The 144,179-nt window shown below is 40.8% G+C and overlaps 2 protein-coding genes across 2 annotated transcripts in view; one reads left to right on the plus strand and one right to left on the minus strand.

Annotated features, from left to right (window-relative positions):
- Positions 1-31,961: 31,961 nt before the first annotated feature.
- Positions 31,962-94,727, plus strand: SIM2 (SIM bHLH transcription factor 2). Its single transcript, XM_032788888.2, has 11 exons — positions 31,962-32,136; positions 43,735-43,817; positions 48,291-48,380; positions 55,298-55,406; positions 70,362-70,447; positions 72,582-72,781; positions 79,927-80,033; positions 83,188-83,335; positions 84,803-84,971; positions 86,492-86,900; positions 94,000-94,727. The coding sequence occupies exons 1-11, from the start codon at positions 31,962-31,964 to the stop codon at positions 94,725-94,727; spliced, it is 2,304 nt and encodes a 767-aa protein (XP_032644779.1).
- Positions 94,728-101,634: 6,907 nt separating this feature from the next.
- The window catches only part of HLCS (holocarboxylase synthetase), a 209,240-nt gene continuing 166,695 nt past the window's right edge, over positions 101,635-144,179 (minus strand). Inside the window, exons 7-11 of the mRNA XM_075073730.1 lie at positions 123,483-123,550; positions 113,836-113,996; positions 109,252-109,366; positions 104,919-105,132; positions 101,635-104,201 (exon numbers count right to left, since the gene is read on the minus strand). Coding sequence (XP_074929831.1) covers positions 104,030-104,201; positions 104,919-105,132; positions 109,252-109,366; positions 113,836-113,996; positions 123,483-123,550 — 730 coding nt within the window. The 3' untranslated portion in view covers positions 101,635-104,029. The remainder of the gene's footprint in view (positions 104,202-104,918; positions 105,133-109,251; positions 109,367-113,835; positions 113,997-123,482; positions 123,551-144,179) is intronic.

Consider the following 144,179-nt stretch of genomic DNA (forward strand, 5'->3'; position numbering starts at 1 on the left):
AACTTCTTACCCAGGATTTAGCCCAGGTTATCAGGCACAATATAGGATACAGGCTTGAGTTTAGCTTTCTCTTCAGCTCCAGCTGAAAAACTGCTTGCTTTTCAGTGAGAATGATGCTGAATCAATCTCCACTGCTGTTAGTCCTCCAATGCTGTCCCACAATTCCACCTGGGCTATACTATCCTCTCAACCTCCTCTCTTTGTCCCCATTGAAAGTCACCTACTGGCTCAACATTTTAGCCCCATGTTTGCCTGCACCATGTCTGCTCCACTTCTACAGCATTTGAACAGAGATGCCATCCAAGAAAGTGTACTGTTGTTTGCAGACCAAATTCCTAAATCACATTCTCATCAAAAGTCCTTGCTGCCAAATGCTTCGGAACAGTCTGTATTAATGAGTTGCTCCATTTAGCGGTTATTTACATGAAGTATTGTTCTCATGTGCTTGCCAAAAGACAGCAGCTCCGTGCTAGATGAGAGAGAGATCACCTTGTGAATGAATTCATGGAGCAGCCCAGTTTAATGCATTTGCTAAAAAACATGGGATATTCCATTAAAAATCCATTCCAGCACAGGAGCTAGTACATCACCAGTATGTGTGGAGTCACATGGGTCTCGCAACGAAGATGTTTTACCCATGGTAGGCTAGTCCAGAGTAACTGTGCAGTCAAAAACATAACCTGCAGGTGCTAGGTTCTTGCGTCTTCCTTGCTTGGTCATAAATGTTATTTTATGTCATGAGGTGTTAAAAAAGCCAATCAGAGAAGGAAATAAATGTCATGTTTGTTTGCATATGCCAACAGCAACTTGATTGTAACAAAACCCTATTTGCTGGATGTTTTTTAAGTGCCAACTTGTGAACGTTTTCTTTCTGAATTTCTATAGTCTTTCCTTTATGAGAAAAAGAATGTATTGGAAGCATGCACAGAAGAAATCTGAAGCATTTCCTTCTTCAATGTGATAGGAGAAAATAGAACAGGTCCTGCATACTCATGAAGTCATAAGACCTGATTCTCTACTACCTTGCATCTTGTGTAATCAGTTACACTTGTGCTAGGTGAGTGTAAAACTCTACCAAGGGTGTGAGTGAGTGAGTGGAGAATTCTGATTTGGTAGCATTTACATCCAGTTTGCATAGGAGCAATGACTACACAAGGTGCAAGCCAGTGCAGCATCAGGCCCGTACTTTTTTTTTTTCTTCACTCTGTTCTGCTTTAATCTCCTCTCCCTAGTCATGTTTCATAGGAGAGCTCTTTCATTATGTCGCACTGGTGCTGAATGCAAGATGAGATAATACAGGAGTCTAGCCAAACTTATTTTCAGATACTGTAACTAATTTGGGTATCAAACGTCCAATCTTTAGTTTCCAGGCTGCCCTTGCCCCTGAGAAAAGGAGTATTTGGGCTCTTGTCCTTCTCTGTTCTTACTTATATTAGTGCTATATGTTTTTCATGGCAGGTATTGGAAACTCATGGTGACAATATCATAAGACATGTTAACCATAACCAGTCATCAACATGTTTTGTATCAACAAACAGAATCTTTGGGAGCATTTCATGACCGCTTGGATCTTTACAGCCTTTTCCCATCTCAATAATAAATACCGCTTCTCATGTTCAGAACATGTTATAAATACTGAGCTGAATCATATATACCTTACTGATACAAGTAATCTAGTTGAACCCAATGGGACTACTCATTTGAATAAGGCAAGCAGGAAGGGAGGAGTTATTGTCTAATTACATGGTTTTTCTGGCTGCTTTCATGTTTTCATGTTTTTGGAGTAGCCTTGCTAACGTCTTTTTCCTTTAACTATCTGCCACCTTTGTCCCGCCCTAATGGTCTAATGCTGGGGCCACCACTCTGACCTTACTGCTGTGGTCCTTACAATGCCTGCACAGCATTGTTGTTGCTACTTTTATGTTGTTTTTTGCTTTCTATGGACTTTTCCTCACAAAAAAAGTTAGTTTTTGTTAGAAACCAAACCTGAGGAGTTGTATTAACATTATGTTAATTATGTCTTTGCAGTCAACATAGACAGGGACAGCAGCTCCCGCAAGTTTACCCACAACCTGCAGCCAATATGTTCAACGTGATAGTCCTTGTCTAAATTGATTGCAAAGTCATGTTTAACATCATGTTAGTTAATACAACTTCTCAAGTTGTGTTCTGCCATGCCCTGATTTTCTAGTAATGAGAAGCCCTAAGGGCAAAATCCATCTCTATGCAAGTAAATTTCTCCCTAATAATCTCCTGTGAAATCCTGCTGGCTCTTTTCTTAAGACTCAGTAAAGCTTGTACAATTATTTACTTTCACATTCATCCAGCCACTAACTGATTGCATCTGCTTGCTTGCCATTCACTCATGTACATGCATGCCCACCCTCTCTCTCCTGTAATGTACAAAAATCCAAGGATGTCTGATATGGACATTTCTTTAAATGCACGAAAACCATCCAGGAAATCCATTACTAATATCTAGCTTTATTTATCATTTGGTTGAGATGAATGACATCTTAAAAGGTCATACCATATACAATAGCTGTTATAGGCATAGGATAATTATTTTCAGAGCTTCTTTATTCATGACTCTTTGCCCTTTTTTCTGGATTGACAAGTGACAGCTTCACATTCTGGACCTTTTAATATGTATTTACAGTAGTCTAAGAAATTTGTCCTTAATCAAAGGAGCCATGACTTCCCAACACTCCTTTAGAATATTACTGAGTAACTCATTACAATGCTAATAGCTTCTGTCAGGAGTTATTGATCCTGATGTCAACTATTCTCAGACTAATAAATACAGCTGGTTTTTACTTTATCAGTGGAGCATGCTGAGGGATCACTATTCAAGTGGAATAATCAGAAGTATTTGAGTGGAATAATCAGCATCCAATATGTGACTCAAAAATGAATAAGGATAGATTTCCAGATGCATGAACATAATTTTTTGTTGTGGGCAAAGTAATAACCAATATGGGAACAAAGCAAACAGAATTAAATGATGAAGTAAAGAACATTTTTACTAAATAATTTTTTACAAACTTCAGCTTGTTGTCAGAACTTAAGAGGGTCAATAGGGAAAAATAATTAGAGCAGATATTAAACTATTTTAATCCAAGTGAGGATCATGCTTATTAGGCTGATGGCATGACTGTGACCTTGCTGCTGCTCCCATCCTGGATTATGAGAATTAACTAATGGACAAATCCTGGTCTCATTCCATTTCAATGGGACCAAGTTTTAGCCCCAAATATCTCTCTCCATAGACAGGTTTTCCTGGTTGTAGATGGAACTGTACAAGAGGCCCACAGATACACCAAAGGAGACATGAGGGAAAGGCATCTTTTCAAGCAAGACTCCTCCCTATTAGCGGGAATGTTTCAGACCAAGGGTGAAATCCTGCCCCCATTGAAGTCTATCACAAAACTCCTATTGACTTCAGTTGATTCAGGATTTCTCCTTAAGGGTCAGGTTGAACTAAATGGGTGAGAGAGGAAATCTGTCTTGGTGCGTTCTATATCACCCTGCAATGTAGTATGTAAATGCTTATCAAGAGCATTTAAGATATCTAGTGGACTTCATGGAGTTTTCTACTGTTCTCCCCTCCCTGGAAAAAGGAAGGACACAATCAGGAGTTATTAGTTTGGAACACTTCTTTTGAGTAGATAATGAAATATTGTACAGTAAGGGCCAGACGATCTAACATGTCAGGGCAATTTTGTGATGCCCTTCTAGCTCAGAGGGATCCTATTGCCAGCATAGAGGAATCCTCAGTTAACAGATTCACCATAGTGGCTACCATGCCATGCCCTGCCTTAGACTGGCACAGAGGGGATGGCTAAGCTCCAGCCAAAGTCCGAATGTCTACCCACCTGTTTTTAGTGCGGTAGCTTGAGCCCGAATCTGTAGACCCGGGCTCTGAGACTTACTGCTGCTGTTTTAAAATGCAACTTGGACATACCATATGATATGGTCAAAGCTCTCCATAGCCCTTGGGGGCCCATGGCAGCCAATGAAAGTCTGCCCTGATTTGTGCCTGGAGGCCAGATGGGCACATAGAGATGCACACATTGAAGGATCGCAAGAGTGGCTTACAGTCCTCTTTGCATCTTTCCTGTCTTGCACGGTGTGCTCCTTGACCAGTCTCCAGGATTTAACCCAGTGGATTCAGTCTCTGTGTCACTTGCCCATTGTACTGTCATCTTCTACCGCTATCCCTTGCTACGCTTTGTCTGGTTACGGTATTTACAAACCTGATATTCTTGCTCATCTTCCTGCATTAATATAAAGAAAGAGAATGTCAGAAAAATTGAAGTGCAGGAGAGGAAAGAAGAGAGGGAAAGAAGGTGGGGAGAGACATAGGAACATAGGAAATGCATGAGAAGGAACATAATGGGAAGAGAACAAAGATATAGAGGAAAGGAGAAATTAAGCAACAGGCAAGGGAAAGAGAACTTGAGGAAAGAGGGCGATTAACAAATAGACGTCAAAATTTCTTAACATTCTGAGAGAAACACTCTTATAATCAGATACACCCATTTCATATATGAAATAGTTCTGTTGTTCACTTATTTGATTTAAATGTATGCGTGTTATATTTGTTGTTACAAAATCTTTTTTGTCAGATTAAATATACATAATAGGACTATGAATCTAGTAACACATCCAGATATCATCACACACCTAATAAGTTTCTATCTGTTATAATACCTGAGATTATGATGTCAAAAATGCAAATTGATGATGTAATGTGTGATATTTTCAAGATTGACACTAATGCTTTGCTTGTGACCATTGCCAATAAATCCAGAGTGGATCTATTGGTATTCCTGCAAAAGGACTTTGGCAACAGCTATGAGGGTACAGACAAGAAACATGATGTGATGTATGCCAGTTTGTGTTTCTGCAGCCTACCTGAATTTACTCATTTGTATATAATTTATTATCTCCATTTATTTAACACAACATGACACTTATGTAGTAAGGCCTTTTATCCAGCAACACTTGAGCATGTGAGTAAATTTACACTTGTGAGCAATCCCATTGGGCTACATTGTAAAGTAAGTTAGTTAGTTATGTGTTTGTAAAATCAAGACCAAAGTGATTTGGGATTAGTCAGGATAAAAATACCACCCAAATGTAAGATAGCATTATAATTTATTAGGTACTATTGCTAAACAGAAAATATCATATGCCCAATTTTGACCTACCTTAAAACCTTAGAAGATGAGGAAGGAAATCTCCTTTTGGAATGAAAATCTCTCTTTTTGAAATATCAGTGTGCCACTGTTTCCGAATTGTGGGGAGAAAAACAATAGCCAGGCAATTGTTAATGTTAATGTGACATGAAGTCCTCACTTCCAAGCAACCATTTCAAGTCTAGTCTGTGCCCTGATTCAGGAAGGTACTGAAGCACTTCCCTAACGTTAATCATGTGAACAGTTGCAGAAGTCAATGCATGTTGTTCAGCGTCTTCCTGCACTGGGGGCCTAGGTCACTAGTGTCTGAAAGTCATTACCGCCTTTTTATCTATTCAGGGGTCTGGTGAATTGCCTCAGCCCAGTTCTGTATGTGCAGACGTCTGCTTCACAAAGCCGCTGCCAGAATTGAATCACTTAAGTCTCAGCAGAAAAAGTCGTTTACAAAATTGGGTAAAATGAGATAGAGAGACTTATGCAAGAAGGCTGCTCTACCTTCTGGCACCAAGGATCAGAAGATGTTAAATCACTCTCATTTGCTAATGCTAATGTTGGGTAATTGTGTATAACAGGAATCAGCACTGTGTAAGGTCTCAGGCTTCTGCAGAACCATTATCCTGTCACTGGGATGATTCAAATTTTCTGTATTTTTAATTTGACTTCTTATTGGATCTATCAAGACTGTTACTTTGAATGTTTATTAACAATATGCCTTTCTGTACTAAATTTTAAAAATAAAAATAAATTGTATTTAATGTTTATATATAGCACATATTTATAACTCCTGTATCACATGGTCACAGTCCACATTTTACACTTGCATTTTAAAATGCTGTGTCTGAACTAGAATTAGTTGCTGGTTTTTGTTGTGTTTGAGAAACACAGTGATCAGTCATGGCCAGTTACTCTAATTCTGCCTAATGATGTTCAGCATAATTAACTCCATTCCCTAATTTTATATGGGTGTGGGTGGTTTTGTAATTTTAAAGAGAAAATGTTCACTACAAAAATATGTAAGTAATGCCTGGGGCAATCGCATTACTAGGAAGAATCCATGATAATGAGTCTGCTTTTGATACCAGGGAACTCATAGAATTGTCACATTGCATCCAAAACATTTTATTTTAGCTTGGAATTGAGAGGATCCATTTATATGCTTTTAAAACTTCCTTAATATTCTTAATAGACATTCACATAACAGCCTTGAATGATCCAGTATATTTTATACTATCAATAAGAATTAAAATTAAAAATACAGACAATTTTTCCCCTCTGTATGACACTGACTATTGTATGTGGTTAAGACAGAGGGAATCGGGGAACCTGAGCTCTATTCCTGATTTGCTAGAGATTTCCTGTGTGATTGTGGGCAATTTCACAGATTTAAAATCAGAAGGAACCATAATGATCATCTAATCCAGGGGTTTTCAAACTTCATTGCACCGTGACCCCCAACAAAAATTACTACACGATACCGGGAGTGGGGACCAAAGCCTTGAGCCCCTGCAATCCCTGCCTCCCTCCTCCCCGGGTGCGGGGACCAAAGCCAAAACCCAAGGGCGTCAGCCCCATGCAGGGGGCCTGTAACCTTAGCCCCACCGCACAGGGCTGAAGCCCTCAGGCTTTGGCCCCGAGCTGTGGGGCTTGGGCTTGGGCTTTGACCCCAGCCACAGCAAATCTAAGCCATCCCTGGCGACCCCCATTTTACACCCACAGTTTGAGACCTGCTGATCTAATCTGATCTACTACATAATACAGACCATAGAACTTCATTCAGGGATTTCTGCATGTTGCTAGTGGTTGAACTACAGAGCATATATTTTGAAGACATCTAATCTTGATTTAAAGGCTCCTACTTATGGAGAATTTACTATATCCTGTGGTAATCTGTTCCCATGGTTGATTACTCTCACTATTAAAAAGTTGTCTTATTTTCAGATTGAACTTTGCTGAATTCAACTTCCATCCATTGAATTTTGTCATGTGTTTAGTCTAGCACAGTGTTTCTCAAGGACTGATCTGTGGACTGAAGCTGGATCCTGAGATTTCCTTGACACAGTTTAGGAAGGCAGCAAGTCAGTCTCTGGTATCAAAAAGGCTGAGAAACAATGGTCTAGCAGACAAGAACCCTCTACTATCCTATTTTCTCTCTGTGTATGTCCAGATTACAGATGGGAAAATTGAGGCACTTAAGTTCACTCAGTTTATATAGTCAGATCTGGGTCTACTATACATATTATTTGATCCAAAGTTAATGAGATATTTTAATTAATACAGTGAAAGCCATTATTAAGGCATTTACCTCAATAAAGACTTTTGATGATTTAACTAAAATCCCCCATTCATTTAACATTTTAATTGAATAAAACTATAACTTTTGACTATAGTCTGCCTGGCTTCAGGACCACACTAAACTGTATCCTATTTCACCTTGCACTGGCTTTCATTTAAAGCCTTGGATGGATTCTTAAAGGGCTACTTTGTTTGTTCCAAAGCCCTGGTCAGGATCACAGATGGAGTCTCTCCAGGGCATACAGTTCTTTAGGTAAGTACAGTGTTTTCATATACATCAGATGACATAGTCCCACTACCCTGAACAGTTTACAGTCTAGGAACCTGATCCGTCAATTGGCTCTATGTGGACAGGCTCGGGGACCCATGTGGAGTTTGACTTCAACAGGTCTCCTTGCAGGCATAGGAGTCTGCCCATCTAGTTCCCCTTTCAGGATCAGGGCCTAGTTTAGACTCCCTGTGTTGTGAGCAATGAACAAAAATCTCAGATGTGAAGGTATAAAAAAAAATCTAAAAAAGAATCCCTACCCCTGTATTATAAGAGCTCATTACCTTAATACTTATAATGGGGCACATGTATAAACCTTGCTAACATAAGGTTTGTACAGGCTTAACTATGAATTTATGCAACAACAAATATCATTGATTAATTTAAAGGAGGACATTTTCTGGTATGTGTAGCGGGGGAAGGTTTACCCAGCGAAATGGCTGAAACTTCAGAGTCTGCTTACTAGGGAGGACATTGTTGCTGAGCTGAACAGAGTGCAGAATGTAAAGAGTGTGGACTGCAGAGTCCGTAAAAACACCTGAACTTTGTACCTCTGACCTTGCATCCAAAGCACAGAGGCAGAAAGCTGACATATTCTCTATAAAAGGCTGTGTCCATAAAAAGTGCAAGCAAATAATTCCTTTATATAGATGTGAATTAGCCTTTTCCATTTCCAACAGCATGATGCATAGCAGTAGACCATACTATTATGGTTATTGTAATTTTGATCATTGGTGGTATGGGTGGCGTAGGAGGTACCAGATGAGTGAGTACTGATCAAATGCTTGGAGATGTATATTTGATTTCTCCCTCTCCCCCTGGCCTCCTCATTTTTATAGGAAGACAAAACCCAAACTAAGAAAGCGGATTGGTTCACTTTACCACCTATTCCATACAAAGTGGTAATTGACCTTTTAATGTATGATATGTTGCATTCCTTCATAAAATGACAGTAACTGAATACACATGAAATCCGGGTGCACTGTGTGACCCTGGATGTGCCACACACCTGGAAGCAGTGAAGTTCAATTAATGTGTCATTGGTACTAATAATAGCTACTAGTGAGAGCCTCCAGCCAGTTGCCATACTAGAGAAAACAGTAATCTTTGTATTTAGACAGATGATAATATAAAGTAAACACCAAAGATCCATTGTTTACACACAGAGCTGTTCTGGATCAACAATTAAAATCTTGTTTTCTCAGGAACTTGCTTTTTTATTAAATTGCTCAGTTTAATTTATCCATACACTGTGTTTGTCTAACTTCTTGTGGGAAAATTTACAGATACTAAAATGAAATCAGCTGAGAGCCATTAGTAGACTAAATCAAATAGCATTGAGACAAAGGTTCATGTAATAAAAAATAGAACATAAATCACACACTTGCACAGAAAAGCTTAAGGTAAAATGATCTGAAGTGTCTGATTTAACCTGACAAAACCCAGGAAATTCAGAGTTAAGGGCTGAAACACCATCCTTAACTTGCCTTACTTCTAAAATCAAGTTATAGAGTTTTTGGTGGTTGGTTGGCATGTTTGTTTTTGCTCATTTTGGCATAGAGACACTGATTATTTTTTCTTTCCATTTTATTCACAAAAAGAGAGGGACTTGGTTATGTATTGGAAAATAAAGGGTGAAAGCGTACAAATGCAATTTACCAAAACTGAAGCAGATATGGGGAGAGAATCCTGTTTAATATATTCAGTATCTGATCTGTATGTTGCATTTGTAGTAATAGGCATCTAGAGGAAAGTTATTTTTTCTAGCAGCTGAATCTGAGAAACTAATTCAACTGCTTAACTGGCAGTTTGAGCATGCAAAAGCTAATTTCAGTTCTCTCTGGTTCCCCATCAACCAAAGCTCCACAGAAAGCTATCGAGTTATAAACATGACATCATTGGAAAAACCCACAGTAACTGAACATTTTATATTCATACCTAAGGCCATGACACTGCTTCCTGGAGTTTAGCCCTTTCATGGGAGTCCCGTCCACTGCACTAGCACTATGCATTTTCACTAGAATTAGGGCAAACCACAGAGACTGTAAATTCAGTTTTATTAAGCCCCCAAGATTCAACTTCTTATCCAAAATTATGAACCTTTGGAGATCTTCAGCCTTCCTTTTTATCTGGTAGATTTTTCTCTAGAACCTATTGCCATAATATCTATCTTGTTTCTCCTAATTTAATTAGATCCTTCTCTCATACTTTAACTTCGCTAATCTGTTAACTAGCCTTGCTCCTTTATCTGCTGTATAAGGTCAATCAGTTCTCCAGTTGATCCTTTTAGTCAGACATGGTGATTCACATTCTCCATTTCCCTGATGCTTTTCTTTTTCCTTCCTCTGCTATCCTCAGCCCAGTTTAATTTCTAATCTGCCCCCAGGATCCCTCATACTTTTGGAATCTGATTGAAATTCCATCACAGGATCTCAGGGAAGCTAGTAGTCAGGTTTGTGAAGAGAGTAGGCACAGCAATTTTATTAACTATATAAATACCCAGCTCAGTCTGACTACTGTCTCTGGTACTGGAAGTATTTGTAGTTCACATTGGACATGTGCAGAGGGTTAAAGAAATTGGCATAGTCACTCCAATACAAACACTACTCCTCTCCGTAGCCCAATACTTAACTGCTGTCTTCAAATCTCTCACAACTAGTGTTTTCCTTGGAGAATTTCTAGAAAGTACGAAGCTTAAACAGAAGATAAAGGAGAGAGGAAAAGGAAGGAGAAAAATAGTCCTGTTCTCCTATTTTCTGGTCCTAAAGAAGAAATTAATGGCAATGCAAGAAATTTCTGCTTGTGATTGTGCTAATTAACCTGGTGGCTACCATGGGAGATACCTAAGCCCTGGAATTAATCAAGGGAATTTCATTTTCCAGGGCAGAGTTCAAGTGTCTCCTGGAGATGGTTATTTGTGAACTGGCACTGATAAGAGCACATAAGATGTCACTGTGGGATGAAAATTGTGCCTTCGATAAGGATCACTTTAAAAAATGCAGTGCTCACAAAAAGTACCAGATTGACAGCCCTAGGTACCTGAGCCCTCTGTTCTCTAGATGAGGCCAAATTTATAGTAAGGATCATTCGAATCCTGATGCCATTTTAATCCAAAACCTGCGACGTTCAGGGTCAATTTTGGTGGAAGATTTCAAATAAATAGGTCTGGTTTTATCTTTTTTACTATGTATAGAACAAGTCTAGCATGGAGACTGGCACTGAAAGCTGGAGCCCCATCAGATTGCCAGGACCTGATAGGAGCAAGGGTAGAGCAGGGTGTAGGTTGGTCTCCCTTCCGAGACTGCAAATAAGTATTACGATTTTTGTTAACTGTTTATTCAGTAAAGATTGTCATTTTCCCTTTATTTATTTATTTAGGTTACCTTGAGATAAGCAGCAATAAACTCTGTATGGGGCTGCACTTTAGAATCATTCAAAAGTAGAAACTAGTGTAGAATGTAGCGTTTTCTAGATACAGGACACAACAGCTATGCTCTGTAATCTGCACTAGCTGCCACTTTGTTTCCACATGAAGCTAAAGGCTTTCACTAGAGTCGGGCGAGGGGCAGGGCTAAATCTGAAACGGAGTCCCCAACCCCCTTTCAAAAAAATCAAGGGTGAAAAAGCATTAAGGGGGGACCTTGGGGAGGAGATGGCGGGTGTGGAGAGCAAACCCACCCCCCATGTACCCCACATTTGCAGCTCCTGTCCCTCAAAGCTGGGCCTGGATCCCTGATCCAGGCATTCTGACCCGGCGCATGAGGTCACAGTGCCAAATGTGAGTGGCACTGTGACTCCATGTGCCAGGTCATATCACCAGTTGCTCAAATTTGGCTCTATTGTTCATCCATCGTGATGGAGGGATGGCCAGGCCTCCCACTCATGTAATAGACCCATAACCTCTGGCTGAGTTACTGAAGTCTTCAAGTCATGATTTAAAGAATTCAAGTTATAGCAAATCCATCATTTGAACTAGTTTAAACCTGCAAATGACCCATGCCTCAAGCTGCAGAGGAAGGGGAACCCTCCCCCCAGGGACTTTGCCCATCTGACCCAAGGCAAAATTCCTTCTTGACGCCAAATATGCTGATCAGTTGGAGCCTGAATATGCAGACAAAACCCACCAGGCATACACCTGGGAAATAATTCTCTCTAGTAACTTAGAGCCCTCCCCATCTAGTGTCCGATCACCAGCCATTGGAGATATTGGCTGATAGTAGTTGCAGATCAGCTATATGCCATTGTAGGCAGTCCTGTCATACCATCCACTCCAGTGGTGCTAGATAGTGCTGTAGCTATCTGTGTCTGGCTGCAGCAGCCTACAAGCAGTAGCCAGGCAGGGATAAGCCCCTCTCAGACAGGGATCCCTCTTCATCTACCATCAGCTAGAGCTTGGCTTCTGCCCGATGAGATGCTTGAAGCAGTCAGAAGCACAGCAGTTCCTATGCTCCTAGAGATTTTTCCCACACTGCAGCCTTGTCAGGCTTAAGTTCTGGTAATTGGGATGTTTGCTCTCATTGGTGTAAATAAGGTGATGCTTAGTTAAATATGCAAATTAGGGCATTACATCATTTGCATTAAAGATATCACCAGATTTCTGAACCTTTAAGGCACTGTCTTAATGTGGTCATGGGGGTTAGAACCAAGATTGTTAGCACCAAAATTAAACATCTATCCCTTCAACTTGAGGAGACACCTCATTAGCTGGTTGAAGTAGTAGGCTGTTATCCAATATGTGGATCAGCCATTACAGAAGATCTAAAACACTTAGGGCAGATGTTGCATATCCATAGGATGGATACACAGGTCAAAATTTCTGTATGTTTCTCAGTTCCAATTAAGGTAAGTATGTGGTTCTGGGTCAAATCATGTTGAGGCTGCTACAATTATTGTCATTCCTGCTTGGCTGTGAGACTTCTTTGATTCTCTTAGGGTCAAAAAAAAAAGGGGTGGGATTAAAAAAAAACTGGAAAGTCATTTTCCTGGAAGGATGCAGGCACTGTGGTCTGACTTTTAAGTCCTTGATCCAAATTTAAACCCTTGAGCCAATGTTCCCTATTTATATGAACCTAAAATGCTCAGGAAATCCTTAATTTCTTCTGGTTCATCATCCTATTTTAAACCTGTTTTTCATCAGAAGTGATAAACATTTACCCAGTAGTCCTGGGATGGAATATCAGATTCACCTCCTCTTTTGGAACCCCATTGTTCTATGTCCACTGTGCAGCGTGCAAAGAGTGAAAATGGAGCCACATCAATGGTTCCAGTTGTTCTCTGGGTTCAGAAGCACTGGAGACAATTTTTTATTTCAGAAGGTGGAAAAAGCTACTGGGGGGCGGGGCTGTTCTAGATTTGATTTTGACAAATAGGGAAGGACTGGTTGAGAATTTGAAAGTGGAAGGCAACTTGAGTGAAAGTACTCATGAAACAGTAGAGTTCACAATTCTAAGGAATGGTAGTGGGGAGAACAGCACAATAAAGACAATGGATTTCAAGAAGGCAGACATTAGCAAACTCAGGGAGTTGGTAGGTAAAATCCCATGGGAAGCAAGTCTAAGGGGAAAAACAATTGAAGACGGCAGTTTTTCAGAGAGACATTATTAAGGGCACAAGAGCAAACTATCCCAGTGCGAAGGAAAGATAGGCAGTATGGCAATAGACCACTCTGGCTTAACCAGGAGATCTTCAATGAGCTAAAACTCAAAAGAGAGTCATACAAAAAGTGGAAGGTCAGCCAAATTTCAAACAATGAATATAAACAAATAACACAAGTATGTAGGGACAAAATTAGAAAAGCCAAGGCACAAAATGAGATCAAACTAGATGGGAGACATTCAAGAAGACTGGAAAAGGGCAAATATAGCACCCATCTATAAAAAGGGAAAAAAGGACAACCTGGGGAATTACAGACCAGTCAGCTTAACTTCTGTACCCAGAAAGATAATAGAGCAAATAATTAAGCAATCAGGAAATCATCCCCAGAGAGTAGTTATCAGTGGTTCACAGGTTCATGCTGGAGGCATAATGAAGTGGGTCCTGCAGGGATCGGTTCTGGGTCCGGTTCTGTTCAATATCTTCATCAATGATTTAGATAAGCATAGAGAGTATACACTCTTATAAAGTTTTGTGGATGATTGCCAAGCTGGAGGGTTGCAAGTGCTATGGAAATGACTGGACAAACTCGGAGAAATTTCTGAGTAAATAGGATGAAATTCAATAAAGGACAAATTCAAATTAGCCCACTTAGGAAGGAACAATCAATTGTACACATACAAAATTAGGAAATGACTTGCCCTCGAAGGAGTACGTGAAAGGGATCTCGGGCAGTGTAATAATGAATCACAAGCTATATGGAGTCAACGGTGTAATGCTGCTGCAAAAAAACAAACATCATTCTGGATGTATTGGCAGAAGTATTAATAAGCAGACATAAGAAGTAATTTTTCCACTCTACTTAGTGCTGATTTGGCTGGAATATTGTGTCCAGTTCTGGGTGCCGCATTTCCAGGAAAAGATGTGGACAAATTGGAGAAAGTCCAGAGAAGAGTGACAAAAATGATTGAGGGTCTAGAAACATGACCTATGAGGAAGATTGAAAAAATTGGGTTGTTTAATCTGGAGAAAAGAGCAGAGGGGAACATAACAGTTTTCAAGTATATAAAGATTGTTACAGGGAGGAGGGAGAAAAATTGTTCTTAAACTTCTGAGGATAGGAACAAGAAGCAATGGGCTTTACATTGCAGCAAGTAAGGTTTTGGTTGGACAGTAGGAAAAATTCCTAACTCAGAGTGGTTAAGCACTATGGACATAAATTGCTAGGAAGGTTTTGTGGTGAAATCTCATCTTGGAGATTTTTATAGAGGCAGTGTTGGACAAACACCCAATCAGGGATGGGTCTAGATAAACTGTCCTGCTTTGATGCAGGGGACCTGGACTAGATGACCTTCCTCGAGTTCCCTTCCAGTTCTATGATCCCCTGCTTCTGAATGGAGTCAGCCCCTCTCTGGATACTGCTGAGTCACCTGTCAGAGAGGACATATGCCAAGATCTCATACAAATACTTGTTAATGAGAAATTTTTTGCGCTTCAAAACTGCACCAGAATTCTCCCAGTGTAAGGATATTTTTTAAACCCCCCCCCCCCCCCCAAGAAACATGCCTTGCCCTGAACCCTATTACAAATTCGACACGGTCCTGCACAAACACACCATTTCAAATTGCACAAATTGTATTGATCAAATACGTTTGTATATTTTCAAGATCAATTAATATATAAAACTAAATTCCTTTGGCAAGTGCTGCTGCCTCCCACCTTGTTTGTAATTATGAGAGAGCACTTTTTCAAATGAGTAAATTCCAAGGGGACTCAAGGGTAAGTGTGTTTGGGGTGGGTATCTGTGGGAGCTCTTTGGTAAAAATGGCAGCACATCACTGGCTGGAAACTCAGAGTGTTGTCGTTAAAGGCTTATAGCAACCTTTAAAAATATATAACACTGCCTTCTACTCCCTATCCACCTTCCTCCCACAGGATGGAAATTTTCACCAGTGGCGGGACACAAATTAAGTCTGTCCTGTTGAGTATTTTAATTCCAGTCACAGGGTCATTATTTACAAATATTGATTTGTGTCCTCTAGCACCAATAATGCAATAGGCACTTTGCAAACATATAGCAAGGCATGGTCCTCCCACCCCATGATTTTACAGACTAAGGCTCTGATTCTGCGTACACACTGCTCATGTAAGTGACCTTTATGTATGTCAATGGGTCTACAACTGCGTAACTGCAGGAATAGTGCCTAAAACACAGACAGTTTTAGAGGGCAATATCTTCTCAGCCTTAACTTGGTCCTCACAGAGTATTTTGCTTTGGCTTCCTTATTCAGTTAAGAATCCATGTACTCCAGAAGCTTCCAACAAAGTGTGAATGTCTTGAAAAAAGGCATCCTATGTTATAGCCACTAATGGAAGCAATGAGAAGAAATATAACATGAATCTGCTGCATTGAGAGTAGCTGAACTTTCAGATATGTTTACTGAATATTAGGCAATTCAGATATAAAACCCTGACTGGCATGAGTTTGTTGTGGAGAGTTCGTATTGATACACGTGAAGGTGGTGAATACGTGCTCAGAATACTTTTGAAGTACTTCAGTATGAGTGCTCTTGATATTGTGGTTATCAGATTTCCTTGCAGTACCAAAAGAATATGTTCTTTGAAATCTAGCTGCTAGTAAGGAGGGTCATGATGATCTGAGGAGAATAAAGTTGATGGCTGAAGCATATCACTGGAAGTCAGGAGCAGAATCCAGGTACCCTTGCTTTGCCACAGATCTTGGGAAAGACATCTAGGGGGATTCCATTACACCCTTGCAAAGCCTGAGGCATTGGGCTTTAAGAAAGTGCAGAGGATACTGAGAATGAAATTCACTCCCCTCAAACCTGGAAGGAGTAAGTGAGGCTGCTGAATACCAGGTTCCCACCAGACTGCTATTCCATCCTATAGACTGAAGTCACAGCATCAGACCCTCAGTGGCAGTTCATAGTGTGAGCTTGTGGATCCTTCCCCAGACCATCCCAGTTTAGGCCTTCCCCATCAGCTCAGACAGGACTATGCAGGAGACAGACCCTTTCTTATGGCTGTCCAATACATGCGGGTATTGTTACCCAGAGTTTTGCTGAACCCAAAGCTCTTGGTAATTTTACTCTTTGTGAGGCAGTGGCAGGAAATAAATCCAGCCAATAGCTAGTTTTTTTCATAGATTCATAGACTCTAGGACTGGAAGGGACCTTGAGAGGTCATCGAGTCCAGTCCCTTGCCTTCATGGCAGGACCAAATACTGTCTAGACCATCCCTGATAGACATTTATCTAACCTACTCTTAAATATCTCCAGAGATGGAGATTCCACAACCTCCCTAGGCAATTTGTCCTGTTTACTATCCCTGACAGTTTAGGAACTTGTTTTCCTAATGTTCAACCTAAATCTCCCTTGCTTGCAGTTTAAAGCCCATACTTCTTGTTTCTTATCATTAAGAGGCTAGGTGAACAAGTTTTTCTCCCTCTCCTGATGAACACCCTTTTTAGATACCTGAAAACTGCTATCATGGTCCCTTCTCAGTCTTCTCTTTTCCAAACTAATAACCAGTTCTTTCAAGCCTTTCCTTCATAGGTATGTTTCTCACAGACCTTTAATCATTCTGTTGCTCTTCTCTGGACCCCTCCATTTCTCCACATTCTTTCTTGAAATGCGCGTGCCCCAGAACTGTTACACAATACTTCAGTTGAGGCCTAACCCAGCGCAGAGTAGGGATTGAAGAATGACTTCTCGGGTCTTGTTACAACACATCTGTTTAATACCATCCCAGGAATCACGTTTGTTTTTTTTGCAACAGTATCACACTGTTGGACTATATTTAGCTTGTGGGTTCCACTATGACCCTAGATCTCTTTCTGCCATACTCCTTCTAGACAGTCTCTTCCCATTCTGTATGTGTGAAACTGATTGTTCCTTTTCCTTAAGTGAGCACTTTGGGCATTTGTCTTTTATTGAACTCATCCGAGTTTACCTCAGACCATTTCTCCAATTTGTCCAGATTCATTTGAATTTTGACCCTGGTCCTCCAAAGCAGTTGCAATCCCTCCCAATTTACTACATCTGCAACTAATAAGCGTACTTTCTATGCCACTCTAGTCGTTGATGAAGATATTGAAAACCAGAGCCGGTCCCCAAAACAGACCCCTGCGGAACCCCACTTGTTATACCTTTCAGCAGGATTGGAGCCAATTAATTAACTACTCTCTGAGTACGGTTATCATCCAGTTTATGCACCCACCTTTTAGTAGCCCATCAAATTGTATTTGCCTAGTTTATCGATAAGGATATCATGCGAGACCGTGTCAAATGCCTTACTAAAGTCTAGGATATACCACATCCACCGCTTCTCCCTTTCCACCAAGACTCGTTATCCTTATCAAAGAAAGCGATCAGTTGTTTGACAGGATTTGTTCTTAACAAATCCCATGCTGCTATTCCCTCATCACCCTTACCACCTTCAAGTGTTTGCAGATGATTTCTTTAATTACTTGCTCCATTATCTTCCCTGGCACAGAACTTAAAAACTAACTGGTTCTGTAGTTTCCTGGGTTGTTATTTCCCTTTTTTATAGTGGGCACTATTTTTCCCTTTTCCCAGTTTCTGGAATCTTCTCCCTTCTCCCACGACTTTCCAAAGATATATCTAGAGCTCAGATACCTCTCTATTAACTCCTTGAGTATTCTAGGATGCATTTCATCAGGCCCTGCGTGACTTGCAGGCATTCTAACTTTATCTAAGATGTTTTTAAATTGCCTTTTTTATTTTTATTCTAAACCTAACCCCTTCTCATAAGATCACGTAGGTTAGCATTCCTTCAAGATTCTCAGTGAAGACCGAAACAAGAAGTTCATTAAGGCAATCTCTGCCATTTCCAAGTTTTCCAGTTTACTGTTTCTCCCTCCTCACTGAGCAGTGACCTACCCTGTCCTGGTCTTCCTCTTGCTTCTAAATTATTGATGAAAAGGTTCTTCTTGTTCCCTTTATTTCCCATACTAGTTGAGCTCATTTTGTGCCTTTGCCTTTTCTAATCTTGCCCTGCATTCCTGTATTGTTTGCCTATATTCATCCTTTGTAATCTGACCTAGTTTCCATTTTTTATATGACTCCTTTATTTTGTAGGTCATGCAAGATCTCAGTGATTAAGCCAGGTGGTCTTTTTGCCACTATTTTCTGTCTTTCCTACCCATCGGTAATAGGCTTGCTTTTGGCCCTTAATATGTCCCTTTTGAAAAACTGTTCAAACTCTCCTCAGTTGTTTTTCCCCTCAGTCTTTGATTCTTCATGGGACCCTACCTATCAGCCCTGAGCTTACCAAAAACTGCCTTCCTGGAAATCCATTGTCTCTATTTTTGCTGTACTCCCTTCTATCCTTCCGAATTGCAAACTCTATGATTTCATGATCACTTTCACTCAACTTCCTTCTGCTTTCCACATTTCAACGAGTTCTTCCCTGTTTTGTTAAAACAAGTCTAGAACACCTTCCCCCCAGTAGCTTTTCCAACATTCTGAATAAAAATTTGTCTGCAAGCAGTCCAATATTTTATTGGATAGTCTGGTGCCCCGCGGTGTATTTTCCCAACATATATCGGTAGTTGAAGTCCCCATCACCGCCAAATCTTGGGCTTTGGATGATTTTGTTAGTTGTTTTAAAAAAAAGCCTCATACACCTCTTCCACCTGGTTAGGTGGCCTTGTAAAGTAGACTCCTAGCATGACATCACCCTTTGTTTTTTTACCCCTTTATCCTAACCCAGAGACTCACAACACCTCCGTTCTCCTATGTCCATCTCACCTCAGTCCAAGTGTGTAATTTTTAATATATAGCAACACCTCCTCCCTTTTCCCTGTCTATCCTTCCTGAGCAAACTTTACCCATCCACACCAACATTCCAATTTCATGTGTTATTATCCCACCAAGTTTTCATGTGATGCCAACAATGTCATAGTTGATGTAAGCAGGCAAACAAAAGTGCTCTCCACTTTAAGCTCTCTACTTTATTCATTTGCCAGCACTTTACACACGTCCCTCAACAGGTTAGTAGAGCACCCAAATTAACCCCAGAATTCATATTTCCCAGGTCTTGAGGAGGTCTGGAGTGGATTTTCCAGATCCATAGGGCAGCCTTTCCATCTACAGAGGAACTTGAAGGTGTTCAAGCGGTCCACCAAGTTAGATTTCTTTTTATATTTTAGTATTACCCATAGCTTGTTTATTTTTTAAAAAAAAACAAACAAAACTGCTGAGCGGAAGTTGTTGTGGCATTTTTCCAACCCGCTGTATGGGGTTTCCATTCAGTTAACCAGTGTATTCACATAGCCATAGTAATTATTGCCAGATTTACCATCTTGCAAAACTGCATGCTTTGGCAAAAAGCTAAGTCAGGAGGGCCCCAGGGTCATGTTTAGTCCTCGTGGACACTCACTTCCCCCTCCTTTCTTCAACTGTTATTTGTGCTAAGGCTTCAGAAATGGCCTTTTCTAGCTGCCTTTCAGCAATTCGCATTGTCATAAAGCATTTACCCAGTTCTGGACCTTTGCGTCCAAAGTGGGTGCCTGCATGAACCTCCAAGCTTAATTACAGCTTGGATCTTATAGCGCTGCCACCAGACAGGAATTACAGTGCCTGCCTCACTCTGGTCTCCCCAAACCTTCCTGGGGACCCCAAGACTCAGATTCCCTGAGTCTACAACAAGGGAAATAACCCCCTCCCCTTGTCTCCTCTTTATTTCCTCCCGGCTTCGCCTCCCTGGATGGCCCTGGACGATCACCCTATTTCAATTCCTTGAATTGCAAAAAAGAGAGATCAAGTTTCTTCACCCTCATCCGAGTCCCGGCAAAGGTAAGCTTTGCATTCTGACACAAGAGATGTTCCCTTCCCCATTTCCTTCCTCCCCACCAATTCCCTGGCGAGTTTTAACTAGGAAAAATCCAACAGGTCTTAAAAAGAAAGCTTTATATAAAAGGAAAGAAAAACATAAAAATTATCTCTGTATCAAGGTAACAATATACAGAGTCAATTGCTCAAAAGAAAATGAATAAACAGCCTTATTCAAAAAGAAATACAATTTAAACATTCCAGCAACTACACACATGTAAATACAAAAACAATATAAAACCTATATTGTATTATCCCTGTTACTTACAACTGGGAAACAGAAGATTAGAAGCTTGAAGATAGAAATCACTCTCATAGCCGAAAGAGCCAGACAGAGCACAGACAAAAGACACACACCCAAAAATTCCCTCCCTGAGCTTTGAAAAATCCGGTTTCCTGATTGGTCCTCTGGTCAGGTGTGTGGTTCCCTTTGTTAACCCTTTACAGGCAAAAGAAACATTAACCCTCAGCTATCTGTTTATGACAAGCATAACAATTGGTATTCCAGCTTCAGGCAGTGGTCTAGGCATGTTCCTGGGGTATCAAAATTTCCCTCCTCCTCAAGTGCACCCATTTGGGAACACTGTTGTGCCTGCGCAGAGTCCTACTGAGGCCAGTGGAATTCCATATGGGCATACGGGGCTGCTCACCTGTTAGACTAAGTGGGGCTCCATGTGGCTGCAGGGATCAACTGGTGCAGGTCTGATTGCAGAATAGGGGTCTAGATTTGTGAGGCAACTTCACTATACTATACTTCCCCCTTTTCCCTAGGTAGTAGTACCCCAGCAACACCTTGTTCTTTGATTAAATTACTGTATCTATGCAGGCTTATTTCCTTGTTAAAAAAAATACTTACTACAAGCTAGTTATTATAGGATGTGCTATGAACTCAGTAGACAGATTTAAAAAAAATTTAGTCAGGATATTATAACAACCTTTAAAAGTACATTTGTAAACTGGAATACATCAAATGTTTTATGACTGTGCCTGCAACATGGTAAGACATCATATAATCATGTATAAACAGCAATTTCTATTAATCATTTCTAAATCATGAATAAAGTGTTTATAAGTGTTGCTTTAAAGTATTACCAAAGTTCCTGTGACAACCATTTTATAATGTATCTAAGGCCAAGCAGCATAAAATACTGCACCCCCTGAAAAGAGTTTGCATAAAATTTCTTATATTCCTTAAAGATTCATTATTCATCCCCACTAGATTAGTCACACTGTTCATACAAGCTGAGGGTCACTGAGAACTAGCTCCAGTCACTGAACATAGCTTAAAAAAAACACTTTCATAATGTTCAGAGGAATGATTTCAGACAAATGAAACAAAAATACTCCAGTGTGTGTTTTTCAAACTAGGTTTTTCTTATTTCTATGGCATGAATATTTCCTCTCTCTGATTGATATTGTGCTTCTCATGTTCCCAAGGAAGACTTTCACCTTTTAAACTATCTACTGTAGCTAAAAGAAATATCGCTTTGCAATCTATATCAGCAGAGACAAACGTTTGCACATGATAATTAATATTAATAACCCCTGTTTGCAATACTTTCAGAAAAGTCATCAAATTCCAGGCCCAAATGAAACAATTAAGTTGGCCAGAACCAATATTACCATATTTTTCTTCAGAAACTGAAAATACAAAAATATCAACTGATGGATTTTGTCCCACAAACATCAGGAGTTACTGTGTATATAACTTACACATACTTTTTTTGTAAATGTCATCCATTTGCATTAATCCATCAACACTGACAGCTCCTCCAGTGCAATAGCATGTAGATCACACTCAGTGCAGAAACATAAATAAATTGATTAGTTCTAAAAAAGATCCCCTTTATTTTTTTTAAACAGCAGGGATTTTCTAGTCAATTACCTTAAGTAGCCTTTAACAAATACTCAAAATGCCACATGTGCAATGAGAGAGAGCACTGATTTCTTCCTCCCTCTGTTCCCAGCAGAAATGGAACCCACACCCCAGCTGACTCTTTCCAGATTTATGCCCAGTAAAAATAATTTTCTCTTCAGTTACCAAATGGTGTCCCAAGCATCCTGTGGAGGTCAGACAGTAGTGATAATGTAGACTCAGCAAAAGAGCTGAAAATGATCCAGTGCAACCTTGGGCCTCACTCCTGCAAAGATTTACACATGTGCCTGAATTTAGGTACTGTACTGTATGGAGTTGCAGGGTCAGGGCCTTAGTATCATCATTCTGGCAACATCATGTAACACTTCTAAATTATTCATCATAAATTTTATATGTATTGTCAATGTATGTTAGTTGCCTTATTTTAAGCAATGGGTTCAAGTCGCACACTAGGTAGGAGGCTGATCCGGCAGCCCATACTCATCTGGTAGTCTTCAATCACCCAGGTAATCCTACTGAATGTCAAAATGAGATCACGGTATGAGTGACAATTCTGCTGATTCAAAACAGAGCCCAAGGAATTTGTTTTTAGTAGTATGGCGGGGTTGTTTATTTTTATGTTTTTGTTCCTCTGAGAGCAGTAGCTATTAGCACAAGTATTAGTTAACAGGTTGCCAGATCTGTCCCTATTTCTTGAGCTAATACCAATGCTGACACTCTGGTGCCATGGTAGGATCTAACCCTGCAACCATTTAAACATCTGATCAACTTTGCTCACTTGAGTAGTTCCACAGTATTTCTAATATGCCAGTCATTGTGTTAGCTGAACACCACAGACTCAAGTTAACAACTTGTATCATGTCTAACTCTAAAGAATTGTTCTTTCTCAGTCCCCAGCTGCTTAAGGATTGTGTTTATAATTAGAAAAATTAGTAGCTGCTGCTCACAGACATACACAAAGGTATAACAATGTTATACCCTAATTCTGCAAAAACTCATGTATGTTCTTAATGTTATGGATTGTGAGTAGCGCTGTTGTCTTCAGTAGGATTACTCATAATGTGTACAATTAAGCAAATGCATAAATCTTGACAGGATAGGGGCCTTACACTGAAACATCTCTATCTTTGTTTACTCAACACAACTTCCATTTGCAGTTGTGCTCTCCTACTGTACTCTGGTCCCTACAACACCATTTCCACTGATCCTAGTGTTCTCCCCTCTCCCTCCAGTGCAGTTGCACTCTCTAATTCTAAACACACTCCTTGCTCAAAGCACATGGAGAGGTAAAGGGCCAGGTCCTCTAAGTACAAAATTAATTCAAGTTCTTAGTTTTTATCTTTGGTATCTAGAAACTATGCTGACTGGCATATTAGAAATACTATTCTTTAAAATCAGGGGTATCAAATACCCAGCCTGCTTGCTTGATTTATGGAGCCCATGTGGCATATTCAAATTCTGCACAATCTAAAGGCCACATTTCAAGAGCTCAACTACCATTCAGGCTCCACTGAGGAGCACTTTTAAAAGTGCTCAGCACCACCAGCATGCAGCAAGAATTCTGACCTATACTGAGGCTAGTCCATAGCCCGACATTTAAACACTGGACCATAATTAATATTGTAATGTGGCTTCTTCACATCAGGAGGGATACCCCTACTTCTGATCATTTTGTTTCTGTGGGGTTGCAGAAAGGAGAAAAGGGGACTGGACCATACAGCCCAGGCCTGTTCCTCCTTTTAGACTTGTTTACCTCCAGATATAACAGGAGCGATCCTTTTATTAATCTAAGTTATTTACATCTTTAATTACTGCAGCAGTGGTGCTAGACGTTATTTAGGCCATATTAAAACAGCCTAATGTTAAGGTGCCTTCTCTACTCTTTGTTTCTTGTTGTGAGTATTTTTGTCTCACATTTGAACTGGAATACAAAATAAACCCCAGGGCTCTGATCCTGCAAGGGTTTATGTGTGTGTGTTCAGGCATGCCGATTTCAACAAACGTTAAGCACAGGTAGAGCCTTGGCTGGATTAGGGCCTGTATGTCTAAATAAATCGGACATAAAACTTATCTACACCTAAGCATGCCTGGTAACCTCTATAGGGACACGGGCAGTTAACAGTAGTGTTGTATTGAGTTCGGCACCTTGTCCTCACTTCTGAACAGACGGCGTCCTACTGCCGTTTACAACCCCCGTCCCGCAAAGCACCCCGCAGCGGGGCGGCTGCTGTGCTGATGAGGTCAGAGGTTGTAAGCCCCAGCGTCGCTTTCCCAAATGAGTCGTCGGACTGATTCTGTAGAGTATGGATCAAGCCCCGTTACACTGACTGTAGCTTCTTTTCTGCTCTGTGTTTGCTAACCTCTGCAGACATCTTGCCCCCGCCTCCACACCCCGCGCTGTTACACAGCGCCTGGGCTTTCTGAAGCGAAGTGCGGTGCAACCGTGAGCACTCCTGCGCAGGGCGCGCTCGCGGACGGATTTCGAGCCATTTGACGTCTGAAAGCAGCCGGAGCGAGGTGACGGAAGATGTCAGCGGGAGCACTGGGCAGGGCTGTGCGACAAGGCGTCAGCCACCCACAGCGGAGCGACGCCCCCACCCTAAAGCTGTGGAGAGCGGTGTTAAAACAAGACCAGCCCGGAGCTCTAGAGATCGCCAGTGTAACTAACCACACTCGCGTCAGTCGCGGGGAGGGGGGGGGGGCAGATTTTCTTTTGAGCCCACGTGGCTACTCGGAAAGAATCACCCTGGAAAACAAGAAGCTGGGAACGGCCCCTTCTTGTGTTCTCCGGCAGCCTCTGGGTCCCACTGCCCCTGGGGAGCAGCACGGAGCAGGCAAGTTTCCGGCTCGCCTCCAGCACTTTTTGATCTCTCAGCTGCACGGCTGTCCCCGGGACGCCGCAGTCCCATCCATTTCAGCGCCGCCCGCGACTTTAAGTGACACGACACTGCTCATGGTGCAGAGATCAAACGGGACTCGCCTAGCGCCCTGGGTAGGAATCTCTCGCCTTTAGTGTCCCGGGACAAGGCTATTTGCTAATGCTGCAATTGATCGGCAATTTCCTGCGCCACGCGTTCTTGCGGGCAAGCTTCTCGGGCGCGGGGGGTGGATCGTTTGTTCTTACAAGTCACAACCTAACATCAAACAGCCTTCGCAACCCCCACCCCACATTCTCGCCCAACTTTACAATGCAGCCTACTTATCAAGAATGAGTTTCGAATAAATTACACGTGTAAACAATTCCCCCTGTAACTTCTTCCAGAGAGTCAAACCTTTTGCTTTCTGCTGATTTGATTGTAATTCTTTTTCCACTGAAGCGAGACATTAATTGATCCGGAGTGAATGCAATTGTTGGCTTTTGGTTTTTGTAATTAAAACCTGCGAAAACTAAACGTTCGTCTTAATACACTTTTTCTATTTAAAAAAAAAAAACCGCTAACGGGTTACCTTAAAATGAGCTTTTAGGTATGGTCAGAGAAATGTGCAATTCGAGGTCAATAACTACGCCTCATTTCTCGAGTTCCTTTGATTTTATTATCGAATCCCATGTGTGCAATTTCTTAATAAACCAGATAGAGGAAAAATACCAGTTAGGAAGATCTTTGTAGCAGCGTCCAACGTTTATTGGGAGCTACTTTGCAGATTGTCCACAGGAGACAAGTATATTAGGGATTTGCTTTGATCAATTCGAGCCACAATTTCAGAGATTTACTTTTTTATTTTAAATTCATCTTATTTGAGATTATATTTCAAACGTCTCATTAGCGGACCCTTCTCCCAACCAAGATCATTTGTTAATGATGTAATTTACTACACGGTCGCTTTCCTTTGCTATCAAAAGGTTGATTGGAATAATCAGTTATCATACCCGCTTTAGGGAACAATATTTATTTTAAATCTGCGTCAAAAATATCCTGCTGGAAAACAGAAACAGTGGAACGTGTTGTCATATCTGATACAACATGCAGTGCCCGTCGACTTGACTTTTTAAATACGTTTTTCTTGTCTTTGATATTTTCCCCTGGGATGTTTTCCCCCTGCTAATGCGGCCAGATTCAGCTAGATTTTTCTGATATAATTAATAAATACAATTGAGTTGGTTTGTTCGAGAAAGGGAGAGACAATCATCGGCGGCGTTCGGGTTTGTTGGGGGAAATTTCAGTGACATTTTTACAGATCCAGACTAACACGGCTACCCCTCTGATACAGTGACATTTTTATAATTTAAAGCAGCTTGAAAGCAGTTTTGTAACCGATTGTAAACATGGTCGTCTTCTTTATTCAGAATTTGTGCAAAGTGTGTTCTTGTTACACTGGGACATCGATTACCAAGAAAGGTAAACAGGCTCACACTTAGGTACTCACAGGTTCTCTGTGTAAGAGTTTTATTTATACTGTGTGAAAGAGAAGGTCAAATCTAATGATAGTTCCTTCCCAGTTCTGGACAGGTTGCAGCTCTGAACTCCAAACCCTTTCCCAGCCATTGATATTATCAGTAGGAGAATCAGTTTTCACGAAGATGATTGCTGAATAAAATATAGAGTGTATGGGAAAAGCTGGCGTGGTATCTCAAATCATGTTTGTACCAGCCAGGCTAATGTTAGCAAAACAGTTTGCTCTTTAGCATCCAAAGATATAGGTGTCTGTTCGTGTTTTTACAAATCAAAGATGTTTGACGATTATATTTGTTCTTGGTCTTTTGATACTCAGAGTAGCTTATTTGATTAGATAATATATTATGTCCCTGCGCTGAGAAAATTATATTGGCGGCTCTTCTCCAGTTTAATAGATAGTAGGAGAAAAGAGATTTTATATATACAATTTATTTAAGTCTGACTGGGGATTTGTGCTCCTTTTTCTCCCCCTTTACTTTTCTTCTCCAGGGCACAAACCTTTAAATGACCATAAAATTAAAGGATGTCTGTAGTTTCCGTGTTAACGCACAAAATGCTGAAGGAAAACAAGTCCTTCGGGATGGGATTTATTCCACCAGCTCAGGAAACAATTTGAAATATACTCCCCGAAAAAGTGAACAGGGGTCCCCTTTGTTAAAAGCCCCGCTGAGACAGATATACATGCGTGTTTGGTAAAAAGATCAGTCCGATGGGGAGCCCTCATTGGGAGCAGGACATAAAAAAGGAGCTTTGATTACCGAAGTTAGAAAAGCAAGAGAGCGATATAGTTACCCGAAGCCAGCAAAATCCTGACCCGAGATATAACTTCCCTTGTTTAGGAGGGTAATTGGAGATTAAAGAGCGCAGCCTTCTCCTAAACAACATCGGGCCATTATCTGAAGGGTGGTTTGCTTTGGCAGATTCTGGTGTAATAGGATAATTAAAGAGGTGCGAGATCGCTTAAACAAACACACACTCCAACGGGATAGGGTTCGATAGAGGGATTACTTTTAAGGACCATTATTGTGTTTCACAAACAGGAGATCTGCTAAATTATTATTTGTATCCTGACTATTGCTATGGAAATGTATTTTCACACGGGGTCTAAACAACGGTTAATAACTCAAAATCAGAGCTCAAATAAATCCCTAAACGTACAACATTGTCACCCTTTCGACCAATTCCTTCTGGCAAGAGACAACGAATTGCACGTCCTTTCTTTGAATTTCGGTTTTCTAATCTAAAGCCGGACCTCCAGTAACTGCGGCAGGAGCAGTAATAACAATCATGCACTTAGTTGGGTTAAATGATGTAAATATCGGCGCGGTGCTGCATTATCTCTTCCTGATCTATGATCGCTAACGGAATACATTTCCGCAGAAGCAGGTGAAGTGCAGGGAAACCAGTTGTAGGCATTTGAGACGGAAAATTGACCAGATGTTTTAGCGACACACACACAGATCCGCTGTCTTTTTTCCTTTCTTCCAGATCAGCTTTGAGAGAATATGCGATTCGAGGCTGACTTTTGTGAGTCTGCCCGTCTTTCCCTCCTCGCAAAGAAATATGAACGAAGAAGGGTGTTGTCGCTAGGTTTAAAGCGACGTGCAGTTAATGCAAAGAGCTTGCCCTTGTGTGTTTTTCCTCCAGGTGGGGGTGGGGGGAGAGTGTTCAATTTGTTGTTGTACTTTGAGGAAATCTTCAGCAGTTCCCCCCGCCCCAACCACTTTCTCTCGCATTTGTTCCTCAGTACTTGCCTCTTAAGTCACCTTCCAGAGTGACTCCTCAGAGGCTACCCACTAGCATAGACGCAACACATCTGGATCTAGGCATTCGGGGGGGGGTCACTCCGACTTCACTTAAACTTCCTTCCGGGGTTTTGGTGGTAATACAAGTCAGATATTCCGGGAAGACATCTTTTGTCTTTCTATAACTGAAACTGTATGTGTGTGGGACGGCAGGTCACACACATGTATACTGGACTGAAAATTCAAATAATGTTAATACAAGAGCAGCATATTTCAACCGAGTGCCGTTAGACAGGCTAAAATATGTAGCCTACTAGATTGTGGAAAATTCTTCCAGTGGACGTGGCTGGAAGTCCAGGGTTTAAAATCGGACTGGATAAACCATTCAACTCCACAAGGAACAATCCTGCACTGACAAAGGGACAGACTCTCACACAGCAGAAGTTTCGGTTCTGTCAATACAGTGGAACGCACTTTCTTTTCGATGCCCTGGGATTTAATAGAGACCTTATCCCGAGGCAGGGGAGACATGCCACCGTTCTTTTAAGATAACAACAACTGGCTGTAAAAGCCAGACAAGAAGCGACTTCGAAGTTTACAATATAGCGATGGCTGGTCAGTTCTGTTGGTAGTGACCCGTGTTCACAGGTTTATCCGCACATGTGTTTGGGGTCTGGCTCAGGGACTGAGCGACCTCAGCTCACATGTCAGTAAGAGGCTCAGGGTTTCCGGCACCCCGCAGAATCAGGGGAACTGGGCTTAAGGTACCGCATTTGGGAAAGGCTTAGAAATGATATGAATCCAGTAGACTTTCCTCGGACTTTCAGGAGGGAAGAGGGGACCTGGGACAGCCCTCGCTCCTGCTCTTGTTTTAGTTTGTGGAAACCTCGGTTGAACCATATTGCAGTCCCTAGCGTGTGAATGATTAACAGTGCCATAATGCTGAGGTCTGGGGAAGAGATGGGGGCGCAGCAGCTGCCCTGGGGGGAGGGAAGGTTGAAGACTAGAGCCCCTAGGACTCCAAGCATGACATACCACGGGACCAAAAGGCAGCGTGACCAAGGCAGGACTTCCCGTCCCGGCACACTGGTGTTTTCTCTGTTTAAGACAAAACAAAGGAGAAGTGGCACAGCCGCTGCTAGAGAAAACAAAGCAGGCGAGAGGTGATAATCCCACACTGTGTGCGCGTGTACCTGCCTCACACTGAGCGAGTGCACATTGTGTGCGTCTGTAGCTGTCTCGTGTAGTGTGCGTCCATGCCGGCCCCGGCCCCGGCCCCCAGGGCTATGGATGATCTGAATGGGCATCACTAGACTTCTGCCTAGCTTGCCAAGCGGATTTGTAACCACTGGAATTCCCCTCCTTTCTTTTTGCTTGCTAGTATGTGTGTTTGGGTTTTGTTTGACCTTCTTGAGCGAAAGAAATCGGCTCGGTGAGCTGCTGCTGTCAGGCCTCTTCCATTCCCCCTTGATTGGTTGTTGAATCGCCAGCTACACAGATTCATATCAATGGATTAAAAATCCCGAAAGGAAAGTATTGAGTACTTTGGCTGTAGTTGTGTGAGACACTGAACTGCAAGGTGCCATAGGTGCACTATAACCTAACCCACTCCTACCCAAGGGCCTGCTCCTGCATCACACTGAAATCACCCAGCGCGCTCTGCCTGAGCGCAAGTTTTGGGCCCACGGTTCCACGGTGTTAGCTGCAAATACTTTCCACTCTAAGGACCAGAAAAGTGTCCTGTACCATCAGCAGGGTTCTCTCAGCACCCAGCGTCAGGACCAGGCCTCCTTTGATATTGACTGAGTTCAAGTGTGTGCGATTCCCCAAATCCTTGGGCGCTTGGCTAATGAAACTACATTCTCGTGTTGGTACATATTCGCGTGTGTGTACGCCCCCATGGACCCGGAGCGCTCAGATGTGCCAAGGACAATGGCAGGAGGAGGTTTGCATGGTGTGGCAGATGAGGGAGACTTTAGCCCAACCCCCGCTCTATAGGTCCTTTCAACCACTTTCTCTCCCAGCCTCCTGGCTAGCGCGTTGTTGTGTAGCTCAAAGTCTCGGATATTAGCGCGTGACTCCCACCACCTTACTTTAAACCGTGCTATTTATAATACGTTCAAAATGCCAGACCACCGCAGAAATGTGCGAGGATCTATGGGTCTCTGTGTCTGGCTGTAGATGCGGGTGTGTGATACAGGCTGAATTAGTGAGATCCGGAGCACTAGCCGGAGACTGTTCCAACAACCACACCCCCTCCAAACCACCCCCGCCGCCTCCCTTTCCATTGCAAGTGCTAATTGCGGTCCTTGCCTTGAGCCTCTGCCTTTGGGTCCTGCCGAAGGCGCTGCTGCACCGGCGGACACGTCACGGGGCACATTTATCCCCTCCCCTCTCCAGGCGCTTCGCTCGCTCCAGCCTTCGCTGAAGAACTTTCCACTCCAGAGCCTCTGGCTGCTCCTGGCAAAGAGGAGGCGAAGCAGGAAGACATTAGTGTTTCCATGCGTGGGAGCACCGAAGTTAGGCGTTGTGAAAGTGGGGGATTTGCCTCCGATCGCTGCTGCGTGTGCGCGTGAAGAATGCGGCTGCCAGCTCTTGGAAGGTGAAATAGCAAACGTTTATTTCTCCTGTGGGTAGAGTCCTCGCTCTAGTCGCATGCCAGTGTGAACTCTCTCTCGCTTCGCACCAGTTCTTTTATTTTTTCAATACGTGTCAAATAATAAAAATCTCTCTTTATAATATAAAGCCTTTTTTTTTAACGAATTGCCTTAGCCAGCACTTGGACTTGTTTGGATAGTGACAGCACTGAAGTGGCGTGGACCTATAGGAAAATGGATCCTTTAATTTAACTGTTTAGGAGAACCGGATTTAGAACACGGGCTGGAGCAGCGAAATCCGTTTGGTTGCTGCAGATATTATTCCCCAAATTTCAGCTGAGAGGTGAACGGGGATTGTGCTAGGCAGAACTGCAGACAAGTTCTGCACTCGTGGTCTAAAATACACACGGTTTGATACACACGTGTACGGTGAAAGCATATGTCTCCAACTGGTTGCAAGACAAGCGGTCGCTCTCCTAGATCTGATTCAGAGGGAAATGTATGAAGGAAAAGCGAGCCTGTGGTTTCAGAGCAAGCCTACCAGCAGCTTTGACTGGCTTTGACTTTCATTTTATGAGTGGGCTGCCTTTCCAGCTTGTCTTCTCCTCTGCATCTTGGGCTCTAGGACCAGATCCCTTTGCATCAGTTCATTAGAGGATAACAACCTTTTTTTAAAAAAAATGCAGCCTGCCTAGTACAATGATTTTCTGCTGAGCAGTTGCTGGAAGGCTTTGTTTTTCGGAGGGGGAAGAATTGCATAGAGCAGGAAATCAATTGCTAAACAAAGAAAAAAAGGGGATTTGCTCTCCGTGAACAAGAAGATCCATTTCCAGCTGCAGCCACGTTTCTGGTTCATGTAGCTCTTTCAGTCTCTGCTTTCCAAGTGCGAGATATTTGCATTGGAGAGTCAGCCCAGAACTGCATTCTCCTGACCTGCTGCGACTTGTGGCACAGAGGTGGTTTCCCACTCTCGTCTCGACCTTCTTATGTATTGATTTTTGTTCTGATTTTACGAAGAAAATAATCTTAACGATAAAGCCAAAGTCCATGCTCGCAGCAATCCGGAAGAATCGGGTCTAATATGCCAGTGTCATCCCCCTCATTGCCGTGCAATAGCCGCCATGAAGGAAAAGTCCAAGAATGCTGCGAAGACTAGAAGGGAAAAAGAAAATGGAGAATTCTACGAACTGGCCAAGTTGCTGCCTCTGCCTTCAGCGATCACCTCCCAGCTGGACAAGGCCTCCATCATCCGCCTCACCACCAGCTACCTGAAAATGCGGGCTGTCTTCCCAGAAGGTAAATCCCTTGGCTGCTGCCGGGGCACCTGCTGCTTCTCATAAGGCAGGAGTCTAAGGCGGGGGCTTTGCTGGCGGCGGTGGGGGGATAGCACATATTGGATGCAGTTTCTTAGCAATTAACAATCATCTGTGTTTCGAGGGTTCAAGGGGGTCTGAATGAGCCGTGACAGCCATTGAAATGGTTGCTGTCTGTCCTTGAAGACAGTGACTGTTTATAAATAGCCACCCCTCCCCACGCACACCCCAGGCAGTCTCTGTGAATTGTGTTTCCAGTTGTAGCCTGTGCCCGAGATGCTAAGCAGGCAGGGGGCCAGTCGCCATGAGTTTAGTCGTATTCATCAGGCTTATTGTAAAGCTCAAAGAATACTCCCGAGTTTGGAACGGGGATATTTGTAGGGCGTGTTGCGGTGCGCTGGGTCCGACAGAACCGGGAGGCGGAAAAGAAGCAGAGTTCTAGCCCAGGGCGATGAGGAAATGGTGCCAGGCAGCTGACTAAACACCAGACAAGATCTGTGCGTGATACATTCTGTGATTTTGTTTTCTTTCTTTCCCTGTGTGGGGGCGGGGGCGGGAGGGGGACGGTTAGAGCTGCTTAAAATTATTTTCCTAATTTAGGACGCGATAATACAAAGTATAGAGACCAGACCTAGGCAGAATGGGGGGAGGGGATCCAGCCTACAACCCGCAGGTCAGGCACTTCGTTGATGAGGACTAGAATCAAGAATACCTTTGGCTAAAACTAGGGACAAGTTGGTATGTTATCTTCACTTTCTCCCATTGGGGCGAGAAAGCCTGAAGATTTGGGGGATGGGTCATGTGGAAAATAGGAGAGCACAAATTCACATGAAACTCGTTTGCAAGAGGTAGAGACGGAGAACTTCGTGAGAGTGGCACAGATTTCTGAGAATAACTCTAACAAAACGGACACCACAACAAAAAAACTACGTGTGAATAATATAAATATAATATAATATCAATAAACTTGCAGGTGTGATTATAAAAAAAACCCAAACATAATCTCCCACCGGCCCAGAGTGTATAAAAATTGGTACCAAAAGAACTAGACATAACACTGAACACACGGGACATTACTTGGGCTTAGTTCCGGCTCTGCCACACACATTGTCTGCTCAATTGCAGCGCGGCTATAATTGTAGCGCGCAGGCATTGTGCTAACAGTTTTAAAGCGTGGTCCCCTCTCTGAGATTATTTTGATTTCGCTTCTGGCTCTGTTCCTCAACGTACTGTTCATGCAGCGGCCGGGGCTCTGCTCTCAACCCCAAAGAAACAAACAGCAAAGAAATGTCAGCGCGCCCCGTACTGATAAATAGAACGGGTTGCGTTAGGCGGGCCGGCGTGGCATGGTACATCAGTCTGGAGTCCATTTGCCAGCAGGAGGTTATCATTAGTTACATAGCGCTGAGGACATCTGCTAGAAGCCCTCCCCCGGGGCCCGTTACTAATTGCATGGGAGATTGTTTTCATTCTCCAGGGTGAGAGGAGGGTATCCCCGGCGGGTGTTTGTTTCTGAAAACGCAGCATTTACCAAGCTGTATGGTCTTTAAACGCTGCCCAGTCCACCTGCCTGCAGGGATCCGACGCACGGAGCTCAGCATTTCTAGCCTCGCCCGCGTCTTTTGCACCCACGCCAAACCTTTAAACGTTGGAATGAATCGGCGCAGAACTGGGCTGGCTGCGAAATTAGCTGTAAAAAAAGTGTCATAAAAATTCGCATCCGTAGGTAGACTAATAAACCCTCTTTTGTAAACGAGCTACAGGTTCAAGATTTCATCTTTGGTTGTTAATGATCATGCCCCGCTTCTGCAAGCGTTGGGGAGGACCCTAACTCGGACCAAATCCCCAGGAGGACTTTTTTGCAAAGGGAGGGTTTGCTTGAGCCGGGACTGTAGGACGCGGCCTTTTTCAGTGCAATTGAAAATCTGCTGCGAAATGAGAGATCCGGGAAAAGATCGGAGTGCGAGGCAGTTATGGGCCCCTACTCCCACCGAGCAGCGCCTTACTCCATAGCGAGCGCCACTGGCTTCAATGGGATACGCACGCCTATTCAACATGGATAAAAGGATCCGAATCCAGCCCTTTGGCTCTAGCGTGTGTGCAGACCCCAGTCTGCTCGACTGAGCCTTAAACACCCTATTTTTTAAAGAGAGAGCCAGCAATGCACATAAAACTTGAGATTTTTCCCTCGGACTTTTTTAAACCAAACACTGAATCCAAAAAATACCAATCCCTTCCCATACACACACCCCTTCCCCCCAAACAAGTACACACTTCACATGTTTCTTTCACTGAGCGGAAGTGGCCATCTGACATACATTGTGTGGGGCCGTTTGTAATATGTCATGTTGTGTGACCACTAAACTGGATGAGAGAAATGAAATTAAATGCTGGTTAATATTCTCTAGATGGTTAAATAAACTCAAATCTCTTCCTTTGTGATTTGTTTGGCCTGTCTGGACAGATGATTGGGGAGGGAAGGAACAATTAGCATTCCAGAATGAAAAGTTTGTTATTCATCTCAGTTTCTAAGAAGCTTATGAAAGGGTCACAAATTAAAAACGAGAAGATCGTTATCAGCTACGTCAATAATTATGAGCAATGATTACTTAGTATTACATAAAATCAATAATTCTGTTTAACCGAAAGAGTTCTATAAAACATGTAAAATAAATAAATTTACAGTTCTAATAGGAATAAAACATCCCAGTGCTTTGGTATATTGCTAATGACTTTCGCAAATTTAAGTCATTATAAAAGTTCCGATTAAGAAATATAGTAATTTCGGGAGAGGTTTCCCTATTTTTGATCGCACGTTTTTCCTCCAAAATAACTGAATTACATATTTAGAAATACATATGTAGAGACTTCTCTGGACAGGCTTATATTACAGGTTTCCCAGAAAAACTCTCCTGTTGAACAAACTGTGTCAATGAACAGTTGCAATGCTCAAAGAACACTTTAAAAACAGAGAATGAAAGCCTCACGAGTTTATATACCCAGGGTGGCAGTGTCTTATGTGTAAATTCTCTTCAGACCGAATGTGTGCTTCTGCACCCCCCACATGCTTAAGAGTAATTTTTAAAATACTTATGACAAACATATTCTTTTGCCATAAATACTGCGTAAATATATTGAAAACCAGAACACTGAAAACAATATATGAAAGACGCAGTGAATAATTTACTCCTGTGTTTCTGAATATATTTTTAAACTCATAAGGGGAGAGCTGTTGGAAAGTGATAACTACATTATTTCAGCCCATGTGCATTAATAAATTGGTTCAAGTTTGGAAAGTCTCATGCTGGGAGCTACTCTGCCAGACACTTTGTGGGGAAGTGGCTGGGACATAATTCCTTTCACTATCAATAACTCCCTTCATAGTTGGATATCTTTCCTCAAGAAAGAGATGATGTTTCTGAACTTGGTTTTTATAGGAAATTATAATGAAAGTCTCCCTCTCCCCCTGATATTTTCCCAAATGGCAATATTTAGTGGCCTTAGCAGAAAAGAAATAATTTTTTAGATTTAGTGTTACAGACAAGTGCAGTCTGGGATCAGTGCCCCAAAGTGAAACAAAGCCTGGAGAGCTATCATTTTTTGATTTCCAAAAGAGCCATCCTGCATATTTTCTGCTATACAATATTTTGCTGAGATCTTGATTTTTTTAGAGGAATAGATGATGTGTCTGCAGTCAGTATTTTAAACTCTCTTGTAACAGAAAATTACTTCAAGCTTTTGCAGATGTCTAGCGACGCAATGTGCCCATCAGCGATCATGTATCTCCAAGATATATTTATAATAATGCAAACTGTACTTGATGTGGTGTTTTTTTTAATCCGCGCATGACAGGCAACCAAGACACCTTTAGGGCCAAATCCGCATCTCATCGAAGTCCATGGGAATTTGCTATTGACATCAGTGGGAGCAGAATTTGGCCCAGAGGAATATGTCCTGGCTAGTAACCAGCTTCCTTTTATTGTGCCAAAATTTGTAAAAGGTGAATCAAATCTAGAATAACTTATGTTGAGCTATATAATGACATTGTAAATACAAGAGGAAAAGTGCACTGCCACCATTCTCCGATGTGTGTAAACATTCACTTTTACGCCTGAATTATCATCTTCGTGATAACACTGAGCCAGTTTTGTTTCTTGAAACCGGGGTAGGCTGGGTGAGGGTCGGAGGCGGGGGGACGTGGGTGTGAGGGGAAGAGACGTCCGAAGTCTGCAGCCTAGCTGCTAAGCCATCGAATTTCTACTACATTTGATCAGAATTATTATCCCGCTATGAAACTTGCTTCCAACCCCAAATAGGCCAGGAAAAAGGGTGGAGTTTTAAAAGCTTCGGTGGTTAACGGTGTAAAAACGCCCTGGCACGTAGCGTAGACAACTTTTAATACTTTTTAAAAGGTGTCCGCGGTTGTGGGCATCCCTACGCTCCCCTAGACTTCGGGGCTTGAGGCAGTCAGATTTCCCATCCACCCAGTTACTGTATGTTTAGAAGATGCACAGTTTAGTCTGGGCGCACAGAACTCCTTGCGAGAGGATCCGGAACAGGCCCACCGAAGTGAGCGTGAAAGGAGAGTTATATTAAACCTCTTTTGTTCTCCCAAAGTGCTAGTCTTGTGGGGTATAATTTCGTGCTTCGGTATAGTATTTTTTTTCCGTGTGGATTTGCTCTCACCTTCACATTTTGAATTTAAATCCAGGCGACAAAAACATAGTGTATATCCCTACACTCAAACTGTTTAGCGTCGTCCTCTATCGCGTTTTGATATTTTGCTAAGCCATTTATTGCTGCAGAACAAAAAAATACTACGAGATATTTTTAGTGCTTTAGTGCAATATGTTTTTCCACAAATGAACAAATAGAAGTGTGGGGGTGGGGAGGGACGACTATTGTTGAGCTGAAAAAATCCCATCCACCAGGTTATGGCGCTGAGGTTAAATTGTGACTCCACGCATTTTCTAGAACTAGCTTTAACACTGCTCATTTATTAATGATTAAACCAAAAGGAATGAGCTGCTTAATAAGTGACTCAAAAATGTAGCGTATACTATTCCCACTACCTAAAACCAAAACAAAAGCCTGGGAGATATTGTGATTTTTTCTTTCGTTTCTGTGCTTGGCATCATGTCTTAATAGTACAATCTGGGATCTATTACTTACTCCTATGAATGGACATTTTAATATTTCTTTAAAGGGCATACAAATATCTTCTTGTCCTCCATGTATTTAAAATAGAGCCAGGAAAATAACAGGTTGAATTACAACAGTTTCAGCTCAGTCTTTTTCTGTACATCTGCGAGGTTTAACGTTCGCTTTAGAGGCTACAATCAATGCTGAGAGTGAGCCATTCATAAAGCCGTGTGTCCCTATTTTAATAACAGCTAATAGTAGTTGATGCTATTAAAGGGTTTATTAAAATAAAAGACGGCGTTAGGGCTTCCTTTGAGGCTTGCTCTAAATGTAAATCGGTGGCATTTTGAGATCACCGGAATGTTGGAGGCATACATAATCAGGAAACAGTCGCAGGTATATGGGCTGCTTGCAAGAAAGATGTGAGAATCGTGAGCAGATTAGAATAAAACAGGGATTTTAATAATCTCCTCCTTCATTTCTTAGCAACTGGGCTTTTCACATCAGCGGCAAGAAGCATTTCAGTTTCCTCCTAGAATAAATCTGGATGGCACGATCGTCTGCAAATGATAATTATGAACTGTGGTTTGTCTATTTCGCCCGTGCTGTGAGTGAGCCTTTCAAATATCTCGCCACACTAAATGCGTCTAACTACTGTCATTACAGGAGGGGTTTTCTCTCGCTCTTGTTTGTGATTTAGAGTGGGTTTGAGTCGGTGATCTAATTTTGTTGGCTCCAATAGAACAGTCGGTTTGGGCTGGGTTTTTTAACATTTTTTTCTCGAGAAATCTTAACCCCGACCGCACTAATATTTCCAGTAGGTAACTTAAAAAATACAAATAGAAAACAAGTGGATCTCTTAATACATCCTAATAGATCTAAAATAATTAAGTTATATATACGTAAAGTTCCGATCCACAACCTGAACAGGAGTCCGCTAGTCCTAGACAAAAATCTGTCCTTTCCTCTTAATCGGCCAGGTTCTAGCCACCTCCAAAACACAACAAATTTAAGACAGCTATTGAAGGACGCTGTCGAGCTAATTTTGTCAAGTGCTGTAATAATTTATGTGCCAGAAAGTGAAGATAGTTCCCCCCAACCCATTAGTGTGACCTCCCAGTAGAGTTAGGATGAGTGTGCAGACAGTATTTCAACAGGAGGCGACACAACTGCTGAAATTTCAGAGCCCCACGGGTTGCTGTGACTAGCGGCGCTAGTTTTCAGAGGTGAGAAATACCTCTCCAAAGCCGTGTGCACCGATTTACAACCCGATTCAATCAGGGCACCTGCAGCTATCTCACGTGTTCCGAAGTGAGAATAGTGTCGATGCGGGACTAGGCCCGATCTCGCCCCCAAAGAAATCAAAGGGACTTTATCACTGACTTCGGGGATGGGTCCCAAGCGCCACAATAGCTCCAGTGAGAATTTTTCCCTTGAGAACTGCGGGATCGGGCTAGGCCCTCTGTTGGAGTATATGTGTGTGTGTTGTGATTATAAGAAACCTCACCGCTGAATTATTAGGATCATCATCAGCGTCTCCAATACAGGGGGAAAGGAACCCGGGAGAGGGGGCACCTCCTTTTTTGTCTCTTGCAGACGGGTGATGTTGCCTGGTTTGCCGGTCTCCTGACTCCTATATAATTGCAACTTGCCTCTTCTTCATAAGCTGTTTGCAAGGCCAGGGGAGGTTGCTCCACAGTCGGTGAAATTCCCCCCGGAGAGGGAGCAATGAAATCCCAGTGTTTGTAGTTGACCCAAGTTCCTTTGAATGACGGCTATTGAATAACGCGCAGGATCGTGCACTAAAAGGGAGTGGGAGCACAATGCGGTAGAGACACAAAGGAAATACTCCAAATTACAGGGCAAGCTGATACTTACATAGTACATTACTGATAAGTAATTCTTGTAGCAGATTTCCAAACAGAAAAGCTACTGGGGTTTTTATCTTTCCTTTACCTAAAATGCTTCCAGATTTTGTTACAATTTAACCCATTTTTTTCCTCTGAAGACTGACAAATGCCCCGAGGTGAATATGAAGATGTCTTGACAAAGTTTGAGATGTCAGATTAAGGGAGAGAATTGTGTCCATATTTAGTAATAGAAGGGCGGGAGCATTTTAACATGAGAATCAGGCGCCGTGGAGTGTCTCCACTTTCAAATGCCCTGCCATATAATTTTTTGCCTCTCCGTCGAAAACAGTCGCCGTGGAACTGACAGTTATCCAGACGCTCCGGCTAAGGAAAAGCTTCAATGCGTCGGAGAGAAATGGAACCATCAGTTGTTACTTATATTTGTCTTGGGCTAGTAGCGCGCAAAGGCCCAATCAAAACTGAAGCTCCAGTGTGCTAGGTACTGGAGGAACACTCAGTCGCACTGCATTCCCAGCACACCTCGATTACAACGAGAAAAGAATACAGGAGAATCACGAGAAAGCCAAGAGAGCCCTCTAGTTAACATTTATAAAGAGATGATGCCACTTGTCCCCAACATGGCTGCGTGGCTGTATAAAGGAGCTTTGGAGAAGCAAGTCAGAACTCAAACCTCCAGAACAAGGGGAACACAGCGTAGTTTAAAAAAAAAAAGCTGGATATTTTCACTATGACAGTCTGCTTCACCATTTGCTTCCCCTACTGGATAACAGACTACTTTCGGGTTCAGTTTGTGGCACAGAAATGTCCGTCTCTGCAATTCAGTCTGGATTGGAATTTCTTGGTTTTGTGAACCTGTCTCGCTCTAGATAAATGTTTGACCTTAATTGATAGAGGTAATCCCAATACATTTAAAATTGAATGGCGAACAATTTGGCACCCCTTGATTGATGTTTAAATGTTAAATATTTTCCAGAAAACAAAATCCTTCAGCTGCTCAGCTTTCTCACAGATAAATATACAATATATATCTTAAACGCTTCTTTCAAAATATCTAATCTGAAACCATTCTAGTCCATCCGGCTCTGTGAGACTACTCTGAAACCTTTAAAACCAGTCTACAAGCTAGTCATTTGGAACTATTCAGGTCTATTAAGTCAGCACACGTTGCCTTTTAGCAATTTACAGAATGCTGACTTTGTCCCAGCAGCTTCTTTGGCTAGGTCCAGCCTAGTGAGTGAAATGTACAGTGTTTACTGGTTAGATAGAGATAGCTCCTTTGAGTTTATTGCATCCATATGCACCACTCACCTACAAACTCAGCTGCATGTCCCTAGGAAGAGCCGTTGATGTGCAGCGGTCCGTTTTTCAGAGTTTAAGGTTGTATTCGCTTTATTCCCACCTTTGAAAATAATATTCTGAGAAAATATTTTATCGACTGATGAAATGACTTTAAAACAAAGGAAAATATCAAGGAATCCACTAAATGTATTCAAATTCGATATAATTTTGAAATGGCTAAACCGATTTTAAATTTCGAAAAGAGAAAAACCTGCTGGAGAGAGATTTTATGTTAATAGCGAGCCTGCGCTAGAATGCTCCGATAAAAATAGTGGAAATACTTACATGATATTGCTAAAACTGTAATACCAAATGATACAATCAAATATACAGCAAGGCATTGGTATATTGGAATGACAGTTGTTTATATACCATTATTGAAAATCCTCTGAATGACTGGCTTAAAGAACAAACCTGCTTCAGTTACTCAGGAGACTGCTTAGTCATAAGAGTAGTTTAAAAAAAATGTATCTGTAACGTTATGATGAGTTCGTTTGATTGGCTCAAGGTGACTTTATCATTTACACTATTAAAAAGGGCAGTCTGTGTAGCAACAAGATAACTACTAACGCTTTAATTTAGCATCATATTGCCAAGGAAAATTCACGTTTCTGTGCTCCTTTATACAGCTGATACTTTCCACTCAAGAGAAGGCTGCATTTCAGCAGAGAAAGATGGGAATAGTTTATGCAGCAATGGCATTTGTAAACGTCTGTAAAGTGTCTGGTAGAATTAGAGGATAGCAGTAGATAAATAAAAGCTTTCTTTATTAAAAAATACAATTTCACAATATAGGCAAACTTATCAAAACATAGACAGATACCCCAAAGCAAAAACAAATATCCTATTTTGAGCAGAGGTTGGGACTAGATGACTTCCTGAGGTCCCTTCCAACTCTGAGATTCTATGATTAAATAGCCTGTAGAGATAAAATTCTTCTGCCATTCAGTTTACTGAAGCATACGCTCAGGCAACTCTGATGGCTAATGTGGATGTTCAAAGAAGACATACCTTTGGGACTGACTCTGGATACACTGAATTAATGATATGGCTCCTTAGCACTGGAGTAGCAGAAGAATGACCGAGTTATAGGAAGGTCAGTGGTAGTGGTGGAAGTGGAATAAGCACAGTCATGCCTTGAACCATTGTTTATTAATATTGGTATTAACTTGTATTAGTAGGGTCTCTAGGAGCCCTAGTCAGGGGCCAAGACCCACTGTGCTAGGCGCTGCACAAACGCAGAATAAAACCACAATTCCTGCCCCAAAGAGCTCACAATCTAAATATAAGGCGGATACAGACAGCTGGGGTAGCACAAGGAAACAATGAGATAATATTGATCAGTAAGACCAGCACAACAACTGCCTAACAACTGTTTAGATTTATCCTGATCGTCTCACCCTCTCCCTTCCCTCCATTGTCTGTCCTGAGCCTTGACTTGGGGTTTGGAGCAGGCCTTTGCCTGCTTCACCTGCAGCCAGTCAAGCAAAGCCAAAGGAAACCCAGGACGTTTCATGCCCAGCCTTTAGCAATAAACAGTGACAAATAATTGCCCGGAGGAGGGGCGAGAAGAAGAGTCCGCGCTGAGAGCAGGGCCCCGACAGCACTATCTGATTTGAGGGCTGTGTGTGTCCCGGTCAGTGTAACAGAGGTAGCCCGGCCCCAGCCCGTAGCAGTGCTGACACACGAGCGTCCCTTGCAAGTGGCTGTGTGTGGAGCGGGGTAGCGGCTACATAGTGAATTCACCGTAGCTTGTGCGAGCAGCATGGCCAGGCGAAGCCGCGGGAGCATTGGGGCTGAGTGCAGCGTATGCGGGGGCCGCGGGGAGTGCGTGACGCCAAACAGCCCCTCTGCTGCCCCGGCTCGGGGCGCGTTTGCAGCTGCTCTCTAGCGCCGCCAGCTGGGAGGGAGCTAAGTGCCCAAGCTGCCACTGCCCGCAGTGCCTCGGGAGGCGGCCGCGGAGTAAGGTTCATGCGTCGTGCTGAGTGCATCGTGCGTAAAATGGCCGGAGAAACACCCACAGCCCAGGGCTGCGCTCCCGCCAGTCCGCCTGGGCCAGGGGCTGGTGGGCGAAGGCGCGCGGGGCTTGGTACGGTCCGTGCTGGGGGCCAGGGCTGAGCTTCGGCTCCCGGGGACGGACCCTCGACCGGGGGCTCTCGGCGGCCAGGCCCAGCTGGGCAGCGCGGGCTCCGCCTTCAGCCGCAGCCAGGCCCGTCGCTTTGCAGAGCCGCGTGTGGCCCCGAAGCTGGGGGCTTGGCCGGGCCCCCAGGGGCAGCGGCTGCTGCTGGCCCCGCCACGCCGCGGGATTTCTCGGCCCGGCCCATTGTTCAGCCTCATCAAGCCCCGTGGGTAACTGCGAGTTCACAGGCGCTCAGCAGCTTCGGCCCCGAAGCAGCCATTTCCCACCGTCTTTAACTCCATCGCCCGCCCTGCAGCCGGGGCGGGGCGGGTGGCGCTGCCTGGGCGGGAAAGCGGCATTGGAGCTGCGCGGCTCCAAGCGAAGCGCCTCAGTCACACTGACCGCCGGGGCTGCGGCCTGGGGCAGCTGCGTGTGCGCCAGTGACACCCCGTCTTCCCGCCCCCCTGCGGCTGCGGCGGGCCTCCCGCCCGGCTTCTGCGAGCGGCGGCGGCGGGGGCTGCCCTGAGGGGCTGCATCGGTCACAGCCCCCTAGAGAAAGGGAGTGGGGCTTGTGCATGTAAGAAGGAGCCAGGCGCGTGTCTGCCTGGGCACAGTATCTATCACCTAAGCAGTTGCATTTGCCATCAGTTGCAGAGCAGAGTAACGCGGGGCTCAGTCTTGCAGCCTCCCCTCATTGCTATTGGCCGAGCGAAGGCTGCCGGGTCGGGCCCCCAGCGCCTGGGGTCCGTGTCACTGTCCAGCCCGGGCTCATGTGTGGAGACATGGGCCGCGTGGCAGCTCCGTGCTTGCACAGCGCTGGGACCGACCGCAGGGACTTTCCATCACCGGGCGCAGTTGGGCCCTGGCTAGGACCGGCCGGGGTCGGGCATTTGGAGGCGGAGGAACGCGGGCCCCTCGCAGGCTCCGCTCGCCCCGAGCCTAAGCCCCAATGTCATGGCGCTGGTTCGGCAGCCGTGCGCTGGTGTTGGTGTCCCGCGGCCCGGCCAGGTCAGCCCGCACCCTGGACAGCCAGAGGACCCGCGGACACGTGCGACGGCGGAGGTTCATTCCCGTCCACGAGTTCCTAACTGATTTGTCGGTTCCTTTGCAGGTTTGGGCGACGCCTGGGGCCAGCCGAGCAGAATAGGGCCCTTGGATAACGTGGCCAAAGAGCTCGGATCTCATTTGCTTCAGGTAGAAGATGCTTTATTCGAGATTTATACTCCGCATTGGGATTTTTTTGTGACTCAGTGTGTAATTCTCCCTTCGCCCTCCCAGCCTAGTAGTTACATGAAGAATTGGTGGGGTCATTCTGTTCACACAACCTAGAGCCAGGGTTTTCTTTCAGGAGTTCAGAGGGAAACAGTCATTTTAATTTTCGTTCTTCGATTTTAGCAGTACCAACAGCCTACATTACTAAGAACGGTTTGCCTGGTAAGCCTAGTCCAACAATTACAAACAAATCCCCCAACCCAGGGCGCACACACTGAGGGATTGCTTTTGGTACTACAAAGGGCCCCTGGTGAATTGCAATGTGGATTGTATTTACTATCAACAATCCAGTCAGGGTGTTTTTGTAAATGGGAGATCATAGTTCTCCACAGATTGCTCAGTAGGGAAAACCTTTAAAAGAGCGCATGGCTCCTGCAGCAGGAGGTGAACATCTGGATTAGTTCTCCTATTTACCCTAGCACCTAAAAATACAATTGTTCAGAATCCTGTTGATCTGCTCTGGAATTCTTCTGCTCCCCATATGGATGTCCCCATGTAGCAGAGAATTTAGGGAGCAGTAGTTGGGCAGGGGCACCGAAAGGGAACTTTCTGTTTGTAACGTTAATGCAGCAAGGACTTTTCTCCATCCCCCACTTTAAAGACATAATAAATTTTAATTATATAATGGTCAGTTTTATTGAGGAAGCTTAGTATTTAGTCACATAGCTGTTTTTAAGTGTACACTAGGGTAGTGATTATATCCAAAGAGAAACTCAGCCTCCGAGCTGTGAATATTGAAAACTCTTTCCTAATGTAGTCTACTGGCATTTGTATCTGTTGAGCTGTGAGATTTTAAAGGTGCAGTCAGAGAGTTTGTCACTCTGCTTTCCATGCTATTGTATTAATTCTCATTATTATTTTTCCAGTTTGTATCAGAGTAGCCTGAGAAGTAGGCAACATTGATACAATGCATATGACTAGAATTGACACTGACAACTGCTAGTGCAGTGGGTTGTATCTCACTCTTATTTTTCATTCCCACTGTTCTGAAGATAAGATAGAGTGACGTGAATAATAATATAATGAAAACCTGAAGCTTTTATATTATAAACTACAATTATAGGAATATGGACACTAATGGTAAAAGCCTCTTATTAGTTTCAAGGGGTATGGAGTCAGGCCCTTGGAGCAGTTGGAATAGTTTTTAAGATTGAACCCGAAAAGCCTTGGTGTGCTAGGTAAAGCAGCTGAGGTGAATAACCAGTAATAGGAAAGGAAGAGCAAAAAGCCTGGATCAGTTAGAAAAGAGGTAGATTCAGATAAGATTTGAAAAGACATGAAGAGTGGTTTTTGTTTGTTTTTTTTTGGTCACCACACTCTTATTATTTAAAGCCAACTTAAAATTGGTGTACTCCTTCATTTAAAAAGAGAAAACTCTCTCATGATAGGGTTTGAAACACATTGATTTTAATAAAATAAATATTAGGGCTGTCAATTAATTGCAGTTAACTCACGCAATTAACTGAAAATATTAATCATGATTAAACTGAGTTTTAATTGCACTGCTAAACAATAGTATACCAATTGAAATGTATTAAATATTTTTGATGTTTTTCTACACTTTCAAATATATTGATTTCAATTACAACACAGAATACAAAGTGTGCAGTGCTCACTTTATATTATTATTGATTACTAGTATTTGCACTGTGAAAATGATAAAAGAAATAGTATTTTTCAGGTCACCTCATACAGGTACTGTAGTGAAATCTCTTTATTGTCAAAGTGCAACCTACAAATGTAGATTATTTTTTTTGTTATATAACTGCACTCAGAAACATAACAATGTGAAACTTCAGAGCCTACTTCTTGTTCAGCCAATTGCTAAGAGAAACAAGTGTGTTTACATTTATGGGAGATAATGCTGCCCCCTTCTTATTTACAATGCTACTGAAAGTGAGAACAGGCATTCACATGGCACTTTTGTAGCCAGCTTTGCAAGGTATTTACATACCAGATATGCTAAACATTTCTATACCTGTTTATGCTTTGGCCACCATTCCAGAGGACAGCTTTCATGCTGATGACGCTTGTTAAAAAAAATGTGTTAATTAAATTTGTGAATGAACTCCTTGGGGGAGAATTGTATGTTTTCTGCTCTGTTTTACCCACATTCTGCCATATGCAGATCTTGTCGTGCATGTCGTAGATGCATGTTCTCTGGAATGGTGGTTGAAGCATGAAGGAACATATGACTCTTTAGCATATCTGGCACGTAAATATCGTGCAACGCCAGCTATAACATTGCCACACGAACATCTGTTCTCACTTGCAGGTGACATTGTAAACAAGAAGTGGGCAGCATTATCTCCTGCAAATGTAAATAAACTTGTTTGTCTGAGCGATTGGCTGAACAAGAAGGACTGAGTGGACTTGTAGCCTCTAAAGTTTTACATTGTTTTATCTTTGAATGCAGTTATTTTTTGTATATAACTCTACATTTGTAAGTTCAACTTTCATGATAAAGAAATTGCACTACAGTACTTGTATTAGGTGAATTGAAAAATATTTCTTTTGTTTTACAGTTCAAATATTTGTAATAAAAATAAACTGATCACTGTACACTTTGTATTCTGTGTTGTAGTTGAAATATATCTATTTGAAAATATAATAAATGCCCAAACATATTTAAATAAATAGTATTCTATTATTAACAGCATAATTAATCGTGATTAATATTTTTAATAGCTTGATAGCCCTAATAAATATATTTAGGAAAGATCTGGTGATTGCTGTCCTGGAGATGTTATCATCTAGTTCATTAAATATACACTTTGAATTTTATTTCAAATAAGTTTAGTTGATATGTTGGTTTGGAGCCACTGGTCTATCTTGGAAATTTTTATGTAGGTGTATAATAAAAATCTTCATGAAAGCCTTTGCTTGTACAGTAGCTTCCTAATCTCTTAGTTATTTTACATTTTGTCTAGTGTCAAAAGCAGTTAGGTAATATTTGTTAATTACCTGTAAATGATGCATAAAATGGATTCTACTTCTAAATTATAAATGCTCAAAAAATGTATTAAATCAGCACAGTTACCGTCAACTCTTTTTTTTTTTAAAATAGCACCTGGGCAGAAATTTTGTATGCCAAATTTCAACTCTAAGCAACAATTTTTCTAGCTGAGTTGGAAACCCTAACAATAATTCTAATGGAATAAGGGACACAACTTTAACTATAAGATTGGGAACAGAAAGTGAAAGTTAACAATAATGTTTAAAGTAAAATTTTTATTTAAGGATGCCATGATTTCTTTCCCATTTTAATACATCTACAAAGTTTTGTTTATGTTGGAAGGGGATTAAAAAACGAGTAAAGCTAAAAAGTAACCTGGTTTCAATTACATGCTGTAAAAATAGTAGGCCAGAGAATAATTTGGAATATTTTTTATTAGGGCCACATTGTGTGCACTACTTTTACAAGATTTTATTGCATTCCTCCTGGTTCAGTATCCTAAAATATGAATTAGTAAATAGACAAGGCAGTTGTTTTATCTATGTACTTTAGAAGTTCCCCCCCCAAAAAATACATATTTATTTTTCAGTGATCTGCATGTGTATAGGTATTTGGCCAAGAACTTCAAAAGTGATTCGTGATTTTAGATATCTCTGATTTTCCTAAACACTGGCCTTCTGAAAAAATCAAGTGCTTATTAAAATATAATATAAAGCACCTTGAAATTGAGGCAATCAAAATCATTACTTTTGAAAATCCTAGCCATCTTTGTACAGTTTTAATTTCTATCCTATCAGTCTTTCTTTGTGGGATAATTAAATCTTTCATACCTTTACTCACATGAGTAATCATTACTTCCTGATAATCCTTACTCACATGAGGTCCAGCTTGGATCAGGCCCCAAGTTTGCATTAAATGTTACCATTAGTTAAGATTTATCAGGTTGCAATGTTAGAGATGAATGTCTACACTGTTTCACTTTCAGTATGATGAAGTTTCCTTTGTGGATTGTTTGTTTCTTTCTGAAGCTGTCAAGGGCTTTTTCATCCCTGGCAAGTTCCAAATAGCTATGAAGAAGACAATTCTCTGTCCACAAAAGCATAAATAAAAATATTGCTCAATTCTGCCATTACATCGTAAAATGGCCTGTATAGCATTGGATAGCTTAAGTACCACATAATTCAGGATTTGTGCTAAATACTAAAGTAACCCAAGTTAATAGGAGAACGTTAACTTAAAGTGCAGCATTAACTTCTGTAACGGGATAATGAAGTAGATTTCACAAATTTGTGTGTGAGTAATAGTCTTCACAGGGACAGTGTAGGTTAAATATTTCTTCTTAATATATTTTCTGCTTGGGAGGGGAAACACTTCAGAAATCTTTATTCTAAATTATCAGTTAAACTGAGATTTTTATGCAAAATATTTCTTTATTACAGACATTGGATGGATTTGTTTTTGTGGTAGCATCTGATGGCAAAATAATGTATATCTCTGAAACTGCATCTGTTCATCTCGGTTTATCCCAGGTAGGAGTAACTTTCTGCCCATTTGTTAAATACTGATGTAATATGGTAATATCTTGGTCAATGTACTAGGTTTAGTTTTTTGCATGGAGGTCTTAACTTAAGATAGAACAAAATTGAAGCTTTTCTTTTATTTAAGTAAAGCCATTTGCTTAGAGTGGCAATATGATTATCTTACCTTGTATCTTTTCTTGTTGTTTAAATTTTACTTCCTATTACCGTTTAATAAGGTTGATAAATGTTTTTGCGAACTGGAGGTAGTTTCTGAGCTTGAGCCTGGAACTTAAAGCTACTGCCTGCATGGCAATGCTATACATCTCAGGGGGAAAAAATGAAGATTTCCAGTGCATACGTTTTGTATTGTATGTGACACTGAGAATTGCTAAAATATAGAGTCTACTACAGGAGTGGGTGGGTGTGGCTCTGTGGCCTGCCATGTGCAGGAGGTCAGACTAGATGATCATGACGGTCCCTTCTGGCCTTTTAGTCTATGAATCTGAAAGAGGAAATCTGATGTGGAACTGTAAATGTGCTTTTTTTTTAATTGGGGGGGAGGGGAGGTGGGCAGAGGGCAGATTTATGAGTTTTTACATAGAATTCAGGGTAATTTTTTCCTGAATTTTTACAGCTGGATCTTTTCAGTAAAGTGTTTTATATGCTTGTGATAGAACTTGTAAATCTCAGTTTACTACTATTTTGCAAAAGAAGTAGAAGGTTTTTGTTCATTTGTTTTTTAAGACATGTCTAAATTTTTACCTTTTCAGAGTAAGTAGAACAGCAAATAGAATTAGAAGTGTATTTATTGTAAGATGCAGGTTTCCATGACTTTGTTTAAAAATATACCCCTCAAATTTGGGGACGTAATACCTGATCCAGAACTCACTGAAGTCCATTGGAAAGGTGCTCATTGATTCATTGGGCTCTGCATTAGCCTGACAAAGAACACAACTTTTTGTAAAGTGTCTTCCATAGCCGCTGCATCCCAAATGCTTTTCAGAATTGATAAAACAGATAAATGATTAATAGCCGAGAGAGAGAGAAATGAAGAGACAAAGGTATGATGTGTTTGCAAATGAGATCTGAAGAGTCAATGAGAGAAGGAGATATAGGAAAACTATTCCAAGACTGCAGGAGTTATGTTGTAGAGATTAAAATGTGTATTTTAAGTCATAATGGTGATTAATGTTGAAAGGAATTGAAGACTATTTGGATGTATTTTTATAATTGTTTGCAGCAATTAGATAAACAACTCTAGAAAGTATGAAAAAGCAAATATTGTGTATCGTATTCTGAAAACATTCCTGATAAAAAAGAAAGAAACCTCAGACTATTTTTTTGTAATCTCTGTTAGAAAAGTAACTTTCAGCTTTTGACGCTACTCAGGGTTAAGTGTAGACACTTAGTTTTTCTGCCAACTTTTAAAATATATACAAGGAGAATTTTTAATTTAAGCCATTTGTTTATCAAGTCTGCTGTTGCATATATTTGTTTCATAATTTTAAATGCATATTTAAATGTCTTTAAATATTGCCTTTTCCTGAAATTCTTTCCAAATAAGAAACTATATTTTCTACTTTGCATTTAGAGCCCTTACTCAAAGCCTCTTTATCTACCTACCTATTAAAAAGATCCATCATAACCGTAGCTATTGAAACTGATCCACTTAAACAAAACAATTATTCTACAGCAATGGGTGTTCCACTCACCATCGCTGAAGTGTTTCTTCATTCTCTTGTGTTTATCAAGAGAATGAAGAAACACTTCAGCGATGGTGGGTGGAACACGCATTGCTGTAGAATAATATATATATCCCAGTGAAATCAAAGAACTACAGAATCATTCAGAGAATAAAATAAGTTGAATATGCCAGGTTCAAAGAAACTTGTGCAGGGGATCACCATGAGGCCTAGGCACCACTTCAGTGTAATTTAAAGCCTTTAAATTGGACATATGCTGGCCTTATGCACACGTGCGTCTTTATGCACTCTCACTGAAATCCATGGGAGTTTTTCCTGAGGAAGGACTGGGGCATTTGGCCCATAAAGTTTACTGAAGCAAGATTAACCAGAAAATTCTGGAATATCCTGCAGTAGTAAGAAGTGGGCTGTTGCCTTGAACTCTCAGGAAAGCTGTAGAGCAAAGAGAATGTGAAGATGTGAACTTAGAGAAGGGTTTCCCAAACTTGCTATGCGGCTTATTCAGGGTAAGTCCTGGCGGGCTGCGAGATGCTTTGTTTACCTGAGCGTCCGCAGGTACGGCCGCTCGTAGCTCCCAGTGGCTGCGGTTCGCCGTTCCCGGCCAATGAGAGCTGTGGGAAGTGGTGGCTTGGCCTGCACCACTTTCTGCAGCTCCCATTGGCCGGGAACAGCGAACCGCGGGCACTGGGAGCTGAACAAGCCGTGAACCAAGTTTGGGAACCCCTGACTTAGAGGCAGTGTTTAGGGAGTAGAAAATTATGATTGCTTTAAAAAAACACCGCTTCAGGTTTAGTAGCCAGCCCCAACAGTTTCACAGTATGCAATTATTTCTGTCTGTCTATCTATCAATTGTAAAATAAAGTCACTGGATTGGATACCAAATGATACATAACATTCTTTTATTCTCTTTAAAAGAAAAACACAAAATCATCTTCTTGCCAGCAGTAATTTGCCGTATTGTGGAATCTCCTCCCACCATCTCTCCATTCTTGATTTTTTTTCAAGGAACAGCTTACTTTTAAACACTGTAATCCTAGGACGCTCCTATAAGCATTTTATTTTTAAAAAATCCTTTGCTAAATGAGGTCTTGTTTCTGCTTCCCTTGAAGTCTCTGGGAGTTTTGCCATTGACATCAATAAGAGCAGAATTGGTCCATAGCAGCAAATTCTTCAAATTTCTCTCACCAAGTCATAATCCTACACTATATTTTCAACAAGAGCTCTTATATCTGAGTTTGGGCTCAGCTTGTCTTGGCTGGCATTCCAAGTGATGATGATGATTTTAGATGATCTTTTAGAATGTTTATAAAAAAGCCTTTTTTTATGAACAATTTCCACTATGAAACTGGATTACAAGTCAATTTTCAGTTAGTGCAATTTGTTGAAACAGGTAATTATGATAGATAAACACATTAATTTTTTTTTTACAAAATATCCTTGGAGATCTGCTGAAGTAATTTGTACCTTCAATTAATCCTGATTTATAGCTTCAGCAGAAAGAACGGAGAGTCACTTATACCTTCTGATTAAGCTTTTGGTAGTCAACACATTTAAGTATGTTTTCAAATATATAAGCAACATTAAAGATTTTCTTAACTTGTATTTTTTTTCCACTAATTCAGTTTTTTTAGACACAATTTACACACAAGTATCAGAAGCAACAATTTTTAAAAGTCCTATCTTACTCCATGTCAGTTTTTTTTGTAATAGGAATAGTAAATACTGAGGACCAGACACTCATCTGGTTTAAATCAGCATAGCTCTACTAAAGTCAGTGGATCTGTATTGATTTACACTAGCTGAGGATCTGACCCTATGTGTCCTTACTCTGTGAATAATAAAAGGGGCAAATTCCCCAGTGAGGCTGTTCTTAAAAACTGCTGGCACAATGCATCACCCATTACCATTTAAGTTTATATGATCATTTTACTTCATGAGCCTTTTATTCATATGTTAATATTTTGAAGAGGAAAGTTCTATAAATACACATTGCATAGCCATGCATTTATGAGCACTTCTAGGTACAGCGCCATACTATGCTATCAACTCTTTAGCAGAATCCCTTAGTGAATTCTGCAAGGACTTAAGCTGAAAAATTGGTGGTATGTTGTGGGCTGTACAATTTAAGTGCAACTTGTATATGTGCACATGCACACAGTTATACATGTTACTGCTTACGTGACTTATAGACTGCAGGGAAAACCCTTTTAAAACAGAAGAAAAGAAAATTATTGTGAAAAATAGATTTTGCAGTTTTGAAGTCTGGGCTGGCGCCACAACAATTTTCTCATTCTACAAGGGAGCAAAACTTATATTTATTTTTTTATAAATCTTGAAATATTTAACCCAAAACATCTGAACTTGCTAAAGTTTGTTTTATTTTCATCCAGTAAGTATACTAATGGCAAAATATATAATTATTTTCTTCCTGTATCCATTTATTTTGTCCTCTGTTTATTATGAATCATTTCTTGGCAGAAAGAAAATATACAGCTGAGTTACACATAAAAAAGCTCTTAGTAGGAAACAAATGCAACTGGTAATAAGTCGGTATTTACAAATATTAAAATGCTTCATCCAGGATCTGGTTTAATAAGCCTGATGCGTGAGACTGTAGAAGTTTTATGGATTCAACCATATAATTTATTTTTTAAGTTGTTAGTATTTTGTTGCGTTTAAAAAGCACACATAAAATATGCATAACAGGAGACAGTTGTCAGCTCAAAAATTATGTACAAACATTTTGGTTATTTGACTATTATGTAGCCCCAGATTTTTGAAGACGGTTTTAGGTTTCTCAGATTTATTTAACAATCAATAGGTCAAATTTTGCTGTCACTTAGATATGTGGCATTGCATTGATTTCATTGGGGTTGCACGTGCATAATAGAATAGAATATATCCCTATCTGTATATTCAGGAAAGCGAGCTATGGTACCTTAGAGAAATAAGCCACGTGATCTGAATCTCAGTGTCAATAAAATTGTGACCATGGGCCCAATTCTGAGAATCCTTCTGTGACTAGTCCTTGCTTGGGTGAGTATCCCATTTAAGTCAATAGGATTACTTGCAAAAGCAAGGGCTACTCACGTGAATTAGGTTTTGCAGGATTGGTCCCCATGTGAGGATTATGATCAATTAAATATCCAAGTCTTTTGGATTAAACTAATTAGTGTTTGTAATTAGCTTTGCAGGGCAGGTGGAGGAAACAATGCCTTTGTACAGGGGACGGAATAAGAGAGATCTGAGGGTATCCTTCCTATGAACTTTTTTTTTTTTTTTTTTTTAATACCTACCTTCCATTTGGTACAGTCTGATTCATTTCAAAGGCAAAAAGCCTGCTCTTCAGAAATATCCTTATGAGCTAAGGATAAAAGCTATTTTAAGAGGGGATGGTTCCAGACAGAGCGTTAAACTCAGAGGGACAGGAAAGTCCACAGACCCCACATTTCGGTTTGAACATTCACCCACTCAGTCTTTCTCCAGTAAGATTTTTTCTTGTTCTGTTTCTCGAAAGCTTAGAGCAATGCAAATCACAATACTTTAAAAAACATTGTTTTAGAGCTTTTGTGAAAATCATAGTCCTGTCTATAATCAATCTGCTACTTTTGCCTGTTTTATTTTTTACAAAGAGTGGGGGAAAAAAATTTACAAGTTGCAAAAAGATTCATCCTTGTGTACTTCCAATCCTTTCCCAGCCACTAAAGCCAAAATATACTGAGCTGGTGTTGATAACCCCACCTGTTATAATCCTGAAAAGGAATGATCCAAAATATTTTCTCATAGGGGCAATGATTTCTGTTAACTAACATTGTTAAATTGGTATCTCTCTTGTTTTCCTTCTGCAACTGAAAACTGTCTGTTTAAAGAAATGTGCAAATATCTGGTTGGAATATTGAATGTGTACCAGGGTTTTTGTTTTTTGGGAAGTGGGGGTGGGTAGGGGAGGGAGAGATGGAAGGGAACAGTGGGGAATAGATGGCTAGAAAGAATTAGTTTGTATAGTGCTAGGAAGAGACATTCCATGAATAATGCAGAAAACGGAACTATGAGAGACATTTTCGGGAAAAGATTGCTTTGTGGGCTAGACAACTTCATTTATTCTAAAGAAAAGGCAACTCGCACATCTTAGCAGATCAGTAGGATTGGCCCAGAAGAATAGGTTAAATTACTTCACCTCTCAGCTGTCTCTGATCTTTGGGGCCCAGTGCACATCAGGCCACAATGAACAATTGGGTAGCCTGACACTAATTTAAAACACAAGCTCAAAGTATTGGTTCTCTACTTAAATCCATTACGGCATCTATCTGGAGACTTTTTGTTGATATGTTTTTACACGTGCGAAATAAAGTTAGCAAAAAGGACATACAGCACATGCCAGCTGTAATGGTGCTTCCAGCCTCTATACTATATTTATTATGTACATAATATACAGAAAGGGACAAATACTATGACAGAAACACATCCATGTGTGAACAGAGGTTCAGAGCAAGTGAGAGAGAGGAATATGCTATATTGAGGAAATTAAGGACAAATAAAACCCTTGCTGAGCTGGTCCTTTTGTTGTGGTGGTGGTTGTTGTATTCTGCACATTTATTTGAAGGAGGTGATGCTGGATCCAGTGTTCGTTGATATAAGTAGGAATAGCTCCACTGAATTAAATAAGCACTAAACTTGGTCCTAATAAGAGTTTGGATTGTATTTTTGGAGGGCATTTACTCCCCCCCCCCCCCCGCCCCAGTAACAGGAAATGTATCAATTTGCTGGCTTGGCTGTTAAATTTCAAATACAAACAGAACCTAAATGATGGTTTCTGGGAACATGTAAAACTTTTAGTGTATGTTTGTCTGTGAGAAAAGTTTTATGCAGCTTGTGGAGATTTTTTTCCCCCTCTTTGTGGGAAGCTAACATTTCTGTAGCTCCTCTATCATCTCTTCACTTGCCAGCTTTCTCCACTAGCAACTCTCCTGTGTGCAGAATAGCACCAGAAATTCCCACAAAAGCTTCCAAAGTGTTAGTTACCACTGAAAAAGGAATGATTCAGCTTAACAGGTAATAATTTGGTACATGGTTTTGGTCCAGTAAAAACCACACGTTGTAAGGGTAATGGACTGTATGCACAGTATACAGATGTAGTATACGTAGGTCACTGAAGAATGCTTTATATTATTAAAAGAAAGGCCATTTGTACGGCCTAATGTTGTTTTATATGTCTCTTGACAGGTGGAGCTTACTGGCAATAGCATTTATGAGTATATACATCCTTCTGACCATGATGAGATGACAGCAGTGCTTACAGCACATCAGCCTCTTCATCCTCACCTCTTACAAGGTACTTCCAGGAGATGTGATCAAATTGCAGCTGAAAAGCTAAAAAAGAAAGCTGCATTCAACACGGCAACCGTATACATTATCCTGTAAAGCTTCATGTTCACAAATGCAGAATGGGCACCAAACTGATACTGCAGCTCAGCATTTTGGCTTGTAGCACCATAGGTAATAAGCAGCACTCCTTGATTTATTGGTACCATTCATCCCAAAGGATCTTGGAGCATTTGCAGTTTTAAATTGCAATTCAAACTTTACACAAGGATCATTTCAACCACTCCTGTTACGTAACCACCTCTGAGGTAGAAGATTACAGCTGCATTATACAATATTTTAGTAGAGGAAGTGAAGAAGACTACGTTAGCCAATAGAAAATATGATGACATGTCTCAATGCAATTTGTTAAATTTGGAATTTCCCTGTGACACCAGAGGGAATACTCTTTCCTTTATGAAGAATGCAGTGGGTTCTTTAATAACTGCAAGTGGTCATGACTTAGGTTTGGTGCAGGTTTTCTGAAACATGGGTTGCGGCTTGTGTAGGGAAAGCCTTTGGTGGGCCGGGCCGGTGTGGTTACCTGCTCCGTCTGCAGGTCCAGCCGATCGCAGCTCCCACTGGCCGCCGTTTGCTGCTCTGGGCCAATGGGAGCTGCTGGAAGCGGTGGCCAGTAAGTCCCTCGGCCTGCGCCACTTCCAGCACCTCCCATTGGTCCGGAGCAGCGATCCGCGGCCAGTGGGAGCTGTCTTTGGCTGGACCTGCGGACGGGGCACGTAACCACACCGTCCCAGCCGCCAGGGGCTTTCCCTACACAAGCAGTGACCCCTGTTTGAGAAACCCTGGTTTGATGTCTTACTGAAAAGATAGTGTCTCCAGAAGCAGATTTTTTTTTTCCCCCCTAACGTCATACTGGGGCATTGATTCATTACCAACTCAGAAGGAAAGTGTCACCTACTTAATCACCATAGCTGCTACTTGAAGCATGCGGCGGTATAGCGGGGTACTGCGTACTGACCTAGCAGTGTATTGCTTAGGGTAAAGTTTAGTAAGTAGTCAGGTGTTTCAGAGGAGAAGGCAAAGCACTGTATTGACTATATGAAATACACAGCTCAGACTGGAAACATCTAGTCCACAGTGGGCATGTTCACAGAATTAACACAACTATTAGCATCATCCTGCACTTCTTAATATTACATCATCTCATTAACATAACTACTGCCATATTAATAATGTGATACCTATGTTTACCCTATCCCTTTTAGCTAATATACTTCCCCATGACAATAGTTTGAACTTTAAAATAACAGAACTGTTTCAGAATCATCATGTTTTAATATATTTTGACATATTTTTCAAAATTGTTTAAGCAATCAGTTATAGCTTGTTTCCGTCCTGCCAGTATTGGATTGGTTTTCTCAGGACATGGCTACTAATAACTTGGCACACTCCAGGCTACTTATGTTGTAGTTCTTCTTAGAACTGGACTGTTTCGCTTGTATGCATATCTGTGAAATCTCTGCACCTGGGGATTTTGACAGTGTCTCTGTCTGTAGTGACCCCACCAGAATGAACAGAGGTCCTTATGTACACTCATCTGTTCCTTAAGGAATCAAGCTCTCACTATTTTCCCCCCCATGTGTTGATGGATAGCTGGCTGTCTCAGGTATTTCAAGCAAATCTCAAGTATCTCTGACTGTCCATTTTCTCAATATCTGTGTGGCTGTAACAACACTAGCTGACTTCCAGCTGGAACTGTCCATTCTGAAATGGACTAGCTGCCCAGCTATCAGGCTGGACAGTGGTGTTGTATTTATGTCCAAGTACAGTTTGTTTAATTCTCTTTCCTCCATTTTTAGTTGTACATCTCATACTTGCTCAGGGCTTGAGTAACTGAACTTCTGTCAGAAGTGAGGTGGTTGTGTATCTGACCATTTGCATAGGTTCTGGGGGAAATAATCCTTTTGGCGGACTTCCGGGGACCAATGTGTATCTCTCATGTTTATATTTCATTAAGAGATTTTTCTCTCTCTGAATAACTTGTAGGCAATGTGTTGTTCTGTGGCCATTTTGGCAAGGAGGTTGTGAGTTCAGATGAGGAGGCCTCCACAAATTCTTGAAAACCAGCATCCGTGGTCATGTATTCCATGCCTAGCTATGATATTTTGGGGAATCTGCTTGTACAACTTATGAATTCTGGTTGATGGTGTGAAGCTCATATTATGAAAATTATTAAAATTGTATCATCTGTGTGGATGTTGAATCCCCCATTTGCTGACAAAGCCATAGAATGTCTATCCCAAACCAGGCCCAATGGAGAGTTATTAACCTTAATGACTGAACAATGGGTATATGAAGGAGGCTGAGTTAAGCTTGTCTGGAGGGTAGGTGGAGAGAGTGGAAAATTCCCAACAGGACAAAGGTGATAAAACAAGGAGTTAAAAAGGACTCACCAGAGGAATTTTGGTAGGCTTTGGAGGAAGTTTGAGGCCAGCAAGAAGAAGAGACAGTGGGGGTCATGGGGTTCAGGGAGATCCAGTTTAATGGTGGGGCCAACCAAGGATAGAGGAAGGCTAGCTGGGGTAGAGAAGGTTCTGTGTTCCTGAAGAGAAGTCATGAGCTTCGGGGAGGATTCTGGATGCCCAAGCCAAAAGAACTCTCCAGGGTGGTAAAGGAAAGCTGAGGCAGGGAAATGCATGAGGGACATCGATTTGTGTATTATATTTCTGAGTGTTTGGTGTTTTAGGATCCTGTAAGTCTTTGGATCTGTTGGCTCCACTAGCTTATACCCCAGAAGAGGTAAACTGTAAACCAGGAGGGCTCACACTTTGGTGAGATTCTAAGGTGAGCAAGAGCTGCTGGGGAAGTTTGAGGTGGGAGATGACACTAGTTTCAGTTTCTAGGCAACTGGACTGTTAAGTTGCCACTGTCAGACACAGAGGTTTACACCTGGAGTGCATGCCGAGAGAGAGTCCTGAAGGCAGGAACGGTGCCTGCACTTTGCCCAAACCCAGCAAGTTAAAAGCACATGGGATTAAGCAATTTGATCTTTTCACAGCAGTCTGGTCAGTGTCCAACAGGGGGAGCTTGACTTAGTCTTACACTTGCCAACTTTATATGGGTAATCATTTATCTGGTGAGCTTGTTAGTTGTGAAAGCTCTATGTATTTAGAGTAGTGATAAATTAATAGGAATTAAATTGTCAGATTCAAATAAATCCTCTCTTAGGCTCAGTGAGGGTAGAGCTAGGATTTCATGACGGTGGCTTTTTTGTTTGTGCTTTTCTGAAGCAATATATGTAAGCTCTTATCTCAGTCCCAACAGGATATCTGCTGTTCCTTGCTTACATTTTTCTAGACCTAGATGACTGGTATTTTTTTTCCCAGATAGCCTCAGGTTGAGGTCTAATTGTGCTCTTTCTTTGGGGTATCCTTGTAAAAATTGTTAATTTCAATTTACACACAGTTCTTTGTGTTTCAGTGTGGAATTCTGCTGATTTTATAAATAGCACCGTAATAGATACATGCCTCATGGTGAGTTACAGACCTGTTTTCAGGTGGTAGGTGGTCTCTTTATTGCTCTGGTAATGGCATCTGCTATGTGTAGCTCCTTACCAACTTTACGTTCCACATGACGATGTTTTAGCATCATACACTAGATTCTAGATGGTGCTAAAGATGTAGTTTTTACCAATTTGCAAATTTGTTTAATCAGCTTCTGTATGAATATTTTCTCTTCACTAATCTATACTGTATTAGTGGAAATTAAGATGAACAGTTGCCAGCATCTTATTTGGAATCGAAGCAGTTTTTTCCTCCTGTGTTGCTTAGAGATCTTGATGCAAAAGCCTTCCTGCAAAAAGCATGACTCTAGGCCTTAGGACAGTGTTTCCCAGTTGGTGGATCACGACCACGAGTGTGTTCATGGGAAAATTCTAGATGGGTTGTCATGTCCAGGACCAGATTAGCCCATCACTGGGTCTTGGCCTAGGCAAACATACACTTCTCCCCTTCAGGGCAACTGGGCCAAACCAATGGTGCTGACACTCTGTGCCAGGTCACAATGCCTGGAATGGAGAGTGTGGCCCAGGATCACGGGACAGGAACTGCTGGTGCAGCATGGGCTCAACCTGCCTCCCCCTCCCCCATTCCACAGCAGGCCAGGACTAGAACTGCTGGGCCAGAGCTGAGGGTGGGTCACAAAAAAATACAAAATGGAGCTGGTGGGTTGCCTGAGTGAAGAGTTTGGGAACCACTGCTTCAGGACATGCATCTGGCTTAGTTAAAACTGATGGAATGGTGTTTATTGTTTAATAGATCAAATTGCTGGTTTACATTTGTATTTTCAATGCCTGTATGGACTCATTAATTATTGAAGTATAGAGTGAAGTCATGGCCCCACTGAATTCAAAGGGATTTTTGTGATTGATTTCAAAAGTGAGGATTCTATCCAATCAGTGAATTTTGCCATATAGTTTATTATTCAAATAAACTGCTGTTGATCTTCTTTGACTTCAAATAAATCCCTGGTGTGAAGGGCATTTCCACTAATGTATGTGTTGTACCTGCATTAGAAAGAACTTTTATCAGTTTATGTCCCAGAGTTATTTTGACTCTAAATTCAGTTTATTTTCCTTCTCTTTAAAGCTTGCCCAAGTTGTCAGGGTCCCTTGTCCAAATAAAAAGCTCTCCATTATAATTTTGGAGAGATTTACAAGGTTTTAATCTATAAAGTTACTTTTTGAAGTTTCCCAGGAGCAGAACTAGTACCATACGGCAGTCATTTAAATTAATAATATCTAAAAGTCACTAGTTTACAGCCTTGCTTATTTAATTTTACTTGTCAAAATATATGTCCCACATCTAATATTCAGAACATTATTCAGTGAAAACTAGTTCAACCTGCCAGATCAGCAAAGGAGCAAAAATATTCTACATGACGTAAATAAAGCCATCAAATGCGAACATACATATCTATACTCTTCAATTCTTCTTCAAGATGTGTGGTCCCTATGTGGATGTGCATGCACGGGAACTGTTCATAGTAGTGTCCGTTGACCTGCATGTGCGTCGACTGCACGATGTGTCTGAGGCTTTAAGAGGCTGTGTAGGTTGGCGCTGCTCCAGTTCCCTCTTACTACCACATGGCCAGAATCAGAATTCCTGTTCTTTGGTGCTCTTAGCTTGCTAAGAGAACTATTCTTCTACATTTTTTACTTTGTGTATAGTTTTTTCTCTAGTTGTATATATTGTTCATCACACTTACCCAGCCCAGGGACTATGCCCAGCAAGCCAGGTTTAAATACTGTGCTTCTTGCCCTCACTCCTCCTCCATGAGCACCAATGCTGTCTTTACAGTCTGGGCGAAGCCCATGTTGCTGCCCACTGTTGAACCTGTCGCTCCTTCCCATCCCGTATCTTGAAAGCTAGAGAGCTTCACCTGTGCAAGTTCCTTATGGAGGAGGCTATGAGCTCATGTGTGCAATTGGATCTGGCACCGGCAGATCTGTTGGACCACTGACCAGCATTGGCGGTGAGCACTTTCATGGGATCTTCCCACCCAGCACCACCATCTCATCCATCCAGATCCCACTGTGCACACAAGAAACAAAGGCATGGATGCCAGGGCGGGTCCCCAGTGGGGACTGCCTGTAAATGCAGCATAGCCTCCCCAGGCATGCAGGTTGGGTGAGAAGTTACGCATTGACCTGAACGCTCCTGGTGCAAAGAGCTCTCATGCAAACTGGATGTCCAAGCACCACGCTCTGCTGGCATCGCCGTCAGCCCTAGTGACTGGCCGGCTGCTGTCACCTTTGGCACCGTCCACACCACCACGACTGTCCGGACTTTCCCACTCAGCCCTGTGCACTCTGAGACACCTGTCCCCTTTGATGGCAATGGCTGAGCTGATGCTGCCATTTGGACCCTCTGCCCTTGGACCTTCTGGCTGCTCTCGGGCTTCCATCCCTTTCCATGGAAACTCTCCTGCTCCTGGACTTCCTGGTGTTGTCCCATTCGTGCTTCTGGTCCCAATGGCATTGCCTTTGCCGAACCCATCTTCAGACTTGGCCTGGTCTTCAGACCCTGACCCCACCTTCTCGCCGGCATGATCCTACAGCTCAGACCCCTGCAGCCAGCCTTATCCACTGACCTATGGCCCATTTGCCTATCCGTGTTTCCCTTACCCATGGGGAGCACTGATGTTCGGCAACCCCTATGCTTAGCCTTACTGGCCTGCCTGAGACCCATACTCCCAGTGTGCCTGCATCACCGTCCATCCCTGACCCACATTGTTCCTTCCTCTGCCTACGAGGGCCCTCAGGCCATTCCCGGCACCATGGGCTCTGTTGGCACCTCCGGTTTCGTCACCCATGATGTACTCATCCCTCCCTCCTTCTCTTCCTCTCTCCCGATGACCATGTGTAGTACCAGGCCCTGCTTCATCACATGATGGCAGCCCTCAGTCTGCCTATGGAGAATGTCCGGGGTCTCCAGAACCAGTTCTGGGACATCCTGCAACCCCCTGGACCTTCCCGTACCATCTTGCCCATACACAATCCCATCTTCCAACCCACAGGCTGTTTGGCACATGCTGGCCTCCTGCTCCCCCACCCCTAAGTGGGCAGAGCAACAGTACTTTGTGCCATCCAAGGGCACAGATTTTTTGTTCACACACCCTCCACCTGACTTCTTGGTGGTCCACGTGGCTACGGAGTGTGCCTGCCAACAACATTTCTAACCCACCCTCCCCCCCCCCCCCCACCTGCGACTGGGTGGCAAAGAAACTCAACCTTCTTGGGCACAAGGTCGATTCCACTGTGGGTCTCCAGTTCTGCATCACCAGTTAACAGGCCAACCTGGCTAAGAACAACTTCCTGGCATACACTAAATTGGCAGACTTGCAGGCCTTCCTTCCCCTGGCAAAGCAGCAGGACTTTCAAAGTTCCCTGGATGAGGGCAAGCTGGTTGCCAAGGTGGACTTTCAAGCCATGGTCAATGCCGCCAACACAGCGCCCTGGTCCCTGGCTTCTGCGATAGTGCTCTGCTGTGACTCTTGGCTGCAGTCCACCAGATTCCCAAAGGAGCTTCAAACTACACTTGAGGACCTTCACCTTGACAACCATAAGCTTTTCAGTGATAAAACCGATAAGACCCTCCACTTCCTCAAGGACTCCCATGCCACCCTCCAGTCGCTGGGTATGCCAGCCTCTACCCACAAGCAACATTGGTCATCCTTCTGCCTCTGCCCTCATGCCACTTGCCAACTCGAGCCATCTCATTACCACCCACGCTTCCAGTGACTTTGATCTTCTGCAGCCACCACCTCTGCCTTCTCGCAACGCCCATCCTGGCAGAACTTTTGAGTTATGGGCCAGAGATATAAAGTAGTAGCCTTTTCCCTCTCTCATGCATTATTTTCCACAGGGTATCAAGAAAGAAACATGATGATCTTTTTTAAGCTCATACTACAAGAAGACTATAAATACCTGTATTTTAGTAGCTGCCTTCTTTGAGAAGAGATGAAAGATGAGTTAGAGCAATGAGGATGGATTTCATACTTTCACCCCAAGGATAATTAGGGTTTCATAAAGCTAACCATAACTTCACAGAAATGCTTGGAGCAGCTTGTTTCGTAGTCATGTGCAATATGAGTGAACAAATACATAAATTCATTATCCAAAATAGCCAGATGCACTTCATTTACTGTCTGTAACAGTTTAAAAAAAAAAAAAAAAAAAAAAAAAAAAAAAAAAAAAGAACAACAAATCACCAAATTATAAACAGGCCATTTTATTTTTAAACAGTGCTCAAAGTCAGACGTATTGTCTAATGTACAAGCTAAAGAAGGAAAGGGGATAATTGAAATGACATGCTTTGTGAAAACTAAAATATAATTTTTATTTAAAAATTCCAGAAACAATATATTCTCTCTAGAGTTTTCTTCATAATGTGTTGCTTGGTTTAGGACCTGGCCCTCTTGTTGCAAGGTTAGTGTTCATATTGGCTTTATGGTGGGTTTTACATTCACTTCTTTGTGATTTCTCATATATATGGTATTTAATGAGTAGCTGGAATCTATTCAAGCATACTGTACAGAATTCATTATAGCAGACACATGCACAAGATAATGTGGCAGTATGAAGAAATATGAGTGAAACAGAAAAGGCTCCTTGAATTGCAAGAGGAAAACCTGGAATTTAATAAAGTTTCAGGTTTAAAAATAAACTACAATAAGTCTGAATATATCAAAAATGGCAGGTTCTCTATAATATTAATTATACTCCTCTGATTAAGTTAGAACAGATGTAGAAAACTGGTCAAAGTACAAAGGCTCACATGTAGGGAAAATTGTATCAGTAAAAATGATTCTTTCTTCAAATCAGTTTGGTCTTCCATACACTACCAATAATCATCCCAAGGAACATCTTGATGATTGGCAACCCTGACGAACAAATTCATTTGAGAACACAAGAAGCCAAGAGTCAAACAGGCTACCCTACAAAGACATTGGCAAGAAGGAGGACTAATGCTACCAAAAATTTAAAATATTATCATCCAGCAAACCAAAGCAGAAATTTGCTGTATTGGATAAGCCAGGAGAGCCGGCGAGTGTGAGAACTAGACAGAACAGGCATAGTGTTCTACTATCAAACACCACATGACTCCTTGGATTAAGACAATCTCTCCACCAAAAATATTGTGCCTATAGTAAGGCTTTCAAGCGATTTTTAAAAAAAAGTATTCACGATTAATCGCGCTGTTAAACAATAATAGAATACCATTTAAATATTTTGGATATTTTCTACATATTCAAATATATTGATTTCAATTACAACACAGAATACAAAGTGTACAGTGCTCACTTTATATTTATTTTTGATTAAAATATTTGCACTGTAAAAAACAAAAGCAATAATTTCTCAATTCACCTAATACAAGTACTGCAGTGCAATCACTTTATCATGAAAGTTGAACTTAAAAATGTAGAATTATGTACAAAAAAAACTGATTCAAAAATAAAACAATGTAAAACTACAAGTCCACTCAGTCCTACTCCTTGTTCAGCCAATTGCTCAGACAAACAATTTTGGTTACAATTTGCAGGAGATAATGCTGCCCGCTTCTTATTTACAATGTCACCTGAAACTGAGAACAGGCATTTGCATGGCGCTGTTGTAGCTGGTTTTACAAGATATTTATGTGCCAGATGCACTATAGATACATATCCCTTCATGGTTAAACCACCACTGCACAGGACATGTGTCCATGCTGATGACGGGTTCTGCTTGATAATGATCCAGAGCAGAGGGGACCGACACATGTTCATTTTCATCATCTGAGTCAGATGTCACAAGCAGAAGGTTGATTTTCTTTTTTGGTGGTTCGGGTTTTGTAGTTTCTGCGTCAGAGTATTGCTCTTTAAGGACTTCTGAAAGTATGCTCCACACCTCACTTGTCTCAGATTTTGGATGGCACTTCAGATTCTTAAACCTTGGGTTAAGTGCTGTAGCATATCTGGCACATAAATACTTTGCAATGCTGGCTACAGAAGTGCCATGTGAACACCTGTTCTCACTTTCAGGGGACACTGTAAATAAGAAGCAGGCAGCAGTATCTCCATAAATGTAAACAAACTTGTTTTGTCTTAAGGATTGGATGAATAAGAAGTAGAACTGAGGGGACTTGGAGGCTCTAAAGTTTTACATTGTTTTGTTTTTTGAGTGCAGTTATGTAAAAAACAAACAAACAAAAAAACAGCAAAAACCCATACATTTGTAAGTTACTTTCACGATGAAGAGATTGCACTACAGTTCTTGTATGAGGTGAACTGAAAAATTCTATTTCTTTTGTTTATCATTTTTACAGTGCAAATATTTGTAATAAAAAATAAAGTGAGGACTGTACACTTTTGTAATCTGTGTTGTAATAGAAATCAACATATTTGAAAATGTAGAAAAACGTTTCATAAATTGCAATTGGTATTCTGTTTAATCACGATCAATTTTTTTTTAGTTAATCACATGAGTTAATTGCAATTAATTGACAGCCCTAATCTGTAATAATATATAACCACCCTTTTCTGAGAGCAGCAATAGAGGATGGGATAACAAAAATTAAGCCCAGACCCATCACCTCTAATGTCCATAGTACATAACACCAAATTCAACCTTAAGAAAACTCTGGGAAACTTTTTAAAACCTGGCATCGCAGTTGTATTACAAGAGTTAGGCAACTACTCAGAGATGTTACATTCAGATAACATGAATTAAAAAATCAGCTTTCAAGAAATACTAAAGTTCCATTATACTGTACCAATATCTGCAATTTGCAACATTTTCCAACACATCATCTTAAAGGTAAAGCTGAGAAAAAATTTAACAGTGAAAAATTACTTGTCACTATTATGAAGCACAAGGATCTACTTTCCACCTTATAAAATTATTTTCAGTTTTTGCTTAGAGGAAACACTTTTCATGAAGAGGTGAAATGCAGATTTGTGCAAGGGAATTAAGGATGAGGATTGGGAGAGTATTTGGAATAGCAGTCCTTATACTTTAACATAGTTTTCTTTTATGAATCTGTATGTTGAAGTCCTCTATGGTACAGGCATGGGCAAAAGCTGAAATGAGTGTTATGGAATGGGCTGGTTTCTTCACATCTGATGGATCTGTCCAAAAATTCAGACACTTTGGAAAAGAGGTTGGAAACTTTTTTAAGGAGATCGCAGGTGTTTTTGTGAATTTTCCCCAAAAGTTCTGTGCTGTATAACAGACACAAGGAAATGATTACCCATTTGATAGTTGGAGCAAGAATCATAATTATAAGGTGGTGGAAGAGATGTGACTCCTCTAAATCAATTTACTCGTCCCAAAAAGTATGGGAAATACGAGTATTAGAAAAGCTGACCCATCAAGTCAAAGTTCTATAGGGAAGAAGATAAAAACTTGGTGGAATTTCCCTGGAGAGAATCATTCCTCACCATGAAACTTGAGAGATTGAGACCTTTTTATTTTTAATATTGAGGAAGGGAGAAATTGTTAAACTGCCACCTTACTAGTTTGCCACTGCCCTGTTGTTACAGACTCATGAAAGCCAGGCTGTGTATTGGAACCATTGTGTACACAAAACCTATTCTCGACAGAATTGTAAAGTTAGTGCTACAGCAATATTTCTGATAAAATTTATTAGCTCTGTTGCTTAAGACGCTGCTTCCACTTCCACAAATGATCTTTAGAAAATAACTTGTCATAAAAATTGTTGTTCATCATCCATCTGGGTGTTTATATGGCCCCCATCTGTTCATTAATGGTTGTGAAGTTATCCTCACATCCCCGTGAGGGAGGAAAGTATTGTCCCTAATTTACAAACAGGGAACTGAGGCAGAGTTAGTGACTTGCTCAAGATCACACAGGGAGCCAGTGCCAAAGCCATGAACTGAACTCAGACCCACCCAAATCCCATGCCTTAATCCCAGGACCATTCTTCTATCATAGAGATGCATACTGTATAGCATCCACCCACCTACTTGTGTATATCATTATTTAAACTTGATAGTAGATATGCCAGTTCATTAAAGTGCCTATTGTTCCCACAAGAAACTAATTTGTATTAGTAAGTTAAATGGATAATTCCAATGTTTTGCCAGAATTCCAGTGCAATTTAATATTATTATTGTAAAAAATCCTAAATTGGTCTTTAAAAATATTTTATTGAACTTTTAAAGTAAAACCATAATTCTGAAATAATACAGAGGGTGGCATTTTGGCATGAAGTGACAGTAAGTTGTAAGGAAATTCTTGGGCTTTCAGTTTAATGAACAGGAAAAGCAGTTGATTTGGAAGGTTGATGATACTAGGTGAGATTCAATGTGTATTGCATTTTTTCCTTTAAGCATAGCTCTAACATGAAAAGTGCTTCCTTTTTCTGCAGATGTTTTCTAGGATTTTTAAATAGAGTATAATGCAGAGAGTTAGTTTCTATATAGCATCTGAGGCTAAAGCAACTGCAGGTGTTAACTGGGTGAAGGGTGCATAAAAATACACAGCACAAAATTTGTAGTAAAGTCAAATTAAGACAGGTTGTTAGAACAATATACTAGGGGCTAATCCAAAGCCCATTGAAGTCAATGGAAAGACTCCAATTGACTTCAGTGGGCTTTGGATCAAGCTCTAAGACTGTGAAAAAATCAGTGTGTTGAAATTTACCTGAAAATACCTTTCAAAGTACCCATTCATTGAAGTACAGAGTGAGATTCCTCTGCTGCTTCTGTCAATTCCTGCCAAAATGGTAGTTTGTGACACTGCACCCCATATTCTTCATAGTGATATTATTATTATATGATTATAGCATAGTTATGATGCATCTTATGCAAGATAAGTCATGTGAGGTGTAATTGGAAAGATTATGATTTGCTAAATATGATTGTTATTTGTATGCATGTATCATTTGTGTATCTGAAGCTATAAATACAACTATGTATCTGTACTTCAAATGTAGTTACACCTGAGTAACGCTCACTACACAAGATGCTTTCAGTTGAGATAGTGGGTGGGGAAAGGCCTATTCAGGGTAATGGGTCATCAGGAAAAACAATAGGCCTTAGGAGAATCTTTTCTCCCAGCTGGGGAGCCTTCCTGAGAACACTTCAAGCAGCCTGTAAGTAATGGCTGCTATGACTCTGCAAGGTCATGTGACCAGGCCACATGATTCTGGACTCCCATCTTGGGATGTCAGTATTTTCCCACAAACCAGTCTGGGAACCAAACTTTGAAACAAAGGGTTCTTGCCATATGCTAAAGCTATATAAGGCAGGAAGTGACATCATCTGGGGTTCTTCACTCCCCACACAAGAAGACTCCTGGAAACACCTGATGAGCAAAGACTGAACTGGGGGAAGTGCTGGACCCAGGCTAAAGGGATTTCTAGCCTGTGCCTGAAACACCTGGGGATTCCAAGCTGTAAAGCAAGTGCAGTTTGCCCCTTAATAATATGCAGCCTGCTTGTATCATCTCTTAGGATGAGAATCTGCTAATTCATATCCAATCTATTTAGTATATTAAGCTTAGTTTGCGTGTTTTGATTATTTGCTAGGTGGTCTGCTTTGATCTGTTTGCTATCACTTATAATCACTTAAAATCTGTCTTTTGTAGTTATAAATGTATCTTATGTTTTAATCCAAACTGGTGAGCTTTGACTGGAGTGCTTGGGGGAACATCTCTGCTTGGTTACCATTGTTCTCTTCACACTGAGGGAGAGGCGGACTGGATATTAAACCCAAATACCGGCCAGATTTGACCAGGGCAGGAGAGTACTGCTCTGGGGTCCTAGGCTGGGAAGCTGGTGGTTAGAGACACTGCATGTAACTGCAGCTGGGTGAGTCCCTACCTGTGTGAATGCTGGTGAAAGTGCAGGCTGGAGGGTTTTGCAGCTTGTCACAGCAGCACAGTGTGAGAGGGAGCCCTGGCTGATCAGTCAGAGGGCCCTGTGGTATCCCAGTTCCATATGGCACCCTGGGGGAAACCCATCACAGTAGTGTTCATAGCAAAAGGTTAGAACTGTTGATTATCTTTGGATATATTGGAACTGCAGTAGGTATTTCTTCAAAAAAAATTGCTACATGAGGATTTTAAATTTTTAAAAGAAGATATTTATGCACCTGAGCAGGGCTTAATTAAAAAAAAATAGTGACTTTTCCATTAAAAACATTTTGCTTAAAAACTTCTCTTAAGAAGAGTCTACTTGTTGGTGCCCTGAATAGGTAGCAACTTGATAACGTGTCTAGGCTTGCAAGTTTTGGCCCAATGACTGGCAGCGTACAGTGAGATTACAACATGAACTTTCCGATAAGTTTCCTATTCTTTCGCCGCTTCCAAGATATTGATCCATGGTTCACCTGTTGCCTTTAGATCCTGCCATATGCAAGACTCAATTTGTAAACCCTGGCCTTGAGGCCAGCAGAGGCTAAGATGCCACTGCTCAATGGAAAGGCCTTTTATTTAAAGCTTGGAGACTCAATGCCTTTGACATTCTTGGGTTCACCCAGGCCAGTAAGGGGTTCAGTCATTGTCTGCCTTGTAGCCCTGGGTGTCTTGTGGCTGTGCAGCTTTGGTTCAGAGCTCTTACCTCAATAGCCTGCCAGCAGGCTGCAAGCCTCACCTTGGCTTTGCCCAACTTGGATACACCTTGCAAGCTGACATTAGTACCCTTCCAGGCCTGAATTCACCCCAAAATCATCCTTCTGTAGGATCCGGTTCCACTCATTAGACCCTCTCAGAAAAAGCATTAGGTTCACTGCCTCTACAGAGAAAGCAGAACATTCCAACCTGCCAGCTTAACACAATCACACACTTTACTGAACTTTACCAGCACTGATGATTTATAATAACAAAACACATTTATTAAGAAAAGAGGATGGATTAAGTGATGCCAAGTAAAAGGAATAAAGGTAGAGATGATTGAAAGCAAATAAAAGTGAACACTTTCATCTAGAAGTCTAAAACTTAATCTGGCAAGATACACTCTTTGTTCACGACAGTTTCTCTCTTCTCCACTGTCTTCTTTCCAGATTTCTACTGGTTGGCCTGACCAGGACCCATCACAGAGATCAAATTGAGCTGTGCAGTCACAAGACATACAGGATTACAAAGCAGGCATTGATTGAACCCCTGATTGGCTTGAGTGAACCCCAAAATGTAACACCCTCCCAACTCTTTTAACCTTTTAAAATAAATCACAACTATCGGTGACCTTGGCAGAGACAGCTGACCATGGATGAGGACAAAGATGTGTCACAGTCATCTTCCTATTGCCTTCTTTCCCAAAAAATAATAATGACAATACAAAGGCTAATATAAATGGCTGAAATACCCTGCAAATACTTAGGTTAAATGGTCAAAGTCAACATTGTGGGTGATTTTTTTGAAACCTATATTAATAATTAAAACACTATGGGATTATGCTTTCAGAGTATGAAATAGAGAGATCATTTTTTCTCCGGATGAAGTGTGTCTTGGCCAAGAGGAATGCAGGCTTGACATGTAGCGGCTACAAGGTAACGTGTTGAAGCCTTTCCATGTTCAAAGAGTAACAGGTTTTATATATGGGTAGCTGTAAAACAAAGTCTGCTACTGAAAAGAGTCAGAATACCACCACTGGGTGCAGATTTTCTTGTTAATGCAACAGTACACCCTGAAGCTATAGGCGAGATTTTGATACCCATCCTCATGCTGACTAGTACCTAACTCCACAGGTAATCCTATTGATTTGAATGAGATTATTCCCTGTACTGTTCAGGATGAGGGAGGGTATCAGAATATGGCTTCATCTGCCTGTATATCTCAGTTCAGGATTGATGTCTACCACAGTCTCAGGTTTATTTATCAACCTCTTAGCATACATTGTTTTAATAGTTACTGCAGTTGAGCATGGGTGATAGTAAATACTGTAATCCTACATTAGCACCTGCCATTCAGGCATATATTTTCAGCTTTACTTTCTGCATTTATTCTCCCATAAGCTAAACAACATATTTCTGCTACCTAAGCAGCAGCTGAGAAAGGCACCTTACACACAGTTCTACTGAAAATAAATGACTTATTCAACAGCAAGAGAGAGAACACCTTAGAGTGACTTGCTATTCTTTTAGAATTCTTCCAAGGTGCAGACATTTACCTACCCTTTTAAATTTTGAACAATTATTCCTGAAAGTGTAGTCCTGGCTGCTCAACTGTCCTGCAATATACATTGTTCTAATCCATAATTTATATTTAAACAATTTTTTTAAAAAGAGTAGGTGGTGACATCCCTCTGTTTGTTAGATTACAATTTGTCAGCAAGTGGAGTCATGTGCCATTTTCTCCCTTTAAGCTTTATTACCTGATTACAGTGTATATTGTTTAAAGATGTGATTTTCTGGAGTGCTCAGCATTGCCCTAACTCTGCTCTCATCAGTCAGTGACTTCAAGGTTAGGCCAATGCTGAGCACTTCAGAAAGTACCACCTGAATAGCCTAAGTGCAAGGGAAACCAAATATGCCTAATTGTGAGGGAACGAGGAGGCTCTGATGGGAGATTTTAAGTAAGTTATCACTGGGTTATTATTGACTACCATATTAATTAATGTTTGATCGGGGAGCCTTAAGAGGAATCTATTTTTAGATATATAAATAATGGCTTACCAAGGATTGCTTAAGGCAGTGGACACATTCTCCTTTTTACTGGAAGAACGTACAAGTCAAAACAAAGGAAATATACAAATAAACTGAGGGATATATAGAATGTGGTTTTGATACTTGTGGAGTTTCCCACATGATATTTGGGACTGAGCCTTGCAAGAGTGTGCATAGCCAAATAGTAGCCGTTAGAACTAAGAATATTTATGTTCATCAAAAGAGTTTCTAAGAGCATTTTGCATTTACCTTTGTTGCCTCAAATCATTATTTATCCCCCGTTACAGCCTAACAGCTTAATTTTAGCATCAGATATACGCATGCAATTCTCATGGATGGCAACTGGAATTATGTACATTTATGTCAGGCTAGAATTTGGCCCCTAGACACTGGCATTGTTGATTTGTCAACAGGGATCACTAATCCTGACTGGAAAGAAGCAACACTTTTAATATGTCTAAATATATATTTAATCATTTATAATTAGGGCTACATTCATAAGTCTCTTAAAATTTATCTATCTTTCATCATAGTGAAGAACAAATTCAATAGAAGTAGTTTTGATACCTCAAACTGGCTGTTAAAATATAGCTTGGAATATGTACGTCTGTTGCATGATTAAATCACCATCAAAGGCAAATTTCAGTTTATTTGGTTAATGCACAATAACTATCTTATTGTATCTACATTAAATGTATATTACATAATCTTAATTTAAAGCATTAACTGGAGAGCAGTCCATATGGCACCAGGGCTCTTGCATTTTAATACCAGATTACTATGTGCTGGTGACAGTAACACAGGAACACAGCATCACTGCATCTCTACTTACAAATAAAACACTTAACAGTCTTAGCAAACTATGCAGCCAGACAAATGTGTTAAGAGAAATTGTTTGTATCACCATTGAAATAGATGTAGCAGAGGCCGAGAAATAGATGCTCCCAAGGTGCTCTCTTGACTTGTAAGACCTCTTTCTTTACCTTCAAATATCTGCTATGCTTTCTTTCCATGCCAGGTGATCCACTGCAGTGGCTATTTGAAGATACGTCAGTATATGCTGGACACGTCCTTGTATGATTCCTGTTACCAAATTGTAGGACTGGTGGCTGTGGGTCAATCTTTACCTCCCAGTGCAATCACTGAGATCAAGCTTCACAGTAACATGTTCATGTTCAGAGCAAGTCTGGACTTAAAACTTATATTCCTAGATTCCAGGTAAGCAAAATGATTTGGTTTCCATCATATAGCATCTGGAAGTTAAGTTTTGTCAAACTGTAGGGGTTTCTAAATACTTCAATATACTTAATTTTTAGGTATATTTTAACTATGACATCATTAAAATTGAACTTGAGCACTGTAAATGTATGCAGAACTTTCAAAATGACTCCTTAAATAAGGCAATATTTTATCTTCAAAATATCAAGCCTACGGAACCTGATTCTGATCTATAGTTATTTGTGTTATGGTGGTGTCCAGAGGCCTCATTAGGGTAGGCAGTGTACAAACACAGTAAAACATTTCATGTCTTGAAGAGTTTACCATGTTAACAGGCAGGACAGATAAAAGATGGGAGAAAGGAAGCATTATTGTGCCTGTTTTACAGGTAGAGAACTGAGTCACAGAGAGATTGGGTGACTTGACCGAGGTAACACAGGAAATCCATGGGAACCCAGTCTCCCAAGTCCTAGTTCAGTGCCTTAGCTGTAAGACCTACCTATCTAAGGTCCCTAACCTTGCCTACATTATGGGTTTATGAAAAGATACGAGTGAGTTAAGTCAAATGGCCATTTAAAAAAAACAACCAGATATTTAAATCTCTTCAGAAAAATAACAACTATTGGGACAGCTTGCAAGATTGCCTAGTGCACAAGCTCTGCCTGGATTTATGTGAAATAGGCAATAGAACCATCTCAGCACACTCTACGGATACAACCCATATGGATGCCTGAAAGAACTCCCACATGGGCAATGGAAAAGCACAAATCTGAGCTCAAAGAGACACATGAAGTGACTAATTAATCTCTTTTCAACATGTAATTATGCCTTACAATATACTTTGCTTCGTATGGTACAATTTTAGATGTCCCAAGAGAAGAATCTTCCAGCAAATTTTCAGTCTTACAGGTTTGACTACCAACAGGCAGATAATGCTAACTCACGCCTGCCCCACCTCCCAAAAAAATCCCCACCCCACGGTACTAGGACTGTGAAACAAGATTTGACCTACTTGGTGACTTCTGTGACATGCTAGAATTTCAAGGAAAAGAAATGATATTCATACATAATGGTAAAAAAGTCTATGACCAATACATTGGAGAAGTTTTGCAGGGCAATTTAAACACTCAGAAGCAGGCTGTCTCTCCAGGCTAAGCTCAATGAGGCCCTGTGCTGAAATGCAAGTTAGGTAAGGTAATAAGGTAATAATTGGAGATATACCGATCTCCTAGAACTGGAAGGGACCTCGAAAGGTCATCGAGTCCAGCCCCCTGCCTTCTCTAGCAGTACCAAGTTGTTTTAGGAATCCTCTCTCTTTTTTGGCATGTTTAATGCAATGCATCCAATATTGCTGACCAGCTTTCAGTGCTTTAGGCTATCAAGTTAAGTTGGGTTAACTATGGTTGCTCAAAGCTGTGAAAAATTTCGCATTATGTGCGATCTAGTTAAGCAACCTAAGGCCTGGTATGGACACTGTTAGGTTGCCAGAAGAAGTCTTACATTGACCTAACTACCGCGTCTCAGATAGATGGTTTTATTCCAGTGATGGAAGAACCCTTTCTATCACTGTTGTAAGCGTCTATACTACAGTGGTGCAACTGCAGTGCTGAAGTGGTGGTGTTGTAGCATTTCTAGTGTAGATACAACCTAAGGCTCAACAATATGCCTGTACATGTCAGAGCTAAGATAGGATGACGAAGAGGTGCTCTAATGGGACCTCAGTAGGCCTTCTAGTCTAGTCCCTGCACTCGTGGCAGGACTAAGTATTCTGCAGACTCATTTCTGACAGGTATTTGTCTAACCTGCTCTTGAAAATCTCCAATGACAGAGATTCCACAACCTCCCCAGGCAATTTATTCCACTGCCTAACTACCCTGACAGTTAGGAAGTTTTTCCTAATGTCCAACCTAAACTGCCTTTGCTGCAATTTAAGCCCAAGCCCATTGCTTCTTGTCCTATCCTAAGAGATTAAGGAGATCCCTCCTCCCTATAATAACCTTTTATGTACTTGAGAACTATTGTCCCTCACAGTGTTCTCTTCTCCAGACTAAACCCAGTTTTTCAATCTCCCCTCATAAATCATGTTTTCTAGACTTCTAATCATTTTTGTTGCTCTCCTCTGGATTTTCTCCAGTTTGTCCACATCTTTCCTGAAATGTGGCACCAAGAATTGGCCACAGTACTTAAGTTGAGGCCTAATTAGGGCAGATAACGGAAGAATTCTCATCATGTGATTCTAAGTGGAGTTGCCTGGAGGCATGAGAGTCTGTCCAGAGGTGCTGACAGGAGCACAGTGAACAAAAGCTCCTGTTACACCATTGAAAAAAGATACTGCCAGCACTGTCCCCACACTTGCCAGGAAGCACAAGGGTGCGGTCCTGCTCCTGTGCCACAAAGATGAACTTCTGGAATATCAAGCATTGTCGGTAATGCTTGCCAGCGCCTTTCCCCTAGCACTCCCCAGCCCAGCTGTCCAAATTATCATTACCTCCTGCCAGGAAGGTATTCCCCTGCAATCTCTCCACCTCCCACCTGTAGTGTACCCACAAAGAAAGGGCATAATGATGCCCTAAATGGTAATAGGAGAAGACAACTAAATATATCTGCTTTAAGGAGAAGTAGTTTTGATAGTTTAGTTTAAGAGTTAATTCCAGCCCACAAAAGTGATGTGTGGCTGCTGCTTTACTGTATGCATCCATTCATTCCCACAATTTCAAGGGACACTGGAGGGGAGATGAGATAATTTTGGCCAGCTCTGTTCTCCTTTCTGTTTAACTTGTTAACACACTCAGAGTCCCTTTTACATCCCAAGATGGAAACCAGGGATGTTTGGAGTAGAAATAGACAAGGCTGCAAAACTCAGATCCACAATCAAACTTCTCCAAATTCTGAGTGTATTCAGATCAGGGTTTGTTTGAACATTCTAGGGGTAGCTGCAAAACTAGAGATACAGATCCAACAGCTGGAGATATTCAGCTCCAGGATTTTGATTTGAGCCCATGTTTGATCATTAGTTAAGCAAGAAAGCCACATGAAATCACGCTCTTCATTTTAATGGCACTGAGATCTGAGTGACTGATGTAAATGAGATTTAAACAGGGCGTAAGGTGGAGTAGTTCAATGCACCTTTCACAGTTACAGGGTGAACTGTGCCTTAGACCCCTTTTAATCACTCTCCAGTACACCCCTTATGTGACAGGCCTGGCTTCATACACCTCACCCTGGGTGGAACCTTGTGGTCCAACCACTCTTAGATGGGTCTCTGGGGCTGTTTTTCAACTGTGTTAATGTGACAGGCCCAACTGAGTTTGGCACCTCTCAGCCCTTTCACTGCTGGAACCTGTGACCAGAAAGTAGATTAAAATGACTCGGATGGGGCCTTCAGAACATAAGAATGTCCATACTGGGTCAGCCCAATGGTCCGTCTAGTCCAGTATCCTGTCTTCTGACAGTGGCCAGTTGGAGGTTTAAGAACACCCAGAACAGGGCAATTTCAAATGATCCATCCCCTGTCATCAAGTCCCAGCTTCTGTCATTTGGAGGTTTAGGGACACCCGGAGCATGGAGTTGTGTCCCTGATCATCAGCTAATAGCCACTGATGGACCTATCCTCCATTAACTTATATAATTCTTTGTTGAATCCAATTATCATTTTGGCCTTTACAGTATCTCATGGCAACAAGTTGATTGTGCGTTGTGTGACAAAGTTCTTCCTTTTGTTTGTTTTAAATCTGCTGCTTATTAATTTCATCAGGTGATGTCTGTGTGAAGGACTAAATAACATTTCTCTGATTTGTTTTCTCCAAACCATTCATGATTTTATTGACCATTATTATATTCTTCCTTAGCCATCTCTTGTCTAAACTGAACAGTCCCAGTCTTTTTAATCTCTCCTCGTATGGAAGCTGTTCCATAGCCTTAATAATTTTTATTGCCGTACTATCTCTTCTTTGAGAGGAGTGACCTGAACTGCACACAGTATTCAGAGTGTGGGCATACCGTGGAAGTATATAGTGGCATTATGATATTTTCTGTTCTATTATCTATCCCTTTCCTAATGGCTCCTAACATATTGATAGCTTTATTTAACTGCCACTGCACATTGAGTAGGTGTTTTCAGAGACCCATCCATGAGGACTCAAAGGTCTCTTTCCTGAGTGATAACATATATAATTTAATCCCCATCAAGTTGTATGGATAGATGGGATTAATCGGCATTATTTATGCATTTCCCCAAAAGTACAAAGCTGATCGAGCAGGGGGGCGGCCAAGCTGTGGCTCCTGAGCCACATGCGGCTCTTCAGAAGTTAGTCTGCGGCTCCTTGTACAGGCACCGACTCTGGGGCTGGAGCTACAGGTGCCAACTTTCCAATGTGCTGAGGGGTGCTCGCTGCTCTGCCACAGGCCCTGCCCCTACTCCACCCCCTCCTCTGAGCCTGCCATGCCCTCGCGCCTACCCCCAGAGCCTCCTGCATGCCACAAAACAGCTGATCGAGAGGGAGGGGGAAGTGCTAATTGGTGGGGCTGCCAATGGGCAGGAGGTGCTGGAAGCTGGTGGGGGGAACTGCTGACATATGACTCTGGCTCTTTGGCAACGTGCATTGGTAAATTCTGGTTCCTTCTCAGGCTCAGGTTGGCCACCCCTGCCATAGAGCAAAGGATAAAACCAATTAAAGTCCTATACCTCTGGGTCTGGTACATCTTAATCTTTCCTTGCCAGTTTTTGTTCTTCTCCCTCAGCCCAGCTAATGACCCAGCTCTTGCTGAGAGAAACAAACTGTTCTCTTTTTTCCTTGCCAACCTGTCAGCTTTCACAGATACTCTGGGCAGCCACCAGGCCATTCAATCAACCCCCATCCTTTTCTAGGCCCAGAGTCCTCTTATGCAGTGGTTCTCAACCAGGAGTATGTGTACCACTGGGGGGTATGCAGAAGTCTTCCAGGGGGAACATCAGGTCATTTAGATATTTGCCTAATTTTACAACAGGTTACATGAAAAACACTAGAAAAGTCAGTACAAACTAAAATTTCATACAGGCAATGGCTTGTTTATACGGCTCTATATACTATACACTGAAAGGTAAGTACACTATTTATATCTCAGTTGGTTTGTTTTATAATTATGTGGTTAAAATGAGAAGGTAAGCATTTTTTCAGTAATTGTGTGCAGTGACACTTTTGTATTCTTATGACTGGTTTTTTTGTAAGCACATAGTTTTTAAGTGAAGTGAAACTTGGGAGTATGTAAGACAAATCAGACTCCTGAAAGGAGTACAGTAATCTGGAAAGTTGAGAGCCACTGCTCTAATGTCTTAGTGTTCCCTTTGACCTCTCTCTCCTCAGCCTTGCAAAACAGCTATCTAATTGGGGCTGCTGAGTAGTCCCCTTTTCCTAGCTATAAACCTGGGCATTGTGTTTGTTGGGATGCTCCTTATATAGGCCATTGGTTTACCTTTCCTGCTTGGTTTCCTTAACAAACCCTTTTGATCTAACTCCATAGCAAGTAACCCATCAAACAACCACACAAGGGTATGCACCATATTCATGAAAAATAAACCAATGTTTCCCACTTGATCACAAGGCAGAATTTGGGTCCTGAGTTTCGTGACCCAGGAAAGAATCGGGGTGCTGTGAAGGTCACATCCAACTCCTCACCCTGCTCCCACCCCAACACACACCTTGCAGGGGGAGGAAGCTCTTCATTTTACCCTCAAGTGACCTCCACCTCAAGTTGGTATACCAAAAACATCACTGAGAGCCCCTAAGGAAAATGCATCTAAATCTTTCCACAATGAAGGAAAGGTTGCCCATGTTGGGGAATCTTTAGGGAGGGATTAATGCGTGTGTAGGGGAAAGGTCACTAGAGGAGCCTTCTTTCTTCCTCCTCCTTTCTTTTCTCCTACCTCCCCTGCACCACTCCCACAGAACTAACAAAGCACCTTTTCCCTCCAACTGATGTCAGTATAAAAGTGTATGTAAAGACCTGCTTCTCTGCAGGGCCAAGCAGTGCATGAAGCTCTAAGGAAAGAGAAAACAAAAGGTATGATGATCAAAAAGTGGAGTTCAGGTTATTTGCAAGACCTGATTACACTGTGCAACGCCTCTTGTATTCATTTTACAGGACTGCTGTGTTATCCTGAAACTGAGTGAAGTACCTCTGCTCTGCCATTAGAGATGGAGAAAGACCATGGGAGTGTAAATGCCACCAACACATAGATAAACAAAGCAAGCTAACTGTGGTTAAATTCCTTGATGTAATTTAGAGTATCTTTTGCTATCAAGTAGCAAAGACGGGAAAGACCACTTGGGTCATGTAGTTTGATCTCTATTGTATTGCGTGGGACTATTCCTAAAGGGCCTACCACAGAGTTTCTTGCACCTTCCTTGAAGTGGCTGATACTGGCTGCTGTCAGCATACTGGACTAGATAGATCTCAGCTTTGATTCCATGTGGCAATTCTTATGTATTCACTAACTCATTCCCAGTCTGTCTGCAGTGATTGTGCTTTAACTTTGTTCCACTCAGTTCCCATCCTATTGCTCTTAATGTTAAGAAACTTTTGCATCATGTCTAACTTAAGCTTTCCTTTTCCTTCTTTAGCTTCCAGGCATTGCTATTATTCCTTGTGCTTCCATCTTCCAAAACCGAATAATCCTGTGCCTTCCTTTAGGCTGTTAGTTTGAATGTATTTATAGACTGTGAGAACGGCCACTGTGGACTAATTATTCTTGCTGTGCTCATATATCTGCAAAGATGTAAAATTTGTCAATAGTGTTTTTGTTTTATTTTAAAAAAAAAGGGGGGGGGATTACTTTACACTTCCATGAACAGCTCATCATTCATGTTAGTAGCTCCAAAGTTGCTACTAATAAGATAAACTAAGTAAAAATCCTAATGCTGAAATAAATTAACAGATCCTCCTCCTTGACTGTATCTGGGACACTTCTTTGTGTACAACATTACTGCATCCTGTATCTGACAGGCATACTAAAGTTTTAATTTCTTGTAAAGATCATTGTTCTGTTTCCAAACCAACATGATTTCTCTACAGCCTTTTAGCACTTGATTAGGTGGCAAAATAAATATTAGCTTAATGAAATTAAATATTTCTAGAGATACTGCTTATCCATCAGCTTCCTGTTCTAGGGTGACCGATTTAACTGGATATGAGCCCCAAGACTTGATTGAGAAGACCCTTTACCACCATGTCCATGGCTGCGATGTCTTCCATTTACGATACGCTCACCATCTCTGTAAGTAATTGGCATAAAGGGATTGGCTCCAAATCTTCAGTTTATTCAGTAAGGTCAGGAGTTCTGCAGACAACAGACACTATGGTGGAAGGAAAATAAACCCCAAAAGGGGCAGATCTCAAGTGCTCAGCACCCATAATTGAGACCAGATTTTCAGAAGTACTCAGCTCCCATTCAGGTAGCAATTAAATGGTCTGATTTTCATCACTCAACATGCTATGTTATTTTAAATATATATTTGACTACTTATTTTGCTGCCCAAATGGGAGCAGAGCTATTTTGAAAATCTGTCCCTGATTGTGTACGCTGAATTCTTTTGAAAAATCTGTCTCAATGTTGTTAGTTTGGGGAAAAAAAAAAAAGGTTATGCAACAGTTCCATGGTTTTTTCCAAGCTCACTGGTAACAATCAGTGTGTGTTTGAAATGTTGGATGTAAAACAAAAAAATTCTGAGATGCATGTTCCTTAGTAGCATGTGGATGAGCTCTGAAAGCACTGTGTCAGAAGAAAGAGATACATGGTTAGTAATTCCCCATTGCCAAGAGGGGAATTGATCACCTCTTCAAACATCTGGATTTAGTTTATTCACTGAAATATTAACATTGTAGCTTTATTTATTTTTGCAGAAGCAAACTGGGGGAATAGAAAACATTTCTGATAATGGCTCAGACTTGCACAGCCCAACTCTCACCACATCCACTAATTATGTAAACAAACAACCCAAAAGAAAAGACAAACCTGAGAATTAGACTAAGGGTATGACTACATTTTGAGCTGGGAGTGTTATTCCCAGCTTGAGGAGACATATCTGTGCTAGCTCTGATCAAGCTAGTACACTAAGTATAGTGTAGCTGCGATGATGAGAGTGGCAGGAGGGGCTAGACACCTTGAGTACATGCTTAATGACTGTGATGGACATGTACTCAGCGTGGCTAGCCCCTCCTGTTTCTGTGGCTACATTTTATTTTTAGCACGTTAGCTTGATGAGAGCTAGCATGAATATCTCTCCTCAAGCTGAGACTCGCTTCTGCAGCTGGAAGTGTAGACATCTCTGAGGTAGAGGAATTTGCTTTTGGAAAACTTAGAGCCCACTGAAAAGCTCTCTCTCTCTCTCTCTCAGAAGATCAAAGCCAAATGGGAGTGCCATTTGTGAGGCTTTGGGTTCTTTAGAATACAGGTAAACATGAAAGCATGATGCACAGAGATTTAACTGGACAACTGATTAGTAACATCACAGATGTAGACAAGCATTAATCGAAGTTACGACACTAAATCCTAAAACAGCAAATTGAAGATGGGCTCCTTTTATTTTGTCCAAAACCCTACCTCTGAATTAATGTACTGAGCTTATGGTTAATATATGTTTTAGAGAAATAGGACAACCAAACATGTATAAAAGAAGCCAGATGACTAAAAAGGGACTCTGAGGTAAAAGAAATGAACAACTTGGAATCTACCATGATGGATTCCTGGTTGCCCTCTGAAAGGATGCTGCAGTTTACCTTGGTATTTTCAGAATGAACATGGACTGTGTCTATTAGTGGAGGAGGAGCTGACTCCATAGCCAGAAAGTTCTTGCAAGAGTAATTTTTTGAGGGTATTTCCTGAGGAACACTGGCAAGATGGATTGGATTTGAAGAAAAGCTTAATGAGTTACCACCTGTGTAGATGGAAATGAGAGGAACTAACGTGAGATGACCGGCATACAGTAGATACTAGCATTCTGAAACTTCAGGGCAGTAGTACCAAGAACAAATGTTCTAATCCATCCATGACTCATTTAACCCACAGTTTTAGCTCAAATATAGTATGTCTGTGTCTCTAACCAGGTATTTACAACATGCACATCACTGTGGCATCTGATCACTGTCAGAATTACAAAAACATAATTAGTCCAAAGACTGAAAACCATGTTGTTAACTACCAAATGGTAAAGAAAAGTATTATTGGGTACTCTTCTCTTCCACCCCTACTACTGGATGTATCTCCATCAAAATAAGCCCCTGTGAATACTAGTAATCAGATGAGCCCAAAAGTTTTATTTCATGTGGTCATTTTCTTCACTACTACTGGCTTAAAGCAGAAAATTATTGCTTGTCTGGCCCACTTCTTGACCTGATCCTGCATTGAAAATCAGCCTAGTTCCATCTGGGAGCTTTACCATCCAGTTCAATGGAATGCAGAATCAGGCCATTTGAGCGTAAGAGAGAATCTCTATTTCTTCATAGTGTGTCGTACAAACCTACTGAGAGCTGCTGCTATTGGCTAAACCAGAGCATTTGAACGTCTGATAGTACCTTTTTTTCTCTCAAGGTAAAACAAATTTGGTTGTGTGGAAAAGGAGCAAGGTGGAGCTTCCCAATAACGCCTTCAGAGTCATGCAAGAATGTTCCAGAGCTGCAGTTAAGGCTTTGTTGTGAAGTATTAGTTAAATCTCTGGCACTGAACCAGAGAGATCTGGAGAGAGGAAGCCAGACTAAACATTTGGAGATTGTCCCCAGCTCTAATTTTAGCATACCTCTTCACAGAGAAACCAAGCAGGGAGTTTAGAGGATTTGCACCTCCAGTAAAAACTTTTCAGTAACTCATTTGCTTCCTGAGACTGCTCTTTATTTGTATGTTTAAGAGAAGAACCAAAGACCTGTATTTTAAACTTGTCATGTTAAAAAAAAAAAAAAAAAGCCCCATCTTCAAAATACAAAGTTTACTTTCCAGAGGGGAAAAAGAAATGCAGCCAAAAATACATTACAAATACTCAGTCATGGTTTCAATCAATCAATTGCAAATGCTTCCAAATACTTTGGAAAGAGAGAGAGCTACTTTTATTTTAATTTTACCAAATATTTTTGGATCCTTCTACTTATCAAACCTTTTTTAAAAATGCAGTCCAAAGGTGGGGGTGGTTATTGCACTTCCATAAATAATGACTTTGTTATGGTATGAGTGGAGAATAAATTGGGGAATGAAGGGCAGATGCAGGTAAATAGTCTGTAATAAGATACTTGTACAACATTTAGGCAAAACCCAGAGGAGTGTGGTCTTTGCAGGGCAGTTCAGAGTTTACAGGGGGCAAGTTTCCTCTTTACAAATAAATCACTGTAGGAGCTGGTCACAAGGTCAAGCAATCTGAAATACTCTTACATTATGTTCACAGTGTTGGTGAAAGGCCAAGTCACAACCAAGTACTATCGACTACTGTCCAAGCACGGAGGCTGGGTTTGGGTACAGAGCTATGCTACCATTGTGCATAACAGCCGTTCGTCTCGGCCTCACTGCATAGTGAGTGTCAATTATGTCCTTACGTAAGTCAAAATATTTTGTACCATTAAAAGACTTATCAGTACTTGATGGATTACTAATCAATCCTCTATCCAATCTTATTGTATTAATCTCCTCTGGTATCATCTTGTGTATATATACAATCTACAGCAATTTATCTTTCCCCACCAGCTCCCTATTTTACTTAGAGTAAGTGATTGTATAAATGGCATATTGGGTAAAATGACACTATTACCTTGCATTCTGAAGGATTCCAAAGATTTTGTGGTGAACATGTCACATTACTGGTAATTATTTGGGTTACAGTGGAGCCCAGAGGCTGTACTTGAGATCAGAGCCCTTGTATGCTAGGCAAAGTTTCTGACGTGATGAGTTTACAGTCTAACTAGACAAGATAGACAAAGGGTGGGAGAAAGGAAGTATTATGCCCATTTTACAGGCAGGAAATTGAGGCACAGAGAAATTAAGTCACTTGCCTGAGGTCACATGGCTAATTAGGGCTCAACTCTTTTCTTGTATTTTCAAGTAACTGCCACAAAGCCTGTGCACATCTTTGTGCAGAATTTAGTTCTATGTCATTTTCTCAAACAGAAATGACTCCTAGCTGCAGAGAGAGGGAGAAGGTTTTGTTTAGTTATTCTTTCACCCGTCTGCTGTAAAACTTACTGAAAACACTGTCATTTCCTGTGAAGTTCAATCTTTATACTGTATGTTTTCATATTGCTGATTTTCAGCTCTCCTGCTACACCCTCTCACTTCCCTCCACTGAAATTTTTGGTAAGTCCAAAAGGAATGGATTTTTTTTTAAAATCAGAGCTACAGCAATAAATGGAAAAACAAACCAACACACCAAACAACACTGAAGCCTCACAGCTTAGTCTTAAATATCCTTATTTTTTTGTACACAATTATTTATAAAATATTGTCTAAAAAAATCTGATGTATCTATTTAACAGATACATCTGAGAAAAGATAGACATCTCCATGAAATTAAACCCTCTTGGCTGATTCTGTGGTGTGGTTGTAGCATATCAGACTGGCAGAAGAATGACCTAGGTTCCCTTTCCTCTGTGTCAATTTTCAGATGTGTCAGGGAAAAGAAACTCATGCTTGAGGAAGATAGGAGGACACTGAACTGATCTTTGCCCTGCTGTTAAGATCAGCCCCACACCAGCATTGTCTGTGGTCCCCAAGGCAAAGTGCCACAAGGATGGCTTTAAAAAAAAAAAAAAAGTTTAGACTTAGGGATGTTTAATACCAAGTTTGTAACACTGTTCCTGCTGGAATTTTTGCAATCTATTGCTGTGGGAATAGGTTCAGGCATTATGATTTATCTCCCTCTCTCATGTTCCCCACCCACCACTGCAGACCAAATGAATATCTTGGATGGATAGTAATGAAAACATTGTGAAACTAAACCATTTTAAAATATATGTTTCATCTGTGCAGTGCATTAAAGTATTTAACCGATCACAATGATTCTTTTGCAGAGATATTGAGTACAAGGAACTTCAATTATCGCTGGACCAGGTTACCATTTCTAAGTCACAGTTTTCTTGCAGAAACTCAGTGTCTACCTCACAAGAAACAAGGAGAGTAGCAAAACCCAAAAGTAATAAAATGAAGGCAAAACTCAGAATGACTCCTTACCCACAACAGGTAACTCTTTCAGTAATACCCAAATACAAGTAAACAGGGCATTTGTGGGAGTAGCTTGGTCATCATGAGATTAATTTGCTGCTAGTATAATGCTGCCAAAAAATCCCTTGAAATTCAAAGTTAACACAAACCTTGTCCTTTCTTGGGGGCACAAGAATTCCATCTCATGTAAATGACACAGCAGAAATGGAGAAGGCACAGCATGTGGGAAAAAGAGGCTTAAGGATTATCAGGTTATCAGTCAGAAACTCAAAAGCTTTTGGATTTTAGTATTCAGATTAGTTAGAAAAACTAAGGTTGAGGGTTTTTTTTAAGCAAAAAGAACAATGTAACACAGAGAAAAGATGCTGTATGTTTAATTTGATGGTGTAAAAATATACCAATTTTTGCTAACCAAGGTCTGGCTCCAAATGAATGCTGGCAACTTCCTCAGGCAGCAGAAGGTAGCCTAGTGGATAGGATGCTGATCTGGGATCAATTCCTGCCCTGCTGGGTCACCTTGGGCAAGTCACTTAGCCTCTTAGTGCTTCAGTTTCCCAATTTGTAAAATGGGGGATAAGACTATTGATCTTCTTTGTAAAAGCACTTTGCAATCTACAGATGATAAAAGCTGGATATTATTGATCAGGAATGGGGAAAAACTAGCACATGTACTTTATTGAACACAGTGGGAGCCAGTCAGACATTTGGAGGAAGTATGTGTTGTGGTGTTTAACTGACTCATAGAGGTTAGATCTGGACTTGCCACCATTCCAAAGCTTCCCATATTAATTAATCTTTTTAACATAAGCAAATGACAGTCATGTAATTTAACAAAGACTTCCTATTTTTCAAAACAGGATTATATCCTCTGATGTTTACATACAACTATTGACCAAAAACTTTTAACTATCCAAAATTATTCCTTAACATTAGGATGACTGAGGTGGTGCTGAAATTATTGTTCTGTTGCATCAAAATAGTGTTTTGCTACTGTCTTTATTCAGTGACCTAACAATACTGTATGATATTTACATAGCAGCTCACATCCTGAGGGATTGCCAAAGAGTTGCAAACTTGCTGTCATAAACAGGCAGCCATCTCTTGGATGGAGTGCAGCATTTGGTTTACAATATTCCTCACGCCATGTCCTTAACTGTCTCGTTAAAAACAACGGGGAAATTTTAGATAGAGGCTCAGTTATCCAAATAAGGTTTCTGACTGAACACTAGGATTAATGCCCCAACTCTGGTGAACAATCACATGGGATTTTTAATGAAAAGTGGTCAGCAGCCTTGTTTTTACATCATAGCCACTAATACAGTGCCTTTATGGGGGACATTTACTCACTACTGACTTACAGGGAAGAATGCCATCTACTGAGTCACTGACACCATTTCCCCCTGCAACTTCCCAGTCTGTTTTGATCTGCCCCAATCCTACTTAGTTTATGAGATTTAATGCAGTCACAGTTCCAGGTGGCATGGCTGGAGGCAACTACACTGGTGTGTAACAATGATACACTTTTCTTTATTTTTCAGCAATACAGCTCATTCCAAACAGACAAACTGGAATGTGGCCAGGTTGGAAGCTGGAGATCCAGCCCTACAGTGAATGCTGGCACCATCCAAGAACAGAACTTCCATTCAGAAAACAGTGAACTTTTATATGCCCCCTCATATAGTTTGCCTTTCTCTTACCATTATGGACACTTCCCTGTTGATTCTCATGTCTTCAGTAGCAAAAAACAAATGCTGACTTCTAAATTTGGGCAGTCTCAAGGATCACCTTGTGAAATGGCTCGTTTTTTCTTGAGTACATTGCAGACAAGTGGGGAGCGCCAATGGCATTATGCCAACTCTTTAGTACCTACCAGCCAGTTGCCATCCAAAAATCTTCCCGATCAACCAATAAATATTGCACGTCATAATCTTGCACAGAGTTATGAAGGTGAGTGTTATCTCAAAAATAATAAGCTGCATAGCATTTGGAAGATATGCACTTTGAAAATATGAAAAACAGTATGTTTAAAAAGGTACACTGTCATGACATTTAGACCTACTTTTTTTCATTTGAACAGGAATGTTACCCAGTTTCAGAATGGTATTTTTTTTTTTTATGAAAGCCTTTAGTGCAGGGGTTCTCAAACTGGGGGTCCGGACCCCTCAGGGGGTCGCAAGGTTATTACATGCAGGGTCATGAGCTGTCAGCCTCCACCCCACAGCCTGCTTTGCCTCCAGCATTTATAATGGTGTTATAAATTAAAAACACTCGTTTATATATTTAAGGGAGAGCACACTCAGAGGCTTGCTTTGTGAAAGGGGTCACCAGTACAAAAGTTTGAGAACCACTGCTGTAGTGGGTAAATTTTCACAAAAGCCAAGACTTGGCCTCCCTTTACAGGCACAACTCACATGAGTGTTTATGTAAAGTTAGTTTGCAGGTGCAAAAATGTGGGTTCAAACTGTGCCAGCATATCAGACAGAAGTGGAAGTACTCAGATCTGCACTACAAGTCAACTGCAGAAACCAAAATACAGGCATGATTGTACCCATACAAAAGGGAAGCCATCCTTTTAAAAATGTACCTATATTTAAAGTATTCACCTTACTAGCTATCTTAATGATAGTAAATGTAAACATTTTTAGGATTGATGTCAATGGGAAATTGTCTTGATTACTAATTTTCTTCAGGCAATGTCTTCACTGATGGGAGTTGCACCATCTTTCCACACAGCTGGGGGCAGCTCAAATGTTTTGAAAGGAACACAGGGGATACTGGCCTCTTCCGCCAGACAGCTCACAAGCAGTGTACTTCCAAGGCTTTAGGAAATGTTAAATGAAAAAAATAATATCAAATAAGTTGAAAATTCAGTCTTATCCTGTGTGAAATAGGTTTTAAATATTTCTCTGCTCAGTGTTTTAACTGCATACACCACTCTTAAAAGAAAACAACCCAGCTGTAATGGGAGCCTGCAGTAAGATTGATAAACTGGAAACCACCAGTTAGGGTTGATTAGCAGAGACATTACTGGGAGAAAGGAAGTTTTGCATTCTTCTATGGAATATCTCCTCTAATGGAAAACAGTGAAGGAAAAAAATTAGGGAAAGACAGGTAGGATCAGAACCTTTAGCGATCCCAGAGACATCACAGGATTATTCACTTGCGACTCACTGTGGCACCCAGCTCCTGAAGGAGGTGCTTGAAGATTGATCTTCACTGTCATGTCACCACACATCTCTGGTTCTGAAATGGGTTTTATAACATAAGACAGAAAATGCAGGAGAGCTCCTGAAGAAAGCAATGTTTTGAAGAAAGTTTGGGAACTGGGCACTACATGAAAAATGCTTTTGGAAAGTGAATCCATTCTGGGACTCATTTATTGCTAGTGAAATTGCACCATTTAGGAATAAAATGGGAAAAACATCCCTGTAAGCTCAGGCCTGGTCAGAGATCACTCATGTATCTCATAGAATAAGCTGATGGGAGTGGAGCCTCCCTGAAGGCACTGTGGATTTTATTTCTACCCCATTTCAGAATTTGCGTCCTCCATTGCCAATAGCAACATGTCTGATTCTGGCTAACACGAGGCATGAATCCTTGGAAGGGACCCCTTTTTTAGATTTGAATGGAATGGGAAGGAAAGGAATGTCTGATCTTGTTCACACTATCTTGCTCCTTTTCCACTGCTTCACTTGACTGGTGAGAACGAGTCAACTTTTAAGCTGAGAGGATCTGCTTAGAATCATTAGCTGCAGTCCAAAGGAAAACCAAATACGATATTTGGCAATAGGGTTTGAGGCCACGGCTGTTACAGCAAAGCACATTACTTCCATAGAGGCCTCTACCAAAAAGAGCATGGACTGAAGATGTGTTTTTCAGTATGAATTGTATTTTTTAGATTCATCAGACCAAGCCATCAAAGCTCTGGAAAAGTGGTATGTAGCACAAAAAGCTGCAAATCAGATGACACTGTCTCAGAATCTTGTCTTCAGGCTTCTTCAACTTTCCTGCTGACTGGGAAAGAAGAAGAAATCCTTTCAGAGAACATAACTGTCTTTTCAGCCAGGGAGGATCTCTCTGCAATATTTGATACAGAAGGAGCCAACTGGGACGGAACATTTCAGCCCTGACCAGATTCTATTATCCACTCCACTGAACTCAAGTAGCCTGAAAAATATCAAGAGCCACAACTGTGAAACAGATCTATGCCCTTCCACATACATCTCATTCTCAGTTGAGGCAATCACTGATACTGCTGAAATGTCAGGAATGCCTAGAGGAAGTAAGCTCTTGGATGAAGAGCAGATGGTTCAAGCTGAACCCAGAGGAAAGACGTTGAAGAATTGGCCAAGACATTGTATCTGTCTTCCACTGAAGGCAAACAGCCCCCCTTAGTCGAAGTAGTGTGAAACATCGAGGTCCTCTTTAACTCCTCACTAACTTGGATGACCAGGTAGTATCCATGTCCAAAGCTGCTTTCTTTCACTTCCAGCTTGTGAGGAAACTTCATCCCTTCCTCCTGGATGAGGGCCTGGTCGCAGTATCCATGCATTTGTCACCACCAGGCCGTATTACTCTAACTCATTGATGTTGAATGTGAAGATGATGCACAGGCTCCAGCTGGTACAGAATGTGGCTGCCTACCTTCCTCATGGTTCAGGCCATAATGAGCACCTCAGACCTGTGCTCAAGTCCCTTCACTGGCTCCCAGTTGGTTTCCAATGCCACCTTAAGGTCTTGCTCCTAATTTAAGCCAATTAATAGATTAAGCCCCAGTTACATCAAAGATCTAATTTCAATCTATGAACCACCATGACAGCTGTGCTCCTCTGGGACAAAGCCCTCTCTGGGGGATCTGACTATGGAACAGTTTTCCAGAGGAGATCAGGTAAATCCAGATTCTGACCATCTTTCGGAAAAGCTGCAACACTGTCCTGTCATACGGAGGACTGGGCCCTTTAAGAGGGAACTGATCCAGCTCACCTGTGCCTCATAACAGCCTCTTGATGCAGCCTGAGAGTGTGTGCAGGTGTTCCTGCTCTCTATAAAGAGCCACAAGGGAACAAGGCATGGAAGAAGCAGCTGTGGCAGAGAAGAGAAGAACTCTAGTGATCAGGAGACCCCTGAGTGGGAGAAGGGTTTGGGCCAAAGCCAAAAGGCTGAGTTTCAGCTGGGAAGGGCTGGGAATGGCAGCTTTGTGAAGAGGAGACTAGGACAGAAGAGCTGTGGATGTGGTAGAAGACACTAGGGCTGAGTATGAACTTTGATGATAGACTTTATTTTTGGATCTTGAGGATTGTTTTGAATTGCTTCGGTGATTAAACCAGACACAGGCAGGGGTGGTGTTAGTCACGAGGAAGTGTGTGTGGAGTTCTTAAGAGGCTCAGATGAAAGGAAAAAGAGTCAGGGCATCACAGAGCCATGCCTGCACATCCTTTGTGAGAGAGCCTTTCCACAGTAAGTGATGCTCAGTTTGATCACCTCTATTATTACCAAATCTCTCCCATCCTTCTCTGTTCTGTCAAAACAACCCCAGCTCCAAGCAGAGTTTTGGCTTCATAATAGGAGAAGTGCCAGAGACTTCCATGAAGTCCACTATGAACTTTGCTATTCATTTTACACAGAAGGTTCTTGAACATTATAATGATGGGCAACAGTATGAAAACGACAGATGCTTAAAATTATTCAAAGAGAGCTTTCTTAGTGCCTCAAATTTTGCAAAGTGTTAGAGACTGGATTTTGCCCTCCTCCTGGAAACTTGCAGTGATCTCTTAAAACATCCATGAATGGGAAAACACAGAGGGAGGTTGTACTTGATGTCATCTTAAAGGAGAGCACCATCCCTGATTTTGGTTTCCTCAAGCTAGGGGACAGCAGTATAGTAATATCCATTGTCTTTGTTTTCTCAGCTTTGGCAGGTGGCAACACTTCAGCCCCTGTAATTCTCTATCAACCTGTGCTCCCTGAGCTGCTGCAAATTCCTCTCTCTCAGTAGAGGAGGAGAAAAGAGAACAAAAACATTATTTCTGACTTCTAATGGCTTTTGGTTTGTTTGCCTTTTTTCTTAATCCCTTGGGCTTTCTGGGGCAAGATGCAGACAGCCATATGCTTATGTAGGTTGTTTGGGGGCTGATCCCATTTTCCTTTGCCCAGGAACTTGAGGCAAGAACTACTCATTAGAATATAAGAAACTTATACCATAGTCATAATTCTCAATGTACTATCCTGAGGTAATTGCTTTAGGAAAAAAAGCACCTGTTTTAGCCCATAGGATGCACCAGAGGACTCTTTGCTACCACAGTAGCTGCAGCTAACTTGTTGCTGACACGCCTCATGTCCCTTCAGGTGGAAATGATCATTGAGAGGAGTCAGAGTGTGTTTGGCTTAGGATGGCTCCAGGTTCCTTTCCTTCCGGTGTTATATGTGCTCTGAAATGGAGTGCAACTGTGACTGTCAGCTTCAGAGCCCTTTTTGCTGGCAGAGTGAAACTCAGCGAGTTGGGCATACTGAAAATAAAATATCTGGTTGCAGGTACTTATTGCATATTGAATACCATCTGGACTTCGTGCTGTTCTAGTCTGCTCCACCATCTCAAGGTGGGAAAAGTGTATTCTAGTCAGAGTGGTCCCCAAGTGGGGAAAAAATTCCCCAGAGAAGAAGAGAAAGAGGAGGCGGAAGAAGTGCTCAAAACTGCTGTAATTTTAAAAAGGGGCAATGTTTAAAACAAGAACCGCTGATGCTGGAACCCATCATGGTCATTCTCAAGGTTGGGGGTAAGGTGCTTCTGTCAGTCTTCCCAGTGGGTGGGGCTAACACCCTACTGTTCCCTTCAAAGCTCTTGAATTGCACCCAGTCGGTGAGGGAAAGAGTGCAACCAGTCAGCAGGGATTAGTGGAGACATGATGCAGAATGGACCAGATTCACTGTTGCTGGTGTCGGTTATGAACAGAGGCAAGTACAAGGGCCCTTCTGCAAAGCCACTGTGACTTTCTTTTGTAAGGCCCAGTATTAATTGTGCAACATCTTTTGTCTCACCTGTCCCAAACTGTCTGCCACGCCTACTGGGAGAACTCAGTCCCAGTGGGGGAAGAGAGAGTTAAGTTCACAGGAAATGTGCCCAGAATTAATGCATTGAGTCCTAGCCATTGTAAAACAGCTTCTACTTCATACAGTTCAACTCTGGAGCATGAGCAGTAAATGTCTCACAGGCATTTCACTGTGCTTCTGATGTAGTTGGACGCCCTACAGCTGCAAGTTTGACAGCACTGGCTGAACCAGTCCTGGTGTAAACTACTTCCTGTGGCAACATGATGCCCTGAGTTTGCTTTCAACCACTACATTTCCCACTGGAGGCCATCCCATGAGAAACTTCCACCAGGGTGACTTGGACTTGCTAAGACACTGGGCTAACTCTAGCCTAGTTCCAACAAATGTTTTGAGACCAAGCACACAAAACAAAAGCTAGTATATGTGTGACCAATAATATTTTGTGCTCTGCTGCTCCAGAGACAGCTTGTTTAACTGACTACTCTAACCCATGAGACACCTAGATGTTGGTTTACAAACAGGGAGGTAAACGAAACAGATTTAGCTTTAGCTTTAGCTTAAATCTATACTCCAGAAATAAAAAAGGCCTAAAATTAACAGCAAAACTATAGCTATTAATAATAGAATTTAATAGATTATGTAAAAAACAAAAGTACACAATTGAGTTCTTGTATATCTTATGATACTGGAGAAGTCCCAGGTCTTTAAAACTGAGTTCTTCAGTTGGGGGAGAGGAGTTTTGTTTGGATGAAAGGAGGGTGCAGTAAAGGAAATGAGGCTTCTGCTGAAAGAGGAGAATAGGGACACGAGCTAAATTCTGCTCCAAACTGCAGTAAAGAGGACACATCTACACAGGGAAATATACTGGCATAGCTATACCAGTGTACTGCTTTCAAGCAGCATAAACTAACCTGCAATAAACCACTTGTATTCCAGAATAAGAGTGTCTGCACAAGGAATTCTAGTGGTAAAATGACTGCACTATAATTATACCAGTAAATTTCCCTGTGTAGATAATCCCTTAGTGTTACACGAATTAAATACTGCTTTCACGTGTAAACTAAGGTGTCATTTGGTCTATTAACAAAGTGTGTGCACTATTTAGTGTGAAATTTACGAAAATATTAAAAACAATATTTGAAAGTTAGTTTTTGATAGATAAGTAAAAGAAGAAACTAAGTCCAGCATTCTGGACCAAATTTGTCTATTAGTTATGTGCTGCAACTCCCACTGAACTCAGTGGAAATTGTGTGTCATTGATGGCTTCACTAGTGTCTGCAGCAGTGATGTGAATATTTTAGTTGCATTGATGTCAGCAATCACACTACAGGGTGAGCCCTAAGTAAGGATATGCTGACACTACAGCTGGCAATGTGCTTCCCAGCATGGGTAGACAGACACAAGCTTGCTCTGTTTGAGCTGGCATGCTAAAAATAGTCATGTAACTGGGGGTGACAGATGCAGCAGCTGTCTGAGTACAACTCCACCCAGACCTCCAGAAAGTCCTATTTGAATAAAGTCCTATTTGAGTCCAAATTTAATACATAATAAAAATGTAACATTTATTTTGGGGATAGATTTTGAAGCTTTTACAAAGAATTTTCAAAAGTATAAACTTGTATCCCTTTTCCAAATGTTTAAGTCCTTGTTAAATTTCCTGATTCAACCATTTCAAAGAGGAAACCAATTTACAACCACACAGACAAACAATGAGAAGTTCATCTAATAATGCAATCAAAACATTTTTCTACTTGAAAAGTTGCAATGTAGAGCAACTAAAGTGTCAGTTGCCTTAAACAATGACTAGCCTTCCATATCTGTTTCTGGTTTTTCAGTGCAGTCAAAGGGTCTGATTTAAACCACTGAAGTCAATGAGCTTTGGATTAGGCCCAAACTTAGCTGGTATTAATGTTAAATCATAAAAAGTGACAGTCTCTAACACAACTCAAAGTATATGAACTCGTCATCAGCAATTAATATTCTTTATTTTCCCTAAAAGTGCCCATACCAAACAGAAGAAACAGCCAAGATGCTACATCTGACATCTTTACAAGTTGTGCAACATCCATGCCAAATGGCAGATACAAAGAAGAGCTTTACAACTCCAGCATCATGAAACCCAACAAAATAGAAAGCAGGATACATCCATCTCATCATCTCATTAAAGAAGAAAACAAGTTAGCTTTCAGCAGAGACCTACAAGAAAAAGTGTGTGTTAATGAAAAGTCTTTTTCAAACTCCATAGCTAATTCCTTGTTGCCAAAATCAGAATGTTTTCAGGCTAAAGCTATTGGACAATTAAGTCATCTCCTGCCAGTGCCAACAGTATATGAACAAACAAGGAGAGTGTGTATGAAAGAACCAAAATATGGGCATATCAGCCATCATGCTATGAACCTGGATGAACTAGACAATGATGACAGAATGACAGTAAAGCTTGACCATGACTCTGAAAATGAACACATGATGGATACAAGAACTACTGGACAAGTCCCATTTGTATTTCTGAACTATCACCATGTTTTAGCCAAACACGGTACATTTCAAACCTCATCATGTACAGCGACAGGACATGTAGCAGAAAACTATGGGTACACTTCTGAAGAGGTAAATACATTTATTTATAAAAACCAAAGTCCATCATCAGCCTCTTCTCCAGAAACCCACAAGGAGACTGCACTACCCCATTATATCGGAACTTCTGTAATAATAGCCAATGGGAGGTGACTATAATAGAAATGTATTTCTTAATTAAACCCAAACCCAAACTGTAATAATGTCTAAAAAGCATGAGAAAACATGGTTACATTTACTGAGCATAGCAGGTCAATGAGGGACAAACTTGTATGTGTTCTTGGCAAGTAATGTGTAATAGTACCTTTAAGGTCAGAAAAACACACATCTAGCTTCAGTGCTTCATTGTTACAGATTAATGTCTGGTGTAGACTCTGCCAGTAAGCAGCCATATAAAGATCATATTTTTGTTGTTTTACAGTATGTAACAAAATTAAAGGGTAAGTGTTATATGCCTAGAATTATACAGAGGCAACTCCTTTCTTTTTTTTAAAAACTAGGACTCCAAAATATATTCAAGATTTTTACCATTAATATGAACCATAAAATTTAGTTTAAATGTTATCTGACAAACACTGTGAAATATTAGAGCAATTTTCAACCCATGTTGTAAACAACCTGACAAATGAACTTTGTTTAAAAAATGGTAATGAATCCTAAGTATTCATGACATAATTGCATGAACTAATCACAAATCACATTGTCTTGGAATGCTTATTATTTGAATAGTCCAAAACATAGTTTGATAATTCTAGCTTTATGATATATTTTAACACAGAGTCAGGAATTCATACCTTGGTGCTATCACAGTGTATTCTAGAGGGATGATAAAATGTCAAACTAGACGACACAGCTACATATTAAAAAGTCTTGTCATAGCAAGATTGGCACAATATGAGATCGCACTGCAAGGACTGAAAATTACTCCCAATAAAAAAAATGCTGTGATAAGAAATAACTTTTTGAAGTGTGTGCAACTGGATATACTGGGAGAAGATTGTGCACTTTTTCAAAGAAACTATTCAAACGACCATCCTGATAGGAACATTAGAAATTTCTTATTATAGACAGGAAAGGAAATAGTGAAAAGAATTCAGTGAAACTTTACAAGCTTGGTTCAAAAACATGTCAGCAGTTTCTAAAGTTTTGAAAAAGTTCAGATTTTAGCAAAGTTGAATTCTCCTTTTCGACTCAAAGTCAAGATTCAGGTTTCACAGATTCTCTCTCAGCACAAAAAACTCTGACAGACAGTTTGGACACAAGAAACCACTGCAAGTTACAAAAAGCAGTTTGAGTACATTTGTGTTAGATAGAGCTGAAAATTTCACACTGCTCTCATGGTTAGGTACAGTAAACTGTGTCCAGGAAAAAGCATTTCAGATAGCAGAAAAGCCCTCTACTTAGTTTTATTCAATATTTCCAATAAAGTACCAATTAGTTATTTTCGCCTGTCCCTATGGTGTACAAATCAGGACATAAGGAGACATACATATTTACAATAGAACCTCATTGTAACTCTGGTGTTTGTAACAAACTGCCTAGTCAACCACCCCATCTCATTTGGAACTGGAAGTACACAATCAGTGAACACTAGAGACCCCCCCTTCAAAAAAGTAAATACAATACTGTACTGTGTTGAACATAAACAACAAAAAAAGGAAAGGGAAAGCAGCATTTTTCTTCCACATAGCAAAGTTGCAAAGCTGTATTAAGTCAATGTTCAGTTGTAAACTTTTGAAAGAACTGTAACGATTTGTTCAGAGTTGCAAACATTTTAGTTAGGAACAATCTCCATTCCCAAGGTGTTCATAATTCTGAGGTTCTACTGTACGTATGTTCTGTAGAGAGTAGACATGATCAGCATACACCACCTTTTCCATCACCTCCCTAAAAATTCTTTGTGCCCTTGATAAAATGATGAATGACTCCCTAAAATAATACATATAAACATTAACAAGTACAAATAATGGAGTCGGATAGTGTTTTATAGGAAGACTGCATTGTATACTTGAATCAGCAATATCTGGCTTCTTTTTTTAGTTCCATTCAAGGCTAGATTACATTATAAAAGCTTTTATCTGCCACAGCTAAATATAAATGTCTCATGCTCTGTAGGACTATCTCTAAAAAAAAGTATTCACATGGCTTGTGCAATATGGAAAAATACATGCTCATGGATTACGCCTTATTAAAGACAAATATGTTAAAGGATGTAATAAAATGTATACATTTTTAATCAATAAAGCATTTTCTGTATTTCATACACAGCAAAAAAATTCATTCATCTTCCTAGATTTTTATGAATATTAATTGATATAACAAGTAAACAGAAATGCTTTAAAGATGTGTTTAAAAAAATTCTCAGTATTTGTACGGCCTTCCTATTAAAAGGTTAATAGTATTGAGAAAGCCTTATTTTGCAATTCATCTGATGCACTGCAAGTTCACAGTTAACTGAACTTTTAATTTGCTTACAGTGCTTTTATCTCTGCCCCTGCATACTTTCACTATAATGTTCAACAAAAATATTTACTAGTAGCTACTAGAATTTTGATGCCTTTACAAAAATGTTCACTGTAAGTGCACTCTGTGCTTCTCCAAAGATAGAAAGAAGTCAGGGCTAAAGGAATTTTACAAGTGAATCCTATTACTGATATTGATTATGATTAGCTACAAGTGCTTTGTTCTCATTGTTTAATTGACCTTCCAAACTAATGTCACTAATGTATGTATCCAGTTTAATTCCTGGAAGAGTACAATGATGCCAAGACTTACGTGGGTTAATTTTTTAAAATTAAAAAATGTCCTGCAATGAGAAAACTGACATTGTCTGCACTGTCAAGAAGAAACTCGATGCACAGCTCTCCCATATTACATTTTGTACGGTGTGCTACACACAAAGTCAGTCTAGTATATTTTTTGTTCTCTTGAGTCGGTCTTCATTGTGAAAACATGATTTCAGAAGATACAAGTTTGGCTGTAGGTTTTTTTTGTTTAAGTACAATACCACAAAGTATTTTCAAGCATTTACTTTGTTATTCACACTTTGCAGCCGTAGTCAATGAATATGTGTTATGGATGTGTTCCATCATTCTCCGGCCGATGTTTTACAGTACATGAGGTTCTGATACATAGAGGTTTATAGTTAGGAAATAGAGAATCAATTATGCATTCACATATGATAATATGGATTAAGTTTCAGAACATATATTTGTCACTAAAAAAACCAAATGTGCAACATTTCCCTGAGCCACCCCAAAGCAGAAACACTGATGGCGTATTCACATCTGGAACATGAATGAAGAATTCTATAAAGAAGTAGAAGTACAGATATATACTTTGAGACAGAAACTACAGATGTTCACTGTGCATACTCAGCGCAGTATATGGTGCAAGAATTAATTATTTTTTTTTAATATTAGGAAAAATATTCCATATAAGTGGAATGTAAATCACAATATATTAGGGAAAAACCATTTCATTTCCCTTCTCTCTACCGCATTCATTTGAGCCAGAAATACTTTCATTGTGCAACTCCACAGATTTTTTCACTTCTTAGGGAGTTCCTGGAATGGCAAAGAAACTATGTAAAGAGAAATATAGAGTTTTAATGAAGAGTGAAATTGGAAACATCAATCACTTATTGGTGTCTCAAAATTTGTATGCTGTTAGCAGAGATATCACTACACTTTTAAGTGCAGTAACAAACTTTTCTACTGAATACAGACCTGAAGTTTCTAAACAGTTACTCAGTAGATTTACTCATTCTGAACACAGTGATGTGCACAATACACAGGTTAGAAAATATAGCTCACACACAAAACAGATGCTATTTTTATAAAAGAATGGGATATCTGCTGGAATATTGGTACTTGTCCAAAATTCACAAAATGTGACAGTAAATGTATTTTTTTCAGTCCATCTCAGTTATGTCTCAGAACAAATGTGTCTGAGTCCACTTTTTTCCTGGAACATTTTTTTTTAAAATATGATTCAGAAATGAAGTATTTGGCAAATACTTGTGAACAGTAAAGAAAAATACAAACACACTATTAATGCTCAGAATTATGTATCTACTCCCTAAAAATATAAAACGTATTTTGCTTATTTATTATATAAAACAAAACTGTTAAAATGTTTGTTAATAAATACTGTAGCCAAAGGAGTAATAGGTTTGATTTTTTTTTTTAAATATAAGCATAAAGTATCATTAAGAATGACAGACACATAGTGGAGATTTTTTTGAGCATTTAGAGTTTTTAATTGTAATCATAGCTTTGACAACATAACTTAGATTATTCTTTCAAACTATAAAATGCAAGGATTTAATTAATTTTGTTCCAACTATGCATAGCAGTTTTATAGAAATAGCCTTATCTTTAAGGACTGAAAATAACCCTGTCTGCAGAATAAAACCTACCAATGGAGTATTTTAAATACATCACAAATTTACAGCATTTGATTGCAGCACCTTTTCCTAGATGATTTGTGGGACTCTAATGTGTTAATTGTTCTAATTCTTCGGCTAAGTCCCATCTGTTAATGGTGAGAAAGCAGCTTCGCCATAGATTTGCATCAGTCCACTACAGTAGCATAACACTGCTGAAAAATGCATGTGCTCTCCACAAATACAGCTCACCAAGAAATTAGCTAGTTTTAATAGGTTCTAATGATGGAGTCTAACCCCACTAAAAGACATCAGCTGAACTGAAGCATAGGTTATATACTACTTTCCATGCCAAATATTTCAGAGCTGTATTTTTTGGATAACTATATGTCTCATCATAGTTCCCCAGCTCGTTTCAGAATTGTAATTTTTCAAATTATTACAGTCCTATGGCTGAATCAAAAAGAGCAAAATATCTTTAACTGCCTCCCCTGCCAAAAAACCATCAAAACCAAAATATTTTCTTACCTGCAATAATTGAGCTACAGCATAAAGATTTAAACATTTTTCAATACAATTTCTAGATGACAGCCCTTGAGGTATATTAATCTTGCAGGATATTTATTTAAAAATGCACCAAACACTTATAAAACATCGTAACAGGAGTGAGGTTTGCTTAGATCTTGAACTCTTAATTCTAAGTGCCTGATATAATTTTAAAAACACTGGAAATGGTATCAGTTCTACCTGGATAGAACTCCCTGTCTCAGTCTTTCCAAAGAGAGAGACACAGAAAGACACCTTCTCCTCCCCCCGTCACACTTGCTCAGCAAAAGCTTTGCTATCAATATACAATCTCTATAACTATTTTCACATCTAATGAGGAGTTTTATATCTGAGTCCAGGAGAAAATCTCAAACTGCAAGAAATATGGGTACCATAATGAAATACTTTTGACAGCACTTCATCAAGAAAATTGTTTGAGATGTGGCATCAGCCTAAAAATGAAATAGGTGTTTTACTAATCTAGATATTTTAACAGCAACACATTTTCAGTGGGATACTTCTAGATTTTTGGGATGGCTGACTTTCTACCTTTGCCCATACATATTTTTATGCTTTATCTAATTTGTATAGGGATTTTTTAAATCAAAAAACATAGCAGTATATAAAAACTCTGACTTTTTTTTTTTTTTTAAATATACAAGTTTGGCACAAAAACAATGAGATTACCGACTGTGTTCCCCATATACCTTAGGATGAGTGTAGAATAAAAAGCCTTTCTTGACAGTGACAGCTGCTGGTCAGAATGGCCTTACTCAGCTGTTCTGCATAGAACAGGAATTTGCTTTGTAAAATTCTGTGGTACATCTGAAGCAAAAGTCAGGTTTATGACAAATATTTCATCCAACTGAAGGCTGTTTTTCCCCTCTCAAGACAATAGGTAGTCTTGTATACACGAGAACAAGCCATTAAAAAGCGTAACGGGAAAAGTTGTATTCCCACACAATCTACTTGTGCTCTGACATGTCCACACTTCATTAGTTTTCATTTACAAAAAGGAAATTAAATAATTTTTCCAATGCAGACATGTCCAGAATAGCATTTCAGCATAAAACAAAAACAAAACATGGTTTTCATTAAGAACCCCCCACAGAAATCCAAAAAGCAATGACAGGAGCTATGAAAGACTGTTGGCATTTTATTATATAGTTGAAGATATATATCTGGCTGCTCTACAGGTCCTGTGGCATTTCAGCTAAGTGCAGTTTTATAGACACTCAGCTCTGCCCACAAGGAGTACATTTTCCCCCTTAGTTTTTTTTATTGGGATAATGTGCCTACTGCAACGTTCATGCAAGTGGGTCTTGGTCTGGCTAGCTTGAGGAAAAGGACTGTTGCCCCTTTAACAGCTCCCTTTCAGCAGATGGGGAGAAAGGGGAAGTTTTCAGGTACTGACAGGAAGGGCAGAAAGCAGTTGGGGCCAGGTCAGTTGTGGGTTGCTGCATTACCCTCCTGCTGACCGAAAGAGTGGGGGTGGGGGGTGGGAGGTGTTTATACCCATGCAGCCCTACCAACCCATGTGGGCAGGCCTATGTTCCTGTGCAGAGTCCAGGAAGGCATACAGGTCTGCATCAGTATATCTATATGCAGAAATAGGATTCTGTAAAGTGTTACATGGGCTTAAACTGTGCATTTTGGACCTAGATGTTGATCCAAATGTTCCCAATGTTTTGGATCAGTTCATGCCCGAGATCAGGGCATGCCATCACATTCAAATCTGGATCCAAATTTCTGGAAGTTTGGGTGTATTTCAATCAGGGGACCGTGTTTCAGGTTAATCTCATATGGAAATTTTCAGAAGAACTACTGTTGCTACTGATCTCACTACAGTATGGGCCATATATTGTCACATTTCAAATGTAAGCCACATTCAGACAAAAAAAAAAAATCAGTGGTATCATATGGCCCTAAGTGTGTTAATTCTGCTTTGCAAAAAGATTGCCTGACTGTGCCCTGATAGTGACAGTCAGGTTTTATATTAAGGACTGTACCACAAACAGCAGTTTTCTAGATTAATTCAGCTACACAAGAGTCAGATTGGGAATGTACTGCTCTGCATTAAGGGAAGGTTTTCATGACGAAATAAACCAGACCAAGAAGAACCAAGAGCATTGTTGAATTTTCTTTTCACTGTTTACAGCCGCGGATGCTGGCAAGGAGTAAAAAGCAATATCAAAATTCTGCAGTTGACAAGTAGCAACATGCATCGTTCATAAACTGTATAAAGAAAAGGCAGAGAAGAAGAGAAGAGTAAAGAACGCTACACTGCAAGAGTTCCTTTCAGTATTTAAGATTAGTAGCTCAAACTTAAATTTGAGTATTAAAAATAAATACTCATGTATATCTATAAGTCAGTAGTCAAAAGTTCCCAGCCCAAAGTAGTATTAAAATCTAACCAAAATCTCATGAGAGGGAAGTTGGGCATTATTGTTTAAACAGTATATTAAAATAAAAGTCATTCAATATTTAGTCTCTTGTTGTGTTACTTCTATCATTTTTTGGTGTGCAGTCCTGTCTGATGTAAGAAACTGACTGTTTTGTAAGGCACAAAGTGAGAGAAACTATGACATGGAGGGCAAAATCCTCACTTTAAATACACAGAAAACTTAATCGCTAGCAATTTACTGACAAAGCATCCAAATCCCAGTAAATCAGGATTACTCTAATCTACCATTACAGGCCAACTCTCCTTTACGATTTCTTGGATTTGTAATTGAGCTGATCTCCTTATATTGGTTATTTATGAATTGAACTTTAACCCATAAATTCCATTTCTGGCTAGAAGACAGGAATGTATTTGTGAGAACTCACTTGGTTGAGCCAAGCTTCCTAAGAGAAGGGTGTAGTAATAACCAATGGCAGTCCACAATAGGAGACATAGCTGGCTATTGGCCAGGTCACACCTGATGTCTACTGATGTGTGGTGATTGACTTGAGGTCATTGCTCAGGTGACCAGGCTGTAAATGAAAATTTGACTGGTCCAGGAGAAGAACCTGAAAGCACATCCGTGCAACTGGGAGCTCAAGTTCAGCTTCTCGCCTATGCCCTCCAATCACATACTGTCTTATCTACTGTATCTGACCCAGCCTCTACAGCAATTAGGTAAGGTTGGAGGCCTGACTGCAGGGCACTTTCAAGTAAACAATCCTTAAATTCCTTGGGTTCAATTATTAACACCACAATAGGAGGCTTGCTTTGGGAAATAGTATGAAAGTACAATAAAAGAGATTTTAGAGAGATGGTAGGAACAGAGGTTCTCACTGGAGTAGTTGCTAGCAGAGACCTTAAGAACAAGGTTCCTTCTCTTATTTCATCATTTGGATGGGGTTCACCTCTCAGGGACTGAGTGAAGTACAGTCAACACTGATATCAATTCTTGGACTGAGTACCTGATGGCCAATAGCAAAGGGGATGACAACTAAGTGATTCATTAATTGCATATGTGGTGGGCAATTCTTGTGGAGGGTTAAGAGCTCTTGAAAGAAAGACCATGATACAAGGAGGAATGGGGTGATTTACAAACAATCAGAGCTAGTTAACAGGCTAAGAAAGGCAGAAAATATCTATATCTTGGGAGTTATAAATTAACCCAATTCACAGGCACTGCTGGTGGGGATGTCCAAGCATAAGGCCATCAAAAGAGAGGTGCAAAGGGCCCACAGGCCAGAGATCCAGTTACAGAATGATGAAAGGATACAGAAGCCCACTGGGAGCAGAGCCAAATCAGCAAAGTTGCTCATTATTTCTAAAGGGTGAGAGGGACTATAATCTAAGTATACAGTGAGTATACAGTTAACTTAATAAACTTGCAGAATTCTTCCCACTTTCCCTTATGGGTGTGTGGTGAGTTCTTTCCCGTGTCCCCTCCACAGCTGACATAAGCAGAACTCATTTCTTTAAAATCTCATAGTAAGTAATTTAAATGTTTTACTGCTTATACCCAAAGCAAAACCACAACAGATGCATTATTCAAACACATTTTTTAAAAAACAAATATATGCAGTCTTTTTAGTTTATTAAATATACTGAATTAATGATGAGCTTAACATAGTCCTTTGCAAATACCTCCCTACAGTAAATGCTCACAACAAACAATACCATTAGTGAATTTTTAAAGAAACAGCAATTAGTGAAAGATTATGGATCTCCAGTAATGGGATGATAACTAACTTTTGTAGCAACTTTCAACTAAGCTATCCATGTTAAGAAAGAAGAAACTAAAGACTGGTAAAAAATTGATTTCTCCTAATCATAAGCTACTTCTCACCTCTATGCTTAAAAATATGCAACATGAAAAATGCATAGAAAATACTAACTGGGCCATAGGGCCACTGGCTAGAAAACACAGCAGAAATTAAATAATAATGTAAAATGCTACATGTAGCTTTTACACTTCACCTCCAGATCATTCCAGTTTGATATATTGTGTATAGCCAAGATCAGCTGCTAGGTGCTGAATACTGAACTATCTTTTTAGAGCAGCTTTTTCGCCAACTCTAAGGTCTACTGCTGCTTTGAGATAATAAGGTTTTTCAGCATGTCAAATGAGTTGCCATCTGGGTGCACAGACTCTACACCTTTGCCTTCCTCATGAACTTGAAGGAATCCACAATCATCTATTCCAACTATCCATGCTAATGGGCCCTCTTCACTCCAGAGACGGACGTGCCTACCACTACAAAAAAAAAAAAAAAAAAGGGAGCACAAGTTAATTATTTAAAAATAAACTTGGAACATGTCACAAAAGTAACCCATTATATTACTACATGTGAACTTTTCCCTCCTCTGAAATGAAATGAAAATGAAACAATGGTTGAAATTCACCAGAGCTGGTTGTGGATTTTATATCAGTTATAAAAACAATTCAACAAGGATGACTAACAAACAGTAATCATGATAAATACTATAGGGAGAGAGCATTGAGTCTTCTATAAAGACAGTGTTATTCCTCATTTCTCTGAATCTTTAGAGATAATGACCTTCAGTAGAGCTCCTTTGTTTTCTCCTTAGACCCCTTTTGCAGAATGCATGGTTAATTCACACTATTTTTACAACGTAATTTTTGATAAACTAGTACAGCACAATTTCAGCATAAGCAAAACAAATAGCTACAAAACCCCAAATATTCTCATTGTTTCATGGGATAGTACATGCAAGATGCCTAACAAAGTTTTGTAATAAATGCCAATGCATTAACATTTTGATCTATGCTATTCTAACACCAATATAAATACTGAGTGTGCTCTTACGTAAAACCCAACTAAGTCACTACTGCTTGAAAAGGCAATCTAGTGGAACATTCACAGTGCAAGGCAAGACATCTATGAGTTATTCCTAATTCTCTAAAGGGAAAGTATAGGAAAAGATGAATAGAAGAGACAGCTATACTTACGCATGTATCCAGTATTTATAATATAAGGGAAGAACTCCATCAGGTCCTTTTTCCTGAAATATGTCTATCAGTCTTTCCAGCACAGTTACACTCCTAGCAATCAGGTAGTCTACTGTTAAGGACCTTAGTTTTGTCATATTTTTCTTATTGTACTCCATGATGAGATCATTGATGCATATGGTGGGATTACTATTATTCACATTAAATCCATAGCCTGAGGAAGAAAAATCATGAGTGCTGAGTAGGAAATATTCACTATTTCTTATCATTTAACAAATGCATTTGCACTGTCTTCAATCATTTGGTGCAAAGCTTTCTAAAGGTTTTCATAAAGGATTTTCCCACCATTATACCGTTTTTCAACAATCTCTTGCATTCCCAAATCCATGTATGCAGCTAATTACACCCAGAGTCTAGTTAACATTTATGTCTACATCCTCCCTTAAACTCTTTTCTGCCAATAAATTGCAGTTCAAATAGCCCCTATAAAGTCCCATCAGGAAAATGCCATCCTACCAAACTCCTAACTTGTGACTAAAGTGAAGATTTAGGAATAAGGAAAGTGCTAGCTGTGCTGTCTCGACTGCCAATAAAAAACTGAAAATCCCTTAAATTATGGTATTGACAGCCAGCTACCAAACTATCTGAAAGCAGACGATTAACCACACTATGAATCTAGCAGCCTAGAATGTGATAAGAGTCTCTTCTATTTACTACAGTCAACTGATTTCACATTCTGGAAAATAAGCCTTTTTTCCTCAGCTCATAAGTCAGCAATTGGCTTTCTGGGAAAAGCCCTGCAGAGTCAGACTTTTCAGGGTTAGACTCCAGATTAAGCTGTCTTGCCATAATATCCTTTTGAAGCCTCAAGTTTCTCACTGAGATCTCTCCAGCTAGGATACTGTTGGCAAAAAGCCATTCTTATTATACGGCTCTTGGGGACTTTCTTGCAGTCTACTCAAACAGGCTTTGAGAGATGTAAGAAAATCTTGTATTAACTATTTATTCCCTCCTTCCCCCCGTATAATATGGATTTTCTTTTCCCTGTGCAGTTAGGCCAGATGTGTCACTCAGGCTCAGGAGTAAACTGGCTTCTTCTGTAGGAAGCAGTAGGTTACATTATTTTATAAACTTGATGAGATCATGAAAACATGGAATTAATTCATCTGGAATTATCTGGAGAGAAAAGGTTCTCTTCAGGAACTAAATTACTTTTTTCCTTTTTTAAATAAACTAGAATATGCACACAAAAGAAAGATCTACAGTAATATCTAGCAAAATATATCAATACCACTGGAAGTAGGGAAAATGTATTATCTAACAAGAAAATGAGAAAAATTAACACAATATGCTAAGAAGTAAACAACTCAAACACAGCTATCTGCACTCAAACATAGTACATATGAATAAAGACCTTAGCTACTAATGTACTATCAGTTTCAAGATTTTTTCCAAAAACTGTGACAGCAAAAGAGAAAACATCACCTATCTTGCAGAGCCTGACAAACATGTGAGCAGAGGATCAGACTGAAGCCTTAGAAATCTCTTCATAGGATATATGAAATGAGTGACCTGTCATGGTTAGAAAACCTGGTAATGTCAGTTAGTTAAAGAGTTTGTCTTTGGTCTTATCTGCTTCTGAGACGGACACTTAAATTCAGCTGGGTTCCCTGGCAGAGAGGATCTTTGTCCTGATACAAAAAACAACAAAGAGTCCGGTGGCACCTTAAAGGCTAACAGAGTTATTTGGGCATAAGCTTTCGTGGGTAAAAAACCCACTTCTTCAGATGCATGGAGTGAAAATTACTGATACAGGCATAAATATATATTGGCACATGAGGAGATGGGAGTTACCTTACAAAACACAGCTACCTCTCTTATAATCTAATCCTTCTAACCATAGTATCAAAGTACCAGTAGTTTTATTAGCTGAAAAATGCAGTTTTAGTGGTTCCAAGACTGCCTTTGAATTTGACATGAATTTGTGGAACAGTTTCAACAAAAAGGTTTTTGAGTTAGATTCTCAATGGGACTTTCAGAAAACAGGAAAAAGAGCCCTCTCTCTCCACCCATAACTAGGGTTAGAAGGTTTAGATTATCAGAGGGGTAGCCGTGTTTTGTAAGATAACTCCCTTCTCTTCATGTGCCAATACATATTTATGCCTGTATCTGTAATTTTCACTCCATGCATCTGAAGAAGTGAGTTTTTTTTAATCACAAAAGCTTATGCCCAAATAAATCTGTTGTTTTTTTAAGGTGCCACAGGACTCCTCATTGTTTTTGTGGATACAGACTAACACAGCTACCACTCTGATACTTTGTCCTGCTACACAGACTTTGTTGGCTCTTGGTATTTATTAACACCCCCCACATATTGAATAAGTTTAATTGGAATTAGATCACTCAACTTGGTTTACAATGAAGCCATGTGGCTGTAGAAAACGGATGGCACATTTTGCATATTGAGTTGTAGGTGTTTGATCATGCTACTAATCTAAGAATGGGTAGATTACTCTGTACTCTAAATGCTGTCACCAATACACTCAGTACTGTTACCAGATCACATATTCCTTGGAGGAAAAGAGGGAGAGGGTAGTCAGACAGAAAAGAACCTTCTGCTGGTAGTGCAGACACTGGTACAGGAATCTCAGGAACTTCCAATTTAGAGGGTCTGATTAGTAAATGAAAATACAACAGAACTCTGATTTTATGAACACTGACTTTATGAACAACTGGTTATAGTAACAATTTTTTTGCCATTGAACATGCCTTCAGCCAACATTCAAGTGGCTATATAGATCTGAAAAAATGAGAGATTCTGTGGCAAAGAAGAGAAGCAGTTCTTTCCAAGACAAATCGGGCACACTACATCCATTTGCCCCATTCGTCACATACACTATCACTGACAACTGATAAATTAACTTATGAATGGAACTTGCTGTAATTTTTGGATTTCCAATTTTATGAATTTTTGCATTTCTTGAACTCCTTAATTGCCAATTAATTCATAAAACTGAGGTTCTAATGTGTACCCTCTTTCCAGACCTATTTTTGTCATGAAGTCTCTACTGGAGATGACTAAGAGGATGGAATGAATAAGTTCCAATTTGAACTGGAATTTTTTGGTGCATTTATTTAGCAGCTCCATGTCTAATGCTGAAATGTAATGAGTCAAGAGAAGTAATTGCTACAAAAAAGGTGATTTTTATTTATTTATTTTTAGGATGGGTTTTACCTTCTTGTCTTTAGAAGATAAATTCTTTTGTAGGTATTACCCTTGGGTTAGAATGGCTCAGAAAAAAACATACGGAAGGACCAAATGCTCTAAAAGACAGAAAAGGCTTCATAAATATGTCACAGCCCCTTCCATTCTCTTAAATTCATGAAAAAAGAAAATTGCCTTTCAAAGGTATGAGTTCAACAGAAGATGCAATGGCTGCAACTATGTTGAAGAGAAAAGAAATGACTTGACAAATTGTTTCAGAGTGGTAGCCGTGTTAGTCTATATCAGCAAAAACAATGAGGAGTCCTTGCGGCACCTTAGAGACTAACACATTTATTTGGGCATAAGCTTTTGTGGGCTAGAACCCACTTCATCAGATGCATGGAATCGGGTATAGCCCACGAAAGCTTATGCCCAAATAAATTATGCCACAAGGACTCCTCGTTGTTTTTGACTTAAGCTGTGTAACTTGTTTAGATCTTTAAGCCATCAGGGTAGGAGCCATGTCTTCATTCACTCTGTAAAATACTGTGCACATATGTTGTGCTATGCACCAATACTAAACAATAATAATAATCTCCCTGTCTTAACATTCTGGATTTGTCAAGGAACTTCTATGTAGTTTTTAGACTTATCAAAAGATAAAGAATTGCTTTGAGGAGGCAGGACATTCTGGAACTCCCTACAGAGCACAGAGTTTGCTCCTGAGCACATGACAGATCTATTCTACTCCATACTTCATGGAGAAAGGAAAAGACACGGCGTGCTTATTAGACAGGAAAAAACATTAAAAATATAGTAAACTTTTCTCCATGGTACCCTACCTTTGTGACTCAATGTGAAAGAAAATTTTCATCCTGTTATTTTTAATTCTTCAAAACCTTCTATATCAATCCTGATGCTTGTGTTTAGCTTCTCCTGGCCAGCCATATGGAATGTTATAGATCACTGAAGACATCTATTTTTTGTATTTTGTGAATATCATGGTTTGCATACCCACTTCTCATTTGCTCTTGTTCTTGTAGTTTGAACTCATATAGAATATTAAGAATAATTAAATAGCTTTAGAAAAAATGGCCTGACAAGCCCAAAAATAATTTAGACACTTACCAATAAGTATGTGAAATGTGTCTCCCATAAGTGTAGAATTTACCAGAACCCCACCAAGCTTCATTAGGTCACTGTAGTAAATATCATTTGGCCACTTCACTCGCAGGTCAATATCCTAAATAAATCAATGAATATGTATATAACCATATTATGCTGTTCTTTTGTAAAGACTGCCATCACTCAGTATTTCTGCAAATGCCATCTCTCTCTGCTACCTTGGAACATGATAATTTAGTTCTTTCTTAATTAAAGTAGATTAAAATGTTTTACAGAACAATGAGTCAGACACAGAACTATATTTTGAATTTGAGTTTTTATAACTAAGCACACATTTGAGGTACTCTGGTGAGTATAACAACATTAAAATGGTAACTCATGACTGCCAAAAATCCAAATATCAAGGAGAAAGTTGGCATTTTCACTTTGAAAAACTCTTTCTTGAGGCTTACTCCTCAACTCCAAAGAAAGTAAATATCTATAGGGGAATCTGCATCTTCTGGATGCCTTGACCTAGCCCAAGTTTAGTGGTGGTTTATTATGAAGGTTGGCAGCAATCACAGACAGTTGAGAGCAGTTATTTAGTAATAAGCTATACAGTAAAATACTAATGGCTTACAGGAACTATACATAATCAAAAGTAGGGACTGTAAAGTGACTTGGCAGAGGTCTTCCCTAAAAATCTCAAAATCACAGACAATAGGTAATTAATCACTGGAACAATTTACCAAAAGTTACGGGGATTGTATATAATTGGCAATTCTGAAATCAAGACTGGATTTTTTAAGCAAAGAAACTAAAGTTCGAAAGGAATTATTTTGGGGAAATTCCTTGGCTTGTGTCAGACTATATGATCACAATGGTCCTTTCTAGTCTTTCGATCTATTAATCTATGAACAAATTTGTTGAATTTCTTTATTTGCCATAAAAATTTGTTTCAGGATAAAAATGATCTATTAAAGAAAGACAGTCAACTTTGTTAAACACGCCTAGAACTGCCCACAATGAACAGAACAAATATATCCCAAGGTCCTTGCAGAAAGAAGTCAGACAGGGAGGCAATGACATCCTGAAGATCAGGAAGGAAATTCAGCAGTCAGGAGAAAATTCCAGTTCACAATTAACTATGTAAATAGTCCTAAAAATATTCACATTTTATGCAGCTATGTTCAATCTATACCATGGTATTGAAAACACAAACTGCATCATATGACACCATTCCATTGCAATAGAGAAGTTTTTGTTAAAGCCACAGAACTGAATTAAACTTTGCACCAGCTACTTAAATGTAAAAAGAAAGCAAATGTGCTTCCTGGAGCTTAAAAAACTGCATATGACTGGATCCCAAGAGGCAAATAATGGGAGGTGCTCCACGACTACAAGAATCTGGTTTCCTCTCCTTTTGTAGATCATGAAATCCTTTTACAGGATGTGTGAAAAATGCACCTGGGTCTATGTCTACTTTCCTGACAGATTTAAAGGCCAGGGAGGATTCCATTACACAGATGTCTCTGCATATCTGTACAGGAAATGCTAACTTATTCTGATACCATACAAAATTGTAAGAGAACATCATTAGTTCATATTCATTACCACAAGCACTTGACTATCCACATTTCAGTGCAGATTTACAGAAGATTCTTTGGACATACAGTTTTCAAAGCATGCCACAGCTAAGCCATTCAGTATGTCAGGATTAACCGATCTTCTCAAGGCATCCTGTGCAGGTCATTACTCTGAGTAAATAAACTGTAACAGACTCAGGAGTCTGAAAAATACACATTGCTAGCTTGTCTACATGGGGAAGTTAGTGTGGAATAAGTTAGGGTGTGAATGTAAAGTGCAATAGTTATTTCACACTAACTCCAATTTAAAGTACATTAAATTTAACCACACAAAGGCACTCTTAGTCCAGAATAAGAGTGCCATGTGGTGAGCTAGGGCAACATAACAATTGTGCTTTAAATTTACACCCCAGCCTGTTCTGCACTAACTTTCCAAGTGGACAAGTCAATAGACCACAGATATTTGTACTGCTAAGGAACTAACTGCTGGATATGGAGAACAGCAGATATTTCTACAATAGTACTAATTTTCAAGATTAACTATAGTGGTGACGTGAGTTTTTTGTTTTAATATAATGAGGCAAGATGAGCTGCTACATAACTACCATCGTTTCCAAAGAATTTACTGTCAAAATATAAAATACAATGATTTTGCACTGATTTAGCAGGTTACATGTAGTGGTGACATGTTATTTTTATTTGTAAGTTATATACTGGCTCCTAAATACTGCTCTGTCAGGGACAGTAGAAAATATCTAGAACATAAGGTTTGTTTGTATTCAGAGCACTGTCATCTCAAATGAAACTCTGAATTGAATTGTCAGATTTTCCCACTGAGAATCCAGAACTGTGGACAGTAGCTTGAACTGCTGTCCATTTAGAACTGTGAACACTAAAGACACAGCCCTAAAAATGACTGACTGCTAAACTGAGACACGTACATTTGCTATTTTTGTATGAAAATTCTGGAATGGAATTTGAGCATAATAAAACAACATTAAAAGTATGTTAAAGTAATAATAAAAGTCTGACATGCAAAAAGGTATGGAAATGTTGATCTAAGATTGAAACCTCATCCATAACGTAGCCCATTGTTCCTAGCTACTGAAGCTCATATGGCATATATGTTCATCCACCACGTGGAGAGCCTTGCATTACCCTAGGTCCAATGGGGCAATTTAAGAATAGAGTTTCAGATTTAACTTTGAATTTCCTTGCTCTCATGGATTTGAGTCAGACTCTTAACATTGTTTTAATCCATTGTCTGTCTTTAATTTCCTTTCTTTAAAAAAATCTCAAACGGAGTACAGAAATCCTTTCTTCCATTGAGTTCAGGACGATGACAAACTGTCAAAGCATATTTAGTGATTCCTCTTAATTTAATGATTACTAATATGATGGAATTTAATAGCTCCAAATTATGTAGTTAATTCATTCTTAGAGGGTGGAGTGTGTTTCTTTCAAGATAAACTCAATTTCTTTATGGTCAGAACAAGCTATTCTAAAAATATAAATGTATACTGGGTAGACTCAACTGTATGTGTTAGTGACACAACTATTCCTTCTGTGTTAATATAATCATCTATTGTGTCAACCAAGTTGCTACTCCTGAATGGACTAATTTAAAAAAAAAAAAAAATTAATTGAAAAGTAGCCGCTATATATGCCACAATATGAAGGGAGGTGCAGAAGCAAGAAATGTCTATTTTTGCTTTTGGACTCACACTTTAAAAAAGTAACCACTCTCTCCCTTTTATTTTCAATAGTTAAAAATACTGACCTCCCCAGCCAAAGAGTTTGTACTGCAAATTTCAGTCTGGAGCAACTTTTACAGTCAAGTTATGAAGTGCTGAAGCTAGGAGGTTTTAATAGAAGGGCTGACAGACCCTAAACTACAGCAAAGCTACTGGGTGCCACTATAAAAAAGTTCATGCATAAATGTGCATAAGACATTCATTTTGAGTAATATAGGAAACATGTGCTTTAGTTAACTACTTCTGTAAAATACTGAAGTTTTATAGTTAGCAAATATTAGAATATGGTAACATTAAAAAAAGAGATATATGAGGTGAAGAAGAAGATTGGTTCTTCATTTGAACACTGACGACAGGACATTTGGTTCCCTCCTGAGAGCAATACTCCTAACTTTTTCTTTAAAAATCAGTTTTCAACCTTCAGAAAGAGTTGGAAAAAATCCTTTAAAAGGGAACAAGTGGCCTCTGAAATGCACCAACAAAAAAAGCATTTATCAGTTTTGTTCCGTTTTTCTTCTCACTTTTCCTCAACACTTTCATAACCAAAACAAATGAATCCAACACTTAGACAAAGCAAAAGGTAAATCCATCTTCACTGATGGAATCTGAGGCTCAAATGCTCATCAGATTATAAGTGAATGAGTTTGCTAGACTCAATCTAATCAATAGCAGGCACTCACTTTGCAAGCACCAGAGCTATTAAAAACACATATAAATGAATCGGCAGGCTAAATCCATCCATTCTTTTAATCACACAGCAATTATACAATCCAGTATTACAGAAGAGCTAAACTCATTGGCAGTGATACTCAGACCTCAGCGGTTCAGGAGACAACTTAGGGATCAACATTACCCAAAAGAGGCACAGTAGTGTGAATTTATTGTTGCATTACTATGATACTATGTATTCATATTTAAACGGTATGACAGGAAATATTTAGTTTTTAACATTTTATTTTTTATATATATGTAATATTATATATAAATTCACACAAAAAATGATTGACCAAGTATTATTATTTTTGGTTAATAACGTAGCAAAAGCATCCTGACTGGTTAATAATTAAATCATACAGTGTTTAATATCATGTTCTGCAAAGAGCCAGAGTAGACACATTAAAGAATCACTTGTGGCTTATGAGCCTCAGTCTGAGTATCATTGATCTATGGTTTCAATGACACAATCTAGTTATGAAGGTCAGGTTAAAGACTGAACTCAGTGAAATGTGAAAATAACAGGAATATTAAAATGAATTAAAATTAGATACCTGATATCCAGGTATTGATCTCACTGATTCCACCACAGCCAGGGACACCAGGTGCTGAATAAAAGGAATTCTCTGTCCCAGCTGGGAACACAAAGGAATGGAAACATGTAATGTTGACAGAGCACATCCCACAGGACTGAGCCAGACATTTCCGCCACGACCTGAAAAAAATCCACAACACTGAATAAATAAACACGTAAGACAGAGAAATCGTGAGGGTTTTTTGTTTTGTTTTTTCAAAGTTCATACTAGTTGATGTAGAAAGCAGCAGCATAAAAATTAGTTTATTCAAAAATAGCACCCACTTGAAAAAAATCTACAAGGAGGGCTCTAAAACTGTTCCAGCTTATTTCAAAGAAAAACTACATTCAATTTTATAGCTATTTTAAAGTATTTGTTTTGTTAATGTGTGTTCAGGTAATCATGTTTATAGAAACTTCATAAAGAAATCAAAAGCATTGCACATGATATGTTCCCCAAAATTCCTTGGTATCTTGTAGATTATATGTTTTTATGAACTACTTATGTTTGGTTTTAAATAAAAAAGTACTTGTGAAACGTTCCTGGAGATTGTAGCCTTCTATCTATCCACAGAACAGAGTCCATGCGTGTAGTTCTCAACCTATTTACCATTGTGGGCCATATCTGTAGCATTTTGTGTGTTATATGGGTCACACCCACACAAAAAACATGCTCAGTGTATGATCCTGAGGATGTCACATGAGACACAGCTGTGTGCTGATTGTTCTGCAAGTGACCTGTGGTCCGCAGGTTGAGAACCACTGCTCCACGTCAATTCAAGGCCCAGTCCTACTGCAATGAAGTCAATGGGAGTTTTGGTTCTGGTTTGGTTCAGAGCAAACTGTGGTGATGGCAGTTTGTGCCATATGGAAAACTTTTTAGTAGGAATTAAAACAATGCCACCAATTAATTCTATGTAAGCCACTAAACATCCATGAGATAACTACTTCTGGTCATTTTTAACTTGGGCTGGATTCAGATTAGTAAGAATAAAAGGGGGAAAAACTGCTATCCGATTATCAACCCCCTGAGCTCTCCAAAAATATTTTTTCTTTGTGTCTATAAATTATGGCTGTCAGTTAATCGCAGTTAACTTGCAGATTAACACAAAAAAATTAACCATGATTAATCATAGTTTTAATTGCACTGTTAAACAATAGAATACTAATTGAAATTTATTAAATATTTTTGGATGTTCTTCTAAATTTTCAAATACACCTCTACCGTGATATAACACGACCCGATATAACACAAATCTGGATATGATGCGGTAAAGCAGCACTCTGAGGGGCGGGGCTGCTTTACCGCATTATATCCAGCAGTGGGGCTCAGACGCAGATTGAAAGGGCCCAGGGCTCCCCGCAGTGGCCGAAACCCGGGGCTCTTTAAATCACTGTTGGAGCCCTGCCGTCGCTACCCCAGGGCTCCAGCAGCAGGGCTTCGGCGGCGATTTAAAGGGCTTGGAGCTCTGGCTGCTGCGAGGAGCCCAAGGCCCTTTAAATCATCGTCGGAGCCCTGCTGCTGCTACCCCGCCGGTACCCCGATATAACGCGGTAAGATTTTTTGGCTCCCGAGGACCGCGTTATATTGGGGTAGAGGTGTATATTGTTTTCATTTACAATACACAATACAAAGTTCATACTGCTCACTTTATATTACTATTTTTTATTACAAATATTTGCATTATAAAAATGATAAACAATAGAAATAGTATTTTTCAGTTCACCTCTTTATCGTGAAAATGCAACTTACAAATGTAGATTTTTTTTGTTACATAACTGCACTAAAAAAAAAAAAGACAGTTACCTGTTCCTTAACTGGTGTTCTTCGAGATACGTTGCCAGGGCGGCTCCAGGCACCAGCACGCCAAGCACGTGCTTGGGGTGGCAAGCCATGGGGGGTACTCTGCCGGTCGCTGCGAGAGCGGCAGGCAGGCTGCCTTTGGTGGCATGCCTCTGGAGGGTCCGCTGGTCCTGCGGCTTCAGCGGACCTCCGTGGGCAAGCCGCCGAAGGCAGCCTGCCTGCTGTGCTTGGGGCGGCAAAATACCTAGAGCTGCTCCTGTGTGTTGCTCATGTCCATTCCATATTAAGTGTGTGTGCTCGCCACATGCACCAGTGCCAGAAGTTTTTCCCTCAGCAGTATCCACAGGGGAACGGCTCTGGTGCCCTCTGGAGTGGCGCCTGCATGGCGTGGTATAAGGAGTGCTGCCAGTTCCCCCCACCTTCAGTTCCTTCTTGCTGTAAACTACAACAGTGGGGAAAGAGGGCGGGTTGTAGAATGGACATGTGCAACACATCTCAAAGAACATCAGTTACGGAACAGGTAAACTGTCTTTTCTTCTTTGAGTGCTTGCTCATGTCCATCCCATATTAGGTGACTACCAAGCACTACCATCGGAGGCAGGTAGGAGTTCCCAGATATGTAAACTGCAACACAGCTCTGCCGAACCCAGCATCATCTCTGGCCTGCTGAGCAATGGCATAATGTACCGTGAATGTGTGAACAGAGGACCACATCACGGCTCTACTGATGTCCTGGATAGGGACCTGCACCAGGAAGACCGCCGAGGACAACTGAGCTCTAGTCGAGTGGGCTCTGACAATCGGTGGCGGTAGAACCCCCCACCAGGTTGTAACAGTGAGAGGGATAGTTCAGTGGTTTGAGCATTGGCCTGCTAAACTCAGGGCTGTGAGTTCAATCCTTGAGGAGGCCATTTAGGGATCTGGGGCAAAAGTCTGGGATTAGTCCTGCTTTGAGCAGCGGGTTGGACTAGATGACCTCCTGAGGTCCCTTCCAACCCTGATATTCTATGATTCTATGATCCAATTGGAAATCCTCTGCAAGGACACTGAAAGGCCCTTCATCCAATCTGCTGTAGCGATGAAGAGCTGACTTGATTTACGGAAAGGCTTGGTATGTTCCAGGTAAAAAGCCAAGGCTCTCCAGATGTTCAGCGCATGAAGACACCTCTCCTCACTGGTCTTGTGTGGTCTGGGACAGAACACCAGAAGGAAGATGTCCTGGTTCAGATGGAAGGTAGACACCACCTTTGGCAGGAAGGCCGGGTGGGGCTAGAGCTGAACCTTGTCTTTGTAGAAGACCATATATGGCAGTTCTGAGGTCAAGGCTTTAATCTCAGAGACTCGTCTTTCTGATGTCACCACCACTGGGAAAGTGATCTTCCATAACAGGTGGGAAGGGGGCAGGAGCCCAGCGGCTCAAAGGGTGGGCCCCGAACCTAGAAAGGACCAAGTTAAGATCCCACTGCAGGACAGGGGCCCGTACCTGCAGGAAGAGTCTATCGAGACTTCTCGAGAATCTGACCTTCATATCATGAGAAAACACCGTCTGGTCCTGGATCGGCAGGTGAAAAGCAGAGGTAGCCACGAGATGCACTCTAATGGAAGTGTGCGGCAGGCCTTGGTTCCTCAAATGAAGCAGGTAGTCTAAGACAGATTGTATGGAAGAATGCAAGGGAGAGATGCCACACTCGGACGCCCAGTGGGAAACCTTGTCCACTTGGCTAGGAAAGTCAGTCTGGTTGAGGGCTTCCTACTTCCCAGGAGGACCTGTTGGATCTCCTCCAAACAGATCTGCTCATCCGGGTTCAGCCACGCAGCATCCACCTCAAAAGGTGGAGGGACACGAGACTGGGGTATAAGAGCCAATTGTGGTCCTGTGACAGCAGGTCTGGTCGGTTGGGCAGGGACCAGGGAGGGGCCGCTGTCAGGTTCATGAGCATGCTGAACCAATGCTGGCAAGACCACGCAGAGGTGATCATGATAACTTGCGCCCTGTCTCTCGATCTTTGCCAGAACCTTACTGATGAGTGGAATCAGAGGGAATGTGTACATCAGGCTCCCCGACCACGACAGGAGGAAGGCATCGGAAAGGGAGTCCTTGCCCAGACCAAAACTGATGATATTTTGTTTTGCCTGGTGGTGAACAGGTCCATCTGGGGAGTTCCCCACGTCTGGAAGATCATGTAGGCTACCTCCTGATGGAGCGACCACTCATGGTGAGAGGAGAAGGCCCTACTGAGGTGATCTGCTAGAGTGTTCTTAATGCCAGGGAGGTGACAAGCCTCCACATGGATCTTGTGGTTGAAGCAGAAGTTCCAGAGACGGTGTGCCTCCTGACAGAAAGCCGATGAGTGCGCTCCTCCTTGTCTGTTGATGTAGAACATTGAGGCTGTGTTGTCTGTCAGAACTCTCAGTACCTTGCCCAACAGGTGAGGTAGGAAGACCCCACATGCCAAGCGGACCGCTCTGAGTTCTTTGACATTTATGTGTAGCATCATCTCCTCCAGGGACCACATACTCTGGGTCTGGAGATCTCTGAGCACCCCACCCGAGGTCCAAAGCGTCCAACAGCAAGTCGATGGAGTGGGGGCGGGGTTTCAAACGGGACTCTCTCTAGGACCTTCACACACTCGGTCCACCAATGCAGCAAGGTGAGTATTACTGCGGAGGATGGTAACAATCTTTTCCAGGTGATCCCTGGACTGGGAAAAGATCAAAGTCAGCCATTGCTGCAGGGGCCGCATCCGGAGACTGGCAGGGTGGACAATGTATGTGCAAGCTGCCACACGGCCCACCAGACACAGGCAAACCCTGGCTGTAGTCAGGGGGAATGCAAAGACTCCGGGATAAGATTCGTCAACATCTGGAACCTTTGTAGTGGCAGGAATGCCCTGGCACAGGTTGAGTCGAGCTCTGCTCTGATTACCTTTATCCTTTGCACTGGAATTATCGTCGACTTTGTGTCATTCACCAGTAGACCCAGGGAGTGGCACGTGGCTTGCAGCACTGCAACATCCTTTTGGACCTGAGACCTGGAGCTGCCTTTGACCAGCCATTCGTCGAGTTATGGGTAGATCTGGATACCCCGGCACCTGAGATAAGCCGCCACCACCGACATGCACTTGGTGAACACCCTCAGTGCTGTTGCTAGGCCAGACAGGAGGACCGTAAATTGGTAGTGGCCGGGTACCCCCATAAATTGGAGGAAGTGTCTGTGACCTTGAAAAATCACTATGTGGAAGTATGCGCCCTTCAAGTTGAGGGCGGCATACTAGTCTCCCGGATCCAGGGACAGGAGGATAGAGGCGAGAGAGACCATTCACAACTTCAGCTTCTTTAGGTACTTGTTGAGGTCTCGCAGGTCCAGAATGGGCTGTAGGCCGCCCTTGGCCTTTGGGATTTAAAAGTACCGGGAATAGAACCCCTTGTTCCTGTACTTGAGAAGAACCTCCTTCACCGCATCCAGCTGCAGTATCCCTTGGACCTCCTGCGTGAAGAGACTCTCGTGAGACGGGTCCTTGAAGAGGGACGGGGAAGGAGCCTGGATGGGAGTAGAAAGAAACTGGGGGAGGGGGAGTATAGCCCTGTGTTCAGGACCCAGCGGTCCGAGGTTATAGTGGTCCACGCAAGGAGGAAAAAGAAAAGGCGGCTGGAAAAAACTGAAGATGATGGATCCAGGGAATAGTATAGTAGGTTGCCCTCAGGCACACCCTCAAAACGGTTGCTTGGCTCCCTGATTGTTTCAGGTGGAACCTGACTGAGCAAAGGGTGGAGGAAAGTGGCTCAGGTGGTGTTTGTAGTATTGGCCTTCTTGTAGTCCTTGGCCTTCTTGTGAGGCGGGTCCTGCCTAGGCTGGCTCCCTTGTCGCTGAGGCTCTTGCAGTTTGAACCGCTTACATGCCAGACCTGGGACATAAAGTCCAAGAGTTTTCAGGGTGGCACAGGAGTCCTTTAAACCGAGCAGCTTGCTGTCTGCTCTGCAAACAGCGCCTGGCTGTCGAAAGGAACATCCTGCACCGACTGCTGAGCCTCAGTGCACAAGCCTGAGAGGAGCAGCCAGGACGCTTGCCGCATGGAGATGGCAGAGGCCATAGTGTGGGTGGCAGAATCCGCTGTGTCTGAAGCTGCCTGTAGGACTGCCCTGGTCATAGCTGTGCCCTCCTTGAGGATCGCCCAGAATTCCTTCCTCGACCCTTTGTGAAGTGAAGCCTTGAAGTTGGCCATGACCTGCCACATGCTGTAATCGTAGCAGCCAAGGAGGACCTGGTGATTGGCCACTCTCAACTGCAGGCTGGAAGACAAATAAACTGTGTGTGCAAAGAGATCCAGCCTCCTTGAGTCTTTGTTTTTGGGGGTTTGCCTCTCCCTGTGATTAATTGCCTCTACCATCAGGGAATTGGAGGCCAGGTGGGAATATAAGTACTCATGCCTCTTGGCTGACACAAAGTACTTGCGCTCGGCCCTGTTAGAGATGGGGGGCAAGAAGGAGGGAGTCTGCAACAGGGCAGTGGTAATCTTCAATACCCCTTCATGAAGAGGTAAAGCCACCCTGGCAGGTGCTGAGAAGCAGAGGACATTAAATATGGAGACCGAAGGCTCCTCCAATTTGTCGTCCTGAAGCCCCAGGGTAGAAGAAACCCTCTTCAATAGTTCCTGGTGTGCCTGAGCGTCATCCTGAGGAACTAGGCGAGGGGACTCCATGATAGCCTCATCTGGCAACGACAAGGATGATGCTGGTACCGCAGGACCCTCAACTTCCATTAGTGGTCCACCAGGCTGCTCCCCTGGGTCCTCCTGGACCTGTGGGGTCCTTCTCCCAGAAGTCTCAGGCACTGGAGGAGGTTGAGATGTCTAGGCTGCTGACCCGTCTGAGGCTCCTGACACCAATCGGGGAGCCTGGGAAGGTTGGGTGAATCTCCAAGGGTTCTATGGGTACCATGGCGCTGGCCACTGCACTTGGGGCCCTGGGACAGGTTTTGGTGCTGATGATGTAGGCAACAGCGCCAGTATCGTAGGATGCCCTGCAGTTACGGAACTCTGCTCTGTGCTGGAGCTATCGCCGGAGTGGTCGCTACCCGGTGACCAGGATTGAGTGGAGCGGCAGCTCTTATCTGACTGGTGCTGGTCACTGTGCCTTAAGGTAGATCTGTCTGAGTGAGATCAAGGTCTTGGTCTGGGTCTTGGGAACTGACGGTGTTCGGCGGATCAGTGTCGGAAACCTGGCAATCTATGCTTTACGCTACTTGAACGGTACCAGATGTCAAGCGGGACCAGGAGCTATCACGCATCAGTTGCTGGGAGGATCTTCCCGAATAGGACGACCACCATCTCGAAGACTGATGACAATGGGCTGGTGACTGGTGGCTTCGGTCCCTCGATCGGTCCTGAGATCTGTACCAAGGTCTTGGTGAAGTGAGGGGTCAGTCTTGGTGCCCCTGCCAGGGACTGCAAGCCTCAGTGGATCTGTGCCAGGCTACTGGTGAGGTATGCCCCAAATCCTGCTGTCGGTGCCCAAGGTCTGGGGACGAAGAGGGCTCCGCTGAGCCTGCTTCTTTAGCTCTGAGGCATGACGGCTTTGGGTGAGGGAGCAGTGGCTGGACATCCCATGTGATGGGGAACGGTGCGCCACGCTGCGGTGGGGACGTATATGGAGGACCCAAGGCGGGTTTACCCCGAGACCGGGGTACCACTGGAGCCAGTGTGAGTGGCACCGGAAGCATCACGATCTCCTGAGCTGCCTACAGGGATTCAGGTGTCGATGGCACCTGAAGCTGACGGAGACCTGTACTGCTATCCGGAGTCACAGGCAAGGTATGGGATGGCCTGCACTGCTTGACTTCAGCTGGGGCCTGACTCCCCTAAAGGGCCATTGAGCTGTCCGATGCGGGTCCTGGCTTGCCCCCAGCCCTTCCTTTCCCTTTCAGGTGATTATCCTGCTCCATTTTCATCCTGGGTTTGAATGACTTACAAAGATGACACTTGTCACTTATGTGCCCTTCACCCAAGCAACTTAGGCAGCTATTACATGGATTGCTGATGGGCAAAGGCCGTTTGCAATGATCGCAGGGCTTACAGCATGGGGAGCGGGTCATGCCTCATCCCCAGGCTGAGTCCCATTTGGAACTAACAAAGACTTTAATAGTTGAATTAGTTACCCTTAGTAGTAGTTCTTAACTATATACAACTATATTACAGGTTTTGCAAGAATGGAGAACAAAACAATTCTAGCCAAAGCAGCAGATATTCCAGCACTGTCACTGGCAGCAAGAAGGAACTGAGAGTGTGGGGAGCTGGTGGCACTCTTTATACTGCGCCATGCAGCCACCACTATAGAGGGCGCCAGAGCCAGTCTCCTAGAGATACTGCTGAGAGAAAAACTTCTGGCACTGCTGCATGTGGCAAGTACACACACCTAATATGGAATGGACACAAGCAAGCACTCGAAGAAGAACAAAACAATGCAAAACTTTAGAACCTACAAGTCCACTCAGTCCTACTTCTTGTTCAGCCAATCGCTAAGACAAACAAGTTTGTTGACATTTATGGGAGTTAATGCTGCCCAGTTCTTATTTACAATGTCACCTGAAAGTGAGAACAGGCATCTGCATGGAACTTTTGTAGCCGGCACTGCAAAGTATTTACATACCAAATATGCTAAATATTTGTATGACACTTCATACTTCGGCCACCATTCCAGAGGACGTGCTTCCATGCTGATGATGCTTGTTAAAAAAATAATGCATTAATTGAATTTGTGACTGAACTCCTTGGGGGAGAATTGTAAGTCTCTGGCTCTGTTTCACCTGTTTAGGCCATATATTTTATGTTATAGTAGTCTCAGATGATGATTCAGCTCTTGTTGTTCCTTTTAAGAACACTTTTGCTGCAGATTTAACAAAACGCAAAGAAGGTACCAATATGAGATTTCTAAAGATAGCTACAGCACTCAACCCAAGGTTTAAGAATCTGAAGTGCCTTTCAAAATTTAAGAGGAATGACGTATGGCGCATGCTTTCAGAAGTCTTAAAAGAGCAACACTCTGATCCGGAAACCACAGAACCCGAACCTCCAAAAACAGAAATCAACCTTCTGCTGGTGGCATCTGACTCAGAGGATGAAAATGAACATGTGTCGGTCTGCACTGCTTTGGATTGTTAGTGAGTTGAACCCGTCATCAGCTTGGATGCATGTCCTCTGGAATGGTGGTTGAAGCATGAAGGGACATATGAATCTTTAGCGCATCTAGCATGTAAACATCTTGTGATGCAGGCTAGAACAGAGCCATGCAAACACCTGTTCTCACTTTCAGGTGACATTGTGAACAAGAAGCAGGAAGCATTATCTCCTGCAAACATAAACAAACTTGTTTGTCTGAGCAACTGGTTGAATAAGAACTAGGACTGAGTGGACTTGTAAGCTCTAAAGTTTTACGTTATTTTATTTCTGAATGCAGTTTTTTTTGTATGTAAGTCTACATTTGTAAGTTCAACTTTCATGATAAAGAGATTGCACTACAGTACTTGGATTAGGTGAATTGAAAAATACTATTTCTTTTGGTATTTACAGTGCAAATATTTTTAATCTGAAATAAATATAAGGTGAGCACTGTACACTTTGTATTCTGTGATGTAACTGAAATCAATATATTTGAAAATGTAGAAAGCATCCAAAATAGTTAAATAAACGGTATTTAATAGTGTGATTAATCACGATTCATTTTAAGTGCTTGACAGTCCTACTATAAATGATCTACATAAACTACATTACTGAATAAATGCAATAAACTATCTTCTTTCTGTCAGTGTTGCAAGAAAGCCTACTTACCTTTCCCTTGTGTTTGTCGAACTGCAATCGCTATTAAATCCATTTCCTGAGGCAAATTGAACATCAACCTGCCAATCAATGAAAAAAATTGTCAGCTAGAACAGTCAGCTTTTTTCATGAAAATCTACCATCAATATTTAAATACAGGCTAATATTTTACATCAAATTAAAAGCATCATTTATTCATTTTCAGTTATAATTTATGATTAAGTGAAAAGGGCAATGGAAAATCCAAAAAGAGACGCTAACTGAAAAATGATCAAGTGAAATAATACTGCATCTGTAATACTGGAAAAAAAGATATGACCATAGTTCATTTAAGGTGCTTTTTAAAACAGAGATGGCTGTATTTCTTTAGTATTTCTTATTTCTTCTAACTTGGGTCACTATCTCCAATAAGTGACAAGCAGTGATTCCAGACATTTGTTTCTACTTACAGCAAATTTTTGTTCATACTCTACAATATAACAGCAGCAGTTTCTGATTATTTAGAAAACCAATATGGTGGCAATAAAGCAGTTTAAAAGATACACTATCCCCTGAGAACTAATTATGATTTAACTACAGTAAATAAATCTACACCTTCTGAGAACTCTAGAGAACACTAGTTTGGTTTAGGCTTGCGCTCTGCTGTTAAAATAGTTTCACTTAAAAGAATACTACTTTCCTCTGGGAATCCGTAGAAAGTACACTTGAACACCATCAAATGAGTCAACATTAACTTAAAAAAATCTTACTATGAGAACTGTTTTAAACAGATTTCAACTGTATTATGATCCTTCTTCATTTTAAGTTTTGGAGAAAAGATAAATTATTTAACAGACAGAAAAGATCCACATGATGTTACCAGTGTTTGGCTATACAAGATAAATCTAGTAAACAATTTATAGTCTGTAAAAGCTCACTTTTAATGCAAATAAAGAGTAGTTCATTTAAATTAAAGGTGGTTTTGCCTTAGGCAGTATGTGCCACACTAATAAGAAAAGAGTAAGCGGCGTTCAGAATTGTTTCTTCTGAATTTAGGAAGAAGATTCAAGGACTTCCAAGTCCTCCTGTAACCAAGATAGTGACACAGTATACTAGGAACTAGTAAGTACAAGTGCACCCTCTGCTGCCTACTGGAAATAAATGTTATGGCAGACAGCTACTGAAGGAGCTAGTTGTCTGCTCCCCCACCCCCCGCGCTTTTTAATTTGAAATGTGTTTTTTTATTAATGGCTGCTGCTAGATAAGGGAGAGGAAATAGAGCAAAAATACAGAAAAGTAACCACTTCCTGAAGTCGCAGAACATCTCTGCATAATGATTCAATTGCTCACATGACTATCAAAGGAATAGGTTATTCTAAGGGCCAAAGAGAGGTTTGGACTATAAAACACCTTTACTAATTAGAAATACTTCAACCACAGCTGACTGGAGATTTAACAGGTCCAACAGATGTTTTTTTCACTTTATTGCAGGAATCAATGTGAAACATTTTCAAAGAACACTAGCCAGAAGATCTCTTTGCCAGTCCCACTTCCATTTCACGTGAAATACAGCTTGAGAATTGTTTCTCTTGGACACTACAAATTGCTTATTGAGACTATGATTGCCTATCTACAGCCAACCTTTAATATTGAAACACACCTTTCCTTGTGTTGGGAGCCAGTAGCAAAATCCAGAGAGGTTCTTTGTATTCATTAACATCACTTCAGCTACAATTCTGAATTCATGGTACTCCAACAAGGACATTAATTTTAAATTTGGAAATGGGGGACAGAAATGGGGGACAGATTACAAATTTTGCTGAAACAAACTTGTTTGTCACCAGGGCCGGCTCTAGCCATTTCGCCACACCAAGCATGGTGGCACGCCACGGGGAGTGCTCTGCTGCTCGCTGGTCCCGCAGCTCCGGTGGACCTCCCACAGGCGTGCCTGCCGCCCTCCCGGCAACTGGCAGAGCGCCCTTTGCGGCATGCCACCCTAAGCATGCGCTTGGCGTGCTGGGGCCTGGAGCCGGCCCTGTTTGTCACCTCTCTGTTCATATGATCTAGGTCTTTTAAATATCATGCAAACAATAGATAGTCATATTACAGCTATGGGGGTAAAAAAATCAGGGCAGGAAAAAAGTTAGTATTGAAACCAAACATAGACCTCTGAAACAAAGAGATATGATTAAGGGAACACATGCATGGAACTGTTAGAGGTTTGGCAACAGTTAACAAGACTGAGTTTGAGAACAGCGAGATTGTACTATTTAGGCCAAGAGGAAATTCTGTAAGGAGGTACACAACATGGGGAAGTAACTAATACCTAGGCTGAGACAACTGGAGGCAGACAGATTTATTTCTGCTATCTGAGATAGCCCTGGAGGCACTGTCACACAGCTCCAAGGCAATAATAAAGCGCTTCTGAACTTAATAAATTGTGTTGGTTTTTTTGGGGTGTGAGGGGGTTTGTTTCATTTCTGAAAAGAAAAGTTGTTTCAATTTTCTTTACTAGAAAGAAGCTATTGTAGATGGATTTACATTCTTAGCTATTGATGTTCCCACTGAAGAAATAAATGATTGTATTTGTGACCAATTAGACTGAAGGAGGAAAAGGGGGTTCATCAATGGTATAATGTAATATGATGAAGTTATCTCATGCTTTCATTTCCTCTTTTATTTCACTTTCCCCTTCATTTCAATGTTTTCATAAAGTTCTGTGTTTCTTATTGTTGCACAATGAATTAAGACAGAAGACCTCACTGATGAATCTAGAAGACCGACCCATTCAAACTAAATTTACTCAACAGGTAGGGATAAAGAAAAGCATTTCTCTGATTCTGGAAAAAAATGCTTTAATTTCATTTCAAATTTTCGTCACCACCACGAATTTTTTGTGGTACCTGATAAACTGTGAACTGGGCGTTGCTGGTGTTTAAAATAACTGAAATATTAAATGGTAAAACAATAGCACATTAATAATTTTTCACAATATAATTTATAGTCTATGTTGTCAAGAGTAGTAAACAATACTTAAATGGTTCATAGAAATATCAGGGCCAAAGAACCATCAGTCCCCACAGCTAGCCAATGCAATGGCTTTTGTGTATATAGCAACATAAAATGGGAATTGAAACCACAAAAACTACGTTTGAATAATGTTAACAGCCTGACAACTATACATTTCATTGATGTAGTGGGTTTAAAGCTGAAAGTCTCATTAATGCACCCTGCTGTGTTACAGTATTGCAGAGGTATTACAAAAGGCAACATTACATTCCAGATGTTGAAATACCTGGGCATGGGTTAGAGACAGACTTCTACCCTTAACTCTGAATGTCTTTGTTCTGGGTGGGCAGAGGGAGGGATTAAAAAAAACCAAAACAAATCAAGTTGCTTGATTATAGTTACTATAATTTCATTTACAGAGAATGCCATAATATTGGAAACACTTAGCATTAGAACAAAGAGATAATATTTTTTAGTCAAACTGAAAAAAAGGACATGCCACTTGATCCAAGTCTCCTATGATATTTCAGACAAGGAGGTGACCTGCCAACTCTCTGTTCCATTTTTATTACTTTATTACATAGCCATAGTCCACTATATCCTTTCTGGAAATTAGCAGTGTATTTATTGATATATTTACATATTTCATTACAGTGCTTGATACCGGATGTGTAATCCATCTCCTTAATTTAGGTAATGGCAGTCTGAGCTGGATACTTTTCTAAAGAATAAACTGTACTGAAACAGAGCCTTCCCTCGTGATGGAGTTTAAAATATTTTCAATAGCTACAAAGGTCCATAGGACCACATAAAAGGAGATAAGTCAATCAAGGATCTAATGCACTGTGACAGAAATGCTCAGACGTTACTGCATAGTGCCATTTATGGTTTTATAATTCAGGCTTTCCCCAGGAGCATCTGGGAAGAAAAGTTGTCAGATCCTAAAATGCATTACTGAAAAGACTGTTACTTCTAAATGACAGTTCTATTGACATTTCCATTCCAATTCTTAGTTCTTACAGTTATAAAAATACCCTCCGTAGTAGAATTCCGCATAACATCATTTTGTTGCACGCTAACAATAAGTCCTATACCAAATTTTAGAGGAGGGATGGTTTTGCCCCTTTCAAACAATAAAATAGTAAATTATTCACCAGGTAAGTAAGTTGTTTGAGCAACTTAATTTAATTAAGTTAAAAAAACTCATCTCTCTTCCCCCAATAAATCCTTATTAAAGCTAGCTATGGTCTAGTTTAAACCTCACGTAAGTCAGGAAATGCAGACTCAAGGCTAATGTGTGTCAAATCATTCAGTCTCTTTGCTAAAAATCCATTCCGTTTTCTCCTGTGTACTGCGTGCCATTCACAACATGCTAAAGAACTCTTTACCCCATTCCCAAGTTGTTACATATTGTAGGTTTTCTATTTGTTTTTCTAACTAAACTCAAAATATACTAATAAAATGATGAGTTTATCTATGGGAACACAAGAGCATCTTTGTGAACAGAACAGTTTTCAAGTTAACAACTTCTTCCACTGGAAAAAAAAGCTCATCTTAACAATATATTCCACTAGATTTTCTTAATGGACCATTACCCTTTATTTTCAGAGTGTAATTACACAGAAAAGGCCTCTAATCCCAGCTACTTTTCGAGAGCAATCTATTTCTACACAGCGCAGACTACCTGAAATTATTGATACTTTAGTGCAGTGCTTGAAACACAGTCAGAGACATTCTACCCAACCTGTCACTAGTACATGTGTTGGAGCTCATCAATATGCCAGTAAATTTCTCTTTTATAGCATAAATCCAAGCAGCTTCCACATAAAACAGCCTTTTCCCATATTAGCACTAGTATACAAAGTGATAGTATCTTTTACATCTGGAGATATTAGTTTCCTGCATCCTCTTAAAAAAACAAAAAGATGAAGGTGTTCCAAACTTCTGTAGATTTACAAAATGCCTTGCAATTTTACACTGCTAGTTTCTCCTACCTTGCTATAAACGCTTATTGTACAAAGAAGACTCTATCATATTAAGATCATCATATTTTTTCTGACCTGTGTCTGCTGATACTTTGAATGGACTAACAAGGTTGCTTTACAGCAGCAGTTTTCCATCCCTTTTTCATTTGTGGACTACTAAAAAATTTCAAAAGGAAGTGCAGACCCCTTTAGAAATCTTTATGCAGTCTGCAGACCCCCGGTGCCCAGGGACCACAGGCTGAAAACCAAATGTCTTACAGTTACACGCACTTTGGACAGTTGTTGGGGGAAGAAAATTGTGCTAGCAACAAGAGTGTAAACTGTAGGGCCCAATTCTGTAAACACTTATTACTAGACATAGTGCTATTGTGAGGAGGATGAAGTCAATCTGGCTACACACAGTTGTGACCACTTCATTTGAAGTGTTTGGAGGACTGGGCCCACTGACTGGACAGGGGATAACACTGCTACTTTTGGTACATCGGCAATAAAAATGGCACTTACTTTTTGTGCTCTCTGAATTTTCAACCAGTAATTTTCTTGTGTCTTTATTCTACTTTTATATCAGATATTTTAAAATTAATTATTTGCATATGTTTATTCTACTTTTATACCAGGTATTTTATAATTAATTCTTTGTAAATGTTTATATACTATTTTTTTTAAAAAGAGACAGAATGTAAAAACACAGTAACACACAGCCAAAGGTGTCAGGAAACGTACTCAAATAAGAAGGGACTCCAAAAACGGGTTTGCCAGCAAAATGCCAGTAAAATTTGAAACCTGGGTTCAGACACACTGGTAATGTTCCAAAACTCAAAACTTAAAGAAGTTCTTTATTCAGTAAATCAGCTTCTCTGTGAATATCATCAAGACCACAAGGTTATAGTAAAGGAGGGAGTTTCCAAGGGAGATGTGAAGGGAAGTAAGGACTTAAGTTGTTTCGATTTAATTTAAAAAACCCATTCTAAACAATTAAATTTTTTCCTTCAAAAAAGTAATCTTTTCAATTCATGACCTTTTTTTCTTGAAAAAAAAAAATACTGCTTGAACCATTATGAAAAGCTAACAACATAAATGGAAATGAAATGGATTTCATTAAAAATGAATTCCAGTGCCAAGGTCTAACAAACAGAGTAGTTATTGGGATGTAATAAAACAAATGTATCACAACATATTAAGAATGATATCTTCAGAAGTGAACCAGAGAGTTGTAAACATATTGATCAAGAACAGATCTAACTGCTCTTGTCCAAAGTAATACATCTTCTGGTTACTGTAAAATAATTAAAATATACACAATACAGTCTGTAGCCATGTCACCTTGAGCTACAATTTCATCATGCTTCACACACTAAGCAGAATCAAGCCTAGTCCACGACAGGAATAGAGACATTCAAAGGTAAAGTCAGAAACCAGAGGAGGTACTGTTGGTGATTCAGTAGGTAGTATGCTTCCTTCTAATTTAATATTGAATCCACTAACTTAGTCTGATGTTAGGAAACAAGCATTCTGATGGTAAAGAACGCCCTCTGAGTCAGAACAGAATGCACTGAACTCATACAACATTGTCAGCTATCATCTTTCAAATGAGATAATAAACAGGGCACTTTGCAAGCACAGAGGTTTCAGCCGCAGTGTCCTCACCAAATTCCAGTTTGGGCCTACCAAAATTTCTCTTCAGTCTGTTTCCTGTCTTGAACTGTTGTGTTCAGTTAACTAGTTGCCATGTTCCACAAAGAGGCTGTGTTTCAGCAGTGGGTGAAATAATTCCCAAACAGCCTGTCAAGTACTTTGGGATAATTGTGAACAAGAGACACTATATAAACAATTTATATTAAAATAAAATATATATAAAAACATGCTGTCATCCAGATGTAATTCATAAAGTGTAAAAAAAGCTGAAAATGGCTGAGAATTTAAAAATTGGCAAGTAACAGACTACAAATCCCAGTGATTACTGAACTGGTGATATTTTAAACAAAAAGAGCTTTCAACTATGCTTGTAGCTGTTTGCATCGCTTCACACTGACTCAGCCATCACAGGTTTCAGAGAACAGAGAGTGACAATCCTAGAATCTTATAGAGCTAAGAATTGGAACAAATATTTCTGAACAAACAGGAAATGTATTTTCAAGATCAAAATTACAACAAAACTTTGACACAGAGGTTTTCATGACAAACTTGCAAAAGTTAAGTTCCTTTTAAAGTATTTAAGGGGAAATCCATTATTTGTTAAGAAATATACCTCTTAAATATCTCTCAAAATGAGGCACATCACTCATTTTAATCCCTATGTTCCCCACAAAGATGGTTTATCATCACCTTCATTGTTGAAAAGTATTTATATTAGACAAAGAAGACACTCAAACTACAAAAAGAACAGGAGTCCTTGTGGCAACTTAGAGACTAACAAATTTATTTCAGCATAAGCTTTTGTGGGCTACAGCTAACTTCTTTGGATGCATAGAAGGGAACACACAGACAGGAGATATTTATACATACAGAGAACATGAAAAGGTGGAAGTATGCATACCAACTGGAAGAGTCCAATCAATTGAGATGAGCTATCATCAGCAGGAGAAAAAAAACCTTTGAAGTGATAATTGAGATGACCCATAGAAGGTGTGAGGAGAACTTAACATAGGGAAATAGATTGTAATGACCCAACCATTCCCAGTCTCTGTTTAAACCTAAGTTAATTGTATCTAATTTGCATATTAATTCAAGTTTAGCAGTCTCTCTTTGGAGTCTGTTTTTGAAGTTTTTTGTTGCAAAATTGCCACCTTCAAGTCTGTCACTGTGTGGTTAGAGAGGCTGAAGTGTTCTCCCACTGGTTTTTGAATGTTATGATTCCTGATGTCCGATTTGTGTCACATCAGCCACGCCATCAGGGGCTCGTTCATCTGCACATCTACCAATGTGATATATGCCATCATGTGCCAGCAATGTCCCTCTGCCATGTACACTGGCCAAACCGGACAGTCTCTACGCAAAAGAATAAATGGACACAAGTCTGTACCTCTGGATGTAGTGCTTAGATTATCCAAAAGTATAAAATCTGGTTTAAAAGTTGCTATATATATTATAGTACATAATCTGCAATAACCCAATTTTAGGTGAATAAATTTAACGATACAGTTTAGGTATTAGAATCCGAATACCCGGGTACATCACTCTTGAAAAGTTATACAGAGAACTGGCTGTAGAAAGCATATATAGGAATGAGTGTAGATTGTCACTCAGTAATTGAGCGTTTAGGATAGGTTGTCCCTTAGTAGATATAATCCATCACAGAAGTATTTCAGTTACTTTCCAATTCTGCTTCTGGTCGGCACTCCAGCTCATCTCTCCTGGTACTGCCGATGTATTCTAAATGTCCCTTGAGCACCTGATAGTATCTGACAGCATGAGTTGCCGCTGAGCATAGCGTTGACTCTTTCCACATTCTCTCAACACTTGCTTGTTATTGGGGGTCCCATGAGCCCAGGGCTCCAATGATCAGCACATGAATTTGAACCTCATAGCCCCTAGCTCTCCAGGTGTCAGCCAGAGGGGGCACATTTCTCCAGTTTTCAAGACCAGGCATCGTGGAAGGCTAAGGTCCTGTTTTCAAAGGGGACTGTGACATCCACCATGATGATCTTCTTCTGTTCCTTGTTGGTGATGACGTCTGGTCACAGTTGGCTGTTTGTTCTAGGGATGGCAAAGTTCACAACAACCTTCCCCATGGGGGGTGAGATGACTGACTAGACGATTCTGGATGGCATTGTGTAACAGCTGCCAGGTTCTGGAATGGTGCTTGCAGCTACATAAGACGTGGGGTAGTGTCTCACTGGCATAGCTGCCCTTCCTGCATCGCTTGTCCCAATTCCCATGGTGGATGGCTCCCTTCAGTGGGATGCAGCTGAGCCAGGCCCTGTGGATGAACGTACAGTTGGCAAATCGGGTGAAGATGCCCCTGGGGAGGAAGTGGTTGCTGGAATCCCACTTGCATATCACCTCGAAGGCCTTGCGCTGGTCTGGCTTCCATTTCAGGTTTTCCATGTACTGGAGTGGATGGCATCCTTAAGAATCCTCTCTAGCATGGTTCTAGCTCTCCTGAGTGATGACTGTGTGCTCTGTATTTGTCACCTCTGACACTAGGACTCTCAGCTCCTGACATTCCTCACACCATGTCCAGTCGCAGCCGATTTGCTTCTCCAAGTGCTGCATAGCATTGCGGGCATGAGTCTAGAGCGAAGCAGTTTCCCCTCTCTTACAAATTTGCCTTCCAGGGAACTGCTCAGGTAGGTGGCAATATCTTGGTTAGAGGGGGTCCTGGCAATTTACTTCCTGATGACGTCCTGCATAGCACTCTCCGCGATGTTCCTCACCATGGTGTCCAGGCATGTCAGAAGGTGTAAGGTGTGAGTGATCATCGCAATGTTGCACCCGCTCAAAGAATGTTGGCGCCACCCTGCCTGTACGAGATGTACACCAGTTCATTGCTGACCCTCTGGAGAAGAAACCTCCACTTCTTCACTAGCTGCCTGACAGTGTAGTCTACCTTGTTAAGTAGTACCTTCACCAGGGCAGATCCCCCTCAGAACAAATAAAATACGGGGGATCAGGAAGGTGTTCAAGGCATTGATCTTCTGCCATTGTGCTAGTAGGGAGGAGTCAATCCTGGCCACATCTTATGGGATCTCCACGATGGCATCCTCAGATGTCTGCTGGATGCGGAAATGTTGGCGTGCCGAGGTGTTGGTACATTTGCCCATCTTCGAGGAAGATCATAAGTTCACCCTGGATCTGAAATGGCGTCACCTGGACCAAGTCACTTCTACTGCCATCAATATGCAGAGATACACACTTCCTGGCACTGAAGCAGAGTCCTACCCAGTTGGCAGCCTGGCTCATGACATTGAGCATTTGTTGGAGACTCTCAGGGTTGTCTGCGATCAGGTTCAAATAGTCTTCGTAGGCCAGGATATTCACGCTGCTGCCATACAGGTTGAAACTGCCTACACCGCTGGAGATCACTCGAATGAATGGCTCCCTGGCTAAGTTGAAAACAATGGGGCTGAGGGGACAGCCTTGCTGCATGCCACTACAGATAGCTTCATCCTCTATGGCGAGTTGGCTATGCAGGGGACCTGGAAGAAGACTTTACATCACATAAAGTAAGGACCAGACTTACAAAGACCAAAACCACAGCCCCTGGAAAAGATGGCATTCGCTATACCTTCCTGAAAAAACTAGACCCCTGTTGCCTGGCATTAACCACCATTTTCAACAAATGCAAATAGTTCTGCTGTACTCCCAGCTCCTGGAAAAAGTCTATGACGGTGCTCGTCTACAAGGAAGAGGAGAGAGATGACCCCAGCAACTGGAGACCCCTATCTCTCTCTGTTCCACCATGTGCAAACTGTATGCTAGTGGCCTGACGGCTAGGATCACAGACTGGTCGGTGAACAGAGGCGCAATCAGCTCCATCCAGAAAGGCTTCATGCCATCCACACAGTCAGGAGTGCACAGAGACAATGTGCCATAGCATGGCTCGATTTGGCTAATGCTTTTGCATCCATGCTCCACAAGCACATTTTTGCCATACTGCGAGAGTTCAGGATGCCTGAAAGCTTTCTCCAACTGGTCCACGAACTTTAGGAAGGCTGCACTACTACCATCCACTCCATGGAAGGAGAGACACCTGAAATTCCTATTACCAAAACTTGTGTCTACCTCTCATCTGGTCTCAATACTTCATGCAATGTGTCTCACACTACTTCAGTCTATTTGTACATTTCAATTTTTCAGAGAAAGATGGAAGTTTGAGTTAAATATATGCTTTGATAAAATACAAAAGTGTGGAAAACCATGGCATCTCAAAATGTAGGAAGGTCAACCGGTGAAAAGCTTAGTTTTTTCCATAGCGACTTATGGATGTGAATCGTGGAAAACCAATGCTGCTGACAAGAGAAAAACGGAAACGTTTAAGATGTGGTGCTGGTGAAGACTCAAGTGTATGTCCTGGATGGAAAAAAAGACTAAACACACATGTTTGAAATATTACTGAAGAGAAGCGGACTCTGTTGTCAGAAATCAACAGGCACAAATGTATGTACTTTGATCACACCAGGAATACAGATGGAAATAACCCTGAGAAAGTTATCATGGAAGGAATGGTGTCAGGTCATTGTAGAGGGGACAATTACTGAGCAGATGGATAGACAATGTGCAACAGATCACTGGGAAGTCAGTTCCTGAGTGTGTGAAGTTCTCAAAGGATTGACAATGTTCCCAAAAATTCTGCTATGATGTTACCCAGTATTCAGAAATGAATAAATGGATTTTCTATACATTTACATAATACCAAAAGTATGAGTCTAACGTTAAGTTAATGCAATTTAAACTCATACAAAGTATTTCTTGTATTCCTGTACACTTGTTCAAATGTGGCACATTGGACAATGTATGCTAGCAGAGTGGAAATCAGGCTGGAAACCTAACATTATTTGGCAATACACCAATATCAGAAATTTTTGATCAGGTGTTATAAATGGTATAGAACTAGCAAGGATTCATAAGTTACCAGATGAATCGTAACCATATTAGCTACATTTCTTTTTTTGCCATCAAGTATAGTGGAGATCTTTTCTTTTAAAAAATCAGCCTGTTTGCACAGCTAAGGACAATTGCAGATTGATTTTTTAAAAGAAAAGTTCTTGAGTAAAGTCGTGGCTCCACAGAAGTCAATGGCAAAACTCCCAATGACTTCATAGATTATTGTTGTTGGAAGGGACCTCAGGAGATCACCTAGTCCAACCCCATGCTCAAAGCAGGACCAATCCCCAAATCGGCCCCCTCAAGGATTGAACTCACAACCCTGGGTTTAGCAGGCCAGTGCTCAAACCACTGTGCTATCCCTCCCCCCAAACAGTACCAATCCCCAGACAGATTTTTACCCCAGTTCCCTAACTGGCTCCCTCAAGGATTGAACTCACAACCCTGGGTTTAGTAGACTAATGCTCAAACCACTGAGCTATCCCTCCCCCTACAGGGCAAGGATTTCACCACTGCAGTGTTAAGAGACTTACACATTGTCATGGTATAATTCCCAAATCTGAACCTTAGCATCCAAAATATGGGTACCAGCATGAATCCTCTAAGCTTTATTACCAGCTTAGAGCCTGTAGTGCTGCCACCAATCAGGACTTAGGGTAGAGTGCCTGATAAGCTCTGGTCTCCCCCAAAAACCTTCCCTGGGGACCCCAAGACTCAGATTCCTTGAGTCTCACAACAAAGGGGAATAAACCATTTCCCTCCCTAGGTTACCCTGGAAGATACTGTAATTTAAACCCCTTGAATCTAACACACAGAGGAATTCCCCCTCACCCCTCCTCTCTCCCCTCACCCAGAGGCAAAACAGATTCAGCTCCAGTGAATCTAAAACAAAGAGGAATTTTATCTCTCCCTTCGTTTCTCCTGTCTCCCTTCTCCCCCCACCAATTCCCTGGTGAGTACAGACTCAATCCCCTTGAGCCTCAACTAGGAAAAAAAATCAAACAGGTCTTAAAAAGCAAACTTTTAATAAAAAGAAAGAAAAAACATAAAAATTGTCTCTGTAATCAAGATGAAATATTACAGGGTCTATTAGCTTATAACAAATGGATAAACAGCCTTATCCAGGAAAAATACAATTTAAAATATTTCCAGCAAACTACACATTTGCACATAAAGAAAAACAAATAAAAAGACTATAACCGCCTTTTTACTTACTCACTATTCTGAATAGATAAGAGACTGTAGCAGGGAGATTGCAGAAACCTGGTTGCACCTCTAGTCCTGTCCAGGACCCAGAGAGAACAAAGCCAAACCCAAAAACCACAAACAAAGGCTTCCCTCCCTTGAGATTTGAAAGTATCTTGTTTCCTGATTGGTCCTCTGGTCAGGTGTTGTTTGTTAACCCTTTCCAGGTGAAAGAGACATTAACCCTTAGCTACCTGTTTATGACACACATGGCATGGTAGAAATTGTTCCCTATGAGCTGTTATTTATAAGATTAATACATAACAGACGAATTTTGTGTGATATGGGAATAATTTCTCTCAAAGAAAGAACAGCTTCACAAGTGAGAAATGCATCAGATTGCTACAGAGATATACTGGAGGAGAAGGGGAAAAGCAACTTAGCTCACAGAATTTTTCCTTTGTTATCATCATTTGTAAAGTATTTGTTGTTTGTTCACTGTGGATATTATTGTTCTAAAATACTACAGTTGGTGGGGAATTTTCCATGGAAATGATTTTTTTAAAACAGAAAATACAGTTGTTTTGTAAAAAAAACTTTTGATTTTCCATCAAGAAAATCTAAACTAAGTATTTTATTTTCGGTTGGTTCAACCGCTCAAAACATTTGATTTGTTGAATTGAACGAAAACCGTTAGTGTCAAGTTAGTTCAACATTAAACTGCATTTGCCTACGGTGTCTCAATGCCTCATGGAAGTTGCAGTTCTGGTGCCGCAAGCTTAAATTCTCCCCTACTGGCTGTGCTTCTTCACAACTCTACATCTCCTATGATTCCATGCTGTCTCTCCTCTGACCAAGCTATGTGAAATATTATGGGAATCACATGACTGCAGGTGCAACAGGAGAGCTCTAGTCTAGTAATGGAACCCTGCCCCAGGGGAGAGTGGGGGCAAGGAACACCTGAATTAAAATTCTCATCAGGCACCATGGCATCACAGGCACATGAAGTTTTACATTGAGCTCACCTGAAACAAAACATTTTGATTTGGTTCAGCAAATCAAAATGAACTATTTTAATGCAGGAATACTGAAATGCTATTTTCCCATTTCTAAACAGAATTTTTTTCAGAAGTTTTTATTCCGCAAAAAATGTTGATATTTCAGTTTTCTTCTTGAATTAGGAGGAAAACTAATGTTAAAATATCAGAATTTCCCATGGGCAGAAATTTTATTTTCACTCAAGTCGTACCTGAATAAGAAAACTAAAAAACACAGTTTTTTGATACAATGATCTTTTCTTTTTAAAGAAGAAATGAAAACAAACAGCCAAACACATAGGATTCTACATCCATGTCCCTCCCTAATAACTAGGAAATAATGTCCTCTATAAGTAACAGTCTCACATTAGCTGCTAATCAATAATGCCAACAGAAAAACAAAACTTCTAACTTCAGGACTAAAACATATAGCACTTCCCTCTTGCAAGAGCCAATGCCCAAAAATGCAAAACTAAAAAAATGTTCATTTTTTCCAAAAATGTATAAAAGATTTGTAACACTCCCAATATTAGATTGTGCCAACTTGAAGGCAGACTCCAAGAGTTAAATTCATGGTCAATTAAGATGGTGCTTGAAAATAAGGAAGTTATATAACACTAGCCAGAGAATCCATTGTGGACTTCAGAAAAAGAGTCACCATGATGTAAAATTATACCAGACTCAACACAAAACGTAACTAATATTTAAATCCTAGCCCAGTCGATTCTCTTTGCCTAATCTGGTACAAGTAAATCCAGAGGCTTCAGTGTAGCCTTTTCAGTTGGGTTCTCCAAAAGCAAGCAGGGAGTATATTCCCTTAACTATGTAAAGGGACAGGGACAGGGACAGGGACAGGGACAGCAGCAGATGAAGACAATTCAGGGCACTAAGCACACCTGCCCTCATACCGTGGGATCCCACCACTGCTCTGGGTAATAGTTGCAGGCCTTCTCCTATATAAGGGAAGAGAAACTGGCTATACAAAGTGCTGCCAAATGAACAAAGTAAACTGAAAAAAGAATATTTTTTTTGGATATTTTGTTGCAGATAATTTTCAGATAATTTTGTTTCAGATATATAATTTTGAAATAAAAGCAATTTTCAGACTGAAAAATCCCTTTAAGTGGTGTTTGACCTTGTTGTTTGGAAGAAAGCGATATGGGGTTGAAGCACAGGGTCTGAAGAGCAGTCCATGACCCTGGGTTGCCTTGCTGCAACACTCACCCAAACGGGCAATAAGAGTACGAGGAGCGCTCACATCCGATACTCCTGGTACCTGTAATAGGTCTCTTGAGCTGGTCAGCTGGGACACAGCGTAGATGATATTAGCAAGCAAAGCAGAAGAGCACGCCTTCCTGCTCTGTTCTCCGCCACAAAGCCCACTCTCTCCTCCCCCTTGTGTGATTATTGGTGGAGAATATTAATAAATTTACAGTTTGTTTTGGTTTGAAGTTTGGATTTCACAGGACATCATGGTTACAGATGGCAACGTCTAGGGGTCACTTGGCAATAGAGTATCAGAATCCTCTTTTGATTGGGATAGATATGAGTTTGGCGTTTTTTTCTCCCAAAGCCAAGGAAGCTGGGGGTGGTTTTGGAGAAGGCTACTGCAACAAACAGAAGATGCTTGTCTTTCACTTTCAAGGCCCTTCTCAGCCTATCCTCACCCTATCATCGTTTGTTCGCTACTGAAGATGTGGACTCCCACCTCCACTCAGCCCATGCATCACAGAATCATAGGACTGGAAGGGTCCTCGAGGGGTCATCCAGTCCAGTCCCCTGCACTCAAAGCAGGATTAAGTATTACCCAGATCATCCCTGACAAGTGTTTTATAATCACCGCAGGCAATTTATTCCAGTGCCTAATCACTCTGACAGTTCGGAAGTTTTTTCTGCAATTCAAGCCCATTACTTCTTGTCCTATCCTCAGGATTTAAGAACAAATTTTCTCCCTCCTCCTAGTAACAACCTTTTATGTACTTGAAAACTTATGTCCCCTCTCAGTCTTCTCTTTTCCAGACTAAACAAACCCAGTTTTTTCAATCTTCCCTTATAGGTCATGTTTTCTAGACCTTTAATCATTTTTGTTGCTCTTCTCTGGACTTTGCCCAATTTGTCCACATCTTTCCCGAAATGTGGCGCCCCCAGAACTGGACACAATACTCCAGTTGAGACCTAATCAGCGCAAAGCACAGCGGAAGAATTACTTCTCATGTCTCACTTATAATACTCCTGCTAATACATTCCAGAATGATGTTTGCTTTTTTTGCAACAGTGTTACACTGTTGACACTTATTTTGCTTGTGATCCACTATGACCCCCAGATCCCTTTCTGTAGTACTCTGTCCTCGGCAGTCATTTCCCATTTTGTATGTGTGCAACTGATTGTTCCTTCCTAAAGGGAGTGCTTTGCATTTGTCCTTATTGAATGTCATCCTATTTACTTCAGACCATTTCTCCAGTTTGTCCAGATCATTTTGAATTTTAATCTTATACTCCAATCACTTGCAACCCTTCCCAGCTTGGTATTCGCAAACTGTATAAGTGTACTCTCCATTGCCCATTTATTAAATTTTCAAACAAGCACCATTGTACTTTCTCCTGTGCTGCCCCTGATGCTTGGGAGGGTCCCATAAATACAGAATCATAGAATTGTAGAACTGGAAGGGATCTCAACAGGTCATCTAGTCCAGTCCCCTGCAGTGAGGCAGGTCTAAGTATTATTGAGGCCATCCCTGACAGGTGTTTGTCCACATCCATAAAATGATCTCTCTACCCTTCTCCAAACTCACCTTTGCTGTGATATCTACATAAAAGCTTAACAATGGTTAGGACTCTGGTGTGTTGAGACCATTGACCATCATAGTGACCAATATTGTCTCATTGTTTTCCTGTACTACCCCATCAGTTAGTTTGCATCCATTTGCTGTCTCTTATTGTATACACAAATGTACAATCTTTAGGGCAGGGACAAACATTTCATTCTGGATTTTACAACACCTAGTACAATGGAGTCCTGGTCTAAGACCAGAGCTCTTAAGCACTACAGCAATAATGATAATTGTATAATGGGACTGGATCTTGCTGTTTTTAGGCTGACTAGGACAAATGTAGATAAAACAATAAAAGTTCAGACTGTAAAAATGCTAGGTCTTTGCAGTCCAGCCACTACAGGGAGGCATAACTATCTCATGCACACAAAACATGTACATTGCAAGTGGGAAAACTACCAATGACCTCAGTGGAGCAGACCCTAAAATGTATAGAAGAACTAAATATATTCCAAAACAATGGAATAAATCGACTATCATTAAGGCATGAACACACAGGAATATAAGGTTTCTGGAATTTTATTGGTGTTTTCCAGGTACGTAGCGTGCAGTGCTCTATATATCATGTTGGATAGAGTTATACATTCATGGAATTAATGTAAAAGAACTTAACTAGAGACTTAATCAGAGCACTATAACAGACAAGGTGCACTGAATTCAGAAAATGCTTTCACACATTATTCATTAGTATGCAGCAAGCAACACAGCTGGGACACTCACTCAGAAATCAAACGCAGACATGATCAAACAGACCTTTGTCAAAGTACAGAACATTCCCACTAGAGAGTTAGTGTTTTTTTGCTCTACTTCTATACAAACCCTTGAAAACTGACATGCATAATGACACAAAGCCACATACAACAAACAAATCTTAATTTGAAACTGAGACAACTATGCATGTTTATTCAAAGTGCAACTGTATGAAAATTCTCTGTTTTATAACAAATAAAAAATGAAAAAACAAACAAAACCTGCCATGGCCAGCAGGGTAATGGCTAGTTTGTAGAGTGATATTCACCTTGTGCTTGATTGTAATAGTCTTATTTAAACAAAAACAAGGGTATGTCAGTGTGGTTGCATAGTTATATGCACATTCACACATCTTGTACATAACACTGCTCTACAGCTAAAATGTTTCTGAAATAAATGTAGTCAAACTTTACTAATTCTGGGTCACTGAGAACAAAAATGATGCTTAAAATTGTTGATTGGCTCTACTCTAGCTGTTGGGCTCCAGACTACAGCAGTGGAATCTCCTGGCAGGTGATGTTAGGGTTTCCATGTTCCGTGACCATCAAAAGATCTTGTCCCATCTTCTCATGGAAGGGGATCTTGTAGCCTGCAACAACATCGATGGTGTGATGGCAGCCTCAACATCGTTCACGATCCAGATGAGGGAGACTGTTCATTGATTCATCGAAGACGAGTCTTAAGCTGTTTTGCTGCATAATGGCAATGTTTTGCCATCAATTCCAGTTGGTCATGCAGTCCTATGAAGGAAACCTATGACAACATGAAACAACTTTTGAGGTGCATAAACTATGACCAACATCAGTGGCAGCTTTGTGTGGTGATTTGAAGGTTGTTGCTCTCTTGCTTGGTCTGCAGACTGGATACACAAAGTACTGCTGTTTTCTCTGCGAATGGGATAGTCGTGCAAGAGATTCTCACTACATCAAAGAAAGATTGGCCACTCCGACAGTCATTGGAGCCTGGAGGAAAAGTGTTCAGCATCCACCACTTGTTGAATCAAGGAAGATTTACCACCACCCTTAACACATCAAGCTGGGCTGATGAAGAATTTTGTCAAGGCCATTGACAAAACACAAGCAGCTTTCAAGTACCCCGTGGAAAATTTCCAAGGTTAAGTGAAGCTAAGATAAAGGAAGGTGTCTTTGTTGGTCCTCAGATTCGTGAACTTCTTCGAGATGATGCATTGACCATGCACTGCGTGGCAAGGAAAAAACGCATGTAAAGCCTTCCAGTTAGTGGCAATAAATTTTCTCGGAAACAACAAGGCAGACAACTACAGGTTGTTGGTGGAAAACCTCCTCAAGGCATACAAAAGCCTTGGCTGCAACATGTCACTAAAGATCATTTTTTGCACTCTCATCTAGATTTTTTTCCACCGAACTGCGGAGCAGTAAAGCGACAAGCACGCCGAGCAATTTCACCAGACATTGCAACAATGGAGAACGCTATCAGGGAAATGGAGCCCATCAATGCTTGCAGACTATTGCTGGACAGTGACAAAGAGATGCTCCATTTAATGAATACAAGGACAAGCCAAGAAGCGCCGAGTAGACACTGAATAGGACTAAACTATGTACATAAAGTTTTTTGCCTTTTGTTGCATAATAAATTTTATTTATATAACCCTTTTGCTGATTTTAAAGTGTTACATAAACAGACAGGTGAAATATTACAAGTAAAGCAACCATAAACACATGAAAAGACCTAGGTTTACAATTTATGATTAAAACTCTACTATCTACACAATATACATAGACATAAAATGTAAAAACTTAAATATCTTAGAAACAGTAGCCAATCAGTTGTTTTAATTGTCATATTTGAATTCAGCACATCAAAATACATATTAAATAGTACATTTTATCTCTGAAGCAGACTACTTCTCAAAAATTGTAGACCAGTGTAACAGGTAATTATCTATGTCATGTAACCACAGCTTATCTACCCTACACCATATATGCATACAAATATGAAAGTAAAAAGAATAAAAATAGATCCTAAGTATAATATAACTAAGGTTATTTTCAGAAATTACTTATTTCAGGTGCCGAAACCTTCACTAAGCTAATCTAAATTCATTTAGCGAGGGGTACGAACCTAATAACATCTCAGTGCAAGAGAGCAAAGGCTCATTGGTACCTGGTATCCAACTCATTAATGTCATAATCTGGATCTAGAAGGTGCCATGTAAGATATCAACAGAAAACTAACAACATACTGATCATTAATATTATTGCATAGTATATGAACAGAGGACAAGCTCAAAATGATAAAGACATTGGAAATTACTTTATCAAAGTGTGTCTGCTAGGCAGGGCTAAAGTTACCCTGACCTAGACAAAGGAATATGGTTTTTCCATCTGAAAGGTATTTCCAAGGTACATTAAAAGACAATGGGGCTGCAATTTACATAAAAGATAATCAGGACCATAAAGCTAACAAGGGGAGGAGAGAGCCACTCAGCATCACAGCAGGGGAAGGAGATTGAAGGAAACTGCTCAATTTGCATTTTAGTGAGTAAAGAAATCAGACTCTATGTCACCTCTCTCATAGCTTGAATTAACTTTACTTTGGGGAGTAATCTTAAAAAAAAAATTTGATTCAAAGGTTTACTGGACTATAAAAGAAAGGCATGAAAACTCCAAATTATCTTTCACCTAAGACGACAAGAACCGAGGACTTTGGACTTTGTGGGAGAGGGGTTAGTCAGCCAGCTTGCCAGAAGGTACCGTGATAAGAATCTTACCTTGAGCCAAGACTGTAGTTTTGTTAACTCTGTCTCTAGAAATCGTTTTTCACTTTTGTTTGCACCATTTCTAACTCTGTCCTTCATATTTTAACTCACTTAAAATCCTATCTGACTTGGCTAATAAACTTGTTTTACTTTTAATCTAAGCAACTTAAGTGCTGTGCCTGATTTAAAGTGAATTTAACTTTAAAAGTTAATTCCAGTTAATATGGCAAACTCCTGGGTACTGTATCTTTAAGGGAACAAACAGACCTTAATATCTTTCTGAGTAGTCCAAGAGAAGGCTGGACATTCCAGAACACAAGGCTTTGGGAGAATTTGGGACTGGGGAGTGTTGGGGTCATCTTGCCAGATATCACAAAGGCTGGGGGAGGCCAGAGTCTGGCAGCTGTATAACAAGCAAGCTGCTGGAATCAGAATTGCTGAGTCAGAGCTACTTAACACACAGAACTGGAAGTGTTTAGACAAGAGGGCTTCAGCAGGAGACCATTTTAGGCACTCAGCATCAAAGGCCAGGCAGTAACACAACTCCTCACTGGTTCGGATTGCACCCCAGAATGTGACAGAGGTTATAAGATCAACAGGCTCCTAAACAATTAAAAGGAGACTGATGTTATATTTTATTTTTTAATTTC

This window comes from Chelonoidis abingdonii, chromosome 1 (assembly GCF_003597395.2).
Source record: "Chelonoidis abingdonii isolate Lonesome George chromosome 1, CheloAbing_2.0, whole genome shotgun sequence".
Taxonomy (NCBI): Eukaryota; Metazoa; Chordata; order Testudines; family Testudinidae; genus Chelonoidis; species Chelonoidis abingdonii.

Bases quoted from the DNA above. Each gene is read 5' to 3' on its own strand.
- SIM2 (XM_032788888.2), top strand. From the start codon at position 31,962: ATGAAGGAAAAGTCCAAGAATGCTGCGAAGACTAGAAGGGAAAAAGAA. The intron at 43,818-48,290 runs GTAGAAGATGCT...TCTTTATTACAG, and splicing joins TCGGATCTCATTTGCTTCAG to ACATTGGATGGATTTGTTTT. The intron at 83,336-84,802 runs GTAAGTCAAAAT...ATTCTTTTGCAG, and splicing joins AGTGTCAATTATGTCCTTAC to AGATATTGAGTACAAGGAAC.